Source organism: Ursus arctos, unplaced genomic scaffold, assembly GCF_023065955.2.
Source record: "Ursus arctos isolate Adak ecotype North America unplaced genomic scaffold, UrsArc2.0 scaffold_3, whole genome shotgun sequence".
NCBI classification, from domain to species: domain Eukaryota; kingdom Metazoa; phylum Chordata; class Mammalia; order Carnivora; family Ursidae; genus Ursus; species Ursus arctos.
In genome coordinates this window covers 95,719,124-95,851,822 of record NW_026622985.1, presented here as the reverse complement: position 1 = coordinate 95,851,822, position 132,699 = coordinate 95,719,124, and the positions used below count along the sequence as shown (strand labels likewise).

The following is a 132,699-nucleotide window of genomic DNA, read 5'->3' as shown; positions in this document are numbered from 1 at the left end:
AAGTCACTTGCCCACAATCACACGGCAGTACATGATGAAAGCATCCCAGCGGTTTGGTTCTAGAGCTGGTCCTTTAAAAACAAAACAAAACAAAACAAAACAAGATTGTCTTGAGTCATAGTAAGATACACATAGCCTGAACAGATAGCATCTTAACCCTTTGTAGGGGTACGGTTCAGCGGCATTCAGTGAGCTCACATTGCTGAGCGACGGTCGCGTCCATCCGCCTCCTGAACTCTCCTCGTCTTGTGTGATGGTTCCTTTTATGCGCCGACTTGGCTGGGCCATGGTGCCCATATGTTAGGCCAAATATTATTCTGGATGTTTCTTGGAGGGTGTGATGGGATGAGATTAACATTTAAATAGGTGGACTTTGAGGAAGGCTACTTGCCCTTCATGACGTGGGTGGGCTTCACCCAACCAGCTGAAGGCATGAGTGGAGCCAAGCCTGACCTTCTCTGGGTAACAACCATGATTTGCAGTATAGGCCCTTGCTTGGGTCTCCAGCCTGCTGGCCTCCCCTGCAGAGTCTGACTGGCAGCTTCCATAATCACGTAAGCCAGTTCCTTATAACAAACTTTTCTCTCTCTCTATGCACATCCTATTAGTTCTGTTTCTCTACAGAACTCTGGTTGATACATCTTGCAAAACTGAAATTCTGTACCTATTAGATGACAGCTCCCCAGGCACTCCCCACCCTCTAGTCCCTGGCAACCACTATGCTACTGTTTGTCTCTACGAATTTGACCACTCTCCCTCAGATAAGTAGAATCACACAATATTAATTTTTTGGGACGGGCTTATCTCACTCAGCGTAATGTTCTTGAGGTTCATTCGTGCTGTTTCGTGTGGCAGCGTCTCCTTCCTTCTTTGAAGCTGAATAACAGTCCATGGTAGGTACATATCACATTTTGTTTATCAACTCATCCATCAAGGGATGCCTGGGTTGCTTGCACCTCTTGGCTATTGTGAATAATACGACTAGGAACACGGATGTGCAAATATCTCTTTGTAGCCTTGTTTTCAGTTCTTTTGGGTGTACACCCAGGAGCGGAATTGCTAAACCGTAGGGCAGTTCTATTTTCAATTTTTGGAGGAAGCATCACATTGCTCGGCACGGTGGCTGTGGCATTTTGCCTTCCCATCACCAGTGCACAACGATTCCAATCTCTTCACATCTTCGCCAACACTCACTGTTTTCCGGTCTTTTGATAGTAGCCATTCTAATGAGTGTAAGTTGATCTCTCATGGTGGTTTTGATTTGCATTTTCCTAGGGCCCGTACTTTTGTACACCTGACTCTGCTACTTCCTTGCAGAGAGGATGCTCACATTCCTGGTCTTCAAGGAGCTTAAGTGGGTGGACCCACTGGGTCAATGTATAAGGGAAGTTATATGAAGAGTCCTGGAATGAAGAGTAGGAAGCAATGGATCAGACCTGGAGGGTCGGGAGGGCCTCTCTGAGGAGGTGAGGTAACTTGCTGAGGCCATGTCCCTTGGACTAGGCTCTCGGCCATGTGGTCACATTGCCCCACTGCATTAGTGCACGTGTGTCTCCTGGGAGAGAAAAAGGGTCTTCTGCCCCTGAGGCCCAAGACAGGAAGCCACATTTCCAGGTGGCACAGACCTGAGAAAAAACACAAAGCTTCTGGAAGTGGGCTTGAGCCTCTGTTGCAAAATGTTCTCCTTCCCGGAGCGACTGTGAGTTATGGAGTCACGCTGAGTGGTGAGAAGGCTGCCAGCTGTGATTTTTAGTAGTGAGGACTCGTGGCGTGATGGAGCTTAGTCTCCATGGTAAGCACATTTTGTAACATCCTGAACAGAGGCAGCGGGAAGAGGGGCTAGTGTCCAGCAAGTGCATCGCAGAGGGGATGCGGCAGGGTGGACAGAGGCTCTGAGGAACACAAGGAAGGAAGGGTGTGTTCATGGAGCAGGTGGGTAGGAATCTGGGGCAAGAGCCTATGTATCACAAATTTAGTGACGCTGCCCAGTTGGGGCCCATCTCCAGGCCCCGGAATTGAGACCTGCCTCCAAGTTGCTTGCCTAGCTTGCCAGCTCTGCTTGCTTCCCCTGCACGCGCACACACGCACGCACACACACGCACGCACACACCCCGGAGTCGGCTACAGGGCTCCTTCACCAAAGGCACTGGATTACTTCCCACGGCTGCTGCAACAAAGTCCCACAAACTGGGAAACTGAGAAATGTATTCTTTCACAGTTCTGGAGGGCAGGAGTCCACCATCCGCGCCCTGCCCCTTTGAAGTTTCGGGTCGGGGAGGGGGGAGGATGCGTTCCAGGCCTCTCTCCCAGCTTCCGGTGTTACTGGCAATCCTTACCGGCCGTTCCTTGTCTTTGTGAAAATTAATAAAGGTAACCTCATTCAAAATGGAGTCTGAAAAGTCACGGAGGGATGGCTATCATGCACTACCACCCGCAGTAGCTCACCTCCTACAGCAGAAGGAAGATTTCCTCTCAGCCCCACAGCAGCAAGCTGCCCTCACCTGCAGCCAATGAGAGGTCACCACTTCAACCTCCTGCAGCCAATGAGAGGGCACCATTTCAATCTCCTGCAGCCAATGAGAAGGCACCACTTCAAGCTCTTACAGCCAACGAGAGGTCACCATTTCAATCTCCTGCAGCCAATGAGAAGGCACCACTTCAAGCTCTTACAGCCAATGAGAGGTCACCATTTCAATCTCCTGCAGCCAATGAGAGGCCGCCACCACTCTGGGCTCCCATTTTCCTGCAATGAACTTTTGTTCATAATACCCCCTTCCCAAATTCCCCCTTTCCTCTATAAAAGTCAGGGTCCACCTTTGCTCTCCAGACTTGCCCATGGTTCCCCATCCTTGGTGTGTTCCGAGTTGCGATTCCTGTGCTATTCCCAAATGAGCTCATTTGCTGCTGGATACTCTTTGCTGTTTAGCTTCTGAGGTTGACAGCTTGTAGGCACATCACTGCCATCTCTGCCCCCGTTCCCACGTGGTCTTGTGTGTGTATATCTGTCTCCGTGTCTCCTCTTAGAGGGATCCAGTCACATTAGATTAGCCCACCCAAATGGCCTCATTTTAACTTGATGACACCCGCAAAGACCCCATTTCCACATAAGGCCACCTTCACGGGGACCGAGGTTTAGGGCTTCAACACGTCTCTTTAGGGGACAGGGTTCAACCCAGAATACAGAGCTTCACTGCGATGCCGAGCCACAGCTTGAGGAGGAGAGGCGGGAATTCGGGGTCCTGGCGTTGGGCGGGGACGGTCGGGGACGGGACGGAGACGGGGCCAGCTCTGTCCGTCAGGGGAGGGCTGCGGGCAGGGGTTCTGACCAGACGCCGGCAGAAGCGGACCTGGGCTCTCCAGCGGCTTGCGTTCCCCCGAGCTCTTGTACTGGCACGGCGATCGGCTGGGCATTTTTGGAGATGCATCCTAGCGTTCAAAGAAGCCGAAAGACAAAAATTTTGCTTTGTGTTCCTTTATTCCACAAGTAGTTTTTAAATTTACATTTCCTTACTTCTCTAACAGTGAAATAGCTTTGGCATGACCATAAACAAACAAAAAAGCACAGCTGTCTTTCAAGTGACTGTAGGAGCATCAGAGAACGGAGCAATCTTCCATCAAACATGACGGCTTTGCCTAGTGTTTCTGTAAACCGCACGCAAACGTGTGTGTGTGTGCGTGCACCTGCCTGCTCTGGGGCTTAACTCTGAAGAGATAGAGCGTGGAGGAGCCACACAGCAGTGAGGCTTCCCTCGAGGGGTGAGCGAGTTTGAAGAGGGGCTGGCGGGGGTGGTTTGGAGGGATGGTGGAGCTGGGGGGGGCGGGGTCCCCGCCAGGATCCTGGGGGAGAGTATGGGCAGACTGAAGCCGGGCAGGACACGGTGGGACAGGGAGGGCAGAGGACAGGTTGGTCTCCAGTAGGGCAAGTTCTTCCTGCCCCTGGTTACTCAAGACCCCTCCTTGGTGTCGAGGCAGAACCTGGCCTGTGGTCACAGCATGGCAGATGCTGTCTGGGAGGAAAGTGATTCCGAGGGCCTGGGAGGGAGACAATGCCCCCGCCCCCCCAGGGTGGGAGAAAAATGACTCTTCGCTCTCTATTTATCCTTGGAATTTCTTTAACCAGAGACAAGTCTTCTACTTCACAGTCAGAGGTGATCCCTCTGTGGTAAATAGGTGACATCCTATCTTTTCCTGAGAGCTTTTGTCTGGGGAAAGGCTGGTGCGTGCTGTGGCCATGCAGAGTTGAGAAGCAGCAACTGGGGAGAGGGGGCACTGGGCAGAAAAGGCACTGCCGTCAGGGCCTGATGGAAAGCTTTTAGGAAACAGATTTTCCCAACTACCCAACAGAGGCCAGAGCTTCAGACTAGGCTTAGGTCAGCTTCAGGGCAGGGGCATTCTTGGTCGACACCAGAACACGGATTTATGTCACGGGCTTACATAACGTCATTATGTAACATCATTAGGAGCATTGCAAATTGGATTCTCCTTCAGGCTCTCCAGAAGCCAGACCCTGGGCTCTCCTCCAGCCCAGGGAGGCAGTTCCTGACTAGCGCAGAGCCCCCTTTCTCCTGCTGGGATTTCTCCTCCCAAGCTTTCCCTGGAGGGCTGTCGGGGGGCCCTTGGAGACCACCATTGTGCCATGGCTTCTTCCCAGAAGGCTATAGTTTTAGAGGATGAGGCTGACTCTCTCTGAGTAGGCTGGGCCATAGGGATCCTTTCTTCCAGAACAATGGTTCTCGCCACCAAGGCACACTTGTAGTCCTGATGCACGTTCCCCCTGCGGCACTTGGCCATCCACACAGGTCCAGGCTTGTGGGCCACCTGGACTATCGATATCTTCGATCAGGTCTGGTCTTCAGCTGCTCCTACCTCGCAATTTATCCAAAAACTGAGGGGTTGGTCTTCCTTTAACTTGGTACTTATATAGCCTGCTATATACACTTTCATTCATTTCCTATAACTTAAGTGCATCTTGAGTCAGAATAGCCAAACCCCGGAGTGGTTGGCGCATTGTCTTATGTCTGCTCTGCATGCATCCGTCTCCTGCCACGGGTTGGGAGCTCCCTTGGTGCCCAGCCTGGCACCCATTGCCCAGCCAGCACTCAATACACGTTTGTGGTTTTAATCCAAAGCCTTCTGCAGTTGGCCCGACAACCCCTTTTGAACTTATTCTCCAAACTTCCTGGGTACAAACCCTCCCTTACCCCCAACAGATCTTGCTCTTGTCTCCCGAGCCTGCCAAGGCCTTTCCATCTCCCCTCCTTGCCTCCCTTGGTTTCCCCATCATGAAGTGCCCACCCACCCTGACTTCCTCTTTAAGCCCAGATGGGGGTCCCCTCCTCAGGGTGGCCTGTCTTGAGGGCCCAGCCACAGGGATCTCCTTTTCGAGTCCCTGGGGACCTGCTGGTTGCCACTTTACCAGACATGCATGCAGTCATTTCCACACAGCTCAACGTTACTACGGGCTTACTGTGACCCAGGCTCTCGCTGAATTCTCCCGTCACCTTTGATGGGGAATTAGTATGCTCATCTCACAGGTACAGAAGGTGAGGTTCGGAACGGGTAAGCCATCTGGGTGTGAGGGCCTTGTCTTCCCCAGCCCCCCGCGAGTAGCTCAGGCCAGGTGTGGTATGTACTCCTCTGGATTCCCGGGACCTGGTGCCTTCCCTGGACAGCAAGCTTATTGAACAGGGTGGTGGGAAGAAGAGAGCCTTCAGAAAGCCCACCTTTCTCAAAATCTCTGCCCCGCTAGGGAGCCTTAGGGCCTAGAGTCCACCTGCTCAGAGTTAAAGCTTTGGGCTAAGTTGCAGTGACAGCCAAAGTGCAAATTCTAGAGAATTACTCAATATGCCCCAATCTACTTTTCTCCCTTGGCTGCCAGAACGCTTAAAGCTAAGGTTACTGCTCGGATCCTCTGTCCCAGTTGGATGTCTGGTATATGCCACATACATCACGTCTCTCCCACGCTAACAGCCTTATTGTCACGTAACAGCCTTATTGTCATGTGCCATCTTTATTGTGGTTCTCGGAGCCGCTCTCCGCGTATGCTCCTAGGTGAAAAGCCAGCCGCACAGACCGAGAGGAGAAGAGGACACTTGGGGAGGGTACTGAAAGGGAAAGCAAGAGCCAAGTGTCAGAGGGGACTGGGAATTTTCTAGAGCAGACGTTCCTAACCTTCTGTATTGCCTAACCAAGCACATTGTTAAGTTGCTTAAAGCTCTCCTCAGAAAAGTGGTGTAGAAATAATAGTGTGCATGTCAGTTCAGAGGGAACGTGGACACCTGTGCAAGCCCATCCATGGCCCTCGAGGTCCCTGAAGCTGGCTTAAGAACCAACTTTAACCCCTCATCCCACACATGTGAGAGCAAAGGCTAGAGAAGGAGAGAGACCCCTGCTGGGACTGAAGGGTGGGGGGAAAGGAGAGGTGGAATGTGAGGGTCTTCCAGAGCTGGCCCTGCTACCAGATGTCCGGTTCCCCCTGTGACGCTGGGCCCGGACTGCCCCTACTGCAGGACCAGCCTAAAGGCAATTTGGGGACCACTGTGGGGCCAGACAAACACCCCTGCTCTGTAACCACCTTCTCGTTTGGCAGCCTAGGGGGGGTGAGATATTCAAACCCACAACTTAGGGGGCTGAGAGCCTGGGGCCAGATCCAGATAATTAGCCAAAGGACTCCCATCCCCAGCCCCTGCTTTGCCTCCAAGACGGAGGCCCACCCACCTGGCGAGGCCTGGGGGCCAGAGTGCACCCCTGGGAGGCCTAGCTGGGTGGACCCAGAAAGCCCAGGTTGCACACTCATGAGCTGCCCCCCTCTGGGAAGAACAGCCTGACTAGGGGCTCTTCACGTTACAGCTCTCCCCCAGCTGCCCGCCCGATGCTTCTCTGGCTCCCCCGAGCTTTGTTTCGGGAAGCAAACAGAAGAGTGAGGGCTCACCCTCACCCCCACTTGTATTCCTGGTCAGGACGCAGGCTTCTCCTCTCCTCCTGGGTCCGTGCTAGTCCTCTGAGCTGTCCACAGCTCTGTGGGGTGATGCCTGGACAGCCACTGCTGAGTGGGACAGGGAGACGGCCAGAAACTCGAAGGATCCATTTTAAGTCAAGTAGGCACCTGAGAAGACCTGGGGGAAAACTCCGAGGACCTGTCCAGTATCACCGTGGGGATCTGCCTTTTGCAAACGCATCTGGTTCATCAGTGAGCTGGGCTGGGTAGTTGGGGAGCAAGAGGCAAGAGAAACACTATCTTGTTCTCCCCTCATCACATCGGAACACGTTCTATCAGGTCTGCCATCTCCACGGTACCGGGTTTACACTGCGGTACAACAAATCACTCCAAAACGGGCCGGTGCTCACGGTGGGTCAGCACCCTGGGCCGCTCTCAGCTGGGGTCCACGCAGATGCAGTCATCCTGTGGCTTTGGGGCTCAACAGAGCCTGGCTGGTCCCAGTTGGCCCCATTCCGGTGTCTGGGGGTTGGCGCTGCTTTGGCTGGGCCCCTCCTGCTCCAGGAGGCTGCCCCGGGCTCCCTAACGGGGTGCCTCTGTATTTCAAGAGGTGGGAGGGACCAGAGTCTGTGAGGACTTGGCTCTGAGACGTGCACGATGTCACTTCTGGTGCGTTCTCTCCATCAAACCAAGTCACAAGGCCAGCCAGGTTCAAGAGGCAGGAAGCCACCCCGGAGCAGACAGCAGCAGTCACGTGGCAGAGCGGGAGGGGCCGCGGCCGTCTTTGTGGACAGTCTGCCACTCCGCACCGTGCGGCAGGTGCACCTCATTTTCCGTCTGGTTTGATTGAACCCCCTCCCGCTCGGGGCTGGCTGTGCCTCTGTAGACTGACGGGAAGGAGCCGCAGGCCTCAGTGTCTCTCCACCCCGACCTTCCCCACTCCTCCTCACTCTCCCTGCCTCAGTTGGCCCTCCCGGGGGATGGCAGGCTGGAGGGGAAGAAGAAAGGTCTCGTTAGGCTGGCAGTGGTGTCGTCTGGCACAGTGTCCTCTGAGGGGCAGGAGGCTGCTGGAATCCTGACCTTTCCTCTCACAGGTGCTGGCTGAGCTCCTCCAAGTCGCTGGCTCCCCGAAGGGACGCTGGCAGTCCGCGCTGTTCCCCAGCGAGGGCAGTGCACCCTTGGGACGGCCGCTTTCCGCTGGGGTGACTCACCAGACAGGGGTTTTCTCACCCCTGCTTCTCTGCATCTGTTCATTCCTTCTCCACGGACCAGCTTTCCTTCCTCTTTTTTCCCGTGGCATGGTGAAAGTGGCCTCCCACGGCTTCCACGTTTACCTGCTACCAGTGTGGTCAGTTCCAAATTCCTGGAAGAGAAACAGCGGCTAAGCTGAGGTCACGTTTACCCCCGCTTTGATCCGCTGTGACCGGGGGCCGGCATCACATGGTCTTAACCGGGTGCTCTGTCCCTGCCACATGGTCAGCACTCGAGAAGTGTGAGATATTGTGGGCTATCTGCAGTTCTTCTTCATACTCTTGCCTTTCCCAGATCTTCTGTCATGACGTTTTATAAACGATCAGAATGAAGATTCCTATATGAAGACGACGGAGCTGGCACATGGAAGCGTACTTCTAATCTGTTGCTGCAGGACAGAGAGCCACACGCTCGGTGGCTGGAAACAACACAGTTATCTGACAGCTTCTGCGGGTCAGAAGTCCAAGCACAGCCCAGCTGGGTCATCTGCTCAGGGTCCCCAGGGTCCAATCAGGGGGTCAGCCCAGCTGCTTTCTCATCCGAGGCTCAGCTGGGAGGAATCCGCTCTGGACTCACTCAGCCTGGCAGATGCATTTCCCGTGGCTGCAGGACTGGGGGCTGTGGCTCCCCGCTGGGTGATGGCTGGAGGCCACCCTGGATCCGAGGTCACCTGCAGCTCTTCTGAAGGTGTCTGTGTTCGTGTGGGCTTCTCAACACGGTGCTTACTTCATTAGGCCAAGAGAGTGTCTGCTGGTAAGACTCAGACTCTTCAAACCTAATGTGACCGTGGCAGTGACATCCGTCACCTTTGTCATATTCCATCTGTCAGAGGCCATGTTACAGGTTCCTGCCCACATTCAGAGGAGGGGATCACACCAAGGACTAAACACCAAGAGGTGGGATCATGGGGGCACGTGGGAGGCTGTTCTCCATGGTCAGTTTAGTGGTTCTGAGGTAAATGCCAGAGTTCTAAACTCATAATTTCTTAATCTAAAATGGAGACCCTCTGGGGCTAGGGGTCCGGGTTTTACAGGAGTAGGGGTCTGGGAAAGAAGACGCGGTATGACCACGGCACCTGAGAAAGAGAGAGAGCGTTGGTAAGTGCAGAAGGGCATCCTCCCAACTCGTCTGAGACTGGGAGGGTGGATGGACCCTAACTGGCTGGTTTGTTTGGTATTTTGGCATGGGCTTGTTGTTGTCTGTCTTAAGCACTAACTCATAGGCAACACCTTTCATGTTGCTGAGCAGAGCAGAGGGAAAGCCTCCCACATGAGTGTTCCAGAATATTCTCTTCCCCTTACTAGGATGGCTCTATAAACAGGGCTCACAGCAAAGGTGGAGAGGCCCAAAGTGAAGAACCACGTTAATGAGAGAATAAGGAAATAGGACTAAAGAGGAGGGGGTGGATTTTAGGAGAAAAGTTGCCCATGAGCAATAGGCACAGGTGGGATGTGGTTCATGCAAGGGGCACATGAGGGCAGGTCGGACAGTCTAACTTCGGCACTGTGGACGTTCCTCTCTCATTAGGCGGCATCTCTCTCTCAGATAGTAGTGATAACATTAAGTCTAATTCCCACAGCAGACCTACTTTTTTTCTTTTTAAAGCAGGCTCCATGCCCAGAGCAGGTCTTGAACTCACAACCCTGAGATCAGGACCTGAGCCAAGATCAGCAGTCAGACACTTACCCGACTGAGCCCAGGAGCCTCAGGCCTACTTTTAATCGTGTATGTCATAAGCAATAGCATTTGGAGGGCTCCGAGTCAGCTAGCTCAGAGACCGGCCTCTCCTTCCCTGGGGCCCCAGAATGCTGAGGACTTAGCTCCCAGCGAGAGGACCCGCAGGCGAGGAGTCTGGGAGGAAGGCACCCATTCCTGGGGCCTGTCCCAGAACTGCTGACGCGCATCAAGACGGGGTGGGGGGCAGCTGCGCTCTGCACCAGAGCCGCCCTCACCCCCGGGCGCGGTCAGGTTTGAGAACCGCACATGAGCGATCTCTAGATGCTGCGGAACACCGGGTCCCACCTTTCACTGCAAAGAGATTCCTGTTAATTTGTCTAAAACAGGGGGCCTGGGCGGCTCAGTCGGCTGAGCATCTGCCTTCAGCTCAAGTCATGATCCCGGGGTCCTGGGATCAAGCCCCAGGCTCCCTCCTCAACGGGAAGGCTGCTTGTCCCTCTGCCTCGGCTGCTCCCCACTGCTTATGGTCTCTCTCTGTCTGTCAAATAAATAAATAAAACCCTAAAAAAGAAAAAAGAAAGAAATGTTAATATCATGGAAGAAAAAAGAGTAAGGGAAAGTTCTAGATTAAGAGAGACGAAAAAGAGACATGGCCATCAAATACAATGCATGATTCTTAGTTGAATCATGGACAGAAAAACTGTAAAATTATTCTGGGGACAATTGAAGAAATCTGAATATATGCATTGTGCAGTGATCTTTTTTAAGATTTAATTATGTTAGAGAGAGAGCGCACGTGGGGGAAGGGCAGAGGGAGAAGGAAAGAATATCTGAGTGTGGAGCCTGACGTGGGGCTCAATCTCACCACCCTGAGATCAGGACCTGAGCCCAAACTGAGTCGGATGCTTAACCGAGGTGCCCCTGTGCAGTGATGTTATTATCTCAATATTCAGTTTCTTGCAGGGCGTTAGCAGTAGTATGATTATGTGGGAGATTGTTCCTCTTAAGATATATATGATGAGGGGCGCCTGGGTGGCACAGCGGTTAAGCGTCTGCCTTCGGCTCAGGGCGTGATCCCGGCGTTCTGGGATCGAGCCCCACATCAGGCTCTTCCGCTATGAGCCTGCTTCTTCCTCTCCCACTCCCCCTGCTTGTGTTCCCTCTCTCGCTGGCTGTCTCTATCTCTGTCAAATAAATAAATAAAATCTTAAAAAAAAAAGATATATATGATGAAATATTTTGTGGTGAAATACCCTGATGTCTGAAATATACCTACAAATGGTTCAGCAAAAAAGAAAAAATTTGTACATATATATGGAAAGAGAAAGGGAAAGAGAGACCGATAATGCAACTGTGGGCAAATATTCACATCTGGTGAATCCTGGGTGAAGTATATACGGATGTTTATTGTAGGGTTCTCTCCCGTTTTCTGCAGGGTTGAAATTAAAGGGAAAAATATCAGTTCCACTCCATGATATATATTTGTAAAACTGATACAGCTAGCTACTGTTAATGTCAAAGAAATAATACGTTTAGAAACAATAGACTTTCCCTGTCAGATCCCTAAAATGCACATGTTCAGTGAGCCTATTTCTGGAGATCTGAAAGCAGGAAAAAAGCCACAAGCACAAAGCTGTTCACTGCAAGGCAAACATCAAGCAGTAGAAAGATGTCTAAATAAATGATGGGCCTCAGTTGCCTGGAATATTGTCAGTGATAGAATTATAATGGGAAACAACAGGGTCACGTGGAAACATGGAGGCTACAGTAACGGAAGGGGGCAGCAGAGAGCAGCAGCCAACGACAGGAGGAGTCAGTCCCCACTACCTCTGAGATTTGGGATTTAGGACAAGCTCCCAAACTCAGTACCTCTGAAGCTCAGTACTTTAACGCATAAAAAGGGGATAACACACTTTACCTTTTAAGATTGCTCAGAGGATTAAATACCTTGCAAGCCCTTAGCACCGTTCCTGGACATAGGGCGTGCTTACTGCATACGTGCCGTCGCTGTTGTGACTTTATCCCTTCTGAGGGCAGGAATCTCGGTGCAGGCACCCACGTTGGACTTTACTAATAAAGTGGACTTAGTCAAACAAAACGTGACCGTCGAAGAAGGGGACTGCTGGCGGGGAGCAGCAAGGCACCTGCACGGGCTCAGCTTGCACAGGGAGCGGCGAGAAGCCCAGCGCGGCTGGAACAGAAGTCCGTGGGGGAGTGCAGGGTGGCGAGTGTCCCGGCCGCTCACGGAAGGCTCTGGGTGCCAGCCAGCCTACCGCCTAGGACTCGGTTCCGTGCCCTCTGGGGAGTCTGGAGGAGCTGCCCCACACCGCCCCCCAGCATGGTGGCCGCAGGAGCCGGGAACACAGGATGGCCTCCTGTGCAGGACAGTGGGCGCTCCGAGGGGGCCCTTGAAGTTGCGTTTGGAGCAAGAGGGGCCGACCCCCAGCTCTCAGCCTCTCTTCCGGCACCTGCACCGCGCGAACAGCCTGCCAGCTGTGAGTGCTCGTCCTTCCCTGCGGGTGGCGCTGAGGCCCGGTCTGTCGTCCAGATCCCAGCTTGGCCAGGACTCCGGAGATGCGGCTCCGGAAATGACCGAGCCCAGCCCGCGCGGTCCCCTGCGAGGTGACCGACGGCGAGAGCCATCCCAGACCAGGAAGAGCCTCCCTTTCTGCTCACAATAGCCTGAAAGTCTAAAGATAGGTGATAGATTGATAGAAAGACAGAAATATCAATGCTGGGCCCCACTCCAGACCAATAGAACTAGAATCTGTACGTTGGGCGGGAAGCAGCTTTCTTGAAACCTTTACCAGTGTGCAGGGAGGGATGAGGACCGCAGCTCTAGGGCCCTCCTGTCCTTCACCACCTTAAAGATTACCGCCCAGTCCGAAACATTTTATAACTTTACAGTGGAGAGGATGGGGTGTCTGAGTCCGGGGGGTGGTGGCGAGGCTCCAGGACTAGGAAGGAAGCCATCTCTAACTTCTTTCCTGTAAGGAGGCATGACCAGCCTGTTAACACAGGGAAATAGTGCTGAGCTCCCGGTGCCAGTGCCGATGGTACCAGCTCGCAGTATCAGTTAGAATCCAAGGCCCTTGCTCCCCGGGGTCCCAATTCCAGATGAAAACGTTATCCAAATACAGCACATGTTTATCAAACCCCGACTCTGCCCCCCAATCCCCCCCCACCCCGTGTGGGTGGGTGAACAATACGCATCTGCTCTCATTGGTAGAATTTATAACAGGAGGCGGGGAGCAGACAGTTAACAAATAACATACAAAAAAATGCTGCAGGTTAGGTTAAACGTGGATGTTTTTTCTTCCTCCCTGAACGGCTTCAGACTCGACCAGATCCAGCCTGAAGACACAGCCTTCAGGGTGCTCTTCCCCTGCCATGTTCTGAAGCCAGATTACCGCAGCTCCCAGCACAGCTCAATCCCCCACCAGCTGTGTGACCTTGAGCAAGTTTATTAACCTCTCTGTGCTTCAGTTTCCTCCTCTGTTCAGTAAGACTGGTAATAATCTAATTTATATCTACCTAAAGTGTTCTGAGGAACAAAGAACAGAAAATCATTTAAAAAGTGCCCAATAGTTTTCTCCGTATAAATCTTCCGTGGATATTATCCCTAGATACTTGAATTTTGTGTTACTGTAAATGAAAATTTAATTTTTTCTTTTCTGCTAGTTGTGGATACATGCAAATACAACTTATTTTGGCATATTGGGTTTTAGCCAGTTACCCTATAAACTCTTAAGCTTAATCATTTATCTGTAGATTCCTTTCGGTTATCTATGTTTATAGTCCAATCACCTGTGAGTGATGGCGCTATTGTTTTTTCTTTTCTGGTCCTCATACCTTCTTTTTGCCATGTCTTACTATCCTGGCACACCCATTGTAATGCTGAATAAGAGCATAAGGGTGGGCTCCTTTTCTTGCTTCTGATCCGAGCAAACACTTCAATATTCCACCATTAAGTATTATTTGCTATAAGGTTGGGTTTCGTTTTTTTTTTTTTTTGTAGATAATCTTTATCAAATTAAGAAATTTCCTTTCTCATCCTCATTTATTTACGGATGTTGGCTCTTATCAAACGATCTTTCTGCAGCTATAGAGATGACCACATGATGCTTTCCTTCATGACTGTGGGTTACCACGAGTGATTTTCAAATGCTAAAACCATCTGTGAACCTCTGTGAGAAACCCAACTCTGTCATATTTTCGTTTTATAAACTGCTAGATTGTTTGATAAACTTTTTTTTTAGAATTGTTGCTGCTCCGTAACTGTAGCTTAGCCTGTGATTTTCTCTGGTACTGTCCTCAAGTTTGGCTTCAGGATTATGCTAGTTTCATAAAAGGAAGCAAAAAGTGTGTTCTCTGGGACGCTATGTTTGTGTGGCGGTGGACCTGTGGGAAGAACACAGGTGAAGACCGGGAGAGTTTTACCACTTATTTTATTACTTATTTTCCACATTCTTTAAAAAAAAAATAAAGACTTGAACTTCCTATACAGTCTGATTATTGAAATAACCTCAAATGTGAAGTGGAATTTACAAGGGAAGCCTCCTGGGTCTGTAGCTTCCCTTATGGGAAATGTATGATCACAGAAGCAATTTTTCCATGGTAGGGAACAATTCGGATTTCCTATTTCTTCTTGAGTCTGTTTTGTTAAGTTGTATTCTCGCGGGAGTTGTATATTGTAATTGAATTGTCAAACTTTTGGCAAAGAGTTGCTTGAAATGTATTCTTTTATTTGGTCTGTAGGAGCCTCTGTAGTGATGTCACTTTCTTCACTCCTGAGATTGGTTATTGTGCCTTCTCTTTGTTAATTGATAAATGACACCACAAGCCGGTCGGTTTTATTAGTTCTTGGCTTTCTTGATTGGATCTACTCTATGTATGCTGCTGCACGGATTTCTTCTTTTTACATGCCCTTACCTTTCTGGGGGGGGATTCCCTTTGCTACCCTATTTGTACCTCCTTGCAAATTCCCAGCCTTTCCTTTTTCACATACCTGTGTGCGCCGTCACGTTTCTAAGTACTGAATTAGCTTCCTACAAGGTTTGATACAGGGTACTTTCTTATACCTTATTCTTTGACACATGGGTTATCAAGGAGCCTAATGCTTGATTTTGAATATATAAGAATTTCTCATAAAAAAATTGCTTCTAGGGACGCCTGGGTGGCACAGCGGTTAAGCGTCTGCCTTCGGCTCAGGGCGTGATCCCGGCGTTGTGGGATCGAGCCCCACATCAGGCTCCTCCGCTATGAGCCTGCTTCTTCCTCTCCCACACTCCCCCTGCTTGTGTTCCCTCTCTCGCTGGCTGTCTCTATCTCTGTCAAATAAATAAATAAAATCTTTAAAAAAAAATTGCTTCTAGTATGGAAGCAATCAAAGATTCTTGATAGTAAAATATGGTCAGAGAACATATTCTGTATAATCCTAGTACTTTTAAATTTGTTTAAACTGGTCTAGGGCTTAGCATACGGTCACTTTTATAAATGTCCTGTGTATATTTGAACAGAGGGTATATACTGGGCTTCTGTGGTTCAGTGTTCTATATATTCATCCATCAAGCCGACTTCATTAGTTGGCTTGTTCAAATCTATATCTTTCCTGCTCTGCTTCTGTCAAATTCTGAAAAAGATATGCTAAAAATGCCCAAATATGATTGTAAATTTGGATGGTTTTCCTCCTAGTTCTTTAAATGTTGAGGCTAGCAGAGGGAAGATGAAATGATTAAACACAGACAAAATCCACAAGCCCGTCAATTTAAAAGAAGGCAGGAGGGGCGCCTGGGTGGCTCAGTCAGTTAAGCATCTGATTCGATTTTGGCTCTGGTCATGACCTCGGGGTCGTGGGATAGAGCCCCGCTCCAGGCTCTGTGCTCAGCGGGGAGTCTGCTTCTCCCTCTGCTCCTCCCTTTCTCTCTCTCTCTCTCTCTCAAATAAATAAAATCTTAAAAAAAATAAAATAAAAAGAAGGCAGGAACGGGAAGAAAAAACCCAGAACAAGCGAGACAAACATAAGCACAAAATAAGACTGTATATTTAAATCTAAATCTATCATAATTACACATAAATGGATTAAGGGCTCTAAATAAAGAAAAGAATTTGTCCAGCTGGATTAAAAAATAAAATCCAACCGTAGGCTCTTTACAGAAGCCACGTCTGGAACAGACACAGAAAGGTGGAGTAAAGTCTGGTCTGCCAGTGTGCCAAGCGCCTCCGGGAGGGAGTGGTGACATCAGGCATCGGGCAGCAAACTGTGGTCCATGCGCGCTCCCACCCCACGGCAGCCCCCCTTCCACTGGAGCCCTCCAGCGCCGGCCTGGAGGCTGTGGGGAGCCCGCTCAGACTCTGATAGGCTGCGCCCCTTCTCACTTTTCCGGGCCTCAGGCTGGAAGGCAGCAGAGGGCAGTCCTCAAGGACCCCTGCCTTGAGCTCGGGGTGGGCGAGGTTTGTACCCGGGTCAGCTGGGAGCCATTCTCCGAGCGACTTCCCACCAAGAGGGCAGGCAGAGTTAGAGCCTTCTCTGCTCTCCCCGCCCCTGCCCCCCCAGACCCCTGGAATTCCTGAGTTCAGAAAGGCCCCTCTGTCCTCCTCACCAAAGACCGCATTTCCTCGTGAAGCAGGTGACGGAGATGCACACGGACTAAACCGCACACAGATGTCCCACCAAATTAGTGAGTCTCGATTTTCTCGTTAACAACCGTAAAAGGGTTTTGTGCTTGTGCGGCAGTGCACCTGTGAGGCAAACACGCAGATCAGGAAGCTTCTCACCATTCATTTTATTACTTGTTTTCCACATTCTTAAAAAACAAAAAGAAAAAACAAAGACTTGAACTTCCTACATGGTTGGATGGGATCTGGACCACTGAGACCGGGCTCACCCCGAGCATCCCTGTCTGCTGCGGAGATGAAGGCTGCAAGGAGGGTCACCCAGCAGGTGAGCAGGGGCGCCCAGAACTCTGCTCCTGACTGCACCCTCCGCCCCCCCTCCCCCAGCCCTGTCCTCCCCTTTCCACGGGCTCCGAAACAGGCCCAGCCTCGCTCGCTGAAGCCTGAAAAGGAACGGGCTCATCTTCCTGAGGTCTTTGGGTGGAAAATCTAGAAGTTTTCTATTCCTTATTCTCTTGTCAACTGCGGCTAGATGTGAAAACACTGCCTATTCGAAGCATCCAATTACGTGACCTTCTAGACATGAGCTTCCGAGCCGGTTCCTGGGACTGACTCAGTCCTGAACACATGGCAATCAGCCCATCCAGGGACAGGCTGTCAGCCCAGCCCTTCCCTCCTGCACTGCTGCCACGGGGGCGACCGGGAGCACAGGCCGGGCCCTGCGCGTGTCCCGCGAGCCCGAGCAGGCACAGCAGCCACAGGGCTACGGCCCCTTTGGGCCCCGCGTTGGCTTGGCCTCAGCACCGGCACCTGTGTTCCCCGACAGCAGAGCGGGCCGGGCGGCCCCTCCTGGGCAACGTGTACACAGACAATTCCCGAAGATTCTTCACCTCTTCTCACCTTCACCTTTCGTAAGGACGAAAGTGGGAACATAAGGCTGGGGGAAAAGATCTGACCCTGGGGAAGGATGTGAGGCAGGTAAGCCACAGCAGTACTCCCAATACACGACCGAGTGCCACGCGAGGGGTGGGGCCCAGAGCAGGCCCCTCTGGCCTGGAGACACCTTAGTCATGCCTTCTTCTCCCGAGACGAACTCAAGAAGACTAACCCAGTCCCTTACACGTGTTATTCTTTGAATCGTGCCCCCCAAATTCATGATGAAGTCCTAACTCCCAGTACCTAAGAATGTGACCTTATCTGGAGATAGGGTTTTAAAGAGGTCATCAAGTCACAGTGAGGGCATCAGGGCAGGCCCCATCTGACACGGTCACTGTCCCTACACAAAGGGGGAAAGCCCCGTGAACATGAAAATGACCGGTGATAAGCCAGGAGGGAGCCCTGGGGCGAACTCCCCCTCACCACGTCAGTAGGAACCGGCCCGGCCACCATCCTGACCCCCGACTCTGGCCTCCAGGCTGTGGGAGTGAGTGTCGGTTGTTTACCCTGCCCGGTCTGTGGGCTGCGCTCACGGTAGAATGTGCGGGGCTCTCCCAAGGACCCATCTGTGAATTCTGTTCCGCGGCCGATCTTCCCAGCCTTCCGGGAGGCCGCGGAGTTCTCGAGGGTGTGGAGAGGCAGGCAGCTGAGCCGACTAGGTCCTCATCCTGGTAACAGACCCAACAGCGGTCCCGGTCCGGCCCCGCGGGGCCCCTTCCTAGGAGCCAAGGGCCTTTCTCTCAGTACCCCACTTCTCTCATGTTAGACTCCACACGGGCAAACGCAGGTTCAGCCGAGGGGCAGGGTTCTCTCCAAGTGAAACCCATGCGCCTGACGTACCAGGAAAGCGAGGGCCAAGCCCTCCTCAGTGCTGAGATCAGGAAGGGCAGGTGCGAGGAAGCAGGGCGCTCGTGGTCCCACTGCGGCTGCTGGAGCGTCTAGGCAAACGCGGTGCGCACGTGCGCGCGGGCACACTGGCCACCTGCAAGCTAGGACCGATCCGGGGGGGGAAGGACAAGACGGGAAAGCAGCATCTGAACGAACCTGAGCCAAGAAGGCCATAGGCGTGGCTGAGAAATGCACCCCGAAGAGCGGCCTCCCTGAGCGAACAGCGTCCTGGAGTCAGGGGTGCTCAGCCCCTTCACGGCGCGGAAGTGGGGAAGGTTCGGCTGGAGCAGGGCGAGGGCGCGGAACAGCCCCTAGGAGAAGTGGCCAGGCTGGGGACAGCTTCAGCAGGACTGAGCTGATGAAGAAGGTGGTTAGGGGCCCCCCACCTCGGGGCCCTGTGTTCCCCACCCCACAGTTCCACCTCAAGGGCTCTCTGGACCCCCGCCATCAGGCCGTTGGGATCCCTGGGCCGGCTTCGGGCCCCAGGCGGCACCGCTGCTGCAAACAGCGGCTCTGCATCGACCCTGGGTGCCGAAGCCACCTGTGGGGGTAAGGCAGTAGGCACTGAAGGGGTGGGGGGACTCTGGTGACCCCCAGTGTGTCCAAGGGAGGCATGCACAGGCACCACGGCACGGCAGCTGCGTGCTGAGAGTGGCTGCTGGGAAGGGCTGGAGTTGGGCCCAGAAGGTTCTGCCGTGGGGGCATCTGGAGGCAGCTGAGATACTGGGCGGAACCTTCGGCAGGAAAGGCCTGAGGCGTCACCAGCCCTGCCTCCGTCCGCCTGACCACGCAGGATCTTTGGTTTCGGCCTGGCGGGGCCCTTCTGTCTCCAGTAGGGCTGGTGCCTGTGAGCAGGGCCGTTGGCCCAGCGAGGTCCCCGGGAGGGGGCCCATGGCCAGGAAGCCTGGCACTTCAGCCCAGGGCCCCGAGGGCGCCTCCCTAGCCGATCCACCTGGGTCCTCATGGTGGCTACTTCCTGAGACAGGCCTGCCAGGGCCGCGGCGAGCCGATCCAGCTTCTCCGAGAGGGCGGCGCCGAGGCTGCGGAGCTCGGGCTGCAGAGAGCTTCCGCAGGGGCACGGCTGGGGGGGTGCCTGCGGCAAAGCCGGGCGGAGGGCAGCCGCGGGGGGTGGCTCCGGCAGGCCTCTGGGAAGTGGCTTCCCGTGGGTCCCGGCTAAAACCAAAGCAGGGACACAGGGTGAGAGTTCGCGGGCTGTCAGAACCTTTCTCCCCGCAAGGGGCCCCTACAGCACTGAGGCCTGGCTTTAGACGGGACGGAAATGACTCAGGCTCAAGAATACGGATGCCAGTGCTCAGGACATCAAAGGGGGCACATCTCTTGGCTGCTCCCCAAATTCACGGACAGGGTAAACCATGGACTGGGTCTCAAGCTTTCCTAGGACAGTCAGTGGCCTTGCCATCTGCTAGGAAAAGGACCACCTTTCAGAGCAAATGGCATCCCAGACCACCGAACCCTGCCCTACCGCATCAGAGGGCAGGGTCTGGAGCAGGCTTGGCAGACAGCAAGAGGCCAAGGCTGTGGACAGCACCCGGGAGAGGGGCCCGGAGGGCCGGAGCAGCCTGGGGCAGGGACGCTTCTAGTGGGGTGGCCAGGGGCCTGCAGCAGGGCCAGCACTGTTGCTCAACAGCACAGCCGTCCTGACCTCCGCCCTCCCTATTCTGAGGTCACAGTCCGAGCATTTTAGAGCTTAAATTAACTTTTTAAAAAAATCACCTAATCCTTCACCATAAGGCCCCTTGGAACTGGTCTCCACCCCAGGCAAACCTCACATGAAAGCCTGGTTACCATGCCGGACTGGGGGGTAGGATTTGCTTTCCCCCGCTTCTCTGCACCCCAGCCCAGCTCTGCCCCCTCTTCAGCACGCCCAGGCTCCAGACAGAAGGACGAGGAGAAGGAAGTGACTTGAGGAGCACCATGGGCACCTCCGATGGCCTGGAATGCTGCCTGGTCAGCGTCTTCAGGAAGGATCTAAGCTAAGGGCTAGGACGCTGGCAGCGTGGCGGGTCCACCCGAACCTGAGGGACTGTGCCTCCAGAGCAGTGAAGCGGCGAGCCAGCCATGGAGCTCCAACCAAGCGGCCGGGGTGAGGGTCTCGGCGCAGGTCCCACAGCGAGCCAGGAGACTGAGCCCCACGCGCTCCCTCCGTGCCTCTAACAGGTACGGGGAGGAGCTCCCTCGGGGTCAGGTGTGAGGCAGACCCCCGTCTCTCCGGACGCCCTGGGCCACGTCACTCAACACTACTGGGCCGGTTTCCTCATCTCTCTGGAAGGTCTCCTCAAACCCCAGACTTTGATTCTGGGGGTCATCTACACTAGTAGGCTTGCCTCTAGAAAGTACTTTTATGAAAAAGACTGCTATTTCTGTGAGAAAACACTGAATGAAACAGCAATCTGGAGTTCAGGGTGAGACCCTTCCTGCCTATGACAGAACGAGCTGGAAGGCTGCTAGGTACAAGCTTCCCCCAGGCTTCTGGCCAGCCTGCCCCACGGGAAGGAGCTGATTAGCAGGGAAGGAAGGCGGGGGACCACTGCAGATGCCAACCTTCTGCCCACCCTGTGCCCGCAGGGCTCCTGACAACTTGAGGGGACGGGGAAGCCACCAGTTCACCTGCAACATTTGGTCTTCCGTTTCCAGGCGCCAGACCCCTGGATTCTTCACTGACCCTGGGCTTCCAGGACAGGGACCCAGGGGCTGATCCAAGAGGCTGGCAGGGCCCCGCCCCGGGCCTTTTCTCCGGCTGAGGGGCAGGGCAGGGGTTTCCAGCTGCCCCTGCAGAAAGAGCACAGAGCACCTGGGATAGCCCCCTATCTGATTTGCGGGTATTTGGACATGGCCTAAAAAATGGAACTTTCAACTTTCACAAATTGGTTAGATGGGATGCAGGACACACACGCCTGGCCTGTCAGGGAGTCTAACCCTGGCCGAATGGCCCACTGGGCACGTGTGATGAGGGTGCACTGGATTAGTTCTGGAGTCCTCTGCGCCCAGGGAGTGACCCCTCTGGCTCTAGCCCGAGGTGAAGGCCGGAGGGAGCAGACAGAGAGGCCGTGATCTGCAGGCCCCACCCCAGTGAGGGTCCCCCAGGCACGTGCTGGCGGCGCCCCGTGGTTCACGGGAAACTGGTCGGTGCCCAGCCCACTCTGCCCTGTCCCACTAGGCCCACTGAGCCGTGAGGGAGCTCCCGTCCCCGACTGTTCACCGCACCCCTACCTCCTCCAGCACGGCCCAGGGGGCCAGGCTGGCCCGGGATTTCCGAGTACACATCTCTCCAGGGCAACTGGGACCTGCCCCCCGTCTTCACTTCTGCTTTTCCTGCAGGAAGGAACACCGGGTCGGGCCTGCATTGAGGAGCGAGGCTGCCGGGAGAGCAGGCAGCATTTTCACGGCAGGACAACCTCTAAGTTCTCCCAGGTGGGAGAATCTCCCTGTTGACACTGCTTTTGTTTATTGTCGAATTTGGAAAATGTATATTACGATCATCCTCATTATACACACACACACACACGGACACACAGTGGAAGTGCCTGACTCAGAGCTTTGGATCGCTGCGCCGTCCATTCAGAAGACATCTGTCTTGGCTGAACATACTGTTGGCTGCCCGACACAGCGATGAGCAAACCCCCAGACAAGGAATCAGCCCCACCTGAGCCATGAATGTCCCTCGGTCAGAAGGCCCAGCGACACCTACATTTAGGTAACTGGCCACTTGAGCACCCCCGCTTCTCCCTCCCCGTGCCCTAACTCCCGCTCTGAGGCTTTGAATTCACCAGTAAAGAGCGAACCCACGGCCGGACACCCCACCCTGGAACCAAACACAGGCTGAGGCCCAGGTGCGTGCGCTGCTCTCGCTCTGCCTCCCTACCTGCGACCATGCTGCGTGCCCCGCGGGGACTGCAGTAATAAGTCCCGCTCCTCCCAGTTCCCTGATGGCTTTTGCTGACATGCGTCCTATGATTATAAGAGCCACAGGACTAGCCCCAGAGGGGTCAATGTCCACGGGGCTCCCTACAAGTAACATGGGCTGGGAGAGCGCCACCTCCGATAGGCTGGGACCAACACAACACTATACACGTGAACAGACGTTATCGGCGCACACGACGTGCACGTTATAGAGCGAGCACATATACACATTAGGTTCATTGCCCGGCTTTCTAATTCAACACACTTGTTGAACAATCCTGGGGCACGATGCCCTACCTTCTCTCTCAGATGCAGCTCAACTGGCAGGGAACTCAGGCAAGACAAAAGCAGAGAACTTCGGCGAGAGTCAGGCAAAGTGAGAATACAGGCCCCCTCCCAGGAGCCCCCCAGCTCACCTGCACTGGGCCTGCAGTGGTCCCCGGCCTCTGTTCTCCCTGGGCCTTCTCCAGAGCTGCTGCCGGTGGGGATGCCGTCCGGGCGCGGGGACAGAGGGCCAGGAGCCTTGCAGCCGGGAAGGCGGTCCCTCTCTGGCAACACAAAGCCGGTGTCAGGGCAGTGGCTGCACCCCGGTGGGGGGTGGGCGGCAGATGGCTCCCTGGCCTCTTCTGTTCCCTGTAGGCTCACCCTGTGGGAGCAGCTGCCAGAGCTCGTCTCCTTCTGAGCTGCTGAAGCTGGAGCTAGAGCCGGGGCTGGGGCTCGGGCTGGGACCTGCCAAGCAGGCGAAGCGTAAGGGCCTCCCAGGCAAGATCCCCTTCAGGGAGTTCTCCAGACAATGGAGCGGGGACAGCTTCGTGGCTGCACCTGGGCAAATGACAACAGAACATTCTGTCCATCAGCCTGATGACAGGCCGGAGGACCGTCTACCTTAGTGAACAGGCACGCAGAGCTGGTCCCCTTTCAGGTCAGCCAACGGCCTCACACAAGCTCTGGGAGACCCTGAACAGCTCCCACTCTGGCCATGGAAGGTGGAGAGGAGCAAAGCCAGCAGGGAACTTTCCTGGAGTCTCAAGTCCCTGGTACTAGCCAGCTGCTGGCTGCAGACAGGCCCAGGGTATTAGAGCCAGGTGGCCCCTCCTACTTGCTTCACTCAGGACCAGTGGTCCAAGAACAGAGACTCAGTCCTGTCCACAGGAAGCTCCCCAGAGCCAGTTCTTTTCTGCTGGGAATATTCAGAAATACCACATTTATCCAAATAAACTGGACCCTGCCAGCCTACTCAGGCAGGGCTAGGAAGGAACACCGCTGTAAGTACAAATGAACAGTGCCAACAGTGGAGAAAGATTCCCTCACCCTGCCACCCTACCCCCACGGCCCCAGGCAACCACTACAATAAAGGAAAGAACAGTCGTCTCCCAGAGAAACCTGATAGCTGCTGAAAACCATCCTCCCCCCTTCTTTTCCACGATCCAGTTTACGGTCTTCTTCAGCGCACCTTGGGGCATGCAGCCAGCAGTCTGGGGAATGCACCCGCTCCAGCACGCAGCACGCAGCCCAGGCTGCCAGCCGGGGCACTGGGCGGGGGTGGAAGGAGCAGAGGAGACTAAAGGGGGAATCTAGTCCCTCGTCGAAGACTTTATTGGGAGGGAAGACATGCCATGAAACCCCAAGGCAGATGTCAGCTCACCATCTTGGAGCCACCTCCACGGCCCTGGCCTGGTGGCCCCGTGGTCTTTGAGTCCTCGCTGGTAGCAGACGGGCACGCTGCCGGAGGTAAGCGCCTGGGGGCTGCCCAGCCGGAAGCTCCTGGTGGGTGCTTCCCCCTGACTCTGTCCCAGGTGAGCTGACTCACAGGCCTCGCCTCTCAGCCCTGTTTCGATGAAATGCCCCATGGGGCACTGAGGCAAGGAAGTCACTGGACAGAGACTAGCTTCTGCCACTGTTGGCTTCTCAGGCACATGAGCTCCAGGTGTGGGACACACACCAGGCCTACAGATGTTCCCAGGAGCCACCCAAATCTTCCAGGACCTCTTTATCCCCACATCTGGCCACCTGGACTCTTGGGGGCCCCACAGCACAGAGACTGTGTTGGACACCAAGGCATGGGGGGCCGACACAGTCAGGATCGAAAGGTACTCTGCTGCCGAGGCCCTGGCTCAGGCCTGAACTCAGAGCAGATGGCAGGGCTTGCAATTCACCTCTTGGCTGGTCCCAGACCCCCAGCCCCAGCCCTGGCTACAGCTCCAGCCCCCCAGCCCCATCTCCGGCCCCAGCCTCGGCCCCAGCCCCAGCCCCAGCCCGGCCCGGGCTCCAGGCCCGATGCAGCCCTGGGTATCCTGCCCTGACTCCACCCACGACTCAGAGGCTGGCAGCACTGTTCGGCTTCCTGGCCTCACACAAGCCTCTGCCCAGGCCATTTCCAGAGCATCTTCTCCTCTCAGGGCTGGATGTGGGCCGGCCAGCTGCGTGGGGAGGCAGGGCCAGGGCTGGCCGTGTGAGAGTCGCCCTTCCCTGCTCTCAGACACTGGGGCAGCTGTGCTTTACCTTCCTTGTCTGCCATCCAGTTCTTGGGCTCCGCTCTCTGGGGCCCCCTGTCCCCTGCTGAGGACCAGGACGAGGCTGACTGTGGCCTGAGCACAGGTATCTCTCTGAGACAGTTCTCCAGGCCCTGGAGTGGGGAGCTGCCCACTGGGCTTCCTATGAAAAATCCAACATTTGCAATCTTGGATGGACAGAGCTCAGTCTCTGCGAAGCCCAGGAGCCTTGCCTACAGCCCTGTGTCCAGGGCAGCTGGGGCCACGGGAGGAGGCACAGAGCACTGGACCTGTCATGCCCTGTCCCCACCACGTGTCTGTCCCGGCTCTGGGCAGGCCAACCTGTCTGAGCCATCTACACAGAACCTGGTCAGTGGGCTGTGACAAGGGCCATCAGCCACAGGCACAGGCTGGGCTCCCTCGGACACTGCGCTCCATCTTTGGGAGGCCACCATGCTACCTTGCCCACAGACAGCCCTGAGGACCGAGCACCGTAAGGGCCCCTCCACTAGTCACAGGGAAACGCTAAAGGTGCCTTCACCTCCAGATACGATGTAGCGGGTTGAGAAGGCCAGGGCTAGTGTAGTGGCCACTTGGGGGAAAAAACAAATAAATTGCAAATATTGCACTTCTAGTGACAGAGCTGTGGAAGCAGCAGATGAACGGACAGTCCGAAAAAGGAAAGGCCCTTCCTACGTGAGCTGACATCGTGGCCACGCTCTCTCCTGAAGGCGTTCGCTGACGCCGGACGAGGCAGGGCACAAAGAAAGAGAGAGTACTGGAGCTTTGCGCTGCCGCGTGGGGCTGGCACGGCAGAGTTCCATTACAGAAGCCCCAGATGCGGTTTCCCTGAGCTCTGGAGCAACAGAGGGAGCTGGGCGGCGAGGCTGGAAGCTTCTACAAGGCAGCAAGAACTCTCCTGCGGTTTGGGTTCCTTAGAAAGCAAAGTTAACTCACAGAGGCCACACAAACAAGCCACGTGCTGACGACCCCTGTGGATGGGTACTGCGCAGTGGTCAGGACGAACGCGGTGCTGCTAGTGTCCGAGAGACATATAGACAGAATTCAGGAAGGTGCCAAAGGGAGATAATAAAAAAAGCAAGGTGGGAAAGCTGTGTATAGAATGCCACCGCCTGTGAGAGGGAAAGCCCCCACAGCGAGCGGCTGGCCACAGTGGGTGCAGGGATCCAGGTGGCCACGGGCACTGGAGGCCCCAGCACGGCTCCAAAGGCTCCCGCTGGCCCAGGGCAGAGTCCTGGGGCAGCTCCAGGCCTTCCGCAGCCAACAGACGAGGCAGGATACAGAGGCGGGCAACGGGGGACCCGGTGTCTGTGGCCAAGGCAGAGGAAGAGCGCTTGGATGATTCAAGTGGGGACAAAGGTCCAGAGGGGACACTACAGAGTCCCGCAAGATTCCAAAGAGGTGTGACAGCTCACCGTGGCCGCCTCCGCATGGCGGGGGGCGGGGGGGGGGGCTTGGAGAGACATAGGTCACCAAGACACTCCTTAAGGTGCTTTTACATGAACCTTGGGACATTTGTCCTAAGTCAGAGATCAGTTCGGTATTACAGGCATTCCTTTACGGCTGGGGTAAGGAAGAAGCTGACACTAAAGAAGACCTCTTTCTATTTTGTAAGGGGTCTCAGATGTTGTCCTGCCCTTCGGAGCCAAGTCGCTAAAATGGATACTGCACCCCCACCCCACCCCACCAACCCACCGCCACCCTGCAACAAGTCCCCTGTCTGCTCCTGCTTCCACTTCCCCAGCTCTGCTCCACACGCCGGGCATGGCAGCCTGACCGGGCTGGGTCAGAGAGGTCTCCCATGCTTCACCAGGACTGACTCCCAGCCTCAGGCCTGCCAGCTCACCTTTTCCAGGCGGACGCCCCTGGCTGCCCCCAGGGCTCTGGAAATCCAGGTCCCCATCGGTGCTGCTGGATGAGGAGAAGCTGGGAGGGGTGCTGCGGGGACCTGAGGGGAGGGCGGGGCTGCCTCTCACATAGCCCTGCAGACTCAGAGCCAGAAGAGGCCCCACAGTCACCTCTGCAGGAAACAGCACAGCTGACATCATGAGAAAGCCACTGGACAAGAGGTCCCCTGGGCCCTGGGCTGGAGGTGGGCACCCAGAACACCTATCCCAAAGGATCTCCCACAAGGGTCTCCCCTTAGGTTAAGGGCTCAAGCACTGGTTAAAAAACCCACGTGAACCCAACTGTTGGTCTCATGGGACTAGAAAGTTAGTAAGAGCCCTCAGAGGGGGCAGCGGGCAGGAAGAGTTGGGCTTCCACCACATTCGGGAATGTTTAGAGGAGGCATCAGTAAGGAGCTATAGAAGGGCCTGCACCTCCAGGGGCCCAGGATGAGGAGCAGAGCGCCTAATGACATCCTCAGCACCCCTGAGCCCAGGGCCCGGTCTACCTTCACTGTGTGATCTGCAGGGCTGAAGCTCGGGCCTCTGAGACCCGGGGTCTCCTGGCTGAGGGCTCCGGAATCCAGAGGCGGCCGGCGGCTGGGGAGGTAACGACCCACTCAGGGGAATGCCCTTCAGACAGGCCTCCAGGGCTTCCAGGGGTGAGCTCGAGGCACTGCCGGCTGGGACAGGGGAGATGGCCCTATCACCATCTCGGGCACGTTCCCCTGGCCCGGCCCTAGGCTGGCTGCCCCAACCTGCCTTCAGCAGGGTGACGAGTCCTACACCAGGTGTGGAGGCCTGCCAGGCAGGACACCCTGTGGGGGACTTCGATTCACTGTTTCAGGGCAATGACACAATCTGTGCCCCTGACCAGGGGTGGCGTAGGAAGACCCACATGTATGTAGTGGCCAGTTTCCTGACAGGCAGGAAATCTCTGTAAACAGAAGTCCTTACAATGGAAAGCTCCCAGGCAAGCGCCCGGATTTAGGAGGATGTGGGTGAAGAGAGGGGAGTCACTGCCTGAGAAGGACCTGCTCCCTTCCCTGTGGGCTGGCAAAACCTCGGTGGGGCTGAGAATCCCACTGGAGGACTTAAGAGATGCCCCCAGGCCTCACCTTGAGCTATGGGACCCCAGCTGGGCACTCGGACCCCTCTGGTCTCTCCATCACCCCCCTGGCCGCTGGTGGCAGAGGGGCTGTGGGTCCACTTGCTGAGCTGACAGGATGCAGGCACTGGGGGGCTCTGGGCCCAGCCGTCCTCCATCTTCACCACAGGAAGCGCGCTGCTAGCTCCTGGACCAGGGCTGGGAGGAGGGGTCTGGAGGGGTCTGGGCTCTGTGGGAAGCCCCCGTGAGGGCACTATAGGGTCAGGACAGGGCTCCCAAGGCCCCTGGCCCCACCGCAGTCTCTGGCTCCAAGGCGGTCACTGCTCGAACACCAGCACATGGAGCAGCTCACGCTCCCATCTTGCCCTGGGCCTTCTGGGGCGCCTCCAGAGGTTTCTACTCAGAGAAGCCACATCGGGCTCCTCGGGTGGCACCAAATCAGGCTCTTTCCTCCAAGGCCAGCAAGTCTGTATCAATTCGACTTTACCAACAGTCTGAGAAGCTACCGAGTCTTGGGGGCGCTACAGTGTCCGGAAACGCTACCCCAGCCCACGCGAACATGACGAGAACCCCCAATTCAAAACTATGCCCCAAGCGTCTACAGGACCAGAGCTCTATCTTCTGTTCTCGGCCTCCCCCTCCCTAAGGTCTGTTCCTCCCTTCTGGAACTTTCAGCCCTACTCTAATAGCCAGCCTGGATAGTGATCATGGACTGATGAAACACCTCATAGCACCTGCCTAACTCCATCGACAAGGATGGTCCCTAACATGTGGCAACTCTGACCTACATGCAGAGGCGAGGGCCTGAGGGCCTGATGTGGAGGCCTGCTTGCAGCAGAGAAACGAAACAGATGTCGTCCTAGGGCACCCCCCCTGCCCAGCCAATGGCCTTTACCTCCAGAATTCCCTTGGCAGGCCCCTGGGTCCTCTTGCAGCAGTGGGTCCCCCACTCCTGAGGGGCTGGGATGCCTGTGCCGGGCCTCTGGGATCTCCTTCAGACAGTTCAGCAGACCCTGGAGGGGACAAGCCCCGGAAACTGCCTCTGTCTTCACTATAGGAAAAAGGAAGGCATTTTCGCCCTGAGCCCAGCCACGACAAACAACAAAGAGTGGACAGTCCAGATGAGGGCCAGAAATCGGGAAACGTGGGTCTTCTTGCAGCTGATTTAGACCTGCACAGGCCACTGTCTCCTTGGTGCTTGGCTTAAAAATGCCTGTCTTGGGGCACCTGGGTGGCACGGCTGTGGGATGGAGCCCCATGTTGGGCTCTGTACGTAGCACAGAGTCTGCTTGAAACTCTCTCTCCTTCTCCCTCTGACCCTTCCCCCCACCTCTCCCCCGCCTCGCCTCTCTAAAATAAACAAATAAGTCTAAAAAAAAAAAAAAGCCTGTCTTCACACCTCCCTGAAGCAGACGACTGGAAGGAGGGAGATGAGAAGGTGCGGCATCAAGGCGGGGGGCGGGGGGGGGCATACATGGAGCAGGAAGTGAGTGGACAGGTCCCTACCTGCCCGCGGTCCCCTGGGCCCTGAGCAGAGCTTCTCTCTGAGGAGGACCAAGCTGTTCTCACACACACACACACACACACACGCACGCACGCACACACACGCGCAAATACGTCACTGTACCTGAAGGTGGGAACAATGACCCCCTTTCACAGATGGGGAAACCAAGGCTCAAAGGCTTCAGGCGCCTCTCACAGTCTTCACTGCTCCTGCCCCCACCACGCCGCCCGATGCCCTTTGCACCCCCTACTCTGCACCGTTTAGAGTCAACGCAAAGCGACGCTCAGCAGCTCCTGCTCAGAGGTCCCGTATTAGCACAAGTAAAACACAAAAGGACCCAGAGCCAAGTCTGTTTTGAGCTTCCTTCTACCAGCAGACCAAATGTCATTCTCCTAAGAAAGTCACCTGGCTCCAGAAACAGGCCGCTGATGATAGGGGAGCAGCTGTGCCGGGCGTGCTCCTCCAGGAAGACGTATTTACAGAGAAACAGCTACAGAAGGGCAATTCGAGCTTTTCAGGGGCTTCAGAAACCTTGGCCGGAGACAGGTCCCCAGGGGACTCACCTCCCCAGGGTGGGCTCCCAGGCCCCAGCTCCGCTCTGGTTAGCTGAGTAGCGCCCTGGCTGGGGACAGGAGGCAGCAAGCCTGGGGACAGCTCAGGGTGCTGCGGCCCAGGCACAAGGATTTCCTTCAGGCAGTTGATAAGGCCTTGCAAGGGGCTGTTCCCAGAAGGGATTCCTACGGCACCTGCAAGACCAGCCGAGGTCAGGGCCGCCCTGATGATGGCGACTATGGGACTCTGAGACGGTCTGAGATTCCCACCTGTGTGAACCCGGACACCTGGCGTGCAGGGCTGTCAGGGGGCCGAGATGAAAGGGCCACCTGACAGGCTTGTGTGAACCAAGCATGCCTCCATTTCCCTTCCCTGCTCAGCTCCAGGGCACACCCCACTCTGGGCAGAGCCAGCCTCTCACCTGTCCCCAGGGTCCCTCTCTCCTGTCTTCCGTGGCCCTTCTTCCTGCTGGGGCTATAGGTAGGAGGGCTGGGCTCCCCACCTGGGGCTTCTGGGCCCTCCTTCTCTGTAGATCTTGGTTTGTCAGCAGTTTCTGTTAGAGGAGAGACAGAAAGGTCTTTCTAGCTCTGGCTCCTGGCCCTGAGGAACTGCCCCAGATTGGTCCCCCTAGAGGACAGGCCTCTCAGCGCCCCCCGCATCCCCGGGAGGCAGCCAAGTCCTGGAAACTTGGATTTGTGGCAGAGTCAGCTCCCGCAGGCTTGTCCTGGGAGTCCATCCCGGCAAAGGCAGGGCTCCTTTCCCTGTTTCCTTCTGGTGTCATTGTAAACACCAAGACTGCTTGCTGTGAATAACTCGGAACCCTCCAAAGCCAGCCTCTGACTCTGGCTCAGTGAGTCCAGCAGCCTTGACACACAGGGCCCAAACTTGTACTCATGCTTCTCAAATCTAAGCATGTGGACCCCCAGAGCCAATCTGCCAGGTGACACCTAAAATCACAGGCTAAATGGGGTCTGTTTTTCAGGAGTGCCAATTTTAGTCCATATTCATTTAAAATGTTTTAAATAAAAAACAGATACCCCAACAAATGCAAAGTTTGCAAGAATTTTTAGAAATACAGTGAGACCCCGGAGAAATTCTAGTGGCTACCCTTGCCCTCCTCTGCTCTTAGGGCTGCCTTGGTGAGAAGGTCTGAGACTCAGGTCAGGCACACATAGGTGTCCCTCACCGACAGGCCTGCATGTTGGAAACTGCCCTCTGCTCACGGTGAGTCAGTGCACAGGACTCCGCATGCAGGGCTGGGAGAGAGCTGCTCGGGGACCGAGTATCACACTTCCTCTCTGCTCTACAGAAAGGGGCCCTTGTCCTGCTCTTTGGGGAGCCAGCTCACTTTAGCAATAAGGGAAACTGAGTCCTAGAGATAATGAAGAGGGCACAGAGTCCAGTCTCCCCGCCTCCAGGGTCAGAGCCCTGCCCCTGCTGGGTTGTACTCACTGATGGGAAGGGGGCTCCCCTGGCCCCTGGCCCCCGGCACATCACTGGATGATGAGCTGCTGGTAGATGTGGCGGCCAGGCGCGGCCAGCCTGTCGGCGTGTCTGGAAGGCAGCTGAGCAGACCTCGGAGAGGACAAGTCTCCACGGTCACAGCTGCTATTGGGGAGGACGGAGAGGATATGTGAAACTAGACTTAAGCCCAGCAGTGGGTAAAATGCCCCCAACATTGTCCCATCCCGGCCCTTCCTTGCCCTGTGCCATTGACAATGACCCGATGTCAGTATCCTCTGCATTGTCATTCCCGGGCTCTGACACATAGACTCACAGCCCCAGTCTTGTTCTGGTAAGATCCCCCCACCCCGACTTTCTGTGTCATTTGCCATCCACTGAGCAGGCTCAAAGGCCAGGGCTGGTGGGGACAGACTTCTCGAGGAGGTACGGTCTGAGCTGAAAGCACCTGGTGAACAGGGCAGGGGGAGGACCAAGACTCTGGGGACGTGGGCGGAGCACAGACTGGGGGGGACTGGGCCCCACTGGCCACGCAAACTGGGCACAGCTTCGTCCCCCTCATCTCCAGAATAGGGACTGGCCTCACCTGCCACACAGGGCACAATGGGACAGCACGAGAAAGGCCAGGCGCCACTGTCTCACCCACCACCCATGCCTTCTCGGGGGCAGACGTGCTACCGGGGCGTTCGCGACCCAGGCCACGCCACCCAGGGTCTGGCAGGGGCTGCGCAGGCCCACGGCACCCAGCTTGAACTTACGTCGTCCGACTTACCCTCGGGGCTGCCCCGCTCCCCGTCCAGGCTGACTGCCGCGCTCCCACTCTCGCTCTCCGGGCCGACCTCCCCAAACAGGAACTCCGGAATCTCCCTGACCAGCTGCACCAGCGCAGTGAGGTGCAGGCTGTGCGGGGGTGCTCCTCCTGCCAGAGAGGCCGCGCTGAACCCCCACGCCCTCGCTCAGCTCGGCGCTCACGCTCTGGCAGGACTGCCAACCAGCGTGTCGTGCCGTCCTGCCACGCGGGCAGCGGCCAAGGAGAGACTGATGTCCGGGAAGTGAAAAGGCCCCGCCCCGGGCACAGCCGGGACTACGGGCTGGGGACTCTGGGTAGTGTCCCTCATCACTTGGTACTTCTCTGACGGGAATGCCACGGAGGGCTGCCTCCCCACCCCCTCCCACTGGCCGGGCCCTCTGCCCTTCCTGGCACCCCTACCCTCCCAGCTACATCCATCCTCTGAGGCCCCCAGAGGTCAGCCCTGTGGCTGCGCCCTCGGGAGCTGCAGCCTGGCTCTGCACGTCAGTGGCAGGAAGGGGGGCTTGAGCAGCGGATACTCTCCACAGGCAACCTCAGGTGTCTTCCTAGCATTGCACACAACGGGCAACAGCGTGCCGGGGGGCCAAGGGTGAAAGGTCACAGAGAGGTCTGGGTATAGAGCACAGCAAGGGCTGAGGTCACAGTGTTCCCCGAGGAGTAAAGCCAGGGGCAGAGGACCTCACAGTGGAAGGGACAAGAGTGAGTCCACCTGGCTCAGGCTGCCCGGGGGACCAGGACACCCAACGGGGCCCGACCTTCATCTGTCAAGATTACTCACCTGGGGGGCCTCCTCCCCTAGAAGGCTCCTGCCCCTCGCCAGCGGAGCTCCTGCCTTCCATGGCTCCTCCAGCCTCCGTAGGAGACAGGAAGGCAGAGAGGGGGAGCAGCTCATCTGTCCCTGGGAAAGAAAAGAGGGAGGGACAGCCCCTGGGAATGGAAGCTGGCCTCCACCCACCACAATCACGCATGCACCTGTCTACGTGTGTGTTCGTGTGATCACCCAAATCCCGAGAACTGCGGGGCCGCCGGATGCTCAGAAACCAGGCTGCTCAGTGTTCTGCCCGTGCTGGGGTGCCCCGACCAAATCTTACCCAGAACCCTGGTGCAGACTAGGGAAACAATAACGGTATAAAAGATCTGTGAGGCCCTCGGCTCAGCCTGAGGTGCTCAGAACACCACCAAACGCTGTTCGTTTTGTAGATAAGACTCAGGCCTGGCGGGCTCAGGGTGACTCAGGACCTGCCTGGTCCTGGATCCCGCCTCCCTTCCGTTTCCCACGGGGCTGGGGCAGGCTCCTTACCCAGGGAGCGCAGCGTATCGTAGTTCTCCCGCATCACGTCCCGGTAGAGCGCCCTCTGCCCCTCCGCCAGCAGCTGCCACTCCTCCTCCGAGAACCTCACTGCCAGGTCCTGGAAGGCCACGGACACCTGCGGGCACAATCTCCGGGGAGTTGGCGGTTCCCTCCCAGCGCTGCCATCCTCGCCGTGTATCCAGGGGTACACCAGGGAGTGGGGAGCAGTGAGAGTGTGGCGGGGGCCTGACACGTGGGCGCAGGTGAAGGAGTGGCGGGAATCTGCTCACCAGACAGTGATGGGGTTTGGACTGTGTCCACAAGAAGGTATGCTGAAGTCCCTACCCTAGTCCCCCATGAACAGGGCCCTATTTGGAAATGGTGTCCTTGCAGATGTAGTTAGGGTGAGGTCAGACTGGCCTAGCGGGGCCCTTAACCCAGTATGGCCGGTGTCCTCATAAGAAGAGGAGAGACACAGTCACACGGGGCGGAGAAGGCCTGTGACAATGGAGGCAGAGAAGGAAGTGATGCAGCCATAAGCCAAGAACACGTGGGACCACCGGAGACTGGAGGAGAGGGGGAGGGTCCTGCCCCAGAGCCTTCCCCCCCCGCCCCTGCACTGGTTGTGGTTCCCTCACCTCCAGCACCACGAGAGGACCCACTTGCCAGGGAAGCCTGCCAGTCTGTGCCAGTCCATGGTACTTTGTGACAGCGCCCCACAGAAGCCCTCCCCGTCCGTGGTCCCCCCAGTCTGTGGCCCTCAGTCTGGGCCTGAGAAAAGGCCAGCTCCAGGCTGGGGAGCCCAGCCGGCCCTAAATTCACCATGGGAGAGAGTCACTGGAGTTAATAAGCAAACTCGCCTCGAACGTGCAAGGACGTGAGGTCCTATCACTAGGGCACTAAAACAAGATCACAGATAAAACGGACAGTAAGTACGACAAAGATCAAAACACTCCGTACTTTGTAATGCGGATGACCCAACAGTCAGGAACCAACAGTCAGAGTGTTTACGCGGCTCCGCCCAAGGACAGCGAGAGAGAACACCTCAAACAGCCTGGCACGTCTAGAGGAGGCAGACCCTCCCGTACCAGGACAGACAGATGACCGTGCGACTGGGAACAGAGAACAGCAGCCAATAGACCTGTGCTCACTGGTGGCCCTTGATCTTCACACCCCAAATCCTACGGCCGCAGTGCTTCTACGGACCCTCTGGCCCAGCTGCTCTGCCGGACTCCAGGCCTGTGCTGGGCTCAGTCTGCCCTCACTTTCCTGGTCTCACGGTGATCCCCACGGCCGTGACCCAGAGCACTTACCACCAAGCCCGTGCGGCACGTGGGCACTATGCTCTGCAGGAGCCCTTCCAGGCCATCCTCCAGGCCTCCTTGTCCCCGTCCCCACTCCCCCATCCTGGCCCCCTCCTGCACCTCTCCACTCTGCACCCCTGTGGGCTTGCAGCCTGGTACGCTGCGGCCTGCTCTGCAGGGAAGGGCTCCGAAGAGACCTGGAATCATCCTTGGACAGCATCCCCTGCTTTGTAAGATACAAGAAACATTCTGTCCTAAATTCTTTAAAAATCATCACTAAGTGGGCTTTAAAATGGCCATCAGACCTTAGAAGATTACCAGCACCTGATAGGCATGCATCTAAAATTACAGCAAAAATTAACTTCATGCAAATTTAGCAAACAGAATGTAAATTATGGGAAGGGTCCTTCTGATGTAAAACAGATGCTAAACTATTTGTAAGAAAAATGATCGAATAAAATGAAAACACTGCTAATAAAGCAAAGAAGTTAATCTACTGCCTTGTTTCATCAACTCAAGTCAGTGACTTTAAAAACCATCACTGCTGCCAACTCTCGCCATGGTCACCAGTGGCATCTGCCCCCCACTTTACCTGTCACCCTCTGACAGCTGACACCATACGGTCACAGCAACTGCCCTCCACTCTTCCGCTCAACTGGTCCAGACCCGGTCCACATCCCCGGCTGGAAGCAGCCTCTCCACGGCCTACCTGCCTTTGGTCCCGAGTTCTCAAGTTCTCTCAGCCAGCCAGCAGACCCTCTGGAAGTATCTCCAACCCTCTAGCCCAAGTACGCTTGCTCCCTTTCAGGAACACGCTCAGACATCCTCTCAAAGAGCCATGCCCATTTCTTCCCCGATTTTGGACAGATACAACAGAGCCAACAGTAGGGTCTACCTGCTGACCCTCTCCCCGTGCCCTCTCTATGGAACGCAGGTCATGTGAACTACAGCCGGCCTGAGCATCTCCCCCCTGATGGCGACAGCCGGAGATCACGGGCATGTGGCCAGGTTTCCCGACACGTGCTATCGTGTGCGTGCACAGGCACCCGAGACACTCGGCCCACATGGGCTCCCTCTCCTCTCCCTGTCCCCTCTCACCCGAACACTCACATGTTACAGGCACTCTGCTGGACGCTAAGTGAGCTGCGTCCCGCGCAGGCTTTATTCTCAAGGCACCCAGACATCAGAAGTGGGATCCTTCGTTTCGGAGCATTTCAGAGCTCACCAATTCACAAAACGGATCTCTGCAGGTGGCTGGTCAGACACTGTTAGCCCACGTGACAGGTGAGGGTTCCACAGTGCCAAGCGGGGAAGCAGCGAGCTGAGCTGGTAGACAACTACAGTGCCAAGTCTAGGACTGGGACCTCTGAGCTGAGATCTGGATGCCTTTTCTGCTGTGCTTAATTGTGACTATAATAACCAATGATCTTGGTAAACCTTAAGAAAACAAGCATCAAACATCTATTTTTCAAAATTATTATTACCCAGTAAGGTTTGTAGTGGCAGATGTTGGGTACAAAGAAATGTTCCCATAGACACTGCTGAGTGGCAGAGTCCAAATGGCATTGCTCTGGATGGGGAAGGGAACATGGGCGTAAGGCCCCAGGGGAGCCACGCGACAGTTGGGGGAGGGGAGGCAGTTTATCCCCAGATGTCAGCAGACAAGTTCTCTGTTTAGCAAATTGAGTGAAAAATACTCTCTCCTCAGCTTCTCCCACCAGAAGCTTTTTACAACATAATGACTGAAAAAACAAAAGCACTTTTAGGTTCAAACGATTTACTTCAGGCTCCTTTTAATTATTAGGGCTGATTTCCCTGCCTCGATTTACTAAACCAGCAGTAAGACCAGAAATCTACGTTTTCCAGAGTTTCTCAGTTTAGAGCCCCAGGGCAGGGGAGCACTGCAGCCCAGTCATAGGCTGGAGCCCTGCCCAGCCCTGCTGGGAATGAAAGTATGCTGGGGAACAGACCCCTGAAAACAGACCCAGCCCTCCTTCTTCCCAGGAGCCAGCTCTCAAACGTTGTGTGTTTGTGAACCAGAAATCAGACAACTGCCTAGACCTTTAAGGAGCAGTGATCATTTAATGCCGATTTCCACCCAAAATGGGATGTCTCTTCAATTTCTCCTTGAATGCCTTCAGTAATGGGTGGCTCACCACATTCCCAGCAGCTGGTCCAATCAGTGGCCCAATCTGGCATTTAAGAAGTCCTGGACACAGGGGCACCTGGGTGGCTCAGTCAGTTAAGCATCTGCCTTTGGCTCAGGTCAGGATCCCAGGGTCCTGGGATGGAGCCCTGCGACTTCGATGTCATGTGGATGTCAGGCTCCTTGCTCAGCGGGGAGTCTGCTTCTTCATCTCCCTCTGCCCCAAGCCCCTGCTTGAAGGCAGACACTTAACGACTGAGCCACCCAGGCCCCTCTTGACCCAGGACTGTTTTAACTGCACAGCCGCCTAGCTCACTGCTGCCATGCTGGTCTTACTAAAACACTCCTTCTACCCTGTCACTAGCCCAGCATGAAAACCACAGCTTGGGTGCCCACAGGATCCGTCCACCTTTCCGCAGTCCTTCCCAGCCTAGACCCATTCTCCCAGCATGCCAGGCTTGGGTTCCCAGTTTGGACCCTGCACCCTGCTGCTCCCCACTTATGGGGTGTGCTCACACATCCCTGGGCTTTTAGGAGCCACAATGGGCCGAAGGACAAGAGGTGTTCCCTATAACTATCCATCTGTTATCTACCGCCCCCAAAGTCACTCCATGAAGCTACACAGGGTGAGGACTCATCCTTCTGGATCAGCAGACCTGAAAGATTGGTGGTCCAAACCCCTCATTTTGGAGAACAGGAAACTGCACCCCGAGGAGAGCCTAGCACAGGGCCAGAGGGTACCTGAGCAAGGGTGTCCTTAGGCTGCTTCACTGCACGGCCAGAGCTGCAAGGAAGGCGGCCCCTGCTCCCACAACACCCACTTTTCCCGGCTTCTCCCAAGAGCTTGCCGGCCATGAATGACTGGAGGTTCTGGATCTGGGAGGCTAGATCCAGCCATCCCACTACCCACCCACCTCCAAACCATGGAGTCTACAATTGGCTGAGGTTGGCCCGAGTTCATGGCCACGAAAATTACAGAACTGGCTCCCGGCGCCCACCCACAGGAACTGCGACAACTCCCCATTGGTATCATCATATTTTCCTGGCGTCTTCCCAAACCCCGCACACTCGCCAGAACGGCCCAGGCTGTGGCAGATGGGGCTCTTCCTCCAGCTCTAAAATCTACACACCCTACCAGGTGGATAAAACCTGGGACCTTGTTTCATGCCCCCTCCAACAAGGGTCCAGGATCCTACCAAGAATAAAAACATCAGATTTACTCATTCCTCTGAGGCCTTCATGCCCACGATTCCCAGGTTAAATAATTAAAAGAAGCCGCGCCGAGGGAGGGAGATGCGTAACCCAAAGGAACGAGTTTCCAAAGGTAGAGACAGGCTCCACGTACAGGGTACTGGGAGACGAGGACTGGGGAGGAGACCGGGGGTCGTCCGAGGGCCTCGACTTCTCCGCACGAAATCCTGCGCACCAGGCCCGCCCGGCCGAGCACAGCCCGATACCAAAGTTGGAGGATCCCTGGGTCTTTGCCCCCCTACCACGACACCGCACCACGCCGCGCCTGGCTGACCGGCCGAGGCTTCCGTCGGTCCGTCTGTCCTCCCAGTTCGCCTCACCTGACGAGCCATCCCGGGACTCAGCCTCCGCTCTCAGCTTCCGGCGCGGCCCGCGGCGCCCGCTCCCCGGCCGCAGACTGTGCCGCGACCCTCGGCGACAGCGGCGACCGAGGTCAGCGCGGGAGAAAGCGGAGCTGGGGTCGCGGGCAGTGGGAGAAAGGAGAGGCTGAGCACGCTCGGGCCTCCAGGCGCCCCCCCACCTTCCAAGAGGGGTGGTCCGGCTTCCGCCCGGAGACCCCCGGCCTCGGCGGCCCGCTGGGCGCAGGCGCGAACTACACGTCCCAGAGGGCACCGCGGCGCGGGCCGGGGGCGGAGCCGGGGCCGCCTCCTTGAAGCCCCCTCCCCACCTGCTTCGCTCAAGACCCCAGGAAGCTGCCGGGAGGGACTCGGCGCCGGGTCCCGCCTGGTGGCCAGCTTGCGGATGTGTTTTTCCGAGGTACGCATCCATCCGTCATCATCCATCCATCATCTGTTCATCCAGCGTTTACTGAGCTCATCCTCTGTGCCAGGTGGAGATGCTCGGACTGAAACGGGACCCGCCTCTCCCAGAGGTCACATCCCGTAAACCGACCGTTTCCGAGGCCGCGGGGAGGTGTGGGGTGGGAGGGGAGCGGCCTCCGGGGTGGGGAGGGGGCTGCAGGCCAGACTGCGCTGGCCGCGGTCGGGGGTGGGTCTGAGTGGCTGCCAGACCCCCGCGCACCCTCAGATCTGCTACCCCGCTCCCTCCCTCACCGGCATCGAGCCGGCTCACATCTCGTGTGACCAGTTGCTGGTCTATTTAGTTGATTTAGGTGACCCCAGAAGCTCCTGGAACGTAGGAGGCCCTCACAAATGTGTGATGAGTGAATGAAGCGTGGGCCCCACCATTCTCCTGGTCTGGACGCGGTGGGCTGGGGGTGGGGGGCGGATCCCGGCTGAGGACTGGGAGCCTCATTCCGGCTTTGGAGAACCACCCCCTGTTAGAACGGCTCAGGGAAGGTGGCCGTGTGGAGCCAAACTGGCTCTTTGAGACAGAAGCAGGAGTCCAGCGAGGGGGAGATGCCCGCCGTCCGTGGAGCCCGCTGCCTGGGGAGCCCGCTTCCCTACCCCGTAGGGTCTCTTCCTCTGGAATATTTGGGGAAAGATAATTTCTCGCCCAGCAGTCCCAGTGTTGGTCCCTGAAGCAGCTCTGGCCTGCGATGGGTCTCCGCTGGCCTTGCCGCTGGTCACCTCCCAGAACTCTGGGGTACAGTGTTGACATCCTTGGCCTGGCCTCCAAGGAAAGGCGTGGGGGGAGACCACTCTCAGTCACTGCCCAGATCTATACCCGGGCCAAGCCCCCTCGTTCAGACCTAAAGAATCGCTGACACAGCAGCTGTGTGTGTCTGTGTAGCCAGCTGTAGGAGGATTTAAAGATATCGCAAGCGTTTCAGGGCATGGAAAAAGGAAAGCTCCAAGCTCATCACCTGATCTCAGGATCCCTAAAGGCCATAGAGCCTTGTGGTAAGCCCCTTGCCTGTGCTGTGTGACCCACATTCTTGCTGAGGTAGACTTCCTCCCACTAGCTAGCGTGGCCCTTCTCCCAGTGCCCCCCCCACACTGGCTCTCAGTTCAGGATCCCTAAACTTTAAAATCCCTTAATTTAGAAAAAAGTAATATCTCCACCCCAGACACATGTTTAATGTAGCATGTACAGAGTCTTGGCACCTCTTTGACTCAACCTCCCCCTACCTGATCAGGCTTGGACCCCATTTGTAGACTCTGGGTCAGCTGTTGTTAAAATTAATTCACCAACATCCAATTTGCTGAATGACCAGTTTGTCAAAACTCAATTTGCTGAATGGCCAATTCTCCCAGTAATTGAGAAACCTTCCTATCCCTCTACCCCCAAAGTTTTATTTGTACCTCTGACCGCATTCCTGCATCCCCCCTGCCTCTGTATCTGCATGGCAAGATGATTGTGGAGAACTGTCCTAAATTCCATTCCAAGTGTTTATTTGGCAGTTCTGGACAGGGACAAAGGCAGGAGTGCAGATGAAACAGATTTTTTTAAAAAGCTTAATAATTCAGATGGGTTTGCAGCAAATCGATATTCAGTGGTTTAATTTTCATCATCTTTGGCTTTTAACTACCTGGCCATTCTGTGAATTAGCTTTTGGTGAATTAGCCAGCTATAGTTTTCCCAAATTGGCTAGCTTTCTCTTAAAGACAAATGGTGCTGTCCACACCTCCATGTGAAAATGGCTGCAATTTAAAAATATTTTTTAGTTTTCATTATTTCTTTTTCTATCCGTGAGGTTATTCAAAAGTACTATTTAGTTTCAAAATGTATGGGTCCTTTTGAAAGTTATCTTTTTGTTATTGAGTTTTACCTCATACTGAGAGAATATAGTGTATGATGTTGCTTTATGTTAAGGATTTGCTGAGACTTGCTTTGTAATCAAGTATGTAATAAATCTTTGAAACCGTTCCATGTTTGCTTTGAAAGAGCGTATATCTTCTAATGTTGGTTGTAGGGATCAGTTAGGTCTATCAAATCAAGGTTATTGATTGTGTTATTTGTGTCCTCTCCATCTTATCACTTTTTGCCTTTTGATGTATCGGTTACTAAGAACGATGTATTAAAACCTATTGCATTTGTCAATTTCTCCCTGTATTTCTGACAATTTTTGCTTTATATATTTTGACACTGTGTATACAAGTATAGAATTGTATTTTCCTGGGAAAGGTCGTTTTATTATTATGAAGAACACTCTTTGCCCTGATAATACTTTTAATCTATAATTCATTTTGTTATATCGATATCGATATACTGAAACTAACTTTATTTTGGTTAATATTCGTTTGATATATCTTTTCCCATCCTTTCACTTTCAAACTTCCTGTATATTTATGTTTCAGGAATGTGTTTTATAAAAGCATACAGCTAGAGTTTGTTGTTGAATCCTGTGTGACGATCTCTATCTCAACTGGCAAATAGGCCATTTGCATTTATTGTGATTAGTAATATATTTTTCTTCATTCCTACCATCTCTTTCGTGCTTTCTATCTATTTTTATTTTTTCTATGCCTTTCTTTCCATTCTTCTATTGGATCGATCCCTTTTTCTTTTTTCATCTTTGACGAATTCACCTTGATTCACCTTTTTCTCCTAATTTGAAAATTATTTAGTCTTCCTTTTCTATAGTTTTAGGGGTTACTCTTTAAATTTTTACACATTTTACACACACGTCTGATCTGATATAGTCTAACAATAATTAGTATTGCCACCCTCCTTCCACACACAAAAGAAGAACTTTAATGTCTTAGTTCAATCACGTCATTGCCCTTGTCTTCTGTGTAATTGTTCTCTTTGGTTAAGTCTTATTTTTAAGCCTTCCCCAACTCATTTTTTTGTCTTGTATCATCAGTGCTTTTTATTTTTTATTTTTTTTAAAGATTTTATTTATTTATTTGACAGAGAGAGAGACAGCCAGCGAGAGAGGGAACACAAGCAGGGGGAGTGGGAGAGGAAGAAGCAGGCTCATAGCGGAGGAGCCTGATGTGGGGCTCGATCCCAGAACGCCGGGATCACGCCCTGAGCCGAAGGCAGACGCTTAACCGCTGTGCCACCCAGGCGCCCCTAATCAGTGCTTTTTAGATTCACCAGTATGCTCACTAGTATTTTTGTTCACCATATTTTCTCTTGTCTCTTTCTCCTTCCTTCTGAGTTCAGTGTTCTCCTTTTGGAATTACAAGTTTTAAAAGCTGCTTCAGCAAGGATATCTTAGAAGTAAATGCTTTCAATATATTTCTGTCACTTCTGAATGATAGTTGAACTGAGTAGAGAATTCTAACGTGTTACTTTTCACTCAGAATACTTTATTCCATCGTCTTCTACCCATCATTGCTTCCGTTGAGCAGTCTGCTGTCATTCTAATTATTATTCCTCTGTCCGTGATTTGTCTTTTCTGTTTGGCTGCTTTTAAGATCATCCCTTTGTATGGCACTATGGTACCATGAAAGCACTGCAGTGTGCCTAGGTGTGTTTGGGGGTTTTTTGGGAACTCATTCCTAATCTGAGGTCTTTGTACTAGTCTGGAAATCTCTCAGCTATTATATCATTATAGTTTATACTTGTAGAATTCATATTTGACATTTATCAGAACTCTATTCTACTCTGCACCCCTCTTAGCCACTCTTTTTTGTTTTGCATTTTTTTAGACCTTTATGCTTCATACTTGGTAGTTTTTTAAGACATATTCTATTTCGTTCACAAATCTCTCTTCTTTCTGTCTATCTGCTATTATACTATTAATTTCAGTTATTGTATTTTTCATTTTAGATGAGTCTTTTTCCTCTTTTTGAAAGTCATATATTCTCATACATTCAATTTCCTATGTCTTTAATAATTTTGACCACACTTACCTCATAGTATCTGTATATTTCTCCTATCTGACATTCTTTATTTTGTCTGATGGTTTTCACTCATGGTTGGCTGATTCCTTGTTGATTTTATTATTTTGAATTGTGCACCCATTTTAAGCCAGGTGTCACCCGTGGGAATTCTGTGTGGCCTGGCCTGCAGCTGTGCCCTCAGAGTTTGTGTCTATTTCTTCTGAGTACTCCACAATCATTATTAGCCTAGGCACACTTTTTATGTCAACTTTTAGCATGGGGAATTTCTGAACCATGCAGGTAGCGTAAATTCAAAGTTCTAACAAGTATGAAGATAAATCTCTGGTTATGAATTTTCAGGGGAGATGCCTCCTCCCCCACTGAGAAGAGAAAGACCCCTTGTCTGCTCGTGCTCATGTTTTGCTAACCCACCCTTGTACTAATGGTGTGGCTCTCTGGGAGTCTGACTTTACAGGCAGGAGGGGCGTTTCAGGTCTAGACCTAATCTCCGGGATCCACATGGCTGTTAAAACTCAACACCTCTGCTGTCTCACCATAACCACAGGCATTCTTGGGGTCAAAACTTCAGTTCATTCCCCTGCCCCACCCCCAAGATAATCCTTTATTGTCATGCGAGCTCAGCTATACCTGTGATTGGGTATTTGTTTGATACCGTTTGTTAAAACCCTATTTTATGTTTCACTTCTGGGTGTTTTGAGGTAGAAGGAGTTTTAGATGATCTAGTCTAACATATTCCCAGTAACAGAAATCCTTTTATTTTAAAATAGCCCTCTCTTCTGTCTAGCTGTCCTCATTCCCATGACCATTTCTTTGTTTGACTGTTCTACCCACTGCAGACAGTTCTTGCTCAGCTCTGTCTTTCCTGTGTCTGGTATCAAGTGGGAATCAAATATGTCTTGAGTGAATGGATGAGTCCATGGATGAACAGATGGATGTCAGCCACTGCTCTGATGTCAGTAAGCATTGAGAGGATAGAGTAGGGGTCAAAAAGCCCATCCATGCCTCTTTAGGGAAGATGGATTAGGGACGGTTTGTGCTAGAGCTGGCTCGCACCAGAGAGTCACTTGTTAGCATATCTTCCCCATTCCATGTTCAGTGATCTTGTTTGTAGCTTGAAATTGACCACGGTGAGATTATTTACACCATGAAACTGGGAAACACTAAAAATCAGCAATGCCCTTCCCCCAAGAGCTGGTTGTTAAGTATGTAGCAGCATACCACTGATGTGGAGCAGTGAAAGTGTGTAGAAAAAGGGAGCCTAAGCCTACGTAGAACAAGACCCATGGTGAGTGAACTATGAAGTCACAGTTGGAGGAACCTATCACTCTGGGGCTGTGGTGCTCAGCGCCAGGGTTTTAAGCTGCCCCGGACTTTTTTTTTTTTTTTTTTTTAACCAGATTTGGAAATGCTCCATATCCTGAGGCTCAGTATTAGGGAAAGGAGCAGAATCTTTAATACCAGCTCCAGTGAACAAAAGTGAGAGACAGCAGGGGGCACCTGGATTTGAACCAGGGACCTCTTGATCTGCAGTCAAATGCTCTACCCCTGAGCTATACCCCCTGATGTAGGTGGGGGCCTAAGTAATACCTTTTACCTGTGCAGCCACACCCAACACCCCTATAAATTTTTGTCATAAACGTACATTGGCTGGACCTCCTAGAAGCAGCCAAGCCTACCTCACTGCAATTTTCTCTCTCTGATGAAAAACAAGCAACCGGTTCTCCTCCCTGTAGCTGCCTCCCTGCTTTTTCTGGAAGAGCACTGACACCAACATTTAAAGCTGGAAGGGCCTTCAGAGTCGCTAGTCTATGCCATTCACAGAGGGCATCTGAATACAGACATTCAAGATTACTAGTCTTTCACCACACAAAGCCCTTTACTGGTGGGATGAGAACCTGAATCCACTCTTCCTGACTTTGGGTTTAGAACCCTGTTACTGAACCAATGACTCTCTTACCTTCCTCTTGTCCCTAGCTTCCATCAGTCAAAATATGTAAAGGCCACATAATAGGAGCCATCTGAACAGATGTATACAGACCTGAGGCCATCAAAGGGACTAGAATGCAGGCTTCATAGAGCATGAGTGTGCCACACAGCTCAAAGACCACAAGGGGAAAGCTGATGGAGGAGCCCAGGATGTGACACGGTGCATGAACTGCATCCCTTGGGCCAGTCTCAGATTTTTGTACTTACGAATCATCTCAGGAGTTTGTCAAACATGCAGATATGATCTGGGCTAAGGAACAAGCTCCTTTTGGAAAGTCAGGAGACCCAGTTTGAGAAACACCTGCCACAGGTTTAGCTCGGCTTCCTCTTGCACCACCTGCAGGAAGACTCGGGTACCGCAACACCCAAGAAAGGAATGGGTTTGGAATTTGAGCACCCTCTGGGATCAGCTGGGATTATAACCAAAGACCAGGGTCAAACTGCTCATCTTCTGATCTCTGCTCTAGGTCAGTGGTTCTTAATTTTAGGGGGCCTCAGAATCACCTGGAGGTCTTGTTAAAACAAAGATGGCTGGGCCCCCACCCTAAAGGTTTGTGCTGACAAGTTCTCAGGTAATGCTGATGTTGCTGACCTGGGACCATACCTTGAGCAGCACTGCTCTAGACCTCCACACATCTGTGACCAGGCCCTTATCATACCTGCAGCCACACCCAAGGCACCTGTCCACCGTTGCCTCTTCTGCACATTCACCGGACACTGGGGCCTTCACTCCGCCAAAGATAGTGTCCTGAGGTCCCGCTCGCTTTCCTCCCACCGCCTGCCTGGGACCAACTGTCAATTAGCCCTCCTTCCATTTTCCCATTTAGGAAACTAACACCCAAGAAGACTAATACCCCTCCCCAATATGGGGACCCCTTGTTCAAGCGAGTAAAGGGGGAGATGCACCTGTTCTGTCTGGAGCAGCCCAGTATGAGTTCAAAAGCCTAGTTTGTCTCAGCAAACCAGGCTCGAGGGTGTTGTAAAATTATTCCCGTCTACAAATGAAACAGGAGATGAGAAAGTGTCTTCGGCCCCACAAAGGAAAGTATCCAGGTTAGACCATGGACATATGGAAACATCCGAACATTCTTGTCTTTGGACATTTCCTTCGCAGAAACTTACTTCTTAATTTGCTACGAGTTGTTTTTTTAAGCCGTGAGTAGTGAGACAGATAATGAACAAAGATCTATCTTACTATAATGCAGGTTGTAATGGGAACTGTGAGGAAAACAAAAACAGAGCAAGGGGATAAAAATGATGGGATACAGTTTAGACAGAACCACAGGAGGCCCTGCTGATGAGCTGATGCTGGGCAGAGCCCTGAGCAAAGAGAAGGCGCACCGGGAGTTTCTGGAGCAGTGCCCTTGGAAGAACAGCAAAGACCAGTGTGGCTGGAGGCAAAAAGGAAGGAGTTCGGGGAGGAAGCAGCTGGGGCCAGGTCCTGTAGGTCCCGTAGGCTGCAGCGTGGACTTTGTTCTTGGGGGAGCAGGAAGCCACTGAGCAGAGCGGGAAACGTCATCTGACTCCTGTCCGAAAGGGCTGTCTCAGTGGAAATAGAAGTAGGTGGAAGAGGCAGGGGGAGACCTGCCAGGAGAGGGTGGTGACGGGTCAGGTGGGCCTGGACCAGAGGTCATGACCGCAAGAACTGCTCAGATGCAAATATGTCTCACAGCAGAGTCGACAGGACTTGCTGCAGGCTTTGGATGCAAACAAAAGGGGTGACCCCACAGTGGCTGGCCAGTGTTTGGCCCTTGTCGCTGGGAGAATCATAGCACTTAGGTGGGCAACACGGGGTGGGAAGGGAGCTGGCTAGGGGTGAGAACTAATAATTCTCTCCCATGTTCAGTTTGAGGGGCCTATTAGATCTCTGAATGAGGAGGTCAAGTCTGAGGCTCTGGCTCCGGGAGGAGGCTGCCGGTCCCACTGGAGGGGCCATCATCCATGGGCTTTTCATGTCCTTGTTTCTTCCCAGGGTTCATGTCCATTCTCTGTCGGCTGTGGATTTAGTGGGATTCTGCTCTAATACATGCTTTCAGATCTTGTTCTTCTGGAATGTCCTTCTTTTGTCCTCATGCTTAAATATTAGTTTCCATGATTCAGAATTCTAGGTTGGAGGTTATTTTTCTTCATATGTAAAAAAATATTTATTTTATAATAGTATAAAATATCAATAAAGACAACTTTATTATTCTTCATCTCACCAAAGCAATTTTTTTTTTATTTCAAAATGCCACGGTTCAAGGTCTACACAGCTAAAAGGTTGTATATATCAGTGCTTAATACTTTGGATTATAATTCTCAACTACAACTTAATTTTTTTAATAACATGCACAGTAAAGGAAGGAATTACATAATTTAGAAAATATGCATTTTAAACAATCCTTAATAATTATGACCATCCTGGGTTTAATGTGAGAATATTTATGTCAACAAACAATGCAAACAGTACATTTGGGGCAGTGGTGATCTGAGCTGCAGTTTGAGTTTTTTACTTTGGGGGAAAATGTCTGTGTGGGGGGGTTCCTACTAAAATATAGATCTGTTTGTTAGGTCTATTTAACTTTATTTATGTATATATTTTCACTTAAATATACAACTTTTTAAAATAAGAACGTTTTCCTGATTATAACAAAGCAATAAAGACGGTAGAGACCCACGGGACAAGATGGATGACTGTTAACTGGTTTCACATAGAAGAAAAAAAAAAAATAATTCCCCTGAAATATAGTCTGTAGAGGAGTTAGTAGGGGAGGCTGATGGCCGGAGGGGTGCGGTTCTGGAGGCTCACTGAGAACGAATGGCAGTTAGTGTAGCGTTGGACACCCGGGTATTGCAACATAGTGAAAAGATGCTAGTTCAAAACATATGGTATGTGTGGGGGTATAGCTCAGGGGTAGAGCATTTGACTGCAGATCAAGAGGTCCCCGGTTCAAATCCGGGTGCCCCCTGTTGGTTTTTCTTTCCCAGTCGTTGCTTGTCCAGAATCAGACGTTTTGTCATGACCCTCTGACCAAAGTATATGTTTGGTGAGCTCTCCTGAGTCCACAGGAGGATGGGGGCACACACAGAAGCAGCCGCTGCGAGAACTCATAGGTTCAGCCGCAGGGGGGCGCTGTTCGTGCTCATGTGCCCTGGACTTCAGCCCCGGGGACTGATGCAGTACTTTTATTGTAAAAACGAGGCACACCTCTACCCTTCCTCCTACCCCCTCCACCCCGATGCTCACTAGACGATCTGACAGGCACGTTTGATTCTAAAGGGAGCTTGGCCTAAACGTGTTTGGTTCTCAAAGCCGGTGCCCTCGGCAGGGGCCCGAGAAGCTGCCAGGTGCGGAAGAAGGCCTAGTCAGAAAGCGGTCCGTCCCGGTGGCAGACCCCGCGGGTCTCAGGCAAGCCCACGGAAGACGTCGGCGACTTGCTGTGCTAGAGTCCTGGATAGGGCAGCTGGGGGAAAGGCGCCCTGGCTCCCGGGCGGGTCTTTTGAACACAGATCACGTGGTCTCTGATGCGTAATCCAGGGAGCGCCCACCTGCTGTCATTAAAAACATGCATGTTGTAGACTTTATTCTTAGAGCAGTTTAAGGTTGGCAGAAAAACTGAGCAGAAAGCACAAAAGAGTTCTCATTTAACCCCTCCCCTCACCCTACCCCACCCCCCAGTTTTCCTGTGGTTAAGATCTTGCACTCGTCTGGTACATTTGTTAAAACTGGTGAGCGAATATCGATCGATACATTATTATTAACTGACACCTACAGTTTTATGGATTTTGACAAATGCATAATGTCACGTATCCACAATTAACTAGCATCATAGGGATAGCCCCAGTGTTCTAAAAATCCCGCCTGATATATCTAGTCATTTCTCTCCTCCCCCTGCCAATCCCTGGCGACCACCGGTCTTTATACTGTCCCAAGTTTTGCCTTTCCCAGAATGTCATCCAGTTGGAAGCACACTGTATGTAGCCTTTCCAGATCGGCTTCTTTCACTTAGCTATAGGCACGTAAGGTCCCTCCATATCTTTTTGTGTCTTCATAGCTCATTTCTTTTTATGGTTGAATAATATTCCGTGGTATGCACCTGCTGCCATATTTATTCAGACTTGCTGGCATTCCAGGTAACTGCCTCTTCCTGCAAGTAGGGAAGAGAAGAATTAAGCGTACACTTATCTTGATGAGCACCGAGGAATATACAGAAGTGCTGGCGCACCACCCTGTACACCTGAAAGTAATATACTGCTGGATGTTAACGACGCTGGAATTGAAGAAGCAGAAGAAAAAGAAGAAGGAAGCGGGGAGGGGGAGGAGGGAAGAGAGAAGAAGCAGATCAAGCCTTTGCCAGAAAAGCTCCCCAGGCTGTGGCAGTGCTGTACAATTTCCCCCATTCCTTATTCCAGCACTGATCTAGTCTCACTTATGAGATCTGCGGTAGGTATATGCAACTACCTTTCTGACACCCTCAATGTTTGAAATTCCTTTCCGTGGTGGAGGGGAGGGGGATCCACAGCTGTCCATGACTGGTGGAAACCAGGACCTACCCGCACTACCAAAGGCAAAAGTACCAGACTCTGCCCTCCCACCAACCCCAGCAATGCCCTAAGCTTAGCCATCCACACGCACGTGATTGAGACTTGGAATATGGAATGAGGGACACACAGGCAGGAAGAGTCTGGAATTTATTCCAGGGGAGCTCTGGCATTGGCAGTGGGGCTGGGGGCTACAGCCAGTGTGCAACAGGGACATCACCAGCCCCCTAACCAGGATGCTGTTTGGGGGTGAAGGATCCTGACCCCCTGGCTGCCCTTTAATTCTGCCCGTTTTCTGAGTGTAGATCGCTAGGTTTCCTTGAGTGGTCTGAGATTTTTGTCTTTGTGCCAGTCATTTCCTTGTTTGCATCAATTAGCCATTATCAGTTTCAATTTTTGAGACAGAATGCTGCCAGTGTGAAAACTGATACTGGAAGTCAGGTGCAGGAAGTGAGGGGAACGTGGCATCAGTTATCTGGTCGGGTTGGGGCTAAAAGCAGTGACCACCTGGCCAGGTATTCAGGAATTGGAACCTGGCCATCACGGACACACAGTGACAAAGCAGAGAAGTTGACTATTGCCTGGGTCACCTGGAGCCAAGTGCCCAGGGAGGGCCAGGCCCTGATACACTAAGTTACCACAGGGCACCGGGAAGCACTGTATGGTAGAGCGGCTGATTCTTTTGGCACAGGAACTCAGAGAAAGAAAATGAAGCTCAAACATGTAAATCCTCTATTCTCGGCAGCGCCAAGTGCACAGAGCCTTATCTCTTACTCCTGAATAACTGAAAAGGCCTCCAACCGAAAGTAGGGTTTGATCCTGTGGGTTACAGACTTACTATGTCAGTTAAAGGAACAATATCCTTGTCTCATGCGTGAAAGACAGGACACTAATCAGAAAAGAGTAGGGGCGCCTGGGTGGCACAGTCCTTGGGCGTCTGCCTTCGGCTCAGGGCGTGATCCCGGTGTCATCAGATCGAGCCCCACATCAGGCTCCTCCACTAGGAGCCTGCTTCTTCCTCTCCCTCTCCTCCTGCTTGTGTTCCCTCTCTCACTGGCTATCCCTATCTCTTCAAATAAATAAAAAAATAAAATCTTAAAAAAAAAAAAGAAAAGAGTGGGATCTGCGCACGCACTCGGCGCTAATACAGTGAACTCAGAAACAAAGGTCAAAACTTCTGGCATGGAGGCTAGGAACCAGCTCCACCAAATGGATTTCGCCTCACCCGGGGAACCTGGCCATGCCAGGGAAGGGCACCCGACATTCCAATTACGTCCCCTAATGAAAAGATGGTGTTTTAGAGGCTGGACAAGCGGCCAGCAACACGGGAGCAGGTCGATTATGTGAGAAACATCACGGACGGGGCGCTCTCTGTTCTCACCGGAATGCTGATTTTGAGTTTACCTTATGTTTTTGAAGTGAACCACCTTACCCGTGTAACAGAGGAATGTTATTGGTAAGCTGCACAGGAATGAGAAAAGAATCTCCCCTCTTCTACCCTATCTTCCACTGCATAGCTCAGTGTCCTCTGTGGTCTCTGGAAAGTGAATCTCACCCGTGTCTGAGGCCACATAGCGTCCCCTTCGGTTACTGCCCTGATGCCTTGTAGGAAGGACGGTGTGTGTGCTCTATGCACGAAGGTCTGCGAGCCGGGAGGGAGGGGATGGGGGTTCACATTCAGGGCCTGGGCTCTCCTGCTGGGGGGCAGAGGAAAGAGAGATCTCTGACCATATAGCAGGGACCCTTGAGCCGGGGCTGTGGGCCCCCAAACAGCAGCCTTCATGCGGCGCCCTAGCTTCCTCCGCTTTGCTGCCGGAAGGATTCAGGCGCTACTGCCTCTCCGGCTTTGTCTCTCCTGGGTTCACCCAAGCCCCTAGGAGACTGCCTCAGGAGGGCACTGGGCCGGGGAAAGGGGGGAGAATGGGAAGGCAAACAGACAGCCAGCTAGGGTGAGGCTGGGGAGGGCGGGGCGGAGCGGGTGGAGCTCAGCGAGGAGGGAAGTAAGGAAGGAAGGATGGGGGGGCGGGGTCCCGCAGAAACCTGGTACCTCCCGCAGTTCTTGCGCGGCTAGCGGAAAAGCTCCTATTAGCCAAGCGAGGGGTCTCTGGGGGAGTGGGAAGGCGGCCCCATGGGCACAGAGTGGTCTCTAGTGCGTTTGTGCTAGACCTGCTAATTTCATAGGCCTACCAGCAACGAATGGAACTCAGGGGGCGCTGTGGAATGCTTGGGTGCGGCGTCACAGGTGAAGTAATGTAAAGAGGAGCCAACCCAGCGCAAGGGGGTATAGCTCAGGGGTAGAGCATTTGACTGCAGATCAAGAGGTCCCCGGTTCAAATCCGGGTGCCCCCTGCTGGACCTTTGCTTTATTGCCGAAGGCGGAGGAATGACTTCCCAAGTACCACCATCCATTTAACGTGCCCTCCCCGCCGCTTTCCCCAGACCTTGTCTCAGGTGCCTTTTCTCCCCCAGCATTGACCCATTGGCTGCAATTCTTCACCTCTAGGTTTCTGTGGCTCTTGCTTGCGACTTTTCACTCCCAGAGGTGAGAGCACTCTGCACCCCCTTGCTCTGGGCTCGGCGGTAGGTATCAGTCTGGACCAACCAGGAGACAAAACCCACACAGTAACTTAAGTGGGAAGTTTAATAAAAAGAATTATTGTGTTATAAAAAGAGTAACTACGGGGGTGGGGGAATGGGATAGGCTGGTGATGGGTAGTAAGGAGGGCACGTATTGCATGGTGCACTGGGTGTTATACGCAACTAATGAATCATCGAACTTTACATCAAAAACCAGGGATGTACTGTATGGTGACTAACATAAAAAAAAAACCACTGGAAAAGAATTCGGTACAAACAAACAAAAGAGTAACTACACAGATGCAAAGAAAACTCTAATGTTATCCTGGGGGGACAGGGACACAAAGAAGGATAAATTTAGAAGGGGGACCCCTCCCCAAAGCTGGGACGAGACCCTAGGGAAAATGTGGTTGCAGTCCACGCTCCAGGTTGCCGCAACCTGACCTAGTCACAGTCTTGCAAGCAGGAAGCAAACTTCTTGGGCACAGGAGAGCGACTTGCAAGTGTGAGGTCTGGAGCGTGCAGCATCTGCACCTGGAGGGCTCGGGGACCAAACCTCTGAGCGGCAGAGACAAGCGGGCGGGCCGGCGCCCGCAGTGCGTGGGCGGAGTTGGGAGCGCCCAGGGTGGGTCACCCGCCGAGCTGGGGCTGCGAGGTCGCCATGGGACTTCGTTCTCTGGGTGCCTGGTTGGGTCCTCACACACTGACACCTCTGACCAACCACGCAGCAGAGACCAAAGGGAAGGAGGAAAAACAGAACAAAAAACAAAACCACCACCACCAACACGTAGCAAAAATCAGGGAGACAATCCCTTTTTTCCTACAACATCCCTCCAGCGCCCTCTACTGACAGCTGTTCATATTACAGGGGAAACGCTTCTAGAAACCTGTCGGTTATTGCAGGGCAGGTATGGGGGCATGAATTTGGACCCGACATTCAAAAAATTGATAGCTGGCACATCGTGTGACTTGTTTTGGCCAACAGGATGTTAGCAGGTGTATGCAGGCAGGGGCCTGAGATCAACTTGCGAGATTGGGTTTGTCCTCTGGCGCTTCTGCTATTACCGTGAGATGTGTTTATCCTGTGAGCTGCTGCCCCTTCAGCCTGGGCCCCAGCATGGTCACACAGGGCCCGGCCCTCAGCTCGGCTCACCGAGAGCAGCCACAGCCGGCTGGACCTGCAGCTTGAAGCGGACTTACCCAGCCAAGCCCAGCCTAGATCAATTGATTCACGTTCAATATTCTGACCCACGGGCATGAGAATAAACGCTTATTGCTGTGTGTCACCGGTTTGGAGTGGCTTGTTTTGCGACACTATTGTGGATTAGGCTGGCAAATACTAAAGTCGACATACAGAAGGGGACTCCTGCTATAACAAAAGCCTAAAGTACGTGGCATGTCTTGCCAATGAAACAATGGGTGGCAAGGGAGCTGTTAACAATCAGCTGAAAAAATAGGAAACTATTGTTGAGGGCAGAGAAATCAGAAGCTCATGATAACCTTGAAGGCAGAAAATACACTTGAACTTGTAACGTTGGGGGTAGGATATTTCAAAGAAAAATATTGAATGCATGAGCTATCTTGTGTAAGGTCCTACAAAAAAAAAAAAAAGCTTTGAGTTCAGAAGAGAACTTACTGGTTTGCAGTCAGAATTTAGAGGCAATCTAGATAGTTCAGAATTGCATAGTCAGAAAAATGAAACCATTCTCTCCAAAACAAAGGTGAGGCTATTATGATATCACTTTAGGAAAAAGACTAAATCCAGAGCCTTCCGGTAAGACATAGTCTCAAACCAAATCAAGCTTAATGCCCTCATAGTTGGAATGCACTTTATTAAGAACACTGAAGACTTGAACTGGTACCAAGTATATCGTCTCAGTTGGACAAAAGTATCCCCAGAAAGACTAAGGATGTGCCCAAATAATTATAATTGAGCTGGAGGGAGAGCATATGTCAAAAAGAATTGTGATCACGTGGCTTTGGCACATGGATTCAAATAAATAGAAAACCCACACGTTGCTTGAGAGAGCGGTACTGTCAAGAGCATCACTAGCCTGAACAAAAAGACACGAAGACTGGAAAGTAATAGGACCTGGGCTTCCAGCATTCTACAGGGGGAAGCGAGCTGGGAAGAATGTCCAGCCACCAGAAAGGACATTTTTCCAATGATCTCTTCAAAAATTGCAGAGAAGCCGGAAGGAAAAAGAAGACGTCTCAGAGTCATGCAGAACAGTGGACAGGGAGCTCTCCCGAGTTAGCAGAACCAGAGCCAAATCATGTTGAATTTTGGGGTAGTCTGTTAGATAATAATATTGCAAAAAGGCTGGCAAATACAGACATTGGGATCCAGAAGGGGGCTCTGGCTGGAACAAAAGGCAAAAAAGAGCACGGCCACTTCTGCCTAGCATTTCAATTTCTGTGAGTCAACTTCTATGACTCTTGTGTGCTTCCCATCGGAACCCGTCTTTGAATGTAAATGGTTTACTGCAGTTAAGTCTGTTCCTGTACCATCAATGGATTTTGGGTGTGTGAGTGGTAGATAATTTGTTTTTTAAGTTTATAGGTCTCTGGATTAAGAGAAGCCTCTCCTGGATCTAATGTAGGTCATAAGATCCTGGACTTTGCCTGAATGAGGTTTGGGGGGCCTTGGGATAAAGCTGAGTAGATTACACATGCGGGAGAGATGGAAGTAATTACGACCAAGAGGGCAGACCACGGTGGATGAAGATGTTGGCCCCAGTTCTGTGCTTATTCAGTGTGTTCCCTTTGCCACAAGACTTTTCAGATGCTCCCATTAAAAGTGGAAGAGATTTCCCTGCCCTTGATGCAGGGCTTGGTCCTGAGACTCCTTTCACTGGTGGGATGTTAGCACGTGGACACAAGCCGAGGCTTGAAACCTGCTTGCATAGTTGGCTGGACTTTTTTGCATTTCTACCGTTGCCAGGAGAAAAGTTTCCCTTCTAGCTGCCGCTTTTCCAACTTCGACCCAGGAATAAACAGACTTGGAGCAAACCTGAGCCCAACTCACATCAGGGATCCAAGCACAGATGACTCCCAGCTTGAAGCCGGGCCGCAGGTCAGGCCCAGACTAGATCCACTGACTGATCGCCATGCATGTTGCTGACCTGTGAACGTGAAAATAAATGCTTACTGTTGCATGCATCTGCATCTGGGGATGGTTTGTTATCCCCAAGCATTACTGGACATAGCTCATCCAGGCACGATTCTTACACTTCCTCTCCCTTCTCCTTCCCACCGGGTACTGAGTGAGGCGAGGGGAGGAGACCGCAGTTTACCCAAGGAGCTCAGGTTGTGGCTACAGAAGAGAAGCGCTATTAAACAAGGGAGGGTCTCTGGGGAATGGAAGGACCAACTCCTGGCCAGGGTGGTCTCCAGCCAGTTTATGGTGGGCTTGCCAGTTTCATAGGCCGAGCAAGAGAGAATAGGGTGTCCAGTGCACTATGGAATGCTTGGGTGTGGCAGTGCAGGTGAACTACACTAAGGAGGAACCTCATTCCACCAAGGGGGTATAGCTCAGGGGCAGAGCATTTGACTGCAAATCAAGAGGTCCCTGGTTCAAATCCAGATGCCCCCTGCAGGTGGCTTACCTTATTGCCAAGTGCAAATAAATGGCCTCATTTAGGGTCCTGCTCATTGTAAAATCACCTACATCAGCACCCTCCGTGCCGGGTCTGTGTCAGTTTCCGCAAGTGGCTTCTGGGGTGCTGTAGCTGTCATGGTGCTGTTGTTAAGGATGTATACGTGGCAGAAGTTTCTTACTTCCTCCTTAAAGCTGATCAGTTGTTACCCAGCCTGGATGTATACGTGGCAGAAGTTTCTTACTTCCTCCTTAAAGCTGATCAGTGGTTACCCAGCCTATCTGCCCCAGAATTACTTAGGGACCTTAGTAAAAATACAGCTTAGCCCCAGGAATTATGACTTAGTAGGACTGAGGAGATGCCTGGGAGCTTCCGTTTGGGGGAGGCACACCTCCCTACTAATTTCGATGGTAACATCCAGCCAATCCAAGTGGCTGGAAAGTTATTTTGGAACTTACGATGCTATGTTATTTTAAACAACATTCTGGTGGTAAACATCAATGATTTTTCAAGTTAGTCCTTCAGCCCAGGACCGAGGGAATTGTAAGAGGTGGGCTGTAGACGGACAGAGAGTGGACAGGGCGCAGAGGTAAGAGAATGTGGCCATGGTAGCATGGTGACAGATGGCACTGGCACAGTCCTGCTAGGTGGGCTGACAGCCCATAACTAATAACTCGACTCTGCATTAAAGTTCAGAATTGAAACACACTTATTTGACAAAACCGAATAAAGCATTTGATTGACAACCTAGAGGTCCTGATTCCAATTCAGATGTGTTCTTCTTCCCTTTCAACCTTTGAACCCTCTTTCCATCTTTTGAGGATCCCCAATTATGTGAGCCCTGGTGGAAGAAATGGCTCTGCTTGCAGCTGCAGAATTAAAGGCTTTTTCTCCCTTCTCCTCCCCCCCCCCCCCACCCCCGCACTTCTGGCCAAATAGGTGCTCCTGACTCACACTACACTTAGACCGAGTGACACAAATTCCAGGGTTGGCAGAGTTCAGGCATCACCCAGCATCTCCCTAACGGGTGCGCGAGAGCCTAACTGGCTGAGTCCCCTTGGATCGCCCCTGCCTCGCAAACCTGCAAGCCCCAACCTTCCCTTCAGTGCTTTGGGCTCCCTGCCACCTGGACAGTGATTGTCTCATCTTTTCCAGTAGGCAGAACCAGCTTCTGTTTCTGTAACAATATGCCTAAGCTGATACAACATTTGGAGTCGGTTGCAGGCAAAAGACCTTAAAGAAAGTGGGGTGGATGTAGAATTGCTTTTCTGTTCTACTCGGGTTTGAAGTGGAACTCCAGTGAATCCTTCAGGGCTGAAAATCTGAGAACCAATGGGCTCTTAGTGGCAAATGAGCTGATTGATCGATCACATAGATTCAATTGACCAATGGATTGGAGGCAGCTTATCCATCTGGTAGGCATTTAAAGGCTGTTTATGGCTGACGTCTATTCTGATTGGTCAGTGTCCGTGCTGCAGCAATGGCTAAATATTTTGAGTATCACCCCGTCTTGGAATAAAGTTCCCACTGCAGGACAAAACCTTCAGGGACCAGCAGGTTATAGAACAGGATGAAGGGACAAGCCAAGGTGGACGGTCTAGGGAAGCGCAACGTCATACAATGGAAAGCTCAAAAGTCTATCTTCTCTTCTCCTGACACAGACAGACGTGGCAGACTTCCTGACCACTGCGCTAAAAACTCAGCTCGTGCTGCTGAATGACTGAGATCCGAAACACAAAGACAAGATCGTCCAATTGCGATCCTAGTTGGGTTCACAGTTTCACCCGCCTCTTGGATAGTTGCCACTTCACTGAAGCTTCATGGGAAGTCAGGGCACCTCCTCAAATTCCACAGGCAAGTTTCTACATCTGGCTTTCACCTTAGCCCTTATTGGGGCTTTTCCCATTCCCCAGGTAATGGTGCCAGGGAGGACAAAATACTCGGGCACAAAGGATCTCCCCAAATGGTCAGGTAGCACAAGGGGCATGGTTACTCCTTGCCAAGTTTCACCTACATGTATGTATGTTTTTATACTGTTTTTATATTTTATAATCCTCAAAGCTTTTCTCTAATATTTAACTTGTGTGCACCTGTACACGCACACGAACACACACACACACACGCACGCACACACACGCACACACACATGCACACTTTGATATCTCCCATTTGAATATATGTGATGGCTTAAACTTTCTGCTTTTTATTCAATAATGAGTTGAGCTTTGTAATAAGAGAAACAGCCCTGTTTCTTAGTCAAGGGCATATTTAGCAGATGCCTCAGCAAAAGATAAAGAACAGGAAAGCGCTGAACTCCTAAAGTCCCTTTCTCTCATACGTCCAGATGTGACAACAACTATTTCCTTGGTCAAGCACAACGGCCATTCCTATATATTTGCTGATGCAAATGTCTCAATAAAAACTGGTGTTGTGGACATGTAGGAATTGTTTTGGCTTCCCAACATCCAACTCCCGTCCTAATAATATCCCAATTTTCCTTGGATGCAGGCTGGTAAAACTGGAATCTAGGGCCCTCTATACCTAGGAGGTAGGCATGCCCTGATACTAGCTGTCTCATGTAGATGCTGTCGTTGGGATTCCGGCCATGGACAAGAGACAAAGCGCTCAGAGTGGCTGGTTCTAGATCGTGCAGAGGGACTTCCCTGCCCACACTGGCCTCTTGCCTTTCCCAAGCCTTATCTTCTGCTTCCTAGCAATTCTGTGATGTATTTCCAATCAGTTCCTTTCTAAAATTAAAAAAGGCAGTTTGCTGAAAAATACCAACTGATACAATGGCCTTCACTTTCTTCTTGCTTTCTAGAAATTAGAATGTGGCATGATGACATACTTGGACTGGCCCAGTGAATGAGGGACAGAAGCTTTGTAAGAAAAATCCATCTGATTCTACAGAAATGCAAAAACTCTCCCAAATAATAAAACCACTGGAGCCACCAAAATGATCTTGAATCTGGTGTCCCCGCACTCTGAGACCACCAGCCTGTGCACTGGGTCCTTAGTGCAACATTATCAGGAAGGGAACAGGTGGGATCAGGGCCGTTGGGACCTGTCTCCACTGACCCATTTCTAATCTTGATGGAATCAGTCTCTTTTCAGATAAAAGCATCTCTTGTTTAAGGGATACAGACAATTGGAATCGTTGCTTTTTTTTTTTAAGCAAAACTAACGTGTGTGGAGAAAGCAACTAGATCATTTCAGAGATAATATGTTTATAATTTGTATATCCCTTTCTTACAAAGATGAAACTCTTTTTCTGTGATGTTTTTAACATTAAAAGGAATTGATTACTTTTTCATGCCAATAAAAAAAAGCTTTTAGGACACCTTTTTAGTGGCTGCAGAGGGTTCTTCCATATGGCTGCTGCGACTACAACAGACTCAGCCAACCACCTCTCCAGTTTCTGACTTGCACTGTGCGGACAAATCTGCAATGGGTCTGTTTTTCACCTAGTTTTGCCTCCACGTGTGATGCCCATTTGGGTGATTGTCCTTTCTATGCATTCTTGGGGTCTCTGTGGTCTTTTGGCCCCATAGGGGTAACTTCCAGGGGAAACATCCACAGAGGAAGAGATCCCTGGTCACAGTCCAGGAGATAGTAGAGGCTTGAGTTTGGTGCTCAAATAGCCAGAACTTGTATCTGGTCTCAAGTCCTCCAGCTGTGCTGAGCTGATGGTGGGGAGTGGGGAGCTAGCATGGCGTCATGACCTCCTGGTGAGGCAACTTCCTTTAAACCCAAGGAGTAAGGGATGAGAAGAGCGGGGGGAGCAGAGGAAGCAACGTGAGAACCCCATTGTGCCGAGGGTGAGAGTCAGAGTGGGACTAGGGGGAGTGGGGCTGGTGAAGTAAAACCTGAGTGGGAGGGAAGGAACGAGGGAAGATTCCTGCTCTAAGCGATGATTCGTGCCCCCCACAGAGACTGAGGAGGTGGCAGTGCTGTGGGCAGAGAAGATTTCTAGAAGTCTCTGGAAAAGGACAGAATAAGTTCAGAGTCAGACAGAGGTCTGTCTGGATGAGGTGAGTCAGTCAGTTCCCCCTAGTTCCCTAGAGACGAGAAGTTACAGTGCACGATGGCTCACAGGTGACATGGGGCCCATCAGCAACGCCCAAACCGATAAGGGGGCAGAGTTCGGGGGCAGAGCATCTGACCACCTATCAGGTAGTCCCTGGTTCACGTCTGTGTGTCACCTGTTGGCCCTTCCTCTTGTTCTGACCACATGTTTGCAATCACCCTGTCCTGTGTCTGTGCTCCGATGACCATAAATCTCTCAGTCCCACTTCACTGACATTCCATGCATTACACCCTCTTCAGGTTACATCTTCCATCCGACACATGGAAGGGTGCAACGAGCAGAATAAGGGGACAAAAGAAGACGGAGGAAGGGGGTAGTTCATCTCCTGCCCAGTCTAGTGCAAAGAGGCCTTTCATCATAAATGTGGATTCCAGTGCTAACTTGGTCATTAAACCAAGCGTGTTTTGTTTGAGCACGATTTTAATTACTGACGTTTTTTTCCCAGATCTATACCATGCAGGCCACAAAGTAAACTGATAGCTCCAAAATCATCAGGAGCTTGTTAGAAGCTCCAGTTGTCCCTCATCCCCTTCCCAGAGAGTCTGGTTTAGGGGTTCCCAGGTGGGGCCCAAGCCCTCCCCGACCCTACCTCCCTGACCCTAACCTCAGAGGGTCTGTGGAGCAGCTAGTCCTGAGTCCTGCTCTTCCAGATGAGTCCAGAGGATGTTCTAGCCGCAAACCTCAATGTTTTCAAGGCCAGTGCCTACAGCTAGGGGCTGTGGGGTGGAAGAACGCTGGTTCCAAGTAGAGGTAAGAGGCAGGGGTGGGCATAGCATGTGGGGCATGCTTACAGGGGTGTAGGACGGCAGAGCTCTGCCAAGAACACATTGCAAGCTGGAGACGGTCAGGGTGTGGCTGTGCATTAGAATGCTTATTAGACACCTAGGAACAAGTGGGGGTATAGCTTAGGGGTAGAGCATTTGACTGCAGATCAAGAGGTCCCTGGTTCAAATCCAGGTGCCCCCTATTATGCCTGCTTTTACCCCCCATAACAGCTGTTGTGCCCCCAACCCCTCGGTTTCACTTCCTGTGTTTCTCACAGACTCAGGTGGGGTCTACCACCCAACCCCCTGTGCTGTGCTGGTCAGGCCCTCTGGTGGCTGCAGGTGGGTATTTGTGTTACTCTTTGCCCAGCACCTGAACCCCAACCCAAAATAGTGAGTCTTGGTAGAAAGCCCAGCTCTGCAACCTGCTATACCAAACAGATGTGCCAAATACGGCAAACCCCACCCCCCAACTGCTGGCCAAGGGCCCGGCTCAGACCTTCCAGAGTGAGCTTCATTCCAGGATCTAGAGCTCTGGCCCCTCGGCAGAGCGGGTGGTTCGTCCAGCGCCCCCTGTGGGCTTCAGTGCCTCCTGCCCCACATGCTACTCTTGTGGCTCTGGCTGTGACTGGGGCCACTGGGGTCCCTTGAAGCCTGACTCTCCCACCCTCCCTGCAGGGCCATGGGCTCCTGCCAGCCTGCCGGCGACCATCTAGTCTGTTTCCCTCAGACAGAGGCACATTCTGGGTTTGCACCTGTGCGTGACTAGTACAGGAACTGGTACCCAGAGTAATTTGCAAGCAAGAGATCCTCAGAGAAATGCAGACGTGGGGGGATCGGGGGTTAACTGCCAGACCTCGTTGTATTGAAGGCGGGAAAAGTCCAGCTGGTCCCTCCTGGTTAGGAAGCTAGTGGACCAGGGTTAACAGACGCAAAACAGCTGAATGCATTGCGGCCTGTAGTCAGCTGAAATGAAGTGCCGAGGGAGAGCAAGAGCCCTGGGGGCTGATTCTAACACCCCGGGAATGACTAGCTCAGAGGTCCAGCTTCTACATCCAGTCCTCAGAAGGACACACGGGGCTTCCGACGACCGTGCCGAGAAAATCTGCCCAAGGCACCACGTGGCAGAGCCGAACACCAGAGGCAAACTTTGATCCAGCAGTTGCTAACTTCCCTGAAAATCGGAGCCTCCTTGGGTCTCTTGGGTGAACGTTGGGGCATTTATCAGGGAAGAACAGTCCTCCCAAAATTGTAAAGGGGATCTATGAGAGGATATGGAGAACTCAATCCCAACTCCAAAGGCCACCAATCCCCATGGATTTCCTCTTACATCTGGACTGATGGAACAGCTCGCAGAGGGCCCAGCACCCCTGCCCCGTCCACCGAATGCAGAAGCTGTCCACTCACTGTGGAAACTGCAAACACCCAGGGGGCTTCCCTGCCCCTCAGCATCTTTGTGCTACAGGTTCAGAATCCGCACAGCCTGTGGCTCCAGGAGGAAACAGTGTGGGGTCCCCTGCAGGAGAGAGGGGGGTGTGGTCTGACTGTCCCAGGCAGTGGCTCAGCCAGCAAAGTGAAGGTCCCTGTGCCAGTTCAGAAGGCTTCTGGGCTTTGGTACCCCAAACAGGCAGCCTTAAACCCCATCCCTGCCCCTCCAGATGTGCAGAGCCCCAGACATGAGGCCTTTCGAGGCAGATGGGGCTGCTTACCGGGAGGTCAGCCTCCTGGCCAAATGCCTCCCCCAGGCTCAGCCCCAGGATTCGGCCTTGGGATGAAGAAGGGAAAAAGGAAGCAACATCCAGCCAGTGGTGGAACAGGTGAAGCTGGGGGAGAGGAGAGCAGGGGTTAGGACAAAGTAGCCCAGGAAAGGTGGGGTGAAGAGGGAAGGTGGGGGGGAAGGAAGAAAGCGTACCAGTGAGAGACAGAAGGAGGGGAGGGACTGGGCAGGGCAGAGGGGGCTTCAGGGCACTCAAATGAGAGGTCAGCGGAAAAGGGGAGGGAGATTATGGCCAGGAGAGGGTGAGTCAGCCAGGACATGGGGCCGGCAGGAATTAACAGAAACTACTGGGTCCTGGGGGGGGGGGTCCCTCCGTGGGGGAGGCCACAGTCATGAAATGGTGTCAATTAGGAAACAATGTGAAAGTGAGCTCTGGCTCAGGGGAAAAGATCTGACTGCAGGTCAGGAGGGCCACGGTTCAAATTCCCAGGCCACTGGGAGTTCGTCTCATTTAGTACTGGATGTGGGGTGGGCATCACTCGGGTCATTGTTTAGAAGGCCTATCTCATCCAGCCCAGGGCGGCCTCGGCTATGGGAGGGGGAAGCAGCTGAAGGCAGTGGGCCCCGTCGCGTCTTGTCCCAGGTTAGGGAAGTGCAAGGATCCCAAGTCCAGCCAGGTGGGATCTGGCCCCAACCCTGTGATTAATCAGGTGTGTGTGCTTGGGCACATCTCCTAATTACGGCCTCTTTTCAAGCCTGTAACACGGGGCACCAAACTAAATTGGCGGTTTCCAGTTCTGACTTTCCACTGGGATCATCCCATGAGCTTGTTAAAAATAGAGTCCCTTGGCCCCACGCCCAGCTATGCTGCTGCAGGCGGTCTGACCTGGAGCCCGTGAGCTGTATTTCCATGAAAGCACACTCCACGGCCCTTACCATCTCACAAGCCAGGTGCTGTGACGGGCATCCAGCTGGGGACCCGTGGCCTTAGAGAAGTCCAGAGCCCTCCACCCACACAGCCCTGCTCTGACACTGCCGTCCTTGGCCGTGGACGGCTGGCATGGCAGAGGATGGTGCAGGGGCAAGAATGCCCTCGACTGCAGCACAGCAGGGCTCGTGGACTGACTGGACATGGGGCGTATGTCAGTGTCTGAAGGAGTTCTGGAATGAGAGGCAGAGGCCAGAAGTCTTCCTGTCAGAGTGAGGTGAGCTTTTAAGGACAGATGCTCCTCCCCTATTCTTGTTCTTACTGATTTTTGGAATGCGACGCCAGCTTCCTGCTCTTCCCCAGGGCGTGGATCTTCGAGTAGGGAGCAAGGCCCCAGGGGGAGCTCTACAACTCAGTCCAGCCTCAGTCTGGCTTGCAGCCGGCATGCTGGGCTCCAAGACGCCAGCTTCCTGCTCTTCCCCAGGGCGTGGATCTTCGAGTAGGGAGCAAGGCCCCAGGGGGAGCTCTACAACTCAGTCCAGCCTCAGTCTGGCTTGCAGCCGGCATGCTGGGCTCCAAACACTGAGCCGCTCCCCTACTGCTGGGCTCCTGCTGGCTCAGCTACTCCTGTAAAACAGGGAGCCCACTTGTGATTAAAAACTGATTAAGAAAGGGGGCACCCGGATTTGAACCGGGGACCTCTTGACTGCAGTCAAATGCTCTGCCCCTGAGCTATACCCCCTGACCAGGGAAGTTAGTGTAGGTAACACCTTTTACCTGTGTTGCTACATCAGGCTTCAGCTCTGCTGGTTGGAAGGTCCTGGCCGGCTCTGCTTCTCCCGGCTCTGGCCTCCCTCCCACAGGAGCCCAGCCCTTCCTCTTCCTGTGTCCTGGGTCTCTACTATATGCACCTGGCTGACGACACCCCTGGGCGCCTTGTTGACCTTCACAGGTGGCCAGAGCTTTAAAATCATCCAGATGTCTCTCTTCAGCCATAACGGTTGTCGAGCACTCACTGCAGGTCAGGGACACGGGGATGGTGACATAACCGTGACCAGGTGACAGGCCTTCCCTGTGCTGAGAGACGGTTCAGAGCCCATGTCCAAGGGCTCAGTTACGCAGAAGAACGTCCATAAGGGGCGCCTGGGTGGCTCAGTCCGTTAAGTGTCGGCCTTCAGCTCGGATCATGACCCGGGGGTCCTGGGATCAGAATCCCTGCTTTGGGGGGAAGGGTGCCTCTCCCTCTGCCCCTACCCCCCACCTGCTCGTGCTCGCGCATGCGCACTCTCTCTCTCTCCCTGTCTCAGATAAATAAATAAAATCTTCAAAAAAAAAAAAAAAAGGAACATCCATGATAATCCGTCAAGTGGAAAGGCAGGTGACGAAACAGTGTCTGAACGAAATTGTAGATGATCTCAGCTTGTTTTCTGTGCTTCTATTTACCTTTCAAGTCTTCCATGTTGAGCTTGTGGCCTTTGTAAAAAAAATTTTTTTAATTAAAAAACAAAGTTTACTTAGGAAAAATTATACTCGAGGAGCGTTCCAGTCCTGGGAAGTTATCCCTCGGAAGTACTCACGTGAATGCACGAAGACACGGGTATGTGGGGACTCGTTGTGTTAGCAATAAACTGGAAACTACCTAACTCTCCACTGACAGGGATGAGATTATGACATGGTGCTGTCATCGGTGGGATATGATAGGACAGAAAAAGATAACATAGGTCCAGAGTACGAGCACGGAAAGGCTCTCAAACAATATCACTAAGGGCAAAAAGCAAACTGCGTGGCATGAGGATGATGTGAACTCATTCGGACTTTTAAACAGATACCAGGTATATATATTATTATACAATCCGGGGCGCCTGGGTGGCTCAGTCGGTTAAGCATCTGCCTTCAGCTCAGGTCATGATCCCCGGGTCCTGGGATGGAGCCCCTCGTGGGGCCCCCTGCTCAGTGGGGAGCCTGCTTCTCCCTCTCCCTCTACCCCTCCCCCCTGCTCATGCTCTATCTCTGTCTCTCTCTCAAATAAATAAATAAAATCTTTTTAAAAAGATTATACACACATATAAAGGTATTTATGTATAAACATATATTAAATTTTTATATATATAAAAAAATTTTTTGAGAGAGAGAGGTGGGGAGGGGCAGAGGGAGAGGGAGAGAGGGAATCTCAAGCCAACGCCATGCTGAGCACGGAGCCTGACCCAGGGCTCTTGATTCCCCCACCCAGAGATCACGACCTGAGATGAAACCAAGTCGGATGCCCAACCAATTGCGCCGCCCAGGCGCCCCTAAAAATATATATTTAAATATAAATTTTTATATTTATTTATATGTTATATATCATATATGACACATCTATAAAATATACATATCATCTTCTATGGGAGAAAATAAACCAAAGAGCTACTGCCAACGAGGGGATGGGGGATTCTTTTATTTTCCAATTTACACACATAATAACCCAAATGTGTACACACTCCAGCCTTCCAGGTACTGAGTAGTTAAAAATAGCTGAGAGAAAGCATCACGAATATTCTTTCCTTTCCTGCCTCTGCAGCTGCACACGTCCTGATTCCTCCCTCTTCCCTAGACCCCAGTCATCCCCAAACCCCAAGCCCCTCCTGGTCTGCCCTTCCCCCACCACCTCTGTCCCGTGCTGGTTGAAGGCATTTGTCATTTCTGCTGGTTTTCTGCCCCCTCCCCTCCAGTGCTGTCACTGCTTTCACAGGCCGGGCGTCCACTGTCCAGCTAGGATGCACAATGTCCTCGGTTGGTCTGAGGGCAAAGGGCCAGCCCACTGTCCTCTCGGGACTCCAGCACCGCCCAGCCCCTCAGCCACACACCACCCTCCTCCACACCTGACCTCTCAGCCTCCCCAGAGGCGTCTCGGACTCAAGGCTCTGGTGCCAATGGTACCTGGAGGACACACCCGATGGGCATACAGACCCCCGTGAGGGGAATGCTCGCCTCCCAGGTCAGCGGAGACTCACAATAAAGTCAAAGGGTGACATTTCTAAAGGTAGGGAAAGGTTTTCATATTCACACTTGGAGCAAGACGATCGCAGAAGGGACGGGCCCCAGCTCGGCGATGGAAATCATACACGCGGCCTCATATACACAGGCTCTGTCCATAAGAGGGAGATGGCTAAATCAGGGGGCAGGGGGCACTAGGGGCCCTGGGGAAGGGCAAGAAACAGGCAGCTCCCGCTCAATTCCAGTGGGCCCCACAGGGAAGAGGAGGAAATGGACGGAGGCTGCCACCAGAGAGGTCATTTTCGATATCAGAAGGTGTCGTGGGAGGGCAGGGACAGGAAAGGGACAAGCCACCTGGCTCTCTGCCAAAGTTCCAAGTGTTTATGAACCTGGAAAAACAAGCACTAAGTCAGAAATTCTAGTCTCTCGCTAACAAAAAGGAGTCAGCTTCAGTGAAAGGCAAACTCCAAAGCACATCCCTGAAGATAAAAGAAGTTTTGTTTTTTCAGGCACTCACGTTGTCTGCTGATAACAGAACTCAGGAGAGAGAATATTTGCAACCCGGGGTGTCAGGCAGACAGCTCTGGGCCAGCTTACCGAGTTAGGCCAAGTCTGACCGCGCTGTTTCTCTGCTGCCTTTTCCCACTGTCCGGCGTAAGGGGACTGAGGCTTTCTTGCTGTCAAATAATTTATTATGAGAATCTGTTTTAGCCCCTCGAAAGTGTAGATTTCTGTTGATCGGAGCCTGGGGGTGGCGAAATGCATTTTTGGGAGTTGGGAGAAAGGTCATAAAAGATGATTGGTGTAAGGCGTGATAGAAATCACGACTTGCACTCGTGACTCCCACGCCGAATCGCGGAACTCACAATGAATTCTGAGATAGTCTACCAACCTGCTCAGCGGCTCGTTCTCCAAACCACAGAAAGTCATTAACTCTTTAGTTTTGAGACGGGGGATATAATTCACCGGTCCCTTAAGCAGAAGTTTACTTGTAAAGCTTGAGTAAGACATACGATTGTCTTTAATAGTTCCTCATTGTGCCCGTGAACATGTGGAAAGGGACCCACCCTCCAAGCCGCAGCTCCCAGCCCCTTGGCTTGGAAAGAGAAGATCCCTTCCACCGCGTTCACAGAATGCCTGAATTGAGAAGGGGGAGCATTGAGGACACGAAGGCAAGGACAATGACTGTTCCTGGAAGATACTGTTAACGTCGGGTCACTGATGATGCCCACTTAGGGGTGAATCGGAGGAGACCCGGAACACAGGGAGCTGGGCAGACAGAGCAACTATGGTAATAAGCGTCACCGTTTGATGGTTTCGGGGAGAAAACAACTTTACATTGATGTCTATTAAGGAAGAGGAAGTTTTAAAAAATGCAGCATCAATTTAAATTAGGACTAAATAGGGGGCACCCAGATTTGAACTGGGGACCTCTTGATCTGCAGTCAAATGCTCTACCCCTGAGCTATACCCCCTTCCGCTATGGTGTGACTTAATTAATATCCTTCATCTGTGCAGCCACAGCCGGACTGCCTATAAAGTGATGAGTAACCCCTTTGGCAGGACCTCTCTCGGGAACCGCAGGGCCTGCTGCAGTGAAAACTCGCCAACATGCTGCATAACAAGCAGCCCCCCTCAAAAGCCCTGCAGCCCGTGCCCTCCTGGCTTACAGCCCCCGGGTGCAGGCAGCAGCCTGGAGAAGTTTCGACACTGGCCGGCAGAATGGCCTGCGGAGGCAGACCCCCGTGCCCGTCCTGGTGAGTACCGGAAAACCAGAAACTTGACATGACAGTGTGTCCAAACCGACGTCATGAGGGCCTGACCCTCACCACCCTCGTGGGCTGACGTTCAGTTCAGGGTACTCTCCACCAAACCACAGGCTAGGACACAAGACGATCCTCCCAGCAGCCACTTCTTCGGTTAATATAGACCGAGGAGGATCCCCTCCAAGAAGTCGTCAGCAGTAGGTGGTGACGGAGATTTAGGAATCCCCAAAAGTATGAATTTGAGGACCAAGAAATGTTACTAGAAAAGATCCCCCTTTGACCCGGAGGCATTCTGATCTGTGGGCGGTGCCCGATCACATCTAGAAGATACACTTACTTTCATTAGCGCTTCGCATCTCCAGCCGTGCCAAGTTCCTGCTCCCACTGCTGTCACGGGAGCTGGCGAACTTTCTCTTCTGCAAACCGTCTCTCCCCACTACTGGCATTTCCCTCCCCACCAGCCTTTCCCTTGGAGGCCTGGCGATCTCCTCAGAAGCCTACTCGAAGCTTCTCTTCTCCCCTCCCGGCCAGGAGGCTGCAGAAACGCTCATCTCTACACTGATTTCTACCGTAATGCTAAAGTCCTCAGGCGTTCTTGTTTCTGCCAAAGGGGGTGGACTGCCAGGTCAAATGGAAGGATTCATGAGGCTGCAAGAGCACAGAACTCCCCAGAGGCCAGAGACTGGGTGCCAGCAAGAGCCCCGGAAGTAAGGATTAGGGTGGCCTGCAGTGTCAGTAGTACAAGCGTGAGGGGGCCGTTCCGGGGATGGAGCCTCAGGCCCCACACATGGTGGGCAATCAGAAACTAGACTGGTTTGCTTAAAGACAGCACTTAGGAAGGGCTAAGCTCTTAAGGAGCAAGGGATTCAAAGACAAGAAAGAGAAAAGCAACCCCAAGCACCCACAGCCCCTGGCCGGCTGACTTGCTTGGGCCCTGAGCGGGCACGTCTTCATCTGGTCTGAAAAGCTACAGGGAGTTATTTTCATTCTCGCTGGACTCGGGTGGATGGTGCCCCAGGTTCCTAGTCAAATGAAAATCCTCCCTGAAGGAAGGCACCAGGAAACAAGCTTCCTAGAACTCCCACGGGCGGGTTTTAACAAATCTAAGTGTGTGAGAAGCAGCGCAGCACGGAGGCCCGAGGCACGGAGTCCGGAGACGGAGAGCCTGATCCAAGTCCTGCCGCAGCCGTGAGACCTCGGCCGGTTACTTCCCTCTCTAGGCCTCGCTGCATGGGCTATAAAATGGTAATAACATATACCTGATGAACTGGTCTGTAGATTAAATGAGTTAATCCACGTAAAACACTTGAACCAGGACTGGCACATAGGAAGTTCCATGTCACTGTTTGCCGAACAAATTTAAAAACGCACGAGGAAACTAGTTGACATTCGTGAGAGTTGACGGAACAGGAAACATCGGAACTGGACCTGCAATGACTCCACCTTTGAAAGTATTTGAATAAATCAAAGAGGATCTTAAAAGAGAGAAATGAAATCTAAACTGAGGAGCAAAAGGCTCAGACATGGTCACATATATTGGAAAAACCAATCAAGACATTCTTGAAATGTAATTAACTTGGTTTTACTTCCTATTAAAGTGTAACTTGCACAAAGCACACAAATCTTAAATGTACAGCCCACTGAATGTTGACATATACACACACCCAAAACCACCGCCCAAATCAAGACACAGAAAATCCCTAGCACCTCATAGGGTTCCCCTACCCCCCTTCCCCACTGCCCCCCTCTCCCCAAAGATAACCACCATGCTGTCGCCATGGATTAGTTTTGCCTGTTCTTGGATTTATTCTTTTGAGTCTATGTCTTTCACCCAACCTCAGGTTTCTAAGATTAGTGCGTGTTTGGCCACTATAACAGTACTGTGTTCTTTTTTTATTCCTGTTTAGCATTCCATTGTAGGACTACCTCATGATTTATTTATCTATGCTACTGCTGATGGACATTCTAGCTGTTTCCAGCAGGGAGCTCTTAAGAGAAAGGCTGGTATGAAGCTTCTTAGATGTACATGTGCACTTTAAGTATATAGCTTGGAATAGATTTGCTGAATAAGAGAGCATTCATATTTTCAACTCTAACTGATAATGGCAGACAGTTTTCTGAAGTGGACCTATCCAATTGCACTACTACCGGCGGCGTGAGAGAGTTACTACGGCTCTACATCCACACAATGCTCAGTACCTTCAGTCTTCTCCACTCTAACCATCCTGGTGAGAATCTAGTGGCATCTTCTTGTGGCTTCAATTGCATCTCCCCAAAGACTAATGACATTTGAGCATCTTCTCACATCCCGGTTGATCATTTGGGTGTCTACTTTTGTGAAGGGCCTGTTCAAATCTCTTGTTCATTTTTCTATAGGGTTGTCTGTATTCTTCTTATTGTTTTGCCCAAGTTCTTTATATGTTTTGGATACAAACCCTTCATCGGTTATATGTATCCATGTATATCATGTATTTACAAGGAAGTTTGGAGGACCACGTAAGAGTCAAAGTTTTGGTGAAGGAAATGCCTTTGTTGGAAGACAAGAGAGTGAAGAGCTTTGCCGTTCATTGGATAGGAAGTTGGTATATTGGCACCTCTATCAGTTAAAATCTTGGATTTTGGGGTGTCTGGGTAGCACAGTCGTTAAGCGTCTGCCTTCGGCTCAGGGTGTGATCCTGGCGTTCCGGGACCGAGTCCTACATCGTGCTCCTCCGCTGGGAGCCTGCTCCTTCCTCTCCCACTCCCCTGCTGTGTTCCCTCTCTCGCTGGCTCTCTGTCAAATAAATAAAACAAAATCTTTAAAAAAAAAAATCTTGGATTTTTCCACTGACCCAGCTCAGTCCTGCTAAATTCACTCACTCACTCTGTGTAAGTTGTATTGTCCCAGGAAGTTTTCCATGCCATCTGAATATTATATTTTATTGGCACAAAGTCATTCCTAATATAATCCCATGATCTTTTTAATGTCTTTGGAAAGTGTAATAATGTATCCTTTCAAATATCTCTTATGTTGGTTATTAGTGGTTTCTCTTTTTCCTTTATCAGTCTTGTCTGGGTGATCATTTTCATTATTTGTTTTAAAGGGCAACTTTTGCTTCATTGGCCCTATTTCTTATATATTTGTTTTCTATTTAATTAATTAATGCTTTCATTAATTTGTCTTTATTACTTTATTTTTCCTTTGGCTTTACTTTCAATATTTTTCATTTTTTTAATTTTTAATTTTTTAGAGAGGGTGGGGCGGGTGCAGAGGGAGAGTGAGAGAGAATCCCAAGCAGACTCCATGCCTACCCAGCATGTGAGTCCGACATAGGGCTGGATCTCACGACCCTGAGATCACGACCTGAGCCGAAATCAGGAGTCAGTCGCTCAACCAACTGAGCCACTCAGGCGCCCCTTTACTGTCCCTTTTATATTTTTGGGGGGATAGATGAAGAATTAGTTAATTTTCACCTTGTCTTTTCATAATGCTGTGGGTGCAGGAAGGTGTTAAATTGCCCTCTGCACACTGCTATGGCTGCAACTGACAAGCTTCAATATCTGGTATGTTCATAATTGTGTAGTTCAAATATTTTCCAACTTTTAACTCAATTGAAATTTCCCTTTTGGCCCCTGGATTATTTAGAAGTATAGTTTTTAATTTCTAAGAAGATGGGGATTTTCTAATTATTTGTTAGGTTTTCCCGTTATTTATTGTTACTTGAATTTTAATTTAATTTGGCCAGAATACATACTCATTGTGATTGAAATACTTTGGAATTTCTTAAGACTTGCTTTACACTCAGAATACGGTCAATTTGTGTGAATGTTCCATGAGCGATTGGGGGGAAAATGCATGTTCTTTAATCGCTGAGTGTAAGGTTCTTTATGTGTTAATTAGGTCCTGTTTGTTAATCATGTTGTTCAGATCTTTTGTATCTTTCTGATATTATCTCTGCTCATCCTATCAATTCACAAAAGAGGGTTTCAAAGATCTCTCCCACGACTAGAAAGTTGTTCATTTCTCCTTTTAATCTGTTATTTTTTGCTTCATATGTTTTGAGGCTTTGTTTTCAGGTGCATCAAATTTAGAACTGTGGTACCTAACTGGTGAAGTGAACTTTTTATCAATACAAAATGACCATCTTTATCTCTTATAATGATTTTTTTTAAAGATTTTATTTATTTATTCGTTCAACAGAGATAGAGACAGCCAGCAAGAGAGGGAACTCAAGCAGGGGGAGTGGGAGAGGAAGAAGCAGGCTCATAGCGGAAGAGCCTGATGTGGGGCTCGATCCCAGGACGCCGGGATCACGCCCTGAGCCGAAGGCAGACGCTTAACTGCTGTGCCACCCAGGCGCCCCTCTTATAATGATTTTTGCCTCAAAAACTATTTGTCTGGTATTAATATAGCTACATGATATATAGTTGTCATAGTTACATCTTTCTGTCCTTTTATTTTTCAGATATTTATATCCTTATATTTTCTACCTATCTCTTGTGAACCTCCTATAGTTGTTTTTTTTATCCAGTTACATTCTTTGTCTTTTTATTGTAGTATTTTATACATTTATATTTAATGTTAATACTGACAACATTTTGGTTTAAATTGTCTATCTTCTTTGTCCTTCAAGTTTTAGGTTCTTTTGCTCTCTTTTACTGTCTTCTTTTGGCAACTATAGGAAGAGACCCCGGGAGTTGAGAGATGAGATCCCTGCACTGTGGAATGTAACTGGTAAAAATCCGCAAGAGTCCATGGAGCTAACAGATTTCTTTTTTTTTTTTTTAAGATTTTATTTATTTATTTGACAGAGATAGAGACAGCCAGCGAGAGAGGGAACACAAGCAGGGGGAGTGGGAGAGGAAGAAGCAGGCTCCTAGCAGAGGAGCCTGATGTGGGGCTTGATCCCATAACGCCAGGATCACACCTGAGCCGAAGGCAGACGCTTATCCGCTGTGCCACCCAGGCGCCCCCTAACAGATTTCTCTTGCTGATAGGATCACACAAAAGATGGTGAGTGTGGGGCTGACAGACCCTGGAATCAAAGTGTAAGCAAGGGAACCAGCAACCTTGTCTGCTATTGAGAGTGACCTAGACTCCTTGGATTGGCACTTGCCTAGAATAAAAAGCAAGGAGCTAGAGAATAAAATCATTAGCACTTCTCCTGTGCTGACCTGGGTGGGGACAAGTGTCTCTAGGGGACAGCAATTTTCTCACTCTCCACCAAAGGTGGACTCACAGAGGTGCAGAACCCGATCACAGCTCCAATAAAGCTACACCCCTTTCCCACAGCAGACCCTCTGACTCCTTTGTTTCGATTACAGGCTCATCAGGGACATGCTCCCTTCCCCCACTACTATGCCCTCATTCCAGCACAAGACGCTACCCCTTCTTAACACACAGGACAGAAGAAGCCAGACCACAGCTCTTTGCTTTCCCGCCACACCTCAGAGACCCCTCTCTTCACCTCTCCTTTCCCATTCTTCTCAAAGAGAACACGCCCTTCCTCCCTTCCAAGTAAACCACTCCATCCGTACTCTGGTCCCCACGACAGAACTGACTCAGTTCTTTCTTCATCTTGTTCTTTCCCCTGACCAAAAGCCTGCTCTGATCTCTAGCCTAAATTAGATTAGGCTTCTCACCTTCCCTGTACCTACTCTGTGTTGCTCTTTCTGGACAAATGTAGTCCTCAGTATCCGACTCTACGTTCTCACACTATTCCTCGTCCCATACACCTCATCTGTCACCAAGTCCTGTATATTTTATCCGGAAAGCTTCTCTGGAATTCCTTTTCTCCTCTGCTCTGCTTCCTTACTCCATCTGTGTCACTGGGCAAGTTCTTTAACTCTGTTAGCTTCAGTTTCCTCGTCTCAAATGGGGATGAGTTTCTTGTGACAAATACAGTGAACTTCAGATAAACTGCCTGGCATGGTACTAGCACATAGTAGGTGCTCAAAAAATAATACCGCTTAAGGAAGGGTCTTTTGGCAAACTTGGTCATGTAGGCATTCTCTGTAATGTCTCCTAAATGATGTCCTGAAATGAAGAGACTGGCCTTGCTGCTGCTTTGCAATCTGTAGGACTCCCTGGGACCCACAGAACAAAGTCTGAATTCTGAAACCTCCCTTACAAACACACTCTCCTCTGTTGAACGTCCACGTCTGACTTTAGGTCACAGTCATGTACCCTCTATCCTGTCCCCTGCATAGTCATCGTGCACACACACACACACACACACACACACACACACTTCCAACCTCCTCCAGGTGCACACAAACACCCCTGCATGCATGATCACACACACACGTGCACCCACTCTGCACACACAGGTACTTACAAATGTGCACCATGCATACATTTTAGACCCAGAAAGCACTCCAACACATGGCATCTTTGTTTCTTTGTGCGTGTGTTTCCCACGCACGGCCTGATATTCACCGTCCAGACCCACCTGACCCCACCATCTCTGTAGAGCCCTCACCGAGTCAGCCCGGAGTGGCCAGGCTCCTTTCTAGCAAATCATTCTTCCCCACAAGAAGGAAAGCCTCTGAAAAGAGGGAGGAAAGAAAACGTCTGGCTAGATTTCACTCACCTCTGGACCCCCAGGCCTGGCCTCTTGCTTGGCACAAGAAGCATTTGAGGAATTTAACGAAGCGGGGCCGATTGCTCTCTGGGGTTTTGTCCAGCCCCGGGGGAGAGAGAGAGATGGGGGAGGGGAGGCTGCAGGGCTGCTGCCAGAGGGCTCCCAGGTGTCCCAGGGGGACCCAGGGGCAGGGGGAGTACGCAGCAGAAAGACAGATGCATTTTCAGTGGGCAGGCTGCCTGCTGCCTACAGGTCAACCCTGCTTATTCGGGAGGACAAAATCACCGGTGTGGCTTCAACGTAGAAAAGCCACTTGTTGGGAAGACACACTCATTCCTCTGTGCAGTGACAGGACACTTAATAGCTTAGCTCTAGTACACTAGACAGGGGACTGAGAGGTCTCTGGATCACATCTCCATGCCCACTACTCTCTCGCCATTCTATTCATCGAACTGCTGTTAAATGTCAAGACCCTTCTCCCTCAGTAAGTGGGTGAGCGGTGACCAGGAACCTTCTGGACGGAGGCAAGGTTCTAGCTCTGAGTCTTTGTCTGACTCAGGAGCTCACAGCCTTTTCAACACCAGGCAACTTTTCTCCCAATTCCATGGGTCTCCAAGGTGGCCAGGGGAATCTGTTTGAGACATCAAACTTTACTCCCACTAGCTAGTAGACTCAGAAGGCCTGCAGAAGATAGCCAAGTACTTGACCTTGGAAATAGGAGAAAGAGTGGCAAAAAGAGAAAAAGAGGATCATTGGATGTGTGTTATAGGTTGACTGGCTGTGTGTGAGGCTCAGAGGAGGGAGCATGGCCTTGTACTGCAGCTGTGTGAGAAGCCAAGACCTCCCTCACCTGGTCTCTCCTCAAACACACCAGGCCCTGAGAGTCCTAAGTGACAGTAACCTAAGCCTCTGCAGGAACCCTGCAGACCGGAATGCAGGATGCCATAGCCCATTGTAATCCTATTGCAATGAAAACCCTTGGCACATAAATAAGGGGGCACCTGGATTTGAACCAGGGACCTCTTGATCTGCAGTCAAATGCTCTACCCCTGAGCTATACCCCCAGGTTGCAGATACTGCATAATTAATACTTCTCATCTGTTTGGTAACACTCAGCACTGCAAAAGGAAATCATGGCCCCCTTCCAGGACTGACTTTCTGGAAGTTGCCAGACCTGATTCATGGTAAGACATCCTCCCTCAGCCCTGTGGCTTCCCAGGCCTCAGTCCCTGGTGAGGTCATTAGCAAGGAAAAGAGGAGAGAGCTGCCTGAAAAACCCCCAACCCATTGCCTTTTTGATTTAGCCCAAGACCTGGCCAACATGTCACCAAAGACGGGTTCAGATTTTTTCCTTGGTTTTCACCAGGCACCAAAAGATTACCCTTTCTCCATCAAAACTGCAGACCTAGCCTCCCTGGCCACTTTGATTCAAGGGGAGCAGGCAAGCTCAGGTGTAACCACACTGCCATTCAACATGCTTCCGCTCCCTTAATGTTTCCAGGAAGCTGTAGAGGGTGGCCTCTATCTTTCACTGGCCCTGGAGTCCACAGACAGAAATGGGCTGCTGTTTCGAATGCTATGAGCTCAACAGAGATTCAGGGCTTTTATTACATAATTTGGGCCTATAGGAACAATTCTTTAGAGACTGGAAAGAAATTCAAGTAGCATAAGAAGCCCCGTGGACCCCCTCCTAGCCGGGAATCAGCTTGTACCAATCATAGCATCTCTGCCACAGGGAACAGAGACAAGCACCCCCTCGCCACTGCTGGCCTGGTTCTATGAACTTCTCCAGAGGATACTGGTCCTAGAGTTTCATATCCACTGGAAAGAGTAACTCAACATCCACTAAGACCAAAATCATTGCCTTCAGCAGACATTCTCCAAAATAATACAATAATGCAAGGACTCACAAGCCACCATCTGTTCATTTACCTGAGGGCAGATTTGCAGCTAATAATAAAAACTGACATCTGTGTACTAGGTATTGTTCTACATGCTTTAAATTCTCTCTCTCTCTCTCTCTCTCACACACACACGCACACACACACACACACACACACACACACACTCTATGAGGCGGTACTATTATTATCCCCCATTTTATAGACACAAAATCTGAGGCACAAGGGAGATTGAGCAACTTATCTGAGGTGACACTCCCTACCTCCCCCCAGTGACCCTTAGAATCAAACCAGACTTCCCACCGGAAGTTTTGAGGTCTTCCTATTGCTGCTAGATGTATGCAAGGAAAACTTGTGTTCACAACTCTGAAGTTTGGCAAAGTGCTTGACACCCGCCAATAGTTGGTGTTCAGTGATTCAGTGAGTGTAACTGGACCATCTGTGCACAGCCTCCTGGCCCCTTTCTTCTTAACTGGGAGCCTAAAGGAAGAGGGACTGGGAGGCAGGGGGAAGGACTATCCAAACTTGCACATAAATAAGGGGGCACCTGGATTTGAACCAGGGACCTCTTGATCTGCAGTCAAATGCTCTACCCCTGAGCTATACCCCCAGGCTGCAGATACTGCATAATTAATACTTCTCATCTGTTTGGTAACACTCAGCACTGCAAAAGGAAATCATGGCCCCCTTCCGGGGCTGACTTTCTGGAAGTTGTGAGACCTGGTTCATGGTAAGACATCCTCCCTCAGCCCTGTGGCTTCCCAGACCTCAGTCCCTAGTGGGGTCATTAGCAAGGAAAAGAGGAGATAAACCACCTGAAGAACTCCCAACCCATCTCCCATTGCCTTTTTGATTTAGCCCAAGACCTGGTCAACTGTCTCCAAAATTACCCACCCCGTCGGGGCTCCCAGCCCTTCACTTTTCTCCCTTCAGTGAAGACAGAAATGGACTCTAATTCAGACAGTGTTGCAGAGCGCCAGTAGTTGGGGAGCAACACTTGTCTGTCTCTCTTGTTAGAGTAGCTAAGCCAGACTTTAGACCCAGAAGGTTGAAGAAAGTACGTGAGTGAGCTCTGGTGTGGGAAAAAACAGATCCCCAGAGGGAAGTGTCTATCCTACATGGAGAGAACCTGGGTGCTACGATTTGTCTCTGTAGGTCTCTCCATAACTCCACTGTGCCAAACTGGTTTTGGTAGGAAGGAGGGGTGAGGGTGATGATTTAAGGTTACCATTTACTCTCTGATCCTGGAAGTCTGTTGTATCTACTCCGGTCTGCCCTGGAAAAGGCCAGCAGAATTCCCAGCATACATCCCTGTCTTCTCTTTGAAGACCCAATAAGAGTTGAAGAAATTAGGTATATACAGAAAGGGGGGAAAGCTAGATTCCAAGAGGAAGAGGGATACCTAGAGCATTGGTCTAGGCAAACATACAAGGGGCAATCCACCCAGATTGCCATTGTGCAAGGGCTGACCTGTGGCTTCTGATTTTAGGAAGGATCATAATTAGTATGAATGAAAGGAAATTGGAATATGGGCAACAGCTGTGAAGAGGAAAACCAATAGGGAAGGGGGCACCTGGATTTGAACCAGGGACCTCTTGATCTGCAGTCAAATGCTCTACCCCTGAGCTATACCCCCCTGCTTGGCATGGAAGTCTAATAAGCACCTTTCACCTTCATAGTCACACCCAGAACTCCTATAACACATTGGGAGTTTCTACATGTCTCTAGAGAGCTGATAAAAACCAGCAATTTATTCCTCCATAAACTCACCCCAGAGAGGTCCTCGCCCAGTCCCCAGAGCCCCCAGCCTCACCCCACCGCACGCCTGCATCTTCCGCTGTTCAGTCTGTGGTGACAGCAGCAGCCCGAAGGAGCATTGACTTTAACTACTGGAAGGGCTTTTAAGATTCACTTGTCTGTGTTTCTCTTATTTTACACCACAGAACAGCAGCTTGAAGAGATCCTGCCTGACCTCTTTGGAGACACATGCAGTACTTACATCTGAAGATGTCTCTCCAGTATGTGCGTCTATTCATCAAACCTGCAGGGTGGTGTTGGGGGCAGCTGGGTGGGGGGGGGTTAGTGAGATTTCCAGTCCCTGACCTGGATCAAGGAGTTGTCCTCGAACCACCATGGAGACATGGAGACATGAGGACTACGAAGAGCTTCTGGATTCCAGCCAGGGAACTTCTGAGCTACAGTGAAAAGCTCTACCCTGAGCTACACCTCTACCCACAGAACATGGATGCTTTTAATATTGTGTTTTGTGTTTTTATTGAAGGATCTTGTGCAGTTATTTTTAAAAGTCAAACATTGTTTTTAAAGCTTATCACAAAAAACTCAATCCTTTGTGTCTCCCTCCTGCCACCCACAGGCAACCACCCTCTACCGTTTCGTCTGTTTCTTTTAGTCTATTTGCTGCCACAATTTCAAGTAATATAAATATGCCATAATATACAATATCTAACTTAATCAAGTTTAGACATCAACTGTCTTACTTTTATGATGAAGATTATAACTTATGTGCCTCCTTCCCCTCTCAGTTCCGTATTATAACTGCATCTCGGCTTTTGGTTAAGTAATTTTCTATGTTTCTATGTTTAATATTTTCGTTATTAGTTAATAAGTGTTCACAGTGCTAAGTGGAACTAAGAATTCTGGTAAAACTTTTTGTTTTTCCTGAAGTTAGTATTAACCTCATGTTTCAATTGCTTAGTTTTCTTTGAATATCTAAGGTTTCCCACAAACTTTAATCACTCCCTAGCTACCAGAAGAGCCAAAATGAACTCTGAGGAAGCAGTTCTAGCTTCTCCATCCCCAGTCCCTCCTGGCTGATGTGGATGTCAGGGATGAGGAGGGCCTGCTAGAGACCAGGCTGGGGACTGGGGCGGGGAACGGGGGGGGGGGGGCGGGCTAGGAGGCTGCCTAACAATGGAACAGACCTGCTGGTGAGCGGGGAGGCACACTGAGAACAAAGGAAAACTAACAGAACAAGACGCTGGGGCTCAACTTCCAGAAGAAGAGTGCGGATCAAGAGGTCTGTTTCAATTCCAAGTGCCCTTCATGTAGTCTGGCTTAACATCCACACAGATGGTTCTGAACTTCTCATTACTTTGCACCTGCTAGGTCCTGAATCTGTAAAGTCTACAAATAAAAACCACATGGGTTGGAACCTTGACAAAGCCCACTTCAGCCTCAGAAGGATGAGCTCCTCATGGCAAACTCCCCTCCTCTCCCTCCTGGCCCCACTCACAGGCCCTCATCCCAAACCATCTCTCGTTGTAAAGTCCTGATGAATGCAACTTCCCAGAGACTCCTGGCTTACCTTGAAAAGACACGTTTATGTCTTGGGTCCTCAGGAAATAATGTTGATTAAATAGTACCACCCGGTGCTCCCCTGGAGGAGAAAGGGCAGAGTGGTCTGGGGTGCAATGCAGTGTCTTTCCGACCAGAGTGGAGTGACCTGACCTCAGTGAGAGATGAAAATTGATGCAGAGAACAGAGGGGTAAAAGAAAAGTCTGGAGGGCTGAGAAAGGATGGAGGGTTTCAGTGGACTAAAACCAATTTCCGAGCACTGAATATAAAGCCCTCCCACCTCTGTCCCCTGCTCCCCTTGGAGCTTCAACCCGCTCCCTCCGCTTTTTGTCCCCAGGCACTCAGGACACCTCTGGGGGCACTTTATGTCCCACCTTTGCTTGCGTTCTTTCTCCTGTCCTGATTGCCCCTGCCTGCATCTCTGCAAGAGCCAAGGAGGCTTCCTGGAGGAGGCACCAGCTTCCTTCCACACTCTTCAAAACATGCAAAGAAACTGCCTTATGTCTTACAACATAATGGCATTTGTCCCTTAGGCTAATATTTTATGTGAGTAAGCAGATTGTAGCCACAATGATATTATTATTGACTATTATTATTTCTTTGTTTGGTGGGCGGGGAGGGGGAAACCTGCCAGGGATTATGCATGACTGGCTTTAGATTTTTGCTTTTAGTTGTTGCCTTTGAGTCTATGGAGAGGTCAAATAAGGTGAGAGGTTTCCTGGTGTCCTGAATAAGAATTTCAAGTGGAATAAAACAGAGCAGTAAATTGACACATTGTAGTCTGATACAGCTTGCAGGAATGGCTGGGTGAGAAGCACCCCCTGCCATGTGACCATGACGTGGGCATATTGACCTGAAATGTGAACTCCCTTGAGGGACAACTGGCCCACCATCTAGATGCTGGCACAGAGTATAACTGAGCGCTAATTAGAATAGAGCTGAAACCACTGCTTTTCCAGTCTGCCTCCGAGATTCCACCAGCCAGCATTAACGAACTCCCTGGTCACCTTATTCATCTTCCTGAGAAAGCATGTTGCAGTGTACTCACCCTCGTGGGCCCTGCCTGTCTCTGCTGCTCAGATGGAAAGCAGACGTCCCACAGTGCATTCCCGGGGTCCCTGTATGAATGCAGGGGGCAGAGAAGTAGCCCCAGGGTGGCGCACGGCCTCACGAGCAAAGTGGCTCACAGCCCCTTGTCCGTAAAAGCCAGCTCCTGGCAGTCAGCATGCTCCCTGAAGGGCCCCCTGGCCGCCCTTCCTTTAGGCCCTCTGCTCTGGGCGCTCCCTGCAGAGGCAGCTCAGGGCAGAGCGGCTGGAGCCCCAGGGGTCTGCTGTGGGCACAGCCCGCTGCTCAGTAGGGATCAGTGCCTGCGAGAGGAGCCAAAGTTCCATTCTCGCCGCCACGGAGGTGGCCCTGTGTGGTGGAGGTAGGACGACCCACAGGAAAGGTGACGTCTGCAAGGCTCTAAGGGTAAATGTTAACAGGGGGCCTCGGTCAGTCCTGAAGAAGTTCGCCTGCAGCCACAAGAAGCTGGAGGGGCTTTCTGGCAAAGATCCACACCGTCTGGGCTCCCTTCTCTCCCTGCAGGGAGACTCAACTCCGTAGGACCCAGAGGTGAAAAGGCAGTCCTTCGTAAATAAAAACCTGAACAGGGGTAGGAGACACGTGGTTTGAAGGAGAGACCACTTGATCTGCAGGTAGACCCCCTGCCCCCTCTTGTGCCCCCACTTGTTCTAGCTGTCTCCTAAGCACCTGTGTCGCCCCATCAACACCTCTGTTTATTTTCAGTCAGTCCATGAGACCGGCTCCGCCACAGACTGGATCCGTTCCTGCTCACCTTCTCCTTCCCCCGCCCCAACCTCCTTCCACCTGGCAGTCCTGCAGCCCCCCCAGAGCAGGACCAAGACATCTAAAGCCACTGATGTTACCCTAGAAAGACATTTAGAATGCTCCAGAACAGCAGTTGCTAAATGTAGCAACCCAGGAGAATCATCTAGTGTTTCTGTGATGTGGGTAGATGAAAAGAAAGAGGGTGTTAATGAGAAATAAAGCTCCTTGGGCCCCAGCTCAGACCAGTAAACCAGACTCTCTGGATTGAGGGCCTGGGAAATACATGTGTTTAACCATGTTCCCTGGTAATTCTCTTGCTCAGACACACCTTGGGTCCATATATCACCTTCACAACACAACGCAGTCATGGCTCGAACCACATTCCTGGTTCTGGGACTTTCCATTGTCCCAGCTCAAGAGATGACTTAGAGAGGGGCGCCTGGGTGGTGCAGTCGTTAAGCGTCTGCCTTCGGCTCAGGGCGTGATCCTGGCGTTCTGGGATCGAGCCCCACATCAGGCTCCTCCGCTAGGAGCCTGTTTCTTCCTCTCCCACTGCCCCTGCTTGTGTTCCCTCTCTCGCTGGCTGTCTCTGTCAAATAAATAAATAAAATCTTAAAAAAAAAAAAAAGAGATGACTTAGAGAGCTTCCCTTCTATCCCCCACCGCTTTCACAAAGGACTAAAACTGAGATTGCGTCAGGGGGCACCTGGATTTGAACCAGGGACCTCTTGATCTGCAGTCAAATGCTCTACCCCTGAGCTATACCCCCTGCTTTGCTAAGAGTCTGATAAATACCTTTTCACCTGCATTGCAACATCCAGCTGCCTTGCGCACTGAAAATTCCATTTATTTTTAGAAAGTTCTGGAGATGTGGGAAGTATCCCTTCAGGAAATTAGCACCTTTTGGCCCTGTTCCTTCACATAGGTCTCCCCATTTAACTCTGGCTCCCAGAAACTTCTTTGCTCACAATCTTGCAGGCTCGTTTTTCTTAGCACCACTTTGAAGGCACTGCTTGAAAACTCATTGGGAAGAGCTGGACCCCTTCTGCCTTCCTCACTGTCCTCAGCAAGCCCCACCCTCTTGAGGCCTGCCTTCTGCACCCCCATCCCCCACACTGTTGAATGGGGGCGGGGGGTTGTTGCTCGTCTCCTTTCTGCTCTGTCTTCTCACCACAGTGACCTCCTGGCTGTTGGCAGGGTCCTGATTAAACCCAAAGTACTGGAATTATTTAGCCAGAGAGGTTGCAACCCGCATCCTGGAAGGGGACGCCCGCGAAGCTGCCCCAACTGTCCCAAGGAGCCTCCCTCCAGAAGGTCAGCCCAGCTGGAACAGCAGGCACTGTGCCCGAGAACCAAGACCAGAGATGCCTCTGCTGGACGGACCCCTGTCCTGAGGCACAGCGCGGCAGCCCTAGCAAGCGAACCTGGCAGGCCCCCGGCCAACACACCTCCAAGATCAAAAGGCCATTGATCTCAAAAGCTCGGAGAGAGGACACTGCCCAGAGGGCCACAGAGGCCATGAGAGTGCCTGGCGTGTGTGTCAGGGAAACCCATGCTCGCGGAGCACAGACTTGCAAAGGAAAGCCCAGGGTGGGGAGTATCTCCCCATTATTCCTTCAGTCGAGTTCAGTGCCTTAGGTTTATGCCACAGGTAGTAAGTCCTCCTTGTTGAAAAAATAAAAAGCAATGTCTCCGCATCTTTCTGCAGTGCCCACCGCGACGTGAAGCATAAAAGTTAGCAGGCGATAAACCTGTTGGACGGAGGGACAGAGAGCAAACTTCACAAAGGCGTCTAAGTACGGAATAAACACAGATTATCTGAGGCGCCCCCAGCCAAGCGAACACTGCTGGTGTTCTGATGTCCGTTCCTTCAAACTTCGGCACCTCCATTCCCCCAAGTCGGGGCGCTCCTCTCTATTGCCAGAGATGAGCCGGTTCACGGCCACAGGATGACCTTACCAGCGGCTCTCCCTTGCTGGTCTTCTGGCTCTCTTAGCAATATTCTCCTCTCTTACTGAGAAGGGAAAAGGCAGGGAAGGAACCTGAGAAAGCCCCATACTAAAATTCCTCTTGTTGGAAAAAAAAAAAAAAGACACAAAATCCATTAGGAGGGCGTCAACAACAACAAAAATCCACCTCCATGGATCATGATACTCGGTAGGGCGATGTTGGAAGCCTTCTCTCGAGAGCTGGAAACAAGGCAAGGATTGTACCTAAAACCAGAGACGGTGTGTCAGGGCAAAAAAAAGGGGAGGGGAATGGAATGGAAGAAACAAAGCACTCATTATTCATGGATACTATGATTATCTCGATGGAAAATAACCTACAAATTATTTGAATTACCAAGTTTAATAAACTTCAAGATAAAACATAAAATTATTAAAATCAAATCTACTTCTATACATCAGAAATGAAGAATTAGAAATAAAATATTTGAAAAGATGTCATGTAAAATAGTAACAAAAATACAGGATCCCTAGGAATAAATATAAGCTGTACAAAACCTTTTTTTTTTTAAGATTTTATTTATTCATTTGAGAGAGAGAGAGAGTGCGAGCGCACGAGCAGGGGGGAGGTGCAGGAAGAAGCAGACCAGGATCCCGAGACCATGACCTGAGCTGACTGAGCCACCCAGGTGCCCCCAAAACCTTTGCTTACACTATTTTAAAGTTTCCTTAAAAGGCATTAAAGGAGACCTAAGCAAACGAGGAAATATGCTATGTTTTTGGCTAGGACAAAACAATAATTTGATAAAAATGTTAATGTTCCCCAAATTCATCTGTAGTCTTAATGCAATTTCAAGCGAAATCCCAATCATGATTTTCATAGTGCTTGACACTCGAGTGCTAAAGGTTAAGCGGGAAGAGAAAGAGCTGGGGACAGCTAGGGTTTTCCTAAAGAAAACGAGCTAGACAAGGAAACTAGACCTATCAGCTATGGAAACTTATAAAGCTGTAAGGCAGTGTAGCATTGGCACAAGGACAAACAGACAAGACCAATAAAGCAGGATAAAGATTCCAGAAACGGAGCCATTGGTAGAGAGAAACTTGCTATATGGGGAGGTGGCGTGGGGGGCAGAGCCGTGGGAAGGGATGTGCTTTCCGGTACACGGTGCCAGGACCACCGGATATCCGTACACAGAATAAACCCCAGGTGGATCAAAGACTTAAATATAAAAGACAAATCTTTTAAACTTTGGAAGAAAACATAAGAGAAAAACCTTTAAGGAACTTGGCGTAGGAGAAGGGTGTCTTCCTTAAGACACACACATAAAAACCATGAATAAAGGACCGACGATGCACTCTAGCTCCCTAAAATGAAGACCTTCTCTGTACTAAAAGCCTCCAGAAAGAAAGTGAAAAGGTGAGTCACATATCAGGAGAGATCTGCCCATGAAGGTACAGTCAGAAATCAGAAACAACACTGGGCATTTCCACGGAGAGAATGTAAAGTGGGGAATTGGTTCAGTCGTCCTCAGGACGTGCAAGCGAAGAGAAGGAACCGCAGGGCAACGCAGGCTTCTAACCGCAGGAGCTGAGAGGAGAAAAGGAAGGAGCTTGCAGTTTTCAGAATGGAGAAGCCTGGAGGCCGGGCTCTGGAGAGTGGGGGCTCACACTGGCCGGGATGGGGTGCTGGTGGCTCAGGAGCTCCGGGCCGGCTCCTGGGGGAGCACTGCCGGTCAGACTGGTTCAGGAGAGCCCAAAGAAGGCCGGCAAGCGGAACCTACGCGGCCATGCGCAGAGGATCAGCGGGGGCTACCCTGGCGGGAACAAGAGGAACAAAGCACGCTCTGATTGCCTTCTGTTCCGCTAGCTTACTTTGCATTTTCTAGTACGGTATAAAAGTGGAATTACACTTTATGTCCTTTTTTGTCTAGCTTCTTTCACTCAGAAATGTTTTGAGATTTGTCCCTGTTGTCGTTATGTGCCAATAGTTCATTTCTTTCCCTTGCCGGGTACTGTTCTAGCATAGAGCTCTATTAATGCTCACCGCTCACCTGTTCTGGTCTTTTCTGTTATTTCCGGTCTTTGGCTATCATCAATACAGCTTCTTACAAACATTCACGGGCAAATCTTTGGATAGAGACTTTCATTTCTCTTGGCTAAATACATCCGAGTGGAATGACTGGACCCAAGTGGTGGTGACATTTTACAGTCTGACCAAGGGCATCCGTGTTCCACATCCTTGCCAACACTTGGTAGGCTCAGTCTTTTTAGTTTTAGCTATTCTAATGGGTGTGCCATTATATGAGGTGGTTTTAATCTCATTGTGCTTTCAGTTTGCAGTTCTCTAATGACTAGTAATATCGAGCACCTTTGCATGTGTTTGGTACAGATGGAACTACTTCCCCAGAATCATTCCCTAGTGTAGGTCAAGTGACAGTTGGCCAAAGGAACTTGAGGTGGAAGTGAGGCAGCGGCCATGACGCTCGGAAAGACGGGTGGTTTGGTGCTGGGACACACAGACACAGGTGTCGGCAGGTCCCGGCTTACCTGTGCTCCCCGCTGCTGTGTCCAGCTTTCCTTCCCAGCCACCAGCACCGTCTATCACCAGTAGCCCCAAGGCAGCCACCAGACACCTGCCCGAGCACAAGAAGTGGTAGCTAAGCAGAAGTGGTAATTTTCCACCAAGTTTTCGCCAGCCCCTTCCAGGTCCCATCCTAGTGGCAGAGTGGTTGGCCTCCCAGATTCCCCTTCATCTCTGTTCCCACCTTGCTGTGCGTGACCATCTTCGATCCTCCAACTCCCTCTCCTGGACTGTTACGTCTACCAGCTCATCATGTAATTGTGCAAAGTCTTGTTTCTATGATAATTCCCTTATTCAGTAGTACTTACAGTGAGGGGCACCTGGGTGGCTGAGTTGGTTAAGCTTTTGACTTTGGCTGAGGTCATGGTCTCCGAGTCCTGGGATCAAGCCCGGCATTGGGCTCTCTGCTCAGCGGGGAGTCTGCTTCTCCCACTCCGTCTCCCTCTGTGCGCTCTCTCCCTCTCTCTCTCAAATAAATAAATAAAATCTTTTTTTTTTTAAATATAAGAATACTTACAGTGATTCCACTGTTCTGATTAAATACCGGCTGGCACATTCCAGTGGGTTTATTTTTTAAACTTTTTTATTCATGTAGGAAACATACAAAAATGCACCAATTATAAGTGTTCATCTTTATGAATTACAAAAAAAAACCACACCTGTGTAACCCAGGTAATCCAGATCGAGAAATAGAACATTATTCAGAGGTGGATGGAAATGAGATGTGGAGGGCTGGAATAGGGAGTGGCTCTTCCCTGAACATACATTTTCACATTGCCTTGACTTTTGAATCATTTTAATGTTTTACATTAAAAAAAAATAAGTATGCGGAGATAAATCTAAAAATAAACATAAACAAAACCCCAAAACCTGACGGTATATCATATTGATACCATGACCACAAAAAGAAAACATCTGCAGTGCTGTGTATTCGAAGGGAAGAAAAGAGATATTGAACTACAATGAGACATTGAACTTCACTTGCTAAGTTGCTTTGGTATAACGTACAAAATCTATTTCTGAGCCAATAAGCAAATATATTGATGTTTGGGGGAACCAGGGCTCTAACTGTGGGGGGCAGGGGATACTGATGTAGAGTGGAGGAAGGCAAGGAACTGGAATTCCCCCTAGAGAGGGACTGGACTTGTCAGCAGCGGTGTGGATATACCCACGCACGTGCACACACAGGCACACACACATTTCCTGACCCTGCCTCTGGAAAGGGCTAGAAACAACGACGCGATGGCAATGAGCACTCCTCATGCTTGTATTGTGGTTACTAAATCCCATTAAAAGGAACCAGGAACTCTTAGAGAAATGGATGATTCCAGGGCCAGGCAGGAAACCTAAAAGGTGAATGACGCAGCATCTTGTGCCAGAGAGAGAGAGAGAGAGCTCCAACACTGTGAGTCCGTGTCAGCAGAACACAGGGCCCGCTTGAAAAGGTCTGGCGCTAGCTCAGTTTGGCACGATTTGAGCATCCAAACAAATAAAGATAAGAACGTGTTATGGCTCATTCAATGAAAGAGTCCACGAATCTGTGTTAATACTGTTTTTAAAAAACTTTAGGTGGAGAAAGGAAAACTGTTCTTTCCAAAAAAGCCCACTAATAAATGTAAAAGGACGGATAGAAATATCAAATCACCATTTTATAACCATCAGTGTAATAATTGATCTTGGGAACAATCAGTAATGGGTGCTGAATTTGCAAGGTGAGGATTGTTGGGGAAAAGGATATAGAAAAATCTGTCAAACATCATTTTAAGTGAATAATCAAATTCAGTCTCATCAACAGTGGAGCCATCGTTGCCTCTTGCTGTCATGCACGGACATAAGACAAACACGTATAACACACCTATATATAGACACATAAACGTAAATATAAATATAATATAACATAAAACCTGAGAAGGACAGAGTATCACCTAGGTAGTCATTTTGCCAAAATACTGAACTTCAAATAATGAGGAAACAATCAGACAAATCCTTCTCTCCAAAAGTAAACCACTATCCTGTTAACACATTTTTGGGCTATTTGTGGACTTTACATACTTTTGGTGAGAAAGAAAACAGAAGACTGGAGAAGTATTCTGGATTAAAGCAACCTAAAAACACGTGACCACCACATACACTGCACGAGCCTTGGCTGGACCCTATGTTGGAAATAAAAGACAGCTAACGATGACGTTATTGGGAGAATTGAGAAATACAGGACACAGACTGCATAATAAATGACTGGATCATATCATTGATAAGCTCCCCTCATGTGTCGTGGTTAGGTAGAATGCCTTTGTTCTTAGAAAATTCATGTTGGAATACTTAAGAGTGCCGGCATGTCTCCCACAAACTTTCTAATGAGTCAGAAAAAACCTCACACACACACACACACACACACACACACAGAAAGAGAGAGAGAGCACAAGTGTGGCAAAATGTTAGCAACTGGTGACACCTGTAGAATAAAAACGTTCATTGTACCATTTTTATAACTTTTCCATAGATTTGAGATTTTTTGAAATAAAAAGTTAGGTTATGTTTAGCACTTCCCTTGTAAACAAAAAGAAGAAACATCATTACCAGCAACCCCAACACCCACGCCTGTGCCTCGTCCCCGTTGTTAACATCCTCTCTCCAAAGTAACTGCTATTCCAACTTCTGACCCCGTCTGTGGCCTATTTTTGGATTTTACGTGTCTTTCTCCCTTTGCTGTTTGTGATATCCAGCCACACTATTGTATGTGAGAGGGGTTTGTTTCCTTTCATAGCGGCATGGTATTCTGCTAAGTGAATATTCATTATCTAAGCTGCTGTTGAAGAAGGTTTAGGTGGTTGCCAGCTTAAGGCTATTACGAATAAGCAGCTAAGAAAATTCTTTTTTTTTTTAAGATTTTATTTATTTATTCGACAGAGATGAGACAGCCAGCGAGAGAGGGAACACAAGCAGGGGGAGTGGGAGAGGAAGAAGCAGGCTCCTAGCAGAGCTCCTAGCTCGATCCCATAACGCCGGGATCACACCCTGAGCCAAAGGCAGACGCTTAACCGCTGTGCCACCCAGGCGCCCCTAGAAAATTCTTGTGCCTGTCCTCGATGAACTCATGTACGCACTTCTGTTAGCAGCACAGTTGCTGGGTCATAGACATGCACCCGTTCTGTCTCAGTAGTTACTGACATAAAATTTTCCAGGGTGGTTGTATGGACCCATTTATTGGCCATTTGGACAATGTCTTCTGTGAAATGCCTGCTCCTCTCCCATTCTTCTATGGGGTTGCCTGTCTTTCTTCTCACGGATCTGTAGGCATTACTTTTATATTTGGATATAAACCCTTTGTTAATTATATGCATTGCAAATATCTTCTCTTTGACCTTCAGCTTTCTTAAAGCTGTTGTTGGATGAACTGAATCCTTAACTATGACGGTCTGATTTATCAGTATTCACCTGTATGTTTAGTGCTTTCTGCATTCTCTTTAGTAAATCGTTACATTTTCACCAGATCACAAAGGTATTCTTTAAAGGTTTCTTCCAGAAACATATCATTTTATATTTTACATTCAGAGCTACAGTCTACCAGGAATTAATTTGGGAGTATGGGGTGAGAGTCTAGACCTTTTCGCAATGGGTATCCACTAACCCAGCCTCTCCCACTGGAAAAACCATTCTTTCCCTCACTATGTGCACCAAGTTTGTCATAAATCAGGTCCCCACGTATGTGTAGATCTGTTTTCCGGACTTTCTCTTTTGTTCCGTTGATCCATATACTTACTCGCCCATCACTACCACCCTGTCTGATGACTATATACACCCAACTTTGTTCCCCTTCCTGAGTGTATTGCTGTTCCTGGCCTTTTGCATGCCTATAAAAATTTTGGAATCCGTGTGTCAATATCCACAAAAAAAGTATATGATTTTGGTTGAGATTATCCCAATCTATAAAGATGGGAAAAGAACTGCTACTGTTACTCTACTTAGCCCTTCATTCTACTAACTTAATATATCCCGCTACTTTCTAGGTCTTTAATTTTTCCCAGTGATGGTTTATAGGTTTCTATAGAAAGATATTGTACATCTTTGGTTATTTTTACTCCTCGGTAGTTGGGTTTTTGTATGTTATTGGAAATAGAATTGTGCGAAGTGTTTCTACCTTTTAAATTTCTGTCATATAGAAATAGAATTGATTTTTTATTGTCATCTTGTATCCGGCGACCTGGCAAATTCACTTCATTCCAATGGTTCATCTGAATATTCTTTTGGGTTTTCTGCACACACAATACTACCAACTGTGATTAATGGCAATCTTATTTCTTCCTTTCTTATTATTTGTGCTTTTTTATTCATTTTTTTTTTCTCTTCTCCTTACTGCACTAGCCAGGACTTTGGAAACATAGTTGAATAGAAATGGTAACTCTGGGGGTGCCTGGGTGGCGCAGTTGTTAGGCATCTGCCTTCGGCTCAGGGTGTGATCCCAGCGTTCTGGGATCGAGCCCCACATCAGGCTCCTCCGCTAGGAGCCTGCTTCTTCTCTTCCTCTCCCACTCCCCCTGCTTGTGTTCCCTCTCTCGCTGGCTGTCTCACTCTGTCAAATAAATAAAATCTTCAAAAAAAAAGAAAAAGAAAAAAACAAAATGGTAACTCTGGATGTCCTTTCCTCTTTCCCAGTCTCAAAGGAAAACCTTCCAGTATCTTCTTATGAAATGTGATGCTTGCTAGGAAAGTCTTCTAACCACCTTTATCAGGTTAATAACTTTGCCTTCCATGGAGGGCTGAATAATGGCCCCCAAAGATATCAAGTCCTAATCCTTGAAACCTGTAAATGTTCCCTTATATGGACAACAGGGTCTTGGCAGAGGTGATTAAGTTAAGGATCTTGAACTGGAAAATCTGGGTGGCCCCAAATGCAATCACAAGTGTGCTTATAAGAGAGAAGCAGAAGATTTGACGTGGACAAAAGAAGTGAAGGCAACACGACATGGAGGCCAAGGCTGGAAGGATACAGCCACAGACCGAGGAATGCCGGGGCCACCGGAAGCTGGAAGAGACGAGGAATGGATTCTTCCCCAGGGGGCGCGCTGACACCTTCATGTCAACTGATTTTGGACTTCCGGTCTACAGAGCATAAAATAATAAATGTGGGTTGCTTTAAGCCCCCAAATCTGAGGTAGTTACAGCAGCGGTAAGAAACTACATTGCCCATGAATAGTACGCTCAGTGTTTCTTCATCACGAAGAGACGCTGAGTTTTTCAAACGCTGTTTCTGCATTTATTAAAATGATCGTGTGATTCTCCTCCTTTATTCTATTAATGTGATGAATTATATGGAGCAATGTTAAATCAACCTTGACTCATTCCTGGAATAAATCTGATTGGTGGTGATCTTTTATCCGTTTCGATATTCTCAGATGCGTCCAGTTCATAAGAAAGATTGGCCTATACTAGTCCATTCTTACCCTGTCAGGTTTAAATATCAATGTTACCTTGCCTTCATAAAACATGTTGGGAAGAATCCCCTGTTTTCCTAATTCTCTGGAAGGCTGTATATGTGTTTCGTATTAGTTCTTCCTTACATTTGGAAGAATTTGCCAATGAAGCCATCAGAGCCTCAAGTTTTCTTTCCGGAAAGTTTTCTAGGTCGACAGTCTATTTAACAGATGTGAAAATATTCAATTTTCTATTTCTTCTTGGTCAATTTAAATAAATTACATTTTTCAAGGAATTTGACAGTTTCCTTGAAAACTCCATCTAAGTTTTTAGATGTCTTGGCATCAAGTTGTTCATAATATTCCTCCTGTATCTCTGGTGTCTCCAGGACCTGAAATACTCTCTCATTTGTCATTCTTTTTTTTTTTTTTTTAAGTACGCTCCACACTCAACATGCAGCTTGAGCCTGACCCTGAGATCTACTGACTGAGCCAGCCAGGGGCCCCTCATTTGTCAGCCTTCATATTATCCACATGTATCTTCTTTCTTTTTCTCTTGATCACTCTTGCTAATGGCTTATGAATTGTGTTGGTTTATTCACTCACCAACTTTGGCTTTGCTGATTCTATCTATGAACATTTGTTCTCTTTTTTTTTAAAGATTTTATTTATTTATTTATTTATTTATTTATTTATTTATTTATTATTTATTTATGTGACAGAGGGAGACAGCCAGCTAGAGAGGGAACACAGCAGGGGAGTGGGAGAGGAAGAAGCAGGCTCCCAGCACAGGAGCCCGATGTGGGGCTCGATCCCATAACACCAGGATCACGCCCTGAGCCGAAGGCAGACGCTCAACGACTGCGCCACCCAGGCGCCCCTGAACATTTGTTTTCTGTTCTTATCTTTATGATTTCATTCCTTCTACAACTGGGGGGGTTTCATTTATTGTTCTTTTTCTAATTTCTTGAAATGGTAATTTAGATTACTGATTTCTCATCTTTCTTCTTTTTCTAATATGTGAATTTAAGGATTTAAGTTTCTATCTAAATGTAACATACAGACTTTGCATATGTTCTTACATTATCATTCATTTCAAAGTATTTTCTAATTTCTATGAGTTATTTAGAAGTGTGTTGTTTAATTTTCCATCCCCTCCCCCATGCTTCAGACCTAATTCCTGTCTGGAATGTTCCTCCCCCAACCTTGTCTGCCCAGCAAACTCCTGCTGACCCTTCACTGTTGGGTTCAAGTTGTGTGCTTCGAGAAACCTCTGCCCACTGCCCCCCACCCCCAGCAAGACGTAGCACTCCTTCCCTCTACTGGCTTTGTCTCCAGATTCATGCTCCTCCCATCACTGGTGTACGCATCGGTCCCCCCCTGAACAGGGAGCTCCTTTCAGGCAGTGATCCATCCGTCATCACTGTGCTGAACCCTGAGCAGTTTTTGTTGAACAAATGAACTTGCGTGCTTGTTTACTTGCGTGCTTGTTTTCCTTGGACAATTGTTTGGGTTTTTTAAAGGATTTTATTTATTTATTTATCCGCGAGAGAGAAAGCACAAGCAGGGGGAGCAGCAGGCAGAGGGAGAAGCAGGCTCCCCACTGAGCAAGGAGCCCGATGCGGGACTTGATCCCAAGACCTTTGGATCATGACCTGAGCAGAAGGCAGCTGCTTAACTGACTGAGCCACCCAGGCATCCCCTTGTTCAGTTTTAATTTCAGTTATTCCCTTGTATCCACAGGAATCTATTAAATTGTCCCAGATTTTTCTAGAGCTAGGGTCCAAAAATTACATCTGTCAGACTATCTCTTAGCACCAATAAATGACATAAAAATCCTCTGTGATACTAAAAACCCTGGGGGTTTTGTTTAGAAAATATGGTCGCCTTGATTATATACTCTTCCTGCCCAGTACGAGGCTGAGAACCTGCTAGTGAGTCAGTATGGACTTGTCGACTAAATTCTCACTGAGTGGGTTTTGTCCCTAGCCAAGCTAGAAATAACTCGGTACCCCTATAAAATATTCCTAATTTCAGCTGACTGGCTTTGATGTGACAGGTTCCCCCCCAACTCCCGAAAACCATAAGGCGGTATTGTATTCATTACGAGGTCACCCAAAATTGATGACTCAAGTGTTAGCCTTATAAAACTTCAAAATCTCTCGTAAAAATGAGTCAGATCTAGTAATAAGCTTGTTTCTATTATAATTAATAATGTCTTTGCCAGGGTGGGCCATGTTCTGCACAGTGTTCTTTAACGTACACGGTGAGAAATCTAATTCTCTTAACTATTTTCAAAAGCTGTGGGGAACTTAGTTATGGGGAAATTCAATAACTTCAGTTATTGAATGTTTAAAATAAATCTAAAAACAAACTCTGATGCTTGTTTCATATAAGTCTGGATTTTTCCACATTTGGAGTTTGCTTAAAGTAAGGCCCACCTACATTCTTTTGCTATACTCCACATCTTTACCAGCTCCAGGTGACCTCACTTTTCTGCCCCAGAGAATCCAGGCCCAGAGACTTTTCTTCTCTTGAGGAAGGCTGGAATGCCCTAGGGTTCAAGCCTTCATTCCTGACGCTCAGAGCTCTGTCCCCATGGAAGATGCCAGGGCCCTGGGATGGGTCACTCTCTAAGCTGTCATCAGTCACTGGCGCCTTCAGCGTAGGCAAGTTTTGACATCAGCATAGTAGAATAACTGAGGCTACAGAAGGTTCTAGAAAGTATGAAGGGCAATCACAGATGCCAGGGCACTGAATCTTCCTCTACATATTTGCTACATGCCCACCTTACCCCAGCTCTCTTATGCCACCTCAGGAGCTGACCTCCAGGTTGGGTGAGAATGGAAACTCAGGGGCGGCTGGGTGGCTCAGTTGGTTAAGCATCCAACTCTTGGATTCGGCTCAGGCCATGATCTCATGGCTCGTGAGACTGAGCTCCTTGTCGGGCTCCACACTCAGCGGGAGTCTGCTTGGATATTCTCTCCCTCAGTCTCTTCCCCTGCTCTCTCTCTCTCTCTCTCTCTCTCTCTCACACACACACACACACACACACAAATAAATAAATAAATCTAAAGAAAAAAAAAATGGAAACTCAGCAGCCCTGAGACCCCAGAGCTAGCTTTCTCTGACTGAGGCATGGACCTCCCCACCACCGCAACGGGCGGCCCCGAGTAACGAGGGGTGTGGGAGCAAGAGAAAGGTCTTGAAGCATTGAGTCATCATTTTTTCAGTAGTCAATAAGTCCAAACAATCTTTTAAAATTCAAACGAGCATGAGAATGTTATAAAGGAACTCCAAGATCGTCGTGGATCGTTAGTGTATGACAACTCCTGGCTTGCTGAGGCCACTCCCGGCAGCGTCCAGCCCCACGGACACTCCCTCACGGTGCTCTGTCTTGGGGCGCTGCCGGGCGGAATGCCGGGCAGGCGCTGGTCCACAGCCACCAGGTCCTGGAGACCAGCAGAGCCTCCTGGCCGCACAACAGGAGAAGAGGAGCACCTCAGAGCTGAAAACAACCCCCGTGCAGCTTTCCCTGAGCAGTTCGAGGAAAGGCCCTGGCGCGGCCGTGGAGGAACTCCAGAGCCAAGTGCGAGTTCTCCAGCACTTGGCCCATGGGAGCTGCAGGGCAATATTCTCTGTGGGAGCCCGGAGTCCCTTCTTTTCCCCGAGGGGAGAAGTCAGGCTTGACCAGACACCACATGCAGCCAGGGACACCTGGCCTCATGCCTGGCCAGCCTCCACCGGGTCCTGGTATCAGTCAGGGTGGGTGAGGTTAAGCTGCTGTAGCGATCGACCCCCAAACTGCCGGACTTATTACAGCAAAGGGTTTTTTTTATGCTCCTGTTACATGCTTATCAGGGTTGGTTGAAGGTCCTATGCAGTGTCTCCCGGCTGTAGACTAATATATTAGCCACCTTCTCAAATATTGCTCATCACCATAGTGGAGGGAAAGAAATCCCTGGAAGGTCCCAACTTATAATTAAACACTCAGCCCAGAAACGACAACGTCTTGGCCTGATCCAACCAGAAGAGGCCAGGGAACACAATGCAGCCACATCCCCCCAGGGGAGCCAACTGGAAATATTCGGTGACCAGCAGTCATGACTACCATAACCTTTTTGAAAGGCCTAGCACCGAACTTTTGGGCTGTGTGTCTGGTCCCAGGGGAAAACCTTAGGCCTAAGGGAGAGGCTGGGGAAATGGAGGCCCCTGCATACCACTGCCCCTGCCCCAGCCCGGGAAGTACAGTGGGGGTCCGCATCTGAACAGTCTGAGCCACATGCTCCAGGCCTCTCCAATCCCCTGGGTCGACAGACGATCTCAAGGTCACTCGTCTGCCCCCTCCTGCTGGGTGAGCTGCTGATGATCCATGACCACCCACCATGGATTTTTCTGGGAGGCTGGAGGTGACGGGAGTGGCAATGGGAATGGACCAGCAGCGAGTGATGAGTTTGTGAGACCCTCGCTCATCACACCACAGAAAACAATCCATCAGGGGCGCCTGGGTGGCTCAGTCGTTAGGTGTCTGCCTTCGGCTCAGGGCGTGATCCCGGTGTTCAGGGATCGAGCCCCACATCAGGCTCCTCCGCTAGGAGCCTGCTTCTTCCTCTCCCACTCCCCCTGCTTGTGTTCCCTCTCTTGCTGGCTGGCTTTCTCTCTGTCAAATAAATAAATGAATAAATAATCTTTAAAAAAAAAGAAAGAAAGAAAACAATCCGTCAAGATTAATCCCCTGTGATTACTGTAGGCTCAGTAAACCTACCCTAGCTGGCACCGTAGAGGAGACAAGAAAGAAGAAATAGCCCCTGCTGTCGAGAATCTTATAATCTGTGAGGCGAGTTAGGACCCTTGTTACCTTGTGTTACAATTTTTCTCTAAGCGCCAAATGAATGGTACCAATACGAAGTTATGAGCTTGACCAGGACAGAGTTCATGCAGCCTTGACTGGAATGGAAAGGCTTGGTGGGAGAATTAGGGCGTGAGCTGGTCTGGGACAGACTGAGGGTCTTCATGTGGATAAAAGAAGAGGAAAGAATATGAGGAAAGGCACAGGCCTGGGAATCCTCATGCCTGCTTCTGACACGTAGATGGACAGACTGCACCATAAAGTTGGAAATGGAGGGAGAGGCTACAGAAAGTCTTGTGTATTGATCTAAGGAGCAGAAAGGTAAAAAAAAAAAAAAAAAAAAAGTTAAAAAAATGGGGCGCCTGGGTGACTCAGTCGTCTGAGCAGCTGACTCTTGGTTTCAGCTCAGGTCATGATCTCAGGGTCGTGAGATCAAGTCTGCTTGAGATTCTCTGCCTCTCCCTCTCCCTCTGCCCTTCCCCCCTACTCATGCTTGCTTATGCTCTCGCTCTCAAATAAAATAAATTAATTGAAGTTTAATGTAATGGAGGGAGGGGCTGTCTTTACTCTTTTTGCAAACAGGGGCTGGAGGGCCAGCCAGGGAGACTTTGCAATGGATTCTTGTCTCAGGTGGAAGGTTGGGCCAGTCATTCTTTCCCCAACTTGGCTGTGCCCCAGCCCCACCCCTGCACCCACCCCCCTACTACAAGCTTGTTAAAAATAGATCTTTTTTTTAAAAGATTCCCCACAACACTCAGCACCTATCCCCAGAGATTTTGCTTCTGCAGATCTGGGACAGGATCCAGAAATCCGTACCCTTCACAAGCTTTCCCACAAGGGAGCTGGTCTGAGAATCCACTAGGATAGGCACATATCAACAGTTGGAGTTTTAAGTCACGTTCCTGAAAACTACCTCCTGTGTGTACTCTTGTTTCTGTGGCAGATACACGCGCCGCCCCCCTCCTTCAGACGCAGCCGCTCAGCGCTCGCTGGAACTCTTGCTCACGTCAACTCCACTTCATTATTGCGTATCATTTACAGCTCTCTCTCGGTTGTTCCTTCCTTCCTGGTCCTGCTCCTGCTACACTTGGCCAGACGTTTTCTCACCTCCCGCTTGGACTCTGCAGGACCCTCCCGGCGAATCCCATCCCGCTCAGCCCTCCCCACACGTCACCTTCAGGTCAGTGTCCCTGTCTGGCTCATTCACTGCTCAGCCCCAGTTATTGGCCGGCTCCTCGGCCTGAATAAAGTTTGTAAAGCTTATCCCAATATGGCTCAGCCTGTTCTCCCTTGTGGTTTAAAGTCCTAGCCAAACGGGCCCATGACCGTGTTCCCTCTAAACATGCTTTGTACCTTCCTACCCCATTTCTTTCTCGACTATTCCCCTAGCTAACATTTCTACTACCACCCTCTGGTCTGAAATGCTCTCTGCTTATGAAAATTCTGCCCGTCCTTCAAGATCCGGCTCAAATTTTATCTACTTTGTAAGGTCTGCCCTGTTTGGAAAACACAGGGAAAACTACATATACGCATAACACGCACACGTGCACACCCACACTTTCGTCCCAGGGGCATGCTAGCAGTTTGCCAGCCTTGGAAAGTACAGAGATGAATGGGTCCAACCGCCTGTGGGTGTGCCTTTCAACTGTGCTCCGAGGGGGCACCCTTTGCTGGAGGGAGGAACCAACAGGCAGCTCCTCTCTCCTGGAAAAAATTCATTCCAGAGACACAGGTTGAGCCCTGCCCACACTGCTCACACCCCCTGTGAGGCAGGTGACACATGGCATCACGGAAGCCTGGGGACCCTGAGGGGCCATATCACTGTGGAGGTAACACCTCTGTCTCGAAAGGGAGGCAGCCCCCTTGTCCAAGGTAATCCAGGAACTGGCCAACATGTGGCATCGTGAGACTCCAAGCAAGCTCTCCTGCACAGCCCAGCACAGGGGCCACGGTGGGAGCAGACACAGCGGTCTTCTGCTGGGTCAAAGCAAACCGGTGGTGAAAGAAAGGCCAGGCCCAGGAAAGTCACAGAATAGCCCCGTCCAATCTTCTCACTACATGTGAGGGGCTGACTGCCTTGCCTGGAGATCTGCACCAGCTAATGGCAGAACTTTCGTTATTTCTCTGACTCCCACTTCCTCCCGCAATACCCCCAGGGCACACGTCCCATTAGACAGGCTTGGGTATGTTCCCATGCTGTTTTTTGTTTCGTTTTGACTTTTAATCAAGGACCTTACCATGAAGCTAATAAATCTTCAGATTCGGATCACCTGCCTGGCACCAGCTCTGTGCCTATCTTTACATTTGCAATTTTGAGAAGTTTTTTTCTTAATAATCTTCTCTAAATCACACAAGATGCAACCATTTCAAGCCCATAAAACCTGAGTCCACCCTGGCAGAGGGAATGTGTTATTTGGGAGGGGAAGGAATCCTGTGGAAATAAAGGTAGAAGAAAAAAAATAGGAAAAGGACCATGGGCAGGTTCAGAAACATTCTCCTACAGTGAGCGGGTCTGCTATATCCTTTCAGGGACTTCCTCCAAAAGGCGAAAGGGTGCCATGGGCTCCACCCTGGCAATTCCCTATCCTTCCCCCACACCATCCCCACATTTGAGGGGCAACCTTCAAGAGCTGGGGGCATCCAAAAACAGATGGGCTAGCATCAGTAAGAAAGAGAAAATTAGGCTCAGGGCGCTGACTCTGGAGTAAAGTGCCCCCCCCCCCCCCTCCTGGGGAGATTCAACTTTTACACATTGAGAAGAGTGCATCCGGGATGACCCCCGGTTTTGTAGCTTCCGGCCAGGCTGATGGAGAGAGAGCAAAGAGCATGTGGAGACCCCTACCTACTAGACCCCAAAACCCAGCAGAAGTCTGGACCACGTGGGGCACAGGTTCCTCCTGGGAAAAAAGAGTCCCACTTAGAGGAAATTCTGAAAGTTTGAAATGCCTCTTCGTGACCACATGGGGGCCCCATTCAAAGGCTCCTTCCATCCGCGAGCCTGGGTTTGCCTCTTAAGGAGTTTTTCCATTTATTTATTTAATTTTTGTCTCCTTTTTGTTTAAAAATTCTGTTATTACTACAAAATACAAACAGGAATTGAAAAAATGTTAGAAAATATATTTAAAAAAAGGCCCGTGGTCTCAGTGTTAAAGAAAAAGGAAGCTACTTTGTGTTGAATTGTATGCTTCCAAACTCACGCATGTGTTTTTTCTTTTACACTAAACTGAGATCATTCTGGACAGACTTCTCTTAGAATACCGCGGACGTCTTCCCACACCAAGTTCCTCACCAAAATAATTATAAATGTGGTATTGTGTTCATTACATTTAGAAATATTTATTATAAATAATAAACACATTACAGAAAGTTCTAAGCGGCTGCCTACCGGTATTTACCGAACTATTTTCCTATTGCTGGAAGAATTTATTCCATTTCAAACCAAGGCAGACGTGAGTTAACAGCTGACCAAATAAATAAATAAATACATGAAAAGCCCAAACTGCCCAGCAAGGACCTAAAGCAGCAGAGGCGACGTGGCGGATGCCCTGTGGGAGAAGGCACGGGTCTCCTGGGGCTGTCGCCGCGGTCACCCTGCCCGGCCCGGCTGGTCCCTGGAGCCGGGAGATTCCTTTTGGTAAGCGAGTCCCTCGGGGTGCGTGGGTCCAGAGCGCGAGGCGCGGCGGGCTGCGGGTCCGTCGCGGGGTACAGGCGGTGCCTCGGCGCACGCCCGGCCGTAGGCCGGGGGGGCGGGGCGGGGGGGGCGGTCTGTAGGCCCGTGGGTCGTAAGGTCAGGGGCCCGTGGGTGGGACAGCGTTGGTGGGAAGGGGGTGTCAGTGGGTCTGGGGGTCCAGAAACCTGTGGGCCGAGCAGCATCGGTGGTGGTTCAAGGGGTCTGGAGGCTGGTGGGTCGGCTGGCCCGTGGGTCGGACAGCGCCGGTGGGTGGGTGGACGGGTGGATCCAAGTGGGTCGGCGGGTAGGGAGGCCGGTGGGTCTGTGGGTCAGTGAGTCAGGGTGTCGGAGGGGTCGGCGGGCCGGTGGACTGGTGGATGGGAAGGTCAGGGAGTCGGGGGGGGGGCGGTGTCGGAGGTCGAGAGGTCGGTGGGTCGGGAGGCCGGTGGGTTGGGAGGTCGGGGGGGGGGTCTGTGGGTCCCGGGTCGGGTGGTCGAGGATTCGGGAGGTCGGTGGGTCGAGGGGTCGGGAGATCCACTGATCCGCTGGCTGGTGGACCGGCGGGTGGGTGGGTCGGCTGGCCGCGGGGAGGGGCGGGGCGGGGCGGGGCGGGGCGGGGCGGGGCGGGGCGGGCGCCGCGCCTGCGGTTCGCCTCTCCGGGCTGCAGGTGGGGCTGTGCGGCCGCGCTGCCTCCAGGAAGCCTCACGGGCCTGCGCCGGCTCCCAGGATGCAGTGTGGACCGGCCGGGCGCTGACGGCGGCGGCGCGTCTGCGGGCGGAGCGGCGCGGGCCGGCCAGCTAGGAGCGCGGCGACGCGGGCGGGGAAGGCAGGGCCGGGCGGGCGCCGCCTGCGGAGAGGCCGGGGGCCGGCCTGCGTGGAGCCGCGCGCGGCGGCGGCGGCGGCGGCGGCAGCGGCGGCGGCGGCGACTTCCTCCGGGCCGGGCCGGACAGCGCACGGCCATGGCCGAGGCGGCCGCGGCTCCGGTAAGGGCGGCCCGCGCGCACCGACGCGCGGACTCGGGGCCCGGGCCCAGCACACGGCGCCGCAGGCCCTGGGGAGGGGCTCCGTGGGCCGGGCCGGGCCGCCGGGCCTGGGCTCCGGCGAGCGGGGCGCGGGGTCCTCCGGGGCCTACGGCGCCCGCCGGCCGGGCCCCCCATTTGCGGCCGAGCCTGAGCAGGGCGGAACCGGCCGACCCCGCAGCGGAGGCCGCCCCACGCCGAGTTCCTGCAGCCCTCCGCGGCTTCCTGCCCCCGCCCCATCCGCTGGCCCCTTCATCTCCGCGCCCCCCACCCCGCGTCTCCTTTCTCTGCCCACCGCTCTGCCTCAGCGTTCCCTACCTCCCAGCTCCCCCCAGCGGCCTGGTGGCACCTGGGAGGTGTCCGAAGCGGCTTCGATTCCGCACACGCCGAGTGCCCAGCTCGATCGAGGTCGGGGCGGAAGACAGCTGCTCCCTCTTGTAGAAGCAGGCGGGCACCAGCCCTGTTAGGCATTATTTTGTCCTCACAACAAACCTGTGGGGCAGTGCTCGTTCCGTCATACAAAAGAAGACCCCGAGGCCTGGAGAAGTTAACTTGCCTAGGATCGCACAGCTAGAAAGTGTGTGAAAAGACACAGTTGGTCTGTATTCAGGGACACATCGTGTGCTGGGGGAAGCAGGCAGGTACACTGGTGATAATGGTGCAAACAGAAAGAGGTGAGTGGTTCTTGCATCGAGATAGAAGGGTGCTGTGGGAGAGCAGGGGAAGGAGAGGGAGGGGCTGGCACCCCTTTGTGGCCTGTGCTTCTGTGATTTGAGCTGGGCTTTTAGGGAAGCCTAGGATTTCATCAGGCTGAGTGGACCAGTGGAGCTTTTCAGGTGCGGAGGTCAGCTTGCGCTGGGAGAGAAGGCAGTACCGGTAGTGTTCGAGGACCAGAATCCAGTTCCTGCTCCACGGAAGATGGTTTTGGTAGGGAGGCAGTGGGAGAGAAGGCTGCGGGGAGAGCTGGAAGGGGTTTTAATGCCTGGACTTCATCATATGGTGGGGGGTCCTTGAAGGATTTGGAGTTCTCTTACCATCAGCTCCTCTCAAGCATACGGTTTCCCCTTCTCTGGCAGGAGTCTGAGGACAGCCCCATATTATCCACCCACCATTTAGTAAGGACTGGGCCTGAGCAGAAACAGTCACCAACTCCCCCTAAATAGTGCGAAGGCCCAATACAGGGCTCCCTGCCCTGTTAAAATGGTAAACACACCTTGTGCCTTACTGTTTAGAAAGGTTATGCAGGTGTCCTTTTCCTGCAACGCAAAGATTGCAGTCCTATGGCAGTCAAGTGCACTCGGAGGCCGAATAGGATTTCAGTAGCTGGGGAGCCGGGTGACGAAGCGAATGGAGACTTCTGGAGCAAACTCTTGGAGGCTGGGGTCAGGTGTCAGGGATTGATCAGAAAGGACAAGTGGGCAAGGAAAGGAATGGCAACTGTTGTAGACCGTGGCCCAGGGTGCCAGCCCAGCGCAGTCCCTGCAGCCTCGGGGCACAGGCACCTGCCTCCTGAGAGCAAGAGTCCCGCCCTCATCCAGTTGTGTCCCTCCAGCAGCTCTCTGCCCATCCAGCTCCTCCCCAGCGAGAGCCCTTCCTTCTTCAGGTCAGAGGTCATCTGGTGCAGCCTCCCTCCAAACAAGCACGGAAGTGCTGATGGTGCTTGACAATGTTTTGGCCTCTGCTCACAGTCTCTGCTCACTGTTTTCGGAGGTGTCCACCCATGCTGTAGTTCTCGAGGACTTTCTCCAAATGAGCCCAAGCTGCTCCCTACTCGTCACTTCTTCATTTTGCAGATAGTCACCAAACATTTGTTTGGGAATGGTTTCCAGCATGTTGTAAGGAAACCTGCGTCCTCAGGCACAGCCAGGACAAGACGCAGATATCTGGACCTCCTCTCTGACCCAGGGGGCCACCTTCACATGTGGGTTGGTCAGGTGGTTCAGCCCCTACCCAAGGCAAAATGTGCCCTTTCCTCGGGGTCTCCAAATGCCAGTCAGGTCACTCAAGCTACATGGGAACTTTCCAGCAACAGGGAAGTAAGTCACTGCTTGGGGGAAGCCTTATGACCGTGGTCATACGTATAAAAGTCTAACCTCGTGGCCTATGTTTTACCTTCCTCACCAATCTGTAAGATGTGTCACTGATCCCAGAGTAGCTACAAAAATGTCAGAGACTAATTTTCCCCTTGGGAGGGGTGGGGACAGTGAGAGAAACAGACTCTCAGGGCCCAGTGGACCCATGTTGATTTTGTCCCCTTGACCCACCCATGCCACGTGGGTCAAAAAGTCTAACTCTTGGCTGGTGGAGGTTTGCAGTAAGGGTGATTTTTAGTTTAGGGAGGAGCAACTAGGGAGGGGACAAAATCAGATGGCACTGGGGGGGGGAAGGGATTAGCTGTTTGATTTTTATGTTTATTAAAAAGAGACACGAGATGCTTTAAAAAAAAAAAAAAAAGCAGTTGAGCAATTCTCATGTTTGTGCCGGTTCAGTGAACCAGCTGTTTTTTTTTTTGCTAGGTCATCATCCGTAGACAGTTCCTGTGTGATTATGATGGGAGGTGCTGGCTGGCCTCTCGTAAATCTGCAGTTGACTGTTTATCCACTGAAATGCCCCAGCGGTGCTAAGTCACTGTTTATTTAGCAGAATTGCACTGAGCACCTTCCACAGGCCACGCACTGTGCCGCAAAAAGCTGCAACACTGCCTTCAGAGAGCCCGTCCAGGCAGATGCAGGAGGTCCCCAGGCGGTGCGAGCCGAGCCTGGAGGGAAGGCACCTGCCTGGACTTCGGCCGTGTCTGAATTACCTAGAGGAGTTGATCCTAGGCTGAGATCGGGCACACGGCCCAGGGCGTCCCTGCTTTCTATCTGAGCTCCCCGCCCAGCTCCCCAGCACCTAGGGGAGAGGGGCTCAAGGAATGCAGTGGATGGAATGAATGATGGTGGACTTCTCTTTGTTTCCGAAAGATTTCTCCGTGGACGATGGCAGCCACAATTCAGGCCATGGAGAGGAAGATCGAATCGCAGGCTGCCCGCTTGCTTTCCCTAGAAGGGCGGACGGGGATGGCCGAGAAGAAGCTGGCTGACTGCGAGAAGACGGCCGTGGAGTTCGGGAACCAGCTGGAGGGCAAGTGGGCTGTGCTGGGGACCCTGCTTCAGGAGTACGGCCTGCTCCAGAGGCGGCTGGAGAACATGGAGAACCTGCTGAGAAACCGAAATTTCTGGATCCTGCGCCTGCCCCCGGGCAGCAAGGGGGAGATCCCCAAGGTATCTCGGACACCTGGGGTGGGGCAGCCCGAGGGACTGTGCCTGTAGGTGTGTGGGTGAGCGTGCGTGACACTTGTGGTTCCAGGTGCCCGTGACCTTTGATGACGTGGCCGTGTATTTCTCTGAGCAGGAGTGGGGCAAGCTGGACGAGTGGCAGAAGGAGCTCTACAAGCACGTGATGCGGGGCAACTACGAGACGCTGGTGTCCCTGGGTAAGGCATGATACTCATTCTTCTGTTAAGTGTGATTTCGAGAGTCCTCAAACCTATCCATGCTGGTGCTTTTCATCGCAACCATATGTAAATCGCTAGAAACTCTGACTGTGCAAAGGGTTATCTCCCCCTCCACTAAAAAGGAGCACCAGGTAGCCCCCTCAACCTCGTGAAGTTCATGGGTGGCCAGACAGAGAGGGGTGGTGGTGTTTCTCCTAACCAGGCCCGGAGCATGGACGTCTCTGTCCTGCTGAGACCAAGTCTGAAGCCTCAGGCTGCTCTCGGGTCCAGGACGTAATCGACCCCCATTCCTTTAGCCTTCCCTTACAGGGAACCGTGACCTTTCTGGCCACACTCCTCCGGGTTAGGGGAGAATGTGGGCAGACCATGCTTCCCGTGGCCAGCGCTGTCGTCATGCCTCGAGGCTCTGCTCCCTCAGACGCGGGGGCCGCCGTCACTGTCCACATGTGGCAGCTCCAAGAGGCTGTTCCTGCCTGGGCTGCTTTCCTCTTGGGATGGCTTCTGTGTGACCCCAGATCTAAAGGCGATAAGTCAGGCCCGGTGAGGAAGGGAACGTGCAGGCATGATGGTCTGTTTCGGTTTGAAGAAATGCACTGCTGCTTAATGTGGAGGCTCTACCGGCGTGTCGTGTGGGGCCTGCGTGGACGTTGGGGCCGGGTGATTGTTGTGGGCTCGTCTGTGCAGTGTGGGTGTTCGGCACCCTGGCCTTGACCCACCCATGCCAGGAGCACCTCACCCCCAGCCCCCGGGGATGACAATCAAAAATGTCTCCAGACTGCCAGACGTCCCCTAGGAGACAAAATGGCCCATGGTTGAGAACCAGTGCTCTATGCTAATCCAGAAGTTTCATTTCTTGGCCACTCTTGGATTTCTAGGCTGCGGGTCCCCAGCTCTGAATGGAACCACATGGCAAAAGCTAACCTGTATGTCCTTCCTCAGACTACGCCATCTCCAAGCCCGAGGTCCTCTCCCAGACTGAACAGGGGAAGGAGCCGTGCAGCTGGCGTCGCACTGGCCCCAAGGTTCCAGATGTTCCTGTGGACCCGAGTCCAGGTGAGGGGCTGACAGAAGGCCAGGGACACCGGGCAGTCAGGTGGAAATAGAGGGTCCCCTAGACCCCCCTAGAGGGTCAGAGAGAGCATGACCTTTCCAGGAAGAGCCGAGGAGAAACCTCAGCCTTGAATGTTTTAAATCTAAGTTCTTTAATAGTTGAGTTATGACCTGGGGCCTGTTCCCCTGACGCTCCAGGAACGCTTCCCAGCGTGGAAACAGGCAGCAAACCTAGTGTTTTGGAAGAGCTAGAGCCAGTGCACACAATTAGGGGAGGAGGACACTCGTAGAGAAGGTAGGAGTGTGTCCAGGACAGAATTTAATTTCTTCCCAGTTGTATGAAGAGCCAGCCTTGCCCCATCCAGGAGCCAGTCCCATTGGCTGGCCACATGTTTCAACACGACTAGAACGACAGATTTATTTGAGGTGAATCTGGATACCTGATAGCACTGCCTCGGATTTTCCTGGAGCCAGTCAGCACCTTTGAAAGTTAAGGGAGGGACAGGGGGATGCGTGAGAGAAGCCAGGTTACTGAACTGAAGCCCCCCCCCCCACCCTGGCAGGTGTGGGGATGTGACAGTCCACCCCTGACCAGGAGACCCCCCTTCTGCAGGCTGGAGCCTGCTTTCTGCACAGACCCGCCGGGTCTGTCCCACCTGCCTTGGGTTCCCCTGGCGTCTGAACACCAGTGTTACTGAAAAGTCTCGCTGTGTTTCATTTGTGATTAATGACATGCATCTTGCGCGTTCGCTGTTTGATCGCAAGTGGGGTTTCATGCTGCCGGAGCAGCGCACGCGCAGAACCGGCCATTCCGTCGATGCTCAGGAGCGCGCTCACCAGTTTAGTTCCACAGACGTCCTCTGAGACTTTGCTAGGTGCCAAGGACAGAGCTGGAAGTGGAGGACAGAGAGATGACTAAGCAGAGCGCTGTCTCCGTGGAGAAGAGGGCTCTGACACGGAGCCCGGCCTCCTAGCCTCCGGGGGAGGTCCAGGGTGGGTGGTTCATTTTACTTCCCACCCCCTCATTCGTGGGAGTGAAAAGGGGCCCAGAAATACGGTGGCTGCTGGCAGGACCCCCGCCACGCCCTCCCGTCCAGCACAAACTCCACTCTGTGCTGCAAGCCCGTCAGCAAGAACCCCGTTGCCCCCCACCCACCTCAGCGGGAGAAGCGGGAACGCCCAGCTCATGCCTCACCCCCTCTGGGCTTGTGCATCTCCTTGGCCGACCTCCTCTCCACTTCTCTTCAGTTCCTAAATTCTCCCGCCGGGCTTCGGGGAGCTCCGCCCCAGCAAGACCTCACATCCTCAAGCTTTTCCAGAGCATCCCTGCCCTTTCCTATCCAGAGGAGCCCTGGTTCTTCCGGGGGCCCTGCATCTGCTGCGGCCCACCCCGTTCCCACGTCCCTCCTAGCCCCCGCCTGGAAGGCAGTAGCGTCCTGCTCCTCCACATGGCCTCTGTGCTGGTCTCCTCTCCTCCCTGCAAACCCCCACCTTTCACTCAGATGCCTCCCGTCTTCCTCCCACCTGCTGCAGACCTCGTCTCTGCTCCTGCCATCATGCCTGGTGAGGGCAGTGTGCACAGACAGCCCTCTGAGCACCCCAGCCTCCACTCTCTCTCCACCACCCACCCCGAGGTCACTCCCCTGTTGCCCACAGTGATGCACCCTTCCCATCATCTCAGTTTGAGCTCAGCCCCCCAGTGCCCCTCCCATCCTTGCGGATCTCTCTTCCCAGTGCCCCGACCCCAGCATCTGGCCCTTTCACCGCCCAGCTGGTCCGGAGTGCCCTCTTTGCCCAGCCGAGGTTCTGGTCCAGATTCCCCCTCGCCCCTCTTAGTCATTGTGCTCACCTGGCAGAACCATAAACTTGGTTAAATCTGTCTGCCTGTCCCCCACCTGTTCCCATGCAGCTGCACAAGGCTGGAGAGACACCCCCCCCCCCCAGCACAGCCCTCTTTTTCTCACCTGCAGTCCCTGGGTCTGCCCCCCAGTCACCCGGCATTTCCTTTGTCCATTCAGGTGCCCAGAGGCTGGCAAACTGTGGCCCGTAGGCCAGATTGCCCGCCATCTGTTTTTTGGCTCGAGAGCTTAGAATGGTTTTCACGTTGAACAAGTACTGTTTAACTGAAAAAAAAACAAAGAAACAGAACTCACAGCACTCCCACCCCACTGGCCTGTCTGCTTGATCCAGGGGTCAGCCCCGACCCTTTCTCACATGCGCAGCCATCGGCCATTGGAGATCCTAGTAGCTAGCCCTCCCTTCAGACTTGTCCAGAATGCTGTCACACCCCATCTCCTCGACCCTGCCACCCAAGCCCATCGACTCCTGCGCTCACCTCCCAACCAGCCTACCCGCTCCTGCACTAATCCCCCAGAGTAAGCCCTGCGCCCTTTCCTTCAAATCCCCTTACTGGCTTCCCACTGACTCAGACTGGCTCATGTTTCTGTTTGTGTCTCACTCCCTCTGTTCCCACCATGCCGTCCTCCCTGCTGCTTCCCCCCCTGCTGCTTCCCCCAGCGCTCCTGGCTGCTCTGGACTCCGACTCCAAGCCTTTGCACCCCCTTTAGGTCCTCCCAGGGCTCCACCCATTACCTCCTTTGGGGCTCTGCTTATTTAACATTTAAATCATCACCTTATTTAAAACTGCAGCCCCTGTCCCCACCCAGAATTTCCAGTCTCCTTTCCTTGCTTTGGTTGGTTCCACAGCAGAGAGCATCATCTATTATGTGTATTTCTAGATTGTTACATATATTTTACATTGATAGAGATATAGATATTACATGTATTGCAGAAAGAGAGAGGATAGATTTCACGTTTATAGATGAATATATGGCCGACTGGGCTCTCCCCATTAGGATGTAAATTTCAAGAGGACAAGCACTTTTATTTTTTTCGTATGATCATTTCAGGCACCTCAAATACTGCCTAGCACAGAGTAGGAACTCAACAATTATTTGTTGAATGTTAGTAGTGTACGTAATTTAAAATATTTCTGTGTTAAAATATGTGTGTTAAATTCATTGTTAGATTTCCCAGTCTCATTCCTCCCCAAGGTAACCAGTTGTCCTGAAGTTGATGTTTATCCCTTCCTTCCGCATTTTAAAACTTTCATTTAAAACTATTATGTACCTATGTAGCCTTAAGCAATATATGATATGGTCTTGTGTGTTTTGAGAAATGGTATAAATGTCATTATATTTATCACTCAATATCGTGTATTTCAGATTTATCTCTGTTGATGCAGATAGATCAAGTTCATTCATTTTAACAGATGCTTAATACCCCAAAAGCAACTTCGTTCCAGCTCGGTCTCCACTGGTCTGTTGATGTGCACTTCAGCTGTTACTGGTTTTTCACTCTCACGAGTGGTGCCGCGGTGGGCAGTCTTACCCCTGTGCGTCTGTCCATGCGCTGCCGCCTCTCCGGGGAACGGACCGGGGTGGACCCCCTGCGTCGCGGGGCGTGCTTGTCTGCACCTCCGCCATCGCCATGGTTACGCAGCTGGTCGTGCTGCCATCAGCAGCTACGAGTGCCCGTCGTCTCACATCTTTGCCCTCTTTCTGCATTAGCTTCCTGCCAGTCTGATGGAGGTCGAAATGGCATCTTGTTTTGATTTGCGTTTCCCCGACTCTTAGTGAAGCGGGGCGTCCTTTTCGTGCTTATTTGGTTTCTTCAGTCAGTTGGCTTTTTCTGTTTTTCCACTGTTGCTTTTCAGTCTCTCACTGATTCCGGCTTCTGTCTATAGGTTCTGGATCTGAACGCTCCATCTGTTCTTTGCATCACAGATGTCTTCTGTCGGTCTCTGGCAGGTCTCTTAACTTTGTCGTGCTTGTCCTGAAGTCTTAATTTTGGGGACAGTCAAACCTACCAGTTTTTTTCCCTTGTGATCCACTTTTTCTATCTTAGGATCGCCTTCCCTACCTCACTCCAGGTCAGAAAGACATTCTTCTCCATCTTCTTATAAAACTTTCAAAGTTTTGCTTTGCACATTTAAGTCTTCAGTCTATCAAGAATTAATATTTGTGTAGGTTGCAAGGGAGAATTTAAATTCTTTTCCCCACAAGGACATCTGATTTCCCAACAAAGTCTGCTGAATATTCTGTCTTTTCTCCAGTGATTCGTAATGCTGATTTGGTCAGCAACCAGGTTCTCATGAATGCACGTAGTTTCTGGGCTGTTTATTCTGGTTTCTTGGTCTTTGTCTGTCTTTATGCCAATGCTCTCTGTTTTAGCTTCCTAAGAAGCCCTTGTATCTGGAAGACTAAGCCTTCCCTACTTGCTCTTCAGAACTTTTCTGGGCTATTCTTGGACCTTTGTTCTTCTGTATGAGTTTCAGAATCTTCATGTCACGCTCTCAGAAAATCCTGCTGGAATTTTTATTGGAACTGCATTTACTTTATGATTTCATTTCTGGAGAATTAGCTGCTCACAATACGAGCCCCTCTCCCTGTGGGAAGACTCACTGAGTGAAGGGTGGGCTGAACAGGCTTCACGGTTTTCTCCGATTGTTGTTTCTGTTGTGAATGGCATTTTCACATTAACTACATTTTGAATAGTTATCACAGGGGCGCCTGCGTGGCTCAGTCGTTAAGCGTCTGCCTTCGGCTCAGGGCTGATCCCAGCGTTCTGGGATCGAGCCCCACATCAGGCTCCTCCGCTGGGAGCCTGCTTCTTCCTCTCCCACTCCCCCTGCTTGTGTTCCCTCTCTCGCTGGCTGTCTCTGTCAAATAAATAAATAAACTCTTTAAAAATAAATAAATAAAAATAAATAAATAGTTATCACAAGTACATAGATCTGCTGTTGACTTTCTTTAGTAAAAGACCGCTTTTGCTCAACTTCCTTATTATTTCTAGTAATTGACTCGTCAGTTCAGATTCTCAGGGATTTTGCTCTGTAGACAGTTGTACCTTCCTCAGGTAACACAAAAGTTATCTCTGCTTTTAAAACTGTTATAACTTTATTTCTCTTGTTCGGCAGTTTGGCCAGGATGTTGTTGAGTCATCCCAGAGATAACCGGCATCCTTAACTGCACAGTGCTTCGAAGGTCTCACAGTAAGGATGCTTTTTGCCATTGACCTTTGACGATACTCTTATTATAAGTTTATAGACGTTTCCTTCCACTTCTGGTTGAAGTTACTGTGACCAGGTGTTCTGTTGTATCAAATGGGGTTTTTCCTTTAGTATTGTGCTTTGTTTCTTTAAACATCATACATAACATTAACAAATACGTACAGGGGCGCCTGGGGTGGCTCAGTCGGTTAAGCCTTTGCCTTCGGCTCAGGGCATGGTCCCGGAGTCCTGGAATCGAGTTCTGCATTGGGTTCCGTGCTCAGCAGGGGAGCCTGCTTCTCCCTCTGCCGCTCCCCCTGCTTGTGCTCGCTCTCTCTCTCCAACAAATAAATAAATAAAATCTTAAAAAAAATAAATAAATAAACCATACAGAATAAAATCCATGTAACCCTTAGAGAATTCTCAATACCCCAGCATCAGAAAGAGATCACAACCAGAACCTTCCATCGCCCCGTGGTCCCTCTCCGATCCCTTTCCCCTCCCTCCCTTTTACAGATAAAGGGAAAATTCAGGAGGAGATGTGATCAGTCCCTTGCTTCTCTTTACATTTGTATCCCGTATGTATTTATTCCTAAATGACATCGTGAACTTTGTATGAATGAGCTCACAGCATCTGTAGTCTTCTGCAGCTTGCTTCTCTCACTGGCCCTTGTTTCGGAGAGCCCTTGTCCCATGTCGTCGCGGCACAGCTGCCCTCATTGCTTTTCACCAGCCCGTGGTTTTCTGCTTTACCATGGCCACACGGCGCGTGCGTTCCCTCTGTTGATGGGCGTTGGTGCTGTTTCTAACTCGTTTGCTTTTAGGAACAACGCTGTTGTGAAAACTCTGAAGCACGTGTAAAAGTTTCTCCGGGTGTAGACGCAGGTGCCCGACCACCCACCGCCCCTCATCCTCGCCAGCCCTGGAAATGCCTCCCACCCTCATCGTTGCCCATCTGATGGGAGCACATCAGTTTAAAATTCCTACTTTAAAGTGTGCGTTTTTCTAATTAACGAGATAGAGCATTATATTCTCTGTTTATAGGCCACTTCTCTCTCCTCTTCTGTGAAATGCTATTTATGCCTTTTGTCCGTTTTTCTTTTGTTTTCCCTTGACTTGTTGATTTGTAGGAGCTCCTTTCATGTTCTGAATATTAATCTTTTTCTCAGGCGTGTGTATTGCCAGTATCTTCTCCATTTATGGTGTATTTTATTTTATTTTATTTTTAAAGATTTTATTTATTTATTCGACAGAGATAGAGACAGCCAGCGAGAGAGGGAACACAAGCAGGGGGAGTGGGAGAGGAAGAAGCAGGCTCCCAGCGGAGGAGCCTGATGTGGGGCTCGATCCCAGAACGCCGGGATCACGCCCTGAGCCGAAGGCAGACGCTTAACCGCTGTGCCACCCAGGCGCCCCAACCATTTATGGTATATTTTAAAGAACGGATGCTTTTGATTTTAATGTACTTGGTTTTCCTTTTTATGTCATAAACAAGCGGTTTCCCCTTCCTCAAGGCAGTAACACACCGTCTCATGTTTGCTTCTGGAAGTTCTGCCTCTCACATTCAAGCTCTTAGTGGCAGCGGAAGGTCGGGACTGTGGTTCTTTCTCACTTGCGCTTTGGGTCTTCTTTCCCTTTGCTCTTTGGGGTCATCTGCTAATTACGTTATAACAAGTTCTGTGGAAAATCCAATTGGGATTGTGGTTGGAGTTGCATTCACTCTATTAATCATGTTGGAGAGAACAGACCCCTTTGCTGTGTTGAGTTACGTTACTGGGGAATGTCCTAAACCCCCTCCATTTAGCTCATCTGTCTACGTGCCTCAGTGAAGTTTTAGAATTTTCTCCAAAGAAGATCTTGTATCGTTTTTTGTTGTTGGATATATTCCTAGGTTCCTTGTATTATTTTTTTTTTGTATTTTTTTATATTCTTTCCTTGTATTTTTTTTAAATTGCTGCTGTCAGTGGTGGTGTTTTGTTTTGTTTTAGAGAGGAAGTTTGAGAGCTGGGAGGGGAGGAGCAGAGGGAGAGAATCGTAAGCAGGATCCACACCCAGCACAGAGCCCGACACAGGGCTCCATCTCACAACCCTGAGATCAAGACCTGAGCCTAAGTCAGGAATTGGAAGCTTAACCCGACAGAGCCACCCAGGTGCCCCAGTGGTGCCTTTTTTTAACATGCTTTTTCTGTTTGTTACTGTCGTCTGCACAGGGCTGGGAGGCAGGGACCTCCTTTTTCCCAGTGCCTGTTCTCATGCAGTAGGAGCTCAATTCTGTGACACCCCCCCCCCCACCTCTGGGCATCCCTCCACGGGGCCCACCAGGAACATACCTCATCATCAGAGAGTTTGGGAGCAGAATTGGACAAGCACAGTCCTTGCCCATCCATCCTCCTCCCCTTGGGCAGTTGGCCACCCTGAGGGGCCCGGCTGTCTCTGTTGCTCTGCTGGGGACAGGTCCCTTCACTGTGGTCCAGTGGGGGACTTCCTATCCTAGAGTCAGTGGAGTTGCATTGATCACTTGACCCGTAATTTTCGACCTGTCTTCTCTTCCTTAATACAAACATACGAGGTCATAAAATACCCTCCAAGTACTATGGGAGACGCAGCACACACGTTTTGATAAATAATATCTTCATTAGCACTGGGTTCCACATATCTTCTCACTTTCATTGTCATTTGGCCTTAGAGCCTTGGATTATTTAGAAAACATACATATCCTTAAATTTTACGTGTGAGGAGTTTGGGGATATCTGTTCTTGATTTCTGACTTAATGTTATGGTTAGAAAATAAGTATATAAAGTACAAATCTTTTAAAATTTACCGAATTTAGCTTTATGGTCTAGAAAGTGTTCGTTTTTCCTTCCCATTCTGTGTGGCTTGAAAACCTGTGTTTATCTTGTCGTTAGGTTCTGCTGTGTCCATCTGATCGGGTTGTTAATAGTGTTACTCGAATGGCCTGTAACCTTGAGTCAGCTAGATTTATCCGTTACAGAAACAGGTGCATTGAAACCTCCCACTGAGAAGTTGGGAGTTGTTTATTTCTCCTGGAGTTTTGCTTTATTATTTTGAAGCCAAGGTATTGGATTAAACATTTAGAATTATTTTCTCTTTCTGGTCAGTGTAACACTGCACAGTGACCCTTTATTTATTTCTGCGACTATTTCTCTTTTCAAAATCTATTTCGTCTGATAACGGTGTAACTACATCTTTTTTTAAAATGTCTTTAATCTGGCTTTTGTTCTTTCACACTGCTCTTGCATCCTCCTGTTTTAGGTGCATCTTTTGCAAACAGCATATAGCTAGGTTTCTTGTTCCTTTTTAGTGTGATCACCTTTACCTTTTGAATGTCCAGAACAGTGGGCACTAGCCACATGCAGCTGTTGGTCACTTCAAAAGTGCTGTAATGGGGCGCCTGGGTGGCTCAGTGGGTTAAGCGTCTGCCTTCGGCTCGGGTCATGATCCCGGGATCCTGGGATTGAGCCCCACATCGGGCTCCCTGCTCAGCGGGGAGTCTGCTTCTCCCTCTCCCCCTCATTTCCTGCTCTCTCTCACTCTCAAAAAAAAATTTTTAAAAAGTGCTGTAAAGATGAAATACATAAATGTTGGACATTTTGTATATATTGGGTTAAGTAAAATATATTATTAAAATTAATTTCACCTGTTTCTTTTTGTTTGTTTGTTTGTTTGTTTGTTTGTTTTGAATGTAACTACAGAAAACCTAGAGTGAGCTATGTGGCCTGCCTGGTTTCTCCAGTGGACAGTGCTGGCCCAACCCGCTTACACTGATTGTGGTCGCTAGTGTGTTTGCATTCTCACCCACCATCTTGAATTGCGTTTAGACCTTAGACCACATTTTCTGTATTTCCTTTTTTACTACCCTTCCTCTGAGAGTTCTTCATTTAGATTCTTTCTTCCTCAAACTAATTTTTTCGTTTTTTTTTTTTTAAGATTTTATTTATTTATTAGAAAGAGAGAGCACAAGTGGGGGTCGGGGCAAAGGGAGGAGAAGCAGACTCCCCACTGAGCAGGGACCCCGGGACCCCACACACACACACACACACAACTTGGGACTCGATCCCAGGACCCTGGGATCGTGACCTGAGCTGGAGGCAGACGCTTAACTGACTGAGCCACGCAGGCGCCCCCCCATCTATTATTATTTTTAATCAGTTTGGAAGTTATATGTTCTGTTTCTGTTCTTTTAGAGGTGACTTTAGGAGGGTTTTTTTCCTTTACAAATGTATCCGCTAGAAGACTTCTGTGGGTAAGTGACAGACTCTCGGTTTGTGTTTGTATAGGAATTTTTATGTGTCTGAAAATACTCATTCCATTTCTGTACGCGAGGGATATGGATTCTCATGTGAATGTTGTTTTCTCCCAGCCCCTTGGAGATGCTTTGCTGAGATGAAGCTGAGAGGGGAGCCGAGCATCTAGCCACTGTGGCCCTGTGGGCGGTCTGCCCTGTCCTCCGCCGCGTGGCCTCTGGCTGCGGGGGCCTGCAGTGCTACCGCATGTCCGGGCATGGATTTCTTTCTCTCGATCCAGCTTTCATCATCGGTAGTTTTCAACAGTTTGGGAAATTTTGCAATCTTATCTCTCTGAATACCGCCTTGCCTGCCTTCTCCCTGCTTGTTTACTCTGGAATGTTCTCGTACTATCCTTCATGACGGCGGACGTCTCTTCATACTTTCCGCTCCGCCCGTCGTTTCTTACTTGGCGTCTGGTTAGCTCACCGTCCTCGGCTCGGTTGTTTGCGTTCTGTTGTTTCGCCTAGGGATCGGGTTTTTAAATTTCAGTGATTTTATTTTACAATTCTAAAGTTAGATTTTGTTCTTTTTCAAAATCTGACAGGTCAGTTTGGTTAGTCTCTTATTTATCAGACTCTCCCCCTTTTTATTTTTCCAAATATACTAAACTTTATATTCTGTATATGGCCGTTCCAGTGCCCAGCGTCTCTGCAGGCCGAATCCTGCGGGGTGTGACCTCTGCTGACCCCCGAGGCGGCTGCTTTTCTCGTCGAGGTGGTGGTTTGCAGTGGTGAGCTCAGGGATGCCCGCGAGCTGCGTGGAAAACGCTGTCCTCCGGAGGCTCTGTCCGCTCTGCTGGTCCTCGGGGCTGCCGCGGCCTCAGCCTGGAGGCTTTCAGGCCACTCCGTGGTGTGACGTGACACCGAACAGCCTTGGGCACAGGTCACGGTGTGCCAGCTCCCAGGGTGGTACTTAGGTCCCCGGACCCTTCCGCTTGTTCTTTTTTCTGTAGTTCTTGGAGTCAGTTGGGCCACAGCTCTCATGTTGTTTGGCTCCTCTTCTGATTGTCACTTTAGTTTTTTCATAGGGACCTGAGTTGTGGGGGTGTCCCTGGGGGTCAGGTTTGCATTTTCCTGTGCCGGGGGCCTCCTGGGTTGCGAGGGTGGTCAGCCCGCGTTTCTGTGGATTTCTCAGCTTCGGGTCTCCGCACCGTGTGGGTGGTACGAATTCTGTGTGTACGTGGGCAAACTCCAGAGTCTGAGGGTGGCCATCCCACCCATGGCCCTAGACAGGTGGCAGCTCCTGGTGGCGCCCTCAGGTGGATAGAGTTCTTCTAGTCCCCAGCTCACTAGGACCGAGCCTCATGGCTCCTGGCTTTGCGCTCAGAAGGGCTCTCAGCCTCGCTTGGGCGTCCAAGCCCAGCCCCTGAGGCCTGCGTCCTGTTCCAGCAACTCCCTGGGTCACTTGGCTCCTGTTTGAACTCTTGATTGACTTTGCATTTGTTCTTTGATTCTTGTATCTGGAATATTTCTTTTATGCTCACTTATATACAGGTGGGGGGGTAAGGTTTGGGGGGATATTTGGGGTGACTTTTTATGTAGCATTTCTGTGTTAAAAGTGAGGGCAGGACGTGCCCACAGCAGCTCAGTCTTCTGCATGGATGGGCCAGAGGCCCAGCCCTGAGAATGCTTTCCCACCCTACCCTGTGCTCGATACCATGTGACCTCATGCTTCGCCCAGAAGGCCCTGCCGTCCCCACTGCTCTGGCCTTCCATTCCCACCAGGTTCTTTTGCTCTTTGACCCTTGCAAGCCCCTATGTGCACGTCCTTGGCTGGATGTGTCTACCCCACGCCCGAGGGGCCCTGATGCTGTATGTTCATGCCCTTTCCCTTTCTTAGGCTCGGGGCCCCCAGTTCCTGCCCCTGACCTCTTAATGCAGATCAAGCAGGAGGGCGAGCTCCAACTCCAGGAGCAGCAGGCGCTGGGGGTAGAGGCATGGGCAGCCGGACAGCCGGATATCGGGGAGGAGCCGTGGGGCCTCAGCCAGCTGGACTCCGGAGCAGGAGACGTGTCTACAGACGCTGCCTCTGGTGAGTGGCTGCAACCAGAGCAGACACCGGCAACGCGATGCAGGGACTAAAGGCGGGGTGCGGGGAAGGAGCTTCTGGAAGCACCGGTGGGAGCCGTGGGCTCTCCCACATCTGGCCTGACTCATGCAGAAGTGCTCTCCCCTGAAGGCAGAGGGCTGTGCCAGATGCCGCTTTGCAGGCCCCACCGTGGGTTCAATGCTCTTGTCTCGATATCTCTGCCTGACCTTCATCAGCTGCGCTCCCGTTCTTGCCCCCACCGTTGCGCTTTCAAACTGCCAGATGCCTCACATTCAAGAGGCCTCTGTGAAATAAATAACATCGGAGCTTCCTGGTGCCTCAGAGAAGGCGCAAAAGAGAACTGGGTGCGGGAGAGGCGGGGCTGTTACGCTCCCCCGGGAAAGGCCCCGGTGGGATCTTGGGGTCTAGCCTGCCCTTCCTTTCGCACAGGCTTTCCGCCCCCTTCCTTCCCCTAACCCACGGGCTCTGGTCTCTCTTCATTGCAGGTGTCCACTCCAACTTTTCAACCACTATCCCACCCACTTCCTGGCAGGCGGACCTCCCTCCCCACCACCCTTCTTCAGCATGCTCCGACGGGACACTGAAGCTCAACACAGCAGCGTCCACGGAAGGTATGGGGATGGCAGAGAGAGGACGGGAAAGGGTCCCTCTTCCTGGGAGGCTGCCTCAGCCCAGGGCCGTCACTTTTATTGGTGAACTGCCCTGATTTTTCGGCCAACAGGCCATTAGGCGTTTGTGATGTTAGGCCTCTGTACAGTCTGTCCTTTATCTCCCTCCAAATTCTTACGCTTGGACAGCCTTTCTTGAGAATGTTTCCAGCTGTCCCTCTCAGATGGTCTTAACCAGTCAAGCCTGGTAAGCTGATCCCTTGAGAGGATGTACCTTCCACCCAGACTCGGCAAGCCTGGCCCCTCGCTGGCACTGAAAAACCAAAAGCAAACCAGAACCACTTCTTAACTACCAAAGAGAGGTGTCTCTGAAGGCCGGATTTGGGAAGAGCAACTACCAAATTTATGTATTGGCCTTCTAGTCACTTCTGTTTTGAAGGCCAGTTGTCTTACTTTAATTATTTCTATCATGTTTTAGCCCCCCCCCCCCAAATGTGCTAAAAGCCTAGGTCCCTGATCTAAAACTTCGGGATGTGAGATTCGAGTGCATTTATATAAAATCAAACACATTTGTACTATTTTACTAATATTTTTATCATTAGCTGGCTGGCCACATTTACCGAGCGCTCACCGCCTTTCAAATAGCGTGCTAAGTGCTTTCAGATGTGTCATCGGGCTTAATCCTCATACATCCCTATGAAATAGGGTACTCACAGATGGGCTGTGGGTCAGAGAGCTGCCTGAAGTCCACAGCTGGGCGGGGGGCACGGTGCAATCGCAGATCCACCGGAGCCCGCACCGGGCTTCTGCCCCTTGGCTTCTTTGCCGCCAGTGGTCAGGCTCAGGATAAACGCATGATTCGCCTTGAGAGCCAAGGTGAACCCGGAACGTGGTGAGCAGATGGGATGGTGGCTTTACCGGTGAAGGTCCTCGCCCACAGTCTGAGGCAGCCCCATGCCCGCCTGGAGGATGCTCGGCTGAGCCGGACCCGAGTCTAGGAGAGTCGGGCTCAGCGGTGGTCATGGAGCCGAGTGGCTGCCGAAGAGCCGACGGAAGTATCGGGTCTTCCTTCCCTAAGCAGGCACGGGGACAGAATGATACGGGGTCTTTCTGTCTTTCTCAGCAGATGTAAAAATTGTGATAAAAACAGAAGTCCAGGAAGAGGAGGTGGTGGCCACCCCAGTGCATCCTACTGACCTAGAGGCTCATGGGACCCTGTTTGGACCAGGCCAAGCCACAAGGTTTTTCCCTAGTCCGGTCCAGGAAGGAGCCTGGGAAAGCCAGGGCAGCTCCTTCCCCAGCCAGGACCCCGTGCTGGGGCTGAGAGAGCCCGCCCGGCCCGAGCGGGACATGGGTGAGCTCAGCCCTGCGGTGGCCCAAGAGGAGACCCCTCCAGGGGACTGGCTCTTTGGGGGGGTCCGGTGGGGCTGGAATTTCAGGTGTAAACCCCCCGTGGGCCTGAACCCGAGGACTGGGCCCGAGGGGGTGCCCTACACCTCCCCCGACACCGGAGAGGCGGTGCTGGACCCCAGCCAGGCCCCGAGACCCTTCAGTGACCCCTGTAAATACCCCGGCCGGACAAAAGGCTTCGGCCACAAGCCCGGCCTGAAGAAGCACCCCGCGGCCCCTCCGGGAGGGCGGCCCTTCACCTGCGCCACGTGCGGGAAGAGCTTCCAGCTGCAGGTCAGCCTGAGCGCGCACCAGCGCAGCTGCGGGCTGCCCGAAGGGGCGCCGGGGGGCGCGGCGGGCGGCGGGGCGCGGGACGGCAGCGCGCTGCGGTGCGGCGAGTGCGGGCGCTGCTTCACGCGGCCGGCGCATCTCATCCGCCACCGCATGCTGCACACGGGCGAGCGGCCCTTCCCCTGCACCGAGTGCGAGAAGCGCTTCACCGAGCGCTCCAAGCTCATCGACCACTACCGAACGCACACGGGCGTGCGGCCCTTCACCTGCACCGTCTGCGGCAAGAGCTTCATCCGCAAGGACCACCTGCGCAAGCACCAGCGCAACCACGCGGCGGGCGCCAAGGGCCCGGGCCGCGGCCAGCCGCTCCCGCCCCTCCCGGCCGGCCCCCCCGACCCCTTCAAGAGCCCGGCCTCGAAAGGACCCTTGGCCTCCACAGACCTGGTGACCGACTGGACTTGTGGCCTGAGCGTCCTGGGACCCAGCGATGGCGCGGACCTGTGAGGCCCCCAGGCAGGCCGGGGCGCCCTGGCCCCCTCGCCCCTGCCGGCCGCGTGGGGCGGGAGTCCCGCCTGCAGACGTCGGGGTGGCGGCCAGAGCTGAGGCAGCAGCGGAGCCTGGGGGAAGCAAATTTGCAAGTTGCCGAACTGATCACTGGAAAAAGAGAAACTCCGGCTTCCACCTCTAAACAAAGTAGAATTCTCTGATTGTGAAACTGAGCAGCATAGAATTTTAAGTAATTTAATTATGAAAACTTTTTTTTTTTTAATTCTTGACGAAAAAAGCTGGAAAATAGTCGTAGTACCAGTTTAAACTTTATAGTGTACTTTTGGTTTCCGGAGCGTGTGTTTGTGTGGGCTGTGTCCTTACCAAGTCTGACAGTGAGTGTGCGCAGAGTTGGCCGGCTGGGGACACAAGTGAGGAGGGTCTTGGACTTCCCTTGGCCCCACTGACGCCTAGGGATGAGCTGGTGGTTGCACAGAGTTCGGGGGAGTTGAGACACCCCCCCCCCCCCAGCTGTGCTCAGACAGGATTGGGCAGGGCCCAGGCTGGTCCCATCACCACCTGCTCTGCAGTGTGGACCCCCCCCACCTCGTGTCAGCTGGGAGAAGGACTTGCCCACCAGCAGCCAGTCCCATTTCCCAGCTCTCCTCCATCTGAAAAGGCCCCCAAAGTGCTGGCCTATTAACGAGCCATCTGCCACCCCTATTGAAAGGGATCTGGGTGGTGTCACCCTGTTAGGTGACTCAGAGCCTTATAACGGAGAGTCATCTGAAAACCCAGCGTTAGGGCTGCAAGAGGTGAGGAGGCTGAGATGGGCCAGTGGAACCCTTCGATGTCACCTACCAGCAGAGCCAGGAACAAAGCCTGGCCTGCTCACCCCTGCACGGGGCTGCTTTCCACTCCAGCGAAATGCTTCTTTCCTTTTCTCTCTGTGTAGTGTTTCTTCATTGTCAAAATGCTTTCACTGCGCATCTCATTTGATTACTGTGACCTTGTGAAGCGCGCGGGACAAGTGTTCTTTCTTGTTAGAGATGAGGAAATAAATTCCTCAAGGGGGCACATCCCAGCCTCTCTCGGGGAGAGCGCGGTGCTGCGGCCGCCGTTGAGCGCCTCCGACAGACACAGCTCGTCCTCCTGGAGCATCAGTTTGGGGGAGGGAAGGTTCTCGTTTTTGCCCTCTTAAGATTTGTACCACATCTGCCGGAGCAAGATCGTCAGGTGTCCAGATTCAGCTGAGCACTGGCCACTTCGGTGTGTGTGCTCACCCCCCCGCTGCCCCCACGGAGGGCGCTGGGTGGCAGGTCTGAGAGGCTGGGCAAGGGCCAAGCGCTCGCTCGTTCCCCGTCTGACATCCTAGAGGTGGAATTAGAAATGGCCCAGGTTTCTTGATTCCACCACAGTGCTGTCCCTGCCACACAAGTATCCATTCCCCTTTTGTTGGAGCAGCCACTGGTTCCCTTCCCCCAAGTGGGTAACCAGTTTCCCCCGAGGAGCGGGAGACCGTGGCTTCCGTTCAGTCAGCTCCCTCATGCGTACTTTTATTAGGCAATAGACTAGTTAAGAAAATTGTTTCTATGTACTGTATATTTTGTACCTGTTTACACTTCTAATATTGATATAACTGATATTTTGAAAAACAAATGAAGAGGAAACATCCTGTTAAAATAAAACCTAACCAGCACCAAGGCGCTTTGGTTGGTTCCATTCTTCTTCGGCCCTGACGCCTCCAAACCCTTCTCGCTCTCGAGCTGTGTGGCCAGCTTCCTCACGCCCTTCCCCTGCACGTGGTCACCTCAGACCCAGGGAGGCCACCGTCCCCGAGAGCTGGGAGTGGAAGAGTCCAGAGAAGTTTGACTCTGTGTGGGGAAAACCATAACGCATGCCGTCCCTGTGCTTCGGAATATAATCATGTTTGTGTAACGCGGCTTTATGTAACTCGGTATGATGGATGCGAAGATAGATCTGGGAGAAAAATGGCAGAATGTCCGAGAACAGCGGGTGCTGGATGTTCTGGGCTCGCACCCTGTCCTGGCTGGGCAGAGGCGGAGAAAGGACTGACGGTGCCTGGAGCTGCTGTATTCCTGGTCCGGGACTGAGGTCCGCCGGTGGCGTCTGAGCCGGGCGGACACCCACGTTCCCAGCAACCAGAGTTCACGACTGTTAACGCTTTCTCTGGTGTGCTCGGTCGTTTTCACATTTTGATCTTTGTCTTTGTAAGAAAATGAAAATATCAAATCTGCGTAAAATTGCCACAAGGGCACGGGAGTGAGACACGGAGAAGGAGCAGAAGTGGGTCTCACCCAGGCCCACCGTGAAGATGGCGTTCCTCCTGACCGGCGGCCCGGCCCTCTCTCACGCGCTTCTTGTCCACCTCCCCCACTGGACGTGTCTCCAGTCCTGGGAAACCAACGAGGGACACTTCTGGGGTCTGCCCAGCTCACCATACCTCCACCCCACCGCCGCGTGCAGGCATCCACACGCCCTCTGGCCACACACTCTGCATGCGGGAATCCCGTGTATCATGCCAAAGCCCCAGCCATGTGGGGGTTCACTCCGTGGGCGGCTCCCAAGGCTCTGGGTTAGGTCACTCTCAAACAGAACATGGGGAGGACAGGGTTTGGGGGGCGGGGGGTAGAGTTCGGTATCAACATTCAGAAGGGGCACCCCAGCAGTAATCGGGGAGACCAGGAAGCATCCCGCTTAGGCCGAAGCACTGCGGTCCCTTCCTGCACTAGTGTCCTCTTGCTGCCGTAACAAATGACCACGAACTTCGTGGCTCAAGCCAGTACGGATCTATTTTATACTTCTAGATGTCAGAAGTCCAAACTGAATGTGAGGAGCTAGTCAAGGTGTCAGCAGGGCTGCGGTCCTCCTGCAGTCCAGAGGACAGTCCGTTGCCTCGCCTTCTCCCGCTTATAGAGGCCACCTGCGTCTCTTGGTTCGTGGCCCTCAACTTCCGTGGCAGTCACTCCCACCTCTGCTCCTATCATCGCATCGTTTTCTGACTTTGACTCTCCTGTCTCCCTCTCAGAATCTTGCAAGGACCTTGGGCCTTACCAGATAATCCAGAATAATCACTTCATCTGAAGATCCTAATTTAATCACACCTGCAAAGTCCCTTTTGCCATGTGAGGTACCATATATTTTTTTAATTTTATTTATTTCAGAGAGAGTGAGCTAAAGAGAGAGCAGTGGCGGCAGGAGGCCGGTGGACAGAGGGAGAAGCAGACTCCCTGCTGAGTGGAGAACCCGACTCAGGGGCTCAATCCCAGGATCCTGGGATCCTGACCTGAGCTGAAGGCAGATGCTTAACCGACTGAGCCACCCAGGTGCCCCCACGTAAGGCACCATATTCACAGGTGCTAGGGATTAGGATGTGGACATCTTAGGGGGGCGATATTCGGCTTACTACATGTTCCGGATCCCAGGGCAATCCTCATCTCCTGTCTGAGGCCAGGCCAGATCCTCCTTGGATGCGCCGATGTTCTGGCACCGAAATAATGTGCCGAAGTGAGAACATTTGAGCTTCATCGTGCCCAGCCATTCCTTCGTCTCAGCCACCCTCTGCTGCCCATAGAAAGGTGCCCATCTGCTACCCACCTCCTCCTGACATCTCTCTTTACCTTCATCTTTCTACAACTTTGTTCATGCCTGATGTTTCCAAAGATGGCCCCCATCCCCTCCGACTCTCCGTAGTGGCTCTATGTATCTTTGTCCTGTTCCCAGGCAGACTTAAGAGGGCTCATCTGTGCTGTAACCGTTTCAACAGCATCAAGACCAGTGAGGATTGTGCTGGCCCCTTAACTTTCACTCTCTTATGTCTCCATTCTGGGGAAGATACCCCTTCTCCTCTGAGGTTCCTGTCACCTTCTCTCTCTCCTTTTCTCTGTCATTTGTCAGTCTTTACTCCACATCACCGGAGGCTTGCCAGAGTCCTCCTGGACCTCAAGGGTGTAACTCCCATGCTGCCCCCATTCCATCCATCATACTGACCCAGGGAGACCTCTTTAACCGAGAAATCCAAACACTCTCACTCCCTGGCGTAAAGTCCTTCAGTGACTCCCATCACCTACTGCGGAAAATCCAAATTTTAGGCCTGCATAGCTGACCCGTCATGAGGCAGCTCCTCCCTGTTTTCATCTCCTGCCTAAACTGAACTGTTTTCGCTGAGCACCATGCTGTTCCATGTCTCTGCACATGCTGTTCCTGCTGCATGCAGTGCCCACCCCCCCCCCAGCTCCCCCATGCACCTGGTATACTCCTTACCCCTCAGGAGATGGTTCAGATCACCTGGCTGTCCCTGGTCTCCTGCAGGTGGCACTGAGGCCTCCTGCTTCTCACAGACCCTTGCTTCGGCTCCTTCTGTCTTCCTATTAGGCTCTCCCGTACTTGTATGTGATGTGTTCCTGGAAATGTGTATAAAGGTGTATGTGTAAAGATGGGGCAGTACACTTACACAAATCACAAAGCAGCCTTTAGTCCCCGACGGCTACGAACAAAGTTCCTGATTTGACGTAATTGTCAGGCTCCTTTTAACCCCGAGTATTGTGCAATTTACACATGAAAAGCACAATTTAGACATCAAACATATACACTTAAATAATTTGTCTTTAAAAATAGGGCATAAAGGAATAAATGCAAATATTGTGGGTTGTATAACCTGATACGAACATCTGGAAATTCCAGATGGGATATAATAAACATAATTTTAAATAGAGAGCTTAGAAAGGAATAAAGGGAAATCCTAGTGTACCAGAAATGAAGACAAAACAACAGCCACGTAGTAAGCATGTGAAGAGCCGCTACATCTAACAGGGTGGGGGTGAGGCATAGAGGCCTTGGGCCCAGGACGGTCAGAGTTGGCGCTGACGCCTCCTCCAGAGAAAGTCCCTTGAAGACTTTGTCTTCAGAAAACACACGGTTCAAAAAAATGCAGCCGGCACTAAAAGATGATATGCTAGTCGGGTCGTCCGGAAGCAGATGCCGAGGCAGAGTTCGAAGTGCAGGACGTTTACGGGGGAATAATGCTATAAAAGGTAAAGGCAGGAGGAAGCAGGATTTTGCAGGCAAAGTCTCAGATCAGGACGCAGACCTAACATCCGTGAAAGGGAAGAGGAGTGCGAGCAGGTTTGGGCAGCAGGACCAGAACATACTGTGGTTCTGTCAGAGTTTGAGCCAACCAAAGGATTCTAGAGCAAATAATTCCAGTTAGAGGAGTCCTGTGTTGAGCAGAAATGCCCAGGCCCTATGACCCCACCTGCTCCCTCACTGGCTGGGGCTGCCCAAGAACAGCGTGGACTTAGCTTGAAAGCCAAGGCGTTTCCTGAAGGCATTAATAACCAGAGCTGTCAGCTAACTACCCTCCTTGTAGCTGAATGGTAAATTCTTAAAGATCTGAGTGGCAGAACGCCATGGCCCATGGCCGTCACAAATGACAAAAAGCTTATGCCTCAGGCTGGGCTCTGGGTGATGGCAGTGGGCAGGGAGGTATTTTCCTTAAGAATCTAAAACTACGGCTTGTATATCACGGAGGCTGGAGTTCGAATTTACATGACCCAAAGTGCTGACCAACTGACGCAAAAACTGGACAAGGGCCAATGAGAGCACTTGAGGTTTCTGGCTGAAGGAAACCCCCAAACAGGAGGAACTATCCCACAATCCAGACCACGAGCCTGGCTCCATGGAAGCTCACAATCACAAATTGCAAAACCCACAAGGACACAGTCCACCTTTAGTGAGAATACGACAAACGGCAGTTTGTCAAAATCAAAATTCATGTACAGATCATCCAAAATAGAATGTAACAGGAATAGTTTTATAAGGCATAAAACTAACAGAGGGCAGAAAGTGGAAGCAGCAGCGTGGGAAAAGCCTGGTAAATAGTAAAAAATCGAACCTTAAGAAAAATCAAGATACTAATAAAAAGAAAGTAACAGTTGAAAAAACAACAAATTTTCTGGAAATAAAACAGTCGCTGAAATTTTAAAAATTCAATGGACTGGTTAAACAGCGGACCTAGACACAGCTGAAAAGAATTAGTGAAATGAGCTACAGATGAGAAAAATACCCAGAATGAAAGACAGAGAAAATCATGGATGGAGATATATGATATGTTTAAGAGCATAGACTAAAACACCTACCGTACACCTATCTAATCAGATTTTCTCATCTAGAAAGAAATAATTAAGAAATTAGGAGGAAATACATTTTTAGAAGAATGCCTGACAATCTTCAAGACCTGATGGAAGACATAAATCCTCAAATTCAAGAGGCCCAAAGGTAAAGGTAAAGCCACACTTAGAAACATCGTGGTGAAACTAAACCCACCAAAAACAAAAGGAGAGACAGGTTGACATAAAAGGAAAAGGTGTCAGAGTGACCATAGACTCTTCTAGGATAACAACAGAGGTCAGAAGACAATGAGCTAACACACCTGTGAAGTGGTGAGGGGAAAACTGTCAACCTAGATTTTGTACCCTGCTCGATTATCACCCACGAGCAACGCCAAATAAAGACATTTTTCAGAAGATAAAAACTAAGAATGAACCAGTCATAGACCCTCGCTGCAAAACTGCTGAGGACTATCTTTGGGAAGAAGAAACTCGAACCCAGTATGGGGGAGAAGGAATCACAAGGAGAATCATGAGGGGAAAATAGTAAATATGGGTGAATGTTAATATATGGGGACTTCATAAAACAATAATCAAGATAAATTTGGGAGATATAAAACAAAGTATCTACAACACTAGACAGCGTATGAGGACGGAACATGATGTCAATGAAAGCATCCTATGGCCCTTGTGATTTCCAGAAAAGGGCAATCAAACATATTTGTAAGTCAATCACACATACTTAAATGTTCGTCACGGTCTCTAAAAGAATAGAAGTAGAGTGACTCCTAGCAGAGGAAGGAAAGGTGAATTAGGACAACTTGATTCATCTAATAGAAGGTGGGAAAGGGGGGGAAGGAGCAAAGTTATGGTAAATAAAGGTCACCAAAGAAGGTGACAGAAAAAACCCCAAATAGGTCTCTCGATTCACTATGAATGGAAAATAAGCTCGTCAGTAAAGACACACTGTCAGACTGTAAAGCTAAACAAAGATCCAGCTCTGTGCATTGAAGTTTTAGTGAGAAATATTCCTTGGGGCATAAGTTTCCCTTTCTCCAGCGACTGCCCCATAATTGCATTATGTCACTCCTCCTCTTACTGACTATTCGGTACCATGATGACATCTTGACAAAATTCCAAAATGCTTCATCGCTTTCCCTTACCAGAAAAGTCTCATTCTAGTCTTAGTCTGAACCATATTTGAACTTCAGTGGCAAACTCAGTCAGAGCTTGTGTCCCCACCACTCCAGTTTGGGCTAGATCTGTCTGGGGCCCCGGCAGCTTGGGGTACACAGAGCACAGGGTCTCCTCCTCAGACCCTTCCTCCTTTTTCTCTCCGGTCTTCCCTCACTTCCTTCACCCAGACTCCAACTTAGGTCTTCACAAAGCCTCCCTTTTGGCCGAAGCGTGGAGAGTTCCAAAAGGACATGAAGGAGGATATGCTCGTATATGTTGCCATAGAAACTTCGTTCAGCTTGGTTCCGCCTGGGACTCTGGGGATCAACTGGTACAGCGGTTTCCAGGAGGGGGGGTGTGAGTTTGTCTTGGGGTAGTGCTCAGCTTTACCCCGACTTCCTCTGACATGAAGAAGCATTTCCTGAGGGGTATCAAGAAATGTCTGCCCCTAACTCTTCCCAGGAGTAGGCATCCATTATGTGGCCTGTGGGCATGTGGGCGCCCCAGAGGTCCCCCGTCCCCCACCTGCTGTTCTCCTTTACAAGAGGTCAAGGAAGCTGCTTCGGTCTTATATTGCATCATTGGGGTTCAAGGGGAACTGGAGCAGGGTGGGAGTAGCCCCTCCTTTCCCCTGCGATGTTTTTAAGCCTTCAGAAATCTCTATATTAAAAGCCATCTGCGGGGTGCCTGGGTGGCTCAGTCAGTTAAGCATCTGCCTTCGGCTCAGGTCATGATCCCAGGGTCCTGGGATCAAGCCCCACATCGAGCCCCACATCGGGCTCTCTACTCTGCGGGGAGCCTGTTTCTCCCTCTGCCTGCCACTCCCCCTGCTTGTGCATGCTTGCTCACTCTCTCTCTATCAAATAAATAAATAAAATCTTTAAAAAAAAAAACTTTAAAAAGCCATCTGCTTCCATGTGCCGGCGTGCTCACAGACTTCAGGGGATACATAGCAAGTGCTCCCCTTCTTCCCTATGATGGAGCGGGAGCCTGGAAAGGGCCACGAGCGAAGTCCCAGGCTCCACAGAGGACACTGTGAACGCTCTCACATGGAAAGCAGAGGATGGCCAAGAACTGCCTTCTCTCTAGTGCTCTTTGTATGTGTGCGTGCGTGGGGAGGAGGGGTCAGCTCTGAGGGGGTGCCTCCCGGTAAAGCTCCGCAGGTGAGTGACTGTCCCAACTCCTCCTGGCCACCAGAAAGGATATTGTGGGATAGCTTATGCCTTTTGTCCTCAGCTCTGGGCCTTAGCCTCGATCCCCAGACAAGGACAAAATGACGCTTGACATCTTGTCACATGCTGTTTACAAGAGACATGCCTAAAACTGAAGAGTACAACACGGTGGGAAGTAAAGAGATGGGGGAGAAAAGCTGTACCAGCAAACACTCATCGAAAGGAAATGGACTAGTAAATACCTTTAAACAAAGCCGACTTTAATGCAAAAAGCATTACTGGGATAAAAAGGATCGCCGTATTATGACAAAAGTAAGGCACAAGGTACCTGTCTGGACTCATAACATAGAAAGCAAAAAATGACAGAGTTATGAGGAAAATTTTGAAAAAAAATCACAGTGGGAGAGTTCTATATGCCTCTATTTGATAAAAGAAACAAAAATTAGTAAGAATCTAAAAGATTTGAAAAGCATAGTTATCTAATTTTATCCAAACAATTAGAGATTTTTTGTTCAAGTATACATGAAATATTTACAAAGATTGGCTGCAGGGCGCCTGGGTGGCACAGTCGTTAAGTGTCTGCCTTCGGCTCAGGGCCTGATCCCAGGGTTCTGGGATCGAGCCCCACATCGGGCTCCCTGCTCAGCAGGAAACCTGCTTTTCCCTCTCCTACTTCCCCTGCTTGTGTTCCCTCTCTTGCTGTGTCTCTCTCTGTCAAATAAATAAAATCTTAAAAAAAAAAAAAAAAAGGACTGGCTGCAAAGTAAATCACAACAAATTCCAAATAGCCAACTTTATTCTGACCTCTTTTTAAAATCCAGTGTAATAAATTAGAAATAATTAAACAATATACAAAATGTTTGTAAAAGAGAAGAACCATTTAAGGAAAAAAAAAAACACCTTTTGCTCACATTTTTTTTTAAGATTTTATTTATTTAATTGACAGAGAGACAGCCAGGGAGAGAGGGAACACAAGCAGGGGGAGTGGGAGAGGAAGAAGCAGGCTCTCAGCAGAGGAGCCTGACGTGGGGCTCGATCCCAGAACGCCGGGATCACACCCTGAGCCGAAGGCAGACGCTTAACGACTGTGCCACCCAGGCGCCCCACTCACATTTTTTTTAAAAAAGGTTTTACTTTTAAGTAATCTCTGCACTGAACATGAGGTTCGAGCTCACAACCCCAAGATCAAGAGTTGCATGCTCTGGGGCGCCTGGGTGACTCAGTTAAGTGACCGACTCTTGGTTTCGGCTCAGGTCATGATCTCCCAGTGGTGGGATCTAGCCCTACGTAGGGCTCTATGCTGAGTGCAGAGTCCGCTTCAGATTCTCTCTCCCTCTCTCTGCCCCTCCCTCCACCATGCACGTGCAAAAGCGTGCTATCTCTCTCTCTCTCTCAAATCAATCAATCAATCAACAAGAACAAAAAAAAAGGAGTTGCATGCTTTACAAACTGACCCAGCCAGGTGCCCCAGCTCTCATTTTAACACTGCTTTACCTGTTTGGTTTTGGGGGGGTGCCTGGGTGGCTCAGTGGGTTAAGCATCTGCCTTTGGCTCGGGTCACGATACCAGGGAGGGTCCTGGGATCGAGCTCCACATCAAGCTCTCTGCTCATTGGGCAGCCTGCTTCCCCCTCTCCCTCTGCCATTCCCCCCACTTGTGCTCTCTGGCTCTATCTCTCTGTCAAATAAATAAACAAAAATTAAAAAAAATACATGTTTGCTTTTTGGAACAATTCCTATTGTAAAAATTTTGTAGCAAAAAAATTCAGCTGATTACAGTTTATTTAATATTAATGTATCACATAAACAACTAGTAAACTTGGGGGGGAAAATACACCAAGAGGATATACAGTTATAAAGGTAGCTTCGTGTTAATCATGTCAGATGGAAGGCATATTTTTATTTTTCCGCTTTCCACATATTCTAGAAGACAAAGAAAAATAAATTCAAATCAGTTAATTAACTCTTCGGTGGTTGAAGTCTTTTATTTTGGTAACAAGAAAACCCAAAGTTAATACTGAATTTCTCATCTTACATTCGTCTGAAAAAGAATGATCATATATTCATTCATCTAGATGCTTCTTTGTGGGGTATTAGCTGATTAGTCCATTTCTGGGCCCCATCAAAATTCTAGTTGGCTTAGTTGCAGAAATTCACAAGCTGGGGGCGCCTGGGTGGCACAGCGGTTAAGCATCTGCTTCGGCTCAGGGCGTGATCCCGGCGTTACGGGATCGAGCCCCACATCAGGCTCCTCCGCTGTGAGCCTGCTTCTTCCTCTCCCACTCCCCTGCTTGTGTTCCCTCTCTCGCTGGCTGTCTATCTCTGTCAAATAAATAAATAAAATCTTAAAAAAAAAAAAAAGAAATTCACAAGCTGATCCTAATATTCAAATGGAAATCCAAGGCATCCCCAGTGGCCCAAAACAACCTTGAAAAAGAAGAGCAAAGTTAGAGGACTCAAGCTTTCTGCTGATAACATTTGGAAACATAAAATGTATGTTACCAATAATACAAAGGATGGTGGGTAATCTGATGTAAGATTAATGCACTGTAGTGAGGGGGTATAACTCACGTGAAGCAGGCTGTTAAAAATTAAAGCGGTAGGGGCACCTGGGTAGTGCAGTCGTTAGGCATCTGGCTTCGGCTCAGGGCGTGATCCCGGCGTTCCGGGATCGAGTCCCACATCGGGCTCCTCCGCTGGGAGCCTGCTTCTTCCTTTCCCACTCCCCCTGCCTGTGTTCCTTCTCTCGCTGGCTGTCTCTCTCTCTCTCTCTCTGTCGAATGAATAAATAAAATCTTTAAAAAAAAATTAAAGCGGGATATTTTAAAATTTAGGGCAACCATTAAAAATGAGGTATAACTAATAAGCGTACAGTGAAAAATAGAATTACTAAAAAAAAATACTCTATCCAACTGCAGGCAAAAAAAGAAGGAACAAAAGAAAGAGAAAGAGGGGCGCCTGGGTGGCACAGCGGTTAAGCGTCTGCCTTCAGCTCAGGGCGTGATCCCGGAGTTGTGGGATCGAGCCCCACATCGAGCCCCACATCGGGCTCCTCTGCTGTGAGCCTGCTTCTTCCTCTCCCACTCCCCCTGCTTGTGTTCTCTCGCTGGCTGTCTCTATCTCTGTCAAATAAATAAATAAAATCTTTTAAAAAAATAAAAAAGAAAAAAAAAGAAAGAGAAAGAAATTATCGAAGACCTGGAACACAAAGAAAACAAGTAGCAGGCGGGTAGATGAAAATGCAATCCTATCAGTAAGCACATTAAGTTTGGTGACAGGGTTCATATGCACAATATGTTTTTTAAAAGCACCTATAAACCAGTAAGAAAAAGACCACAACAGAAACACTGGCAAAGGATATGGAGAGAAAATTTGAAGAACGAGAAGCTGAATGTCTAGTAAATGTGAAAAGATGTTCCTTTCTCTTAATAATCAGGGAAATACAAATATCAACACAACGTGAAATAATGAACTATCACTTCAAACTCATCGTGTTGACCAGGTCCAGAGTCCATGATCAGTAAGCGTTGGCAAGGCTGTGGGAACAGGACCCCCCACACTGCTGGGGGGAGTGTCGCTGGGCACTGTCTCACTGGTGAGCAATTTGGTGAACTTAGGGAAGGCGAAGGCACTCCTGTCACCCACTCTTCTGTGTCTTGGGGTCTCCCTGGGAGAAACTCTAACATAGACAATGAGACATGAATGCAGATGTTCCTGCCAGCAGGTTTGTTTTCATTCCCCGCCCGGGGAGGGAAGGGGGAGTCAACTGGAGTTTATTTATTCAATGAAATACTATATGGTGGTTAAAATGAATGAACCAGATATTCTTGTTTAAACAGGACTATATCTCAAAAACAATGATGCTTAAAAAAAAAAAAAAGCAAACTGCAAGCCGATATGGAGTGAATTACATCATTCACATAAACATTTAAAATACCAAAACCAGTGGTATGCACTGTTCACTGACGCATGGTAGGAAATGCAACAAGACATAGGTGGCATCTCCAACCTCTGGGAAGGGAAGGAAAGGGACCGGCACCGGCCTTATCTGTATCCATAACTTTCCTTTTTTAAAGAGACATCTGAGCTGACAGCATACTGAGTCCTGCTCCTGTTGCCTTCCAAGGCAGCTCCACCCCTGGCCTCCCTGGGGTCCCGTTAGGTGAACAAAGATATTCTACTTTTCTCCCCACCCCCCTTAAGTTAGTTCCAGTTGGGTTTTCGTCACTTGTATCCAGGAGGCCTGCCTATACTTTCTTTCTTCCTTCCTTCCACCCCCCCCCCCAATTTCGTTTCCAGTTCTTGCCACCTGGTAGGTATTCCACAAATACGTGTGTAAGTGAACCTGTCCAGGAAAGGGAGCCGCTGACTCGAAGCTCTACCATTTCTTTTGGGGTATCTCTCAAGGTTAGAAAGAGCATTCCTACAAGGGACTGGAACTACAACTTAGGGTAAACAAGTCCCTTCCCACCCGGCCTCAGTTTCCTCCCAAATGACGGGTCCGGCCCCTTCCAGCCCTAGCACTCTATGATTCTCGGAATTGTGTCCTTTCATGTCGAAAACAACACTCGGGCATTTCACAAAAGCACCCAACCCCCTTGTTACCCTTGGAACCACAGCCCGCTTCCCTGGAACCCGGACTGCACAGAGCTGGTCACATGAACTCGGGCTTTCTTTGGTGTGACGGGTTTCTTAGATCCCTTTGTGAGCGCAGGTTTTGAAAGGGAACGACCCGGGTTCT

At 51.0% G+C, this 132,699-nt stretch overlaps 2 protein-coding genes and 10 non-coding genes across 16 annotated transcripts; 5 read left to right on the top strand and 7 right to left on the bottom strand.

Moving 5' to 3' along the window:
* Positions 1 to 16,892: 16,892 nt before the first annotated feature.
* KRBA1 (KRAB-A domain containing 1) lies at positions 16,893 to 33,054 on the bottom strand. The gene is made up of 15 exons (XM_057304468.1): positions 32,839 to 33,054; positions 32,022 to 32,168; positions 31,241 to 31,396; positions 30,210 to 30,341; positions 29,800 to 29,973; positions 28,628 to 28,783; positions 27,743 to 27,961; positions 27,134 to 27,307; positions 26,585 to 26,758; positions 24,728 to 24,880; positions 22,871 to 23,047; positions 22,642 to 22,773; positions 21,536 to 21,637; positions 20,933 to 21,094; positions 16,893 to 19,477 (listed from the first exon to the last, which is right to left on the bottom strand). The coding sequence occupies exons 1-15, from the start codon at positions 33,026 to 33,028 to the stop codon at positions 18,558 to 18,560; spliced, it is 3,168 nt and encodes a 1,055-aa protein (XP_057160451.1). The 5' UTR covers positions 33,029 to 33,054; the 3' UTR covers positions 16,893 to 18,557.
* An 11,183-nt stretch (positions 33,055 to 44,237) lies between these two features.
* TRNAC-GCA (transfer RNA cysteine (anticodon GCA)) lies at positions 44,238 to 44,309 on the bottom strand. The gene has a single exon. It is a non-coding gene; the product is annotated as a tRNA-Cys (tRNA).
* A 3,302-nt stretch (positions 44,310 to 47,611) lies between these two features.
* TRNAC-GCA (transfer RNA cysteine (anticodon GCA)) lies at positions 47,612 to 47,683 on the top strand. Its single transcript has one exon. It is a non-coding gene; the product is annotated as a tRNA-Cys (tRNA).
* A 3,850-nt stretch (positions 47,684 to 51,533) lies between these two features.
* On the top strand, positions 51,534 to 51,605 carry TRNAC-GCA (transfer RNA cysteine (anticodon GCA)). The gene has a single exon. It is a non-coding gene; the product is annotated as a tRNA-Cys (tRNA).
* A 3,751-nt stretch (positions 51,606 to 55,356) lies between these two features.
* On the top strand, positions 55,357 to 55,428 carry TRNAC-GCA (transfer RNA cysteine (anticodon GCA)). Its single transcript has one exon. It is a non-coding gene; the product is annotated as a tRNA-Cys (tRNA).
* A 4,985-nt stretch (positions 55,429 to 60,413) lies between these two features.
* TRNAC-GCA (transfer RNA cysteine (anticodon GCA)) lies at positions 60,414 to 60,485 on the top strand. The gene has a single exon. It is a non-coding gene; the product is annotated as a tRNA-Cys (tRNA).
* A 6,822-nt stretch (positions 60,486 to 67,307) lies between these two features.
* On the bottom strand, positions 67,308 to 67,379 carry TRNAC-GCA (transfer RNA cysteine (anticodon GCA)). Its single transcript has one exon. It is a non-coding gene; the product is annotated as a tRNA-Cys (tRNA).
* Positions 67,380 to 75,225: 7,846 nt separating this feature from the next.
* On the bottom strand, positions 75,226 to 75,297 carry TRNAC-GCA (transfer RNA cysteine (anticodon GCA)). Its single transcript has one exon. It is a non-coding gene; the product is annotated as a tRNA-Cys (tRNA).
* A 1,375-nt stretch (positions 75,298 to 76,672) lies between these two features.
* Positions 76,673 to 76,744, bottom strand: TRNAC-GCA (transfer RNA cysteine (anticodon GCA)). The gene has a single exon. It is a non-coding gene; the product is annotated as a tRNA-Cys (tRNA).
* Positions 76,745 to 77,698: 954 nt separating this feature from the next.
* TRNAC-GCA (transfer RNA cysteine (anticodon GCA)) lies at positions 77,699 to 77,770 on the bottom strand. Its single transcript has one exon. It is a non-coding gene; the product is annotated as a tRNA-Cys (tRNA).
* Positions 77,771 to 81,977: 4,207 nt separating this feature from the next.
* TRNAC-GCA (transfer RNA cysteine (anticodon GCA)) lies at positions 81,978 to 82,049 on the bottom strand. Its single transcript has one exon. It is a non-coding gene; the product is annotated as a tRNA-Cys (tRNA).
* Positions 82,050 to 100,635: 18,586 nt separating this feature from the next.
* Positions 100,636 to 121,533, top strand: ZNF746 (zinc finger protein 746). Of its 5 annotated transcripts, none has more exons than XM_026479122.4 (7): positions 100,636 to 100,720; positions 103,720 to 104,019; positions 104,105 to 104,231; positions 105,192 to 105,305; positions 116,500 to 116,691; positions 117,195 to 117,320; positions 118,444 to 121,533. In XM_026479122.4, the coding sequence occupies exons 1-7, from the start codon at positions 100,697 to 100,699 to the stop codon at positions 119,499 to 119,501; spliced, it is 1,941 nt and encodes a 646-aa protein (XP_026334907.2). In that variant the 5' UTR covers positions 100,636 to 100,696; the 3' UTR covers positions 119,502 to 121,533. The 5 variants fall into 5 exon arrangements, with proteins under 5 accessions (XP_026334907.2, XP_026334906.2, XP_026334909.2 ...); XM_026479121.4 differs by having other exon boundaries at positions 118,441 to 121,532; XM_026479124.4 differs by having other exon boundaries at positions 104,150 to 104,231; positions 118,444 to 121,530.
* Positions 121,534 to 132,699: the final 11,166 nt, after the last annotated feature.

Excerpts from the sequence above, each read along its gene's own strand:
- KRBA1 (XM_057304468.1), bottom strand. The coding sequence starts at position 33,028 with ATGCGTGATTGTGGTGGGTGGAGGCCAGCTTCCATTCCCAGGGGCTGT. Across the intron at positions 24,881-26,584 it reads GGGGCGTCCGCCTGGAAAAG|GAAGCCCAGTGGGCAGCTCC; the intron begins GTGAGCTGGCAG and ends GATTTTTCATAG. Across the intron at positions 23,048-24,727 it reads CTGGATGGCAGACAAGGAAG|GTGCAGCCACGAAGCTGTCC; the intron begins GTAAAGCACAGC and ends TCATTTGCCCAG.
- ZNF746 (XM_026479121.4), top strand. The coding sequence starts at position 100,697 with ATGGCCGAGGCGGCCGCGGCTCCG. Across the intron at positions 104,020-104,104 it reads GCAAGGGGGAGATCCCCAAG|GTGCCCGTGACCTTTGATGA; the intron begins GTATCTCGGACA and ends TTGTGGTTCCAG. Across the intron at positions 104,232-105,191 it reads CGAGACGCTGGTGTCCCTGG|ACTACGCCATCTCCAAGCCC; the intron begins GTAAGGCATGAT and ends GTCCTTCCTCAG.